Consider the following 144,179-nt stretch of genomic DNA (forward strand, 5'->3'; position numbering starts at 1 on the left):
CTGTTAAGACAATAGTATGTGATCTCTGCAATTTCTTTGTGAAGGCACTTAGTACTACAAACATTCATCTTAGCACCACTTTCATTGTGTCCTATAAGTTTGGGTATGTTGTCCATTCATTTTCATTGAATTCTAGGAAGTCTTTAATTTATTTCTTCCTTGACCCAGTTGTAACTCAGTAGAGAATTGCTCAGTTTCCATGTTTGTAGGCTTTCTGTTTTTGTTGAAATTCAGCTTCAATCCATGGTGGTCTGATAAGATACAGGGGGTTATTTCATTTTTTTTGTATCTGTTTAGACTTGCTTTGTGTCTGTGTATATGGTCAATTTTGGAAAGGTTCCATGAGATGCTGAGAAGTAGATATATCCTTTTGTGTTTGGTTGAAATGTCCTGTAGATATGTTAGGTCTAATTGAGTCATAATATCTATTAGTTCCATTGTTTCTTTGTTTAGTTTCTGTCTGGATGAACTGCCCATTGGTGAGAGTGGGGTATTGAAGTCTCCCACTATTAATGTGTAGGGTTCCATGTGTGATTTAAGCTTTAGTAATGTTTCTTTTAGAAATGTGGGTGCCCTTACTTTTGGGATATAGATGTTCAGAATTGAGACATCATCCTGATAGATTTTTCCTTTGATGAGTATGAAATGTCCTTCTCTATCTCTTTTGATTAATTTTGGTTGGGATTCTATTTATTTAGATAAAGCTTAAACCAGCTTGCTTCTTAGTTCTGTTAGATTGGAAAATTTTTTCCAATCCTTTACTCTGAGGTAATGCCTATCTTTGATACTGAAGTGTGTTTCTTGTATGCAGGATCCTGTTTTTGTATCCATTCTGTTGGCCTGTGTGTTTTTATTGGTGAATTGTATCCATTGATATTGAGGGATATTAATGACCAATGAATTTTAATTCCTGTTATTTTGATGTTGGTGATGGTAGTGTGTGTGTGTCTGTGTGTGTGTGTCTGTGTGTATGTGTTTGTGTGTGTGTGTGTGTGTGTGTGTGTGTGTGTGTGTGTGTTTCCCTTCTTTGGGTTTTGCTGGTGTGAAATTATCCATTGCCTGTGTTTTTGTGGGTGTAGTTAAATTGCTGGGGTTGGAGTTTTCCTACTAGTACTTTCTGTAGGGCTGGATTTTTGGATAGATATTGTTTAAATTTGACTTTGTCATGAAATATCTTGTTTTCTACATCTACGGTGATTGACAGTTTTGCTGGGTAGAGTAGTCTGGGCTGGTGTCTGAGGTCTTTTGAATCTATAAGACATCAGCAGAGGCTCTTCCAGATTTTAGGGTCTCTATTGAGAAGTTGGATGTAGGTCTGTCTTTATATGTTACTTGGCCTTTTTCCCTTGCCACTTTTAATATTCTTCCTTTGTTCTGTATGTTTAGTGTTTTGATTATCATGTGGCATGGGGATTTCTCTCTTTTGATCCAATCTATTTGGTGTTCTGTAAGCTTCTTGTACCTTTATAGGCTGTCCTTCTTTAGGTTGGGAAAAAGTTCTTTTATGATTTCATTAAATATATTCTCTGGGTTTTTGAGCTGGGTTTCTTATCCTTCTTTTGCTATTATTCTTATGTTTGGTCTTTTCATAGTGCCCTAGATTTCCTGGGTGTTGTATGTTAGGAATTTTTTAGATTTAACATTTTCTTTGACTGATGAATCTATTTCTTCTATCGTGTCCTCAACACCTGAGATTCTCTCTTCCATCTCTTGTATTCTGTTGGTGATGCTTGCCTCTGTAGTTCCTGTTTACTTACCTAGATATTCCATTTCCAGGATTCCCTCAGTTTGTGTTTTCTTTATTGCTTCTATTTCCATTTTCAGGTCTTGAACAGTTTCCTTCACCTATTTTTTTTTCTTAGCATTCTTTTAGGGATTTATTTATTGCATCCATTGATGAATTAAATAAATTAATATAAATTAAATAAATCATCAATAAAAAAATTGAGGGATTTTTTTCATTTCCTCTTTAAGGACGTCTATCATCTTCATAAAGTAATTTGTAAGGTTGTTTTCTTGTGCTTCAGCTGCATTGGATTGTTCAGGTCTTGCTGTCATAGGATAGCTGGGTTCTGGTGGTGTCATATGGCCCTTTCTGTTATTGATTGTGTTCTTACACTGGCATTTAGGCATCTGGATTTGGGATGAGTATAGGTCCAGATGTTGATCCCTGCATTTGTCTTTCTTTGTTGGATGGGTGTTTTGTTCCTTAGTTTCTCTTTCCTCTCTGGTTTTTCTGGCCTAAATGGCCAAGGGTTGTGGTGACTAGTGAGTCTTCAGGTCCAGTAGGGTGTCCCCTCTGGGATTTGGGGAGCCTGGAGTCCCTAGATCCAGCCTGGCCTCTGATAAAACAGAAGTATTTTAAGTTGTAGACCAGGATATGGAGCCCAGGGGAGGGAGTATAGTCTGGGGTTGTTGGACAGGCTTAAGGGGTTTTAGTGGGCAGTGGTGGTATCTTACTTGGGGTTCCTAGGACCACTTTGACCTCCCTTAAGGCTGCCAGGGCTGTGGGACCTAGTGTGGAGCCCAAGGGAGGGGGGTTCCATACATAATTTTAAAAAATATCCTATAGTCACACAGACACATACACACCATTAGAACAATGACTTCTGGGGAAAAATACAACATAAGACCCGCAGGCAAAGGAGCATGCCAACAAGCCTGGCAAACTAGGTTTAATCCCAGGACTGACACAGTGGAAGAGAACTGAAGTTGTTCTCTGGCCTCTACAAATGCGCCATATAGCACACATGCATCCACATGCATGCACTATAAATAAATATTTTGAAAAGATACAAGATACAAACATTAAAAGTTAGTCCTATTTCTATACATTAACAACGAATAATCAGAAAGGAAAGGCTGAGCATGGTAGGACACACCTGTTAAACTCTGACAGAGCACTGCTTGATTGGGACAGGAGGATCTTGAGTTACAAGCCAGCATGAGTTATACAGCCAAAGCCCACCCCTCCCTCAAGAAGACCCATGAAAACAAATAAATTTGTGTTTACAAAACCAACACAAGAATAAAGTACCTTGGAATGAGCCTGAGCAAGAATTTTTTTTCCCTAAAGGCTTTAAAGACTAGGTGAATGTCACATATCCTGTGTGTATGAGTCGACTTAATGTGAGGATACTACGACTGCTGGAGCAATCCACAGAAGTGGTGCAATGACTATGAAAATCCCAGTGGTAATCATTACAGGAACAGAAAAACCAATCCAAAAATTGATGGGACTTAGGCATTCCACACAATCAAATAAAATTCTACTTTTGATGACAAAAGTTCGTTGTTTCAGTAATTAATATATGTAATCACCAAGACTACTATATGTGAAAAGGAAAAGAGAGCATTGGTTTTGGTCTTTTCTTTCTTGGACAGTCTTGATGAGCACTGCTTGTGTGGAGTATGTGCATACTTCCTTGATCTTAGGCCTTCAGGTTTCAGTAAGCTGGATGATTCTTCCTGGCATAGCCTGCTTTCAACTGGAAGATGTGTTCCATGAGATCCCTGCAGCATTTAAACACAGCACACTTCTAGAATGTAGGCTGTGATGCACAGAGACATCTTGGATTTGTGATACGTTCTCCACTGTCTGCACAGAATCCACTCCTTACACAGGTTCCCTTCCCAGACGTTGCACATTAATCCTTCCCTTGTGCTTACTAATGCCCAAGTGCTGTGCTTCTGTCTGGGCAAACCAGGAAATAGCCATAGGCTTGTGAATGATCAACTATCTCCAACCAGCTTCTGGACCTGCTGGTGGGAGTTTGCTCTAGCAAGCCCATTGGTCCTGGTGGGACCTCATCAAATCTTCTAGACACAGCACAGGATCAGCATTAGACACTGGACAAAGTCAGAAGCTACAACCACAGTGGAGAAAGGATTTAGAAAATGGACTTTCTAAAAAAGATGCCAAAACACTTTTTAGAAGGAAAAATAACTCGAAGGACTAAGCATTTCTGATTTCAAAGCATATTACAGAGTGAAAGCAATGGAAATGACCCTAGCATGAAGACAATCACAGCACAGGGCATCAGGAAGCCCATAATAAACCCTCCTGTGTATGGTCAGGGCCTCTAATAGGATCCACATACATTCAAAGGGAAATGGTAGCTTACTTAACCAGTGATGTTGGGAGAATTGAGACTCATATGCAAAACAATAAAGTTTCCCACCATATGCTGCTTTACATTATCTATAAAAATTAAATTGACTAAGGATGTAAACCGTAAATCTAAACTTGAAAAATTACAGAATAAAGATGAAAATATTCATGACCTTTGAGCCTAACAACACATACCTATAATCCCAGCATGGGAGAAACAGAGATGGGGGAATACTTGGAGCTTGATAACCAGCCAGCCTAGCCAATTACTGACATCCAGGTTCAGTAAGAGACCCTGTCTCAAAAAACAAAGTGAGAAAGTGGTTGGAGAGAACATCCAACATTGACCTCTGGCCTTCATATACATGTACATCATCATCATCATCATCATCATCATCATCATCATCATCAGAATGGAAAAAAGAATACCTGCAAATCATGCATCTGTTAAGGGGTTAATATCCAGAATATATAAAGAACTACAACTTTATAAGAACAAAATCAACCTAATTTAAAAAGGGCCAAGGACTTGGACATTGTCAAAGATGATGTGCAAATAGCTAGCAGATATGAAAACATGTTCAACATTTCTAAGAAACATAAATCAAAACCGCAATGTGGGACTGGAGAAATAGCTCAGTGGTTAACAGCACTTGCTGCTCTCTATAGGACCCAAGTTTGGTTCTCAATACCCGTGCCACATGGCTCAGAACTATGTGTAAATACAGTTCCAGGGAAACCAACTCCCTCTTGTGGCCTTGATAGATACCCACAATGTGTACATAACCCACTACACAGGTACACACACATACACAAAATTAAAAATAAAATTTTAAGTTATTATCCCACACTCTTTGGATATCTACTTTGAAAAAAGAGAAAGAAAAAAAAGTTTCCACAAGTGTTTGAGAGACTGGAAAAATGGATCCCCTTGTGTACTGTTGGTAAGACTGTAAAGTAGTAAAGCCACTATAAAAAACCGTATCAATTCCTCAAAAACTTTAAAAACAGAACTACCACATCATCTGCAATCTCACTTCTGGGTATATCTCAAAGTGGGGTCTCAAAGAGGTATATGCACACCTAGGTTCATAGAAGCACTGTTCAAACAGGTCAAGAGTTGATAATCATCTTTCATCTACAGATGCACAAATAAACAAAATGTAGTATGTGTATATACATACTGTGGAACATTATTCAGTCTTGAATAGGAAATAAATCCTGACACATGCTTCTACATGAAGGAGTCTTGTGATCATCATGATGTGAAATAAGCCAATCACACAAGGACAAATGCATTCATGATTTCATGTTTCTATCTAAAGTAGTAACTTCTTATAAAAAGAAAAATTAGTGTTGACCAGGCCTAGGGGAGGGTAGAAGAGGGAACCTTCTACATGAGGACAAAGGTTTTGTTGTTGTTTCAAGCAGTGTGTTTATCATTCCACAGAAAATCAAGACAGAAAACAGAGTTTAAGGAGAACAAGAGCATAGGCAATTGCTATCCTACAAACACAACCTCTGTTGATGGCAAAAAACCTTTCAAGTCTTTTTGGCCATCATTCCTGTCTTAATTCCTACATGGAGGCTTGGGCCCTCTGGCTCGTTTTGCATGATGGTCTGACTCATCAGTACAGTGACTGCAGTAATAGTGGCCAGTCTGGTAACCCTGTATTTTCCTAGGTGAAGATCTATAGCACCAGTTTCCAGTGTGTCTTTTACTGCAAGAACTTTGTCCTCAATAGCTAATCCAGTACTTTCTGTCTTCTTGGTGCACAAAGTTTAGACATTATTTCACTGTTCTTAACTCAAAAATTCTCTGTCAATGCCCATGGAATAGCTTCAAACATTCTTAATAGTATATTGTTGAAGTCCAGGACATATATTTCCATATGATGTGATCTGTTTGGCTAATTTTGTTTCTGTTACCCTCCACCAGGTATAAAACATGCCTTTGAAAACGTAAGTATCACTGTCTACTGCGCTTTCCATATCACCCATCAGATTCTCTCCAGAATCTCAAAGAACTATAGTAAAAAATGGCATCCTTTTTCATGCTTAAAAATCATCACCTCTGTGTCTCCAATTTCTGAGAGTTAAGCTTGTAACAATTCAAGGATAGGGGTCAGTCTAGGAAGAGCTGTAGTGCCAACTGTTTGAGTCTTTTGAGATCTTGTCTTGAATCCTGCTGGTGGCCATGTCAGAGGAACAGCAGATTGGTCCACCAGGAAGCAAAGTTCCAATGGGTGAATCTCTGTTAGAGCAGCAAAGACCAGCCTTTTCAACATATTTTGTTCACACAGTGAAGAGCCATGCCTGCCACTTTGCCGCCTGTCCCTCTGGTGCCTGCACCAGTTATGAACCCACATTTTCTTCTCCCTCACTAAAATCCATCAGCTCTCCAGTGGTCTTGGCAAGCACTGTCCCTTGGTCTCTGTTACGCCATCAGAAGTACAAGTGTAGACTGTTATTTCTGCATCATTGACAGATTACTTCCCCTTCAGTCTCCTTCTTAAAACACATGCCATGAAATACTCAAGAGGAATAGATGCCAGAGCCCAGAATTTCACAAACTGATTTTATAAACACTGAAATAGTCAGAATCAAGAAAATAAATATACATGCCTCTGCAATAAACTTGGCCAGAAAGCTTCATTACCATATTTTTCACTCATTATGGGAGTATGAAATAGAGATGGCATTCATCAACATCCTGAAGGATTGTTACAGAAAAACAATTCAGGGAAGACTTTCATGGGCTTGTACAAGATACTTCACAACCTATGACCTCTGAAACTGATAGGCCAATCCTAGGCCATTCTTCAGAAAGTTCAAAGAGAGCTCCAGCAAGTACTGGGACAAAGCGCATGCCATCTCAAGCCTGTGGCTGGCTCTTGCACATGAAAGGCTTTGTACAATCATTTCTGCAGCTCCCTTGAACTAGTTGCTTCATCATGTGTCACAAACAATTTGTCATTTATAAGTTGAACGTATAAATGGCTGGAGAGTTGACTCCATGTAAAAGAGCACTGGCTGCTCTACCAAAGGACCCGGGTTCAATCCCCAGCTCTCACATGGCAGCTCACAACTGTCTGTAACTCCACTTGTAGGGGATCTGACACCCTCACACAGATGTACATTCAGGCAAAACACCAATGCAACATGAAATATAAATAAATAAATTTAAAAATTTAAAAAGTTGAACATGGGTTTACTAGACTACAGAATTCTAAGTATATTTCTAAACATTTAAACAAACACTTGTATATAAATATAGATAACACTATTATTCATCCTAATATAAAAAATAAAACCCAGATTATCGATCAACTGTCAGATATATAAACAATGTAGATCTGTATAATGAAATATAATTTAGTCATAAAAAGGAATGAAGTGTTGATATTTGCCATAGTACATAATAAGCCTTGGCATCATTATACTAAGCAAAATAAACTAATCACAAAAGACCATGTATTTATGATTTCATTTCTGTGAAATGTTCATGAATGATGGATCTGCAGAGACAATGGATTAGTCATTGTTAGGTACTGATGGAAAGGCAACCCAGTAACAGCTAAGAGGTAACATCTCGGGTAGAAATGTTCAGAGATTTAACAGTGGTGATCACTGTGCGGCATCAGGAAAATATGAAAAGCTGTTGAAATTTCACATGTTAAGCAAGTGAATCTTATTAAATTATATCATAATAGAAATGTTTGCAAACTCATACAATATATAAAAAAGACACACCATAACCAAGTGTGTTTGATCCAGAAATGCAAGTGTTTTAATATCCAAAACAGTTAATCAGTGTGGTTCATATGAAAAAAGAACAGACAAAATAATAATCTGTTAGACATTAAAAACTCATTCAGGAAAAATAACTAGGAAAAATGGAGTACATAGCACTTATCATACTTAATAGTAAAAATAATGTCCATTCAACATTATACTAGACAGCAAAATAAGATAAAACATAAATCCATATGAATTAAAACCAATTAAGTGATCCTCATTCACAAATGGCATAATGATATATGTAGTATATTGTAAAGTATTTATTAAAGATTAGAAGTTATAAAGGTATTTAGCAACATCACAGGATTCAAGATAAATGGACAAAATCTGTTTTATTTTTACATACTCGTCACAAAATACCATACATGAAATTAAAACAAATTCATAATGATATCAAAAATAATTTTTAAAATAGTGAAATACTGATAAGTCATAAAATCTGCTGCTAGGGAAATTTAAATATCTAAGCAAGCAATCTATGTTATGCTTCTGAGATAAAATTTTCCTTATTCCTAAAATGACAATTGTCTTTCATATTAATGTCTACGTTTACAGCAAGGCTTCAGAATAGTATTACTGATATGCCATCAGATCAGTCCTTGTAAGAGACGGTGCTGTGCAACTGCCCTTGCCCCACTGGGTTCGAGGCATCCTGCTGCACTCCAGTTGTAGTAAAAAGTGTATGAAAACACTGATGTGCTTATTTTATGACTTATTTATTTTTATTTTATGTGCATTGGTATTTTGCCTGCATGTATGTTTGTGTGAGGGTGTCAATCTTGGAGTTAGAGACAGTTGTGAGCTGCCATATAGGTGCCGGGCATTGAACCCAGGTCCTCTGGAAGAGCAGCCAGTGCTCTTAACCACTGAGCCATCTCTCCATTCCCCACTTCTGTTCTTATTTAACTTGACAAAATCATAAATATAACAGAGTTGGGAAATAAACCCCACACAGTGGGCTACTGGTCCATCGACAGAGGTTTCAATATAATCAGATTGGGCAGGGGAGCCTGACCAACTGGAACGGGAATCTAGACTCTTGCACCACATTCAAATTTCAATTGAACCATAAAACTCAAATGGTCTAAACTACAAAATACATAGAAAAGTAGGAGGGAGTCCTAGTGACCTTCAGTTAGGCCAAAATTTCTTAAGATACATCGCAAAACTTATCAATTGAACTATATCAGTTTTTGGTCAGGGAAAGAGAGGGAAGAGGAGGGGAACAGAAAGGGAGGGAAGGAATGAAGGAGTATTGGGGAGAGATTAAGAAAATGTAGACATTCCAACACACACACACACACACACACACACACACACACACACACACACACACACAAGACAGCAGATGCAAAATTATGAACAAAATATATCTGGAATAAAGGACTTCATCCAGAACCTATTTTAAAAGTCTTATAACTTAATAATAAGAAACAAAGCAAAAAGATGGAAAATTCACTGTCAGCTTGGTCTACAAAGCAAGAGCCTTCTCAAAAAAGTTTGAAGTTGTCTACACAGCCCTGTGACATGCTGTGTCCTTTAGAAGTCACAAGGAAGGATGCAGTTGTGGAGATCTGTCTGGGTGAAATGCAGAGCCAGCCAGTTTCAGTGGCAGAAATAGTCTCGAAAGGACCCAGTTTTGGATGGATTGTTATTTTATAAAAATGGTCACCAAAATGGAGATCTCTTTCAGAACTAAACGATTCTTAAATGTGCCGTGACAATGGAGAAACTGAAGTGAGAAGAAGGCTCCAGAAGTCATCAGAGACTGAGAAATTGGTGGTGTCTGTGTGTGCAAGGAAAACAGGCTTTCTGAATGGATCTGGTGAAGCATATAAACCAACCTTAGTACTGACTTTACACTGACTCCCTCATTCCTCTGTAGGGATACAAAATCTTGTGATGTGACTGTAAAACAGTTTTCCTGTAGAACATAAGGCACTTGAAGTTCTTGCTCTGAACATCTGCACTCAGACTCCACAGACCAACCCACAAAGCAAACCCAAACTGCACTGTTCCTGTAAGTTTCCGAGTCATCAGGACAGACAGACTGACCGGCTTCAGCCTGCCTTCAAGTAAGTCTCTGAGCGGAAATAACTCACTACTGAGCTGCCTGCTCCTGCTACGCTTCCTTCCTTGCTCATCTCCTTACAAAAACCAGCTGTTCTGTCAGGCCCAATGCTGCTCCTTATTACATGAGATGTACCCATTCACAAATTTCAGACAAAAACCTATTCGACTATGTAACTAGTTTGTTGGAATTCTGTCATTCCGCAGTTAGAGCTCAAGGAATACTTGACTCCTACAAGATACTCAGCTTTCCAGTACAGGTGTTTGCTGGCATGGAGTCAGCCAGACTGGATTGCCTAAAGCAGACACCTATACTCTGAGAAAAAGGGACTCACTCAAATTTACTATGCTGTGCTCAGGAAGCATGCAGAATCTACCCTCCCATGTTATACATCACAATGCAATGAAAAGTTAAGGATAAAGGAGGAAGGTTCAGAGAAATTCAAAGACTTCTCTTAATGTAGACTTCCCGGCTTCTTTTGGAAACCCTGGAGGGTATCAATACAGTTTGTCACTCATCCCAGGTAATAGTAGGACACAGGAATGAACACTTCTCTCCTGCTGCTCAATGGTGATACAGCCAGGAGATCCCCAAACCGAATGCAGCTCAACATCTGGACAACAGCTCTCATCTGCAGCCTCACTGCTCCACTGAGGGCAGCAAGGCGGAGCCTGTCCCAGGCCAGCCTCTTTCAGAAACCCAAGAACAGCACAAGTTCAGCATTCAACTGGAGCTTTATCAGCTGGTTCCCGCGGCAGGTCTTTACCAAGTTGCTTTCATCAAAGATTACAAAGGCACGGGTCTTTTTTAAAGGGAACATTCTGGAGGGGGAAATTGAGGGCCCCTGTGCACCAATCCTGCATATTGTCAGAAGAAAGCTAATGATAAACAATTTAAATGCCATTCTAAGGCATAAGATTCAGTGTATACAATTATCTAATTTCAGAATATCCTCATCATCCTGCAAAAAAGCCTGCGTCCATTAGCAGACGTCCCTCGCTCCCCACCATGCACTCCAGTCAGACTCTTTGCCATGGCGTTGTCCACTCTAGACATTTCTTACATATGTAATCATACTGTTAAGACTAGTTCTTCTCATCTACCATGTTTTCAAGATCGTTCATGTTGTAGCATCTTATTTCATTAATTAGCACACAAACGAGTATGTGTAATTACAGCATCCTCCTTCCTACCACCCTCTGTAGCTCCCTTTCTATTTTACATCACATGGTCTGTTACTTCCCCTTTCTCCCTCTCATGGTCCTCTTTCCAGTTTTAGAGCTAGTAGCTATACTCACACTCACATATATACATGTGTATGAAAATCAATAGCTAAGGCCTGCATATGAGAACAGTTCCTGAGCCTGGATTACAATATTTTCTAGATCCATCCTTTTCCCTACAAATTCCTTTTATTTACACCTGAATAAAATTCAATTGTGCATATTTACCATATTTTCACTATTCATTTATCTGTGGCTGTGTCCAGTGTGTCTAGGCTGATTCTATTTCCTTGTTCTTGTAAATAGAGCAGAATAGACACTGTGGTGATTTCTGTGGTAGGGCATAGAGTCCTTTGTGTATATGTCCAGGGTGTATACACAGCTCACATGGTAGTTCTATTTTTACTTCTTAAAGAACCCTCTGTACAGATTCCCATAATGGCTGCACTAGTTTACATTCCCACCACTAGTGAATAGGGTTATTTCCCCACAACCTCACCAACATTTGTTGCAGTTTCTTTATGACAGATGTTTGAACTGGAATGAAAATCTCAAACTAGTTTTATTTTGCATCTCTCTGATGGCTAAGGATGTTTTATAAATAACACTTTGAAATTTTTTATTAGCGTTTTATATATTTCATTCCTTTTTGCTGACAAATACCATTGAACTGTGTAGGTACATATCAGCCAGCCAGTTGGTACTTGCATTGCTTCTCCATTTTTAGCTACTATGCTATTAATATTTTTGTATGTTTTTAAAGAAACAGGTGTTTTCCATTCTCTTGAGTATACCTAGAATTCTTAGATCCCATGCTAACTCCGTGTTTAAAGTATTGGGGAAAGGCTCATCATTTTCCTAAAGCCAGTGCAAGAGTTTACAATCCTTCCCACAATGTACAACAGTTCACTTCTCCATAGCCTCAGCAACAATGGTCCTTCCTCCTCCTCCTCCTCCTCCTCCTCCTCCTCCTCCTCCCCCCTTTTTGGTGCAGAATCAAACACAGAGTGTCACATGCATGAAGCAAGTACTGTCACTGAGCTACAAACTCAGCTCCTGTCCCGCTCTGATTAGAGCAGTGCAGCTAAGGAGGTTAAGGAAGTCGGTTCTCTCAGGCTTATTTACATTATCCTATTAGTGGTGTTGAAGGTCTTTCCTTATGCTAATTGGGCCACTTAGAGACTAAGAAACGTTAGAGAAATGTCTACTTCATTTATTTAGAAACTGGGTTATTAAGATCTAAGAGTCCCTAGGCCAGTGAGAGGGCTCAGTGAGTAAAGACACTTGCTGAGGAAGCCTGATAACCTGAGTTCAATCTCTGGGACCCACATAAACGTGAAAGGAGAAAATTAAAGTTGTCCTCTAACCTCCAAGTATATGCCACGGCATGCACACACACACATATATACATCGTGCACACATACAATAATAATACATTTTTTAAAGATCTAAGAGTCTATTATATTCTCTGGATCTATTACATTGTATGTTCAAAGTCTGCTGACCTATTACACTAGCTTATGTCAAAATTCCATTAATTTTCAAAGTATGTTCAAGTTCAGATACATAATTCAGATACATATTTTTACTAATTACATCAAAACTTCACCATAAATTTGAAATTGCACAAAAAAATTAAAGCCATGGTAGCTTTCTCAAATAACTCTGTAAGGTATAGGCGAAGAGACTTGCAAAGACATATGTAATGTATGGATCCTATCTAAATACTGACCTGAAATGTTGTGTAAGGGAGTGCAGCTTACATCCTAGTTACTAACACTAAGAAACTACTGGTAATTAAATGGAAAAATAAAAGATGGTGATGTTTAAAAATCCTTAGACTGAAATAATTCCTAGCTAAATAATTTGCTTTCTAGGAATTGCTTCAAAATGAATCAAGGTTCCAAACACAGGTAGCATGCATATGTTAAGATTTCCATGAACCAAACAAGTTGAAATGGACTCATTACACTATTTTTCTTTTGAAATTTTTCATTAAAAATTTAAAAGACACAACTGCATAGAAAAGCACAAGCAGGTTGTCATGTTTTATTTATTCATTTGTAGTAGTGGACTGAACTCAGGGCCGGCCTCACATGCTAGCCAGGGACTGTCTGCAAGCTAAGCTTCATCCCAGTGCCCTTTAACCTGTGACCAGGGACCACTGTAGGCTGAAGCAACCTTATACAGCTGCACAGGCAGCTGAAACAGAACGGTAACTAAATCTTTAAGAATTTAACTAAAATCTCAAAGATACCTCAAAAGTAAAAGATCTGAAAACTTAATGAAGTGATAACTGCAGGTACTTCGTGTCATTTTAATGACCCTCACCAGTGATTGTCTAACATCACTTACACTTTGTCAGCCAGAGCATCAGCCACCAGCACCAACCCTCAAACTCATCTCTCAAACACTCACTTGCACTTGCTTCAGAAAACACTGGCTTCGTGGAGGAGTGTAGCCTAATTTCACTTCTTTTTACCAATTCTACAGCAATTTCTCAGACCTTCTGAAAGTCACCCAGATTGTATATCTTGTAGATAAGAATGCTAATTTGAAAAATATATCCCCCAGTATGGGCATGTGTATGAAGGACCGACAAGGATGTGGAGAAACAGCAATACTTGTGTGGTGTAGAACATTTCTAAATGGTACAGCCACAATTCCAATGCTAAATATGTGAGAGAAATTAAAATGGATCCACACAAAGACAAATAGAGGAACATCCATAGCATCATCACTTTTTTAAAAAGTAAGACACTTTAAATGTCTACCACAAATGAGTACAGAGATGGGATCTGGTTCACTCCACAGTGGAAGCATGCAGCAGTCTGAGGAGCTAACCACATACAAGGTACAGAAACAGCACACCACAAGGTGATGCAAAAGTCTAGGAACTGCATGACTCACCCTAAAAGGGAAAATGTATTCAGACAGCAGATCAGCCGGGTTGCCTAGGAAGGGACAGGAGCGGCTCAGGGGACATTTCCAGTCAGGTGACAATGTTCTAAAACTTGATTGTGATGATACAATGCTCGAATCTGCTGAGCCACTGAACTGTGTCCTGCTAACGACTGAGTTTTACAGCACACGGATAATCCTTTAATGGAGCCATTTCTGGTGTTGGCACCAATGAACTGTACCCTCGGCTTCCTGTGAGCCTATGAAGAGCTATGAAAACAAACACCAAGGAAGACTGCTAAAGCTCTGGCTGGCAGTCCAGAGACTCAATAAGAACGCTAATGACGGGAGGACAGTCCACATTTGCTTGAAAGTGTGTTGCCTGCAAAGGATCCTGTCTCTACATCCTGTTCACAGTGATGGTGACTGTCTGCCGAGTACACCACGCAGCCTATAGAAACGTCCTCCACTGTTCACGGCAGCACAGCATTTTGGCCGTTTTATACAACTGTTTCACTCTAAACTTACCCCGTCACTATTGCTATTTTCTTTTGGAAAATTTCTTGCTTGATATCACCCAATTTTTTCATTAGACAAAATTTTCTTAGTAACCCAAAATAAAATTTTAATATTTGCATTGAAGATGCCTTTAAATACACACTTTATAGATGTAAAACGGCTGTTCTTTCTCTTCTTCCATATCTGCTAATTAAGCTGTTCCTTGTATGCTTCAAACACTTGCTTCAAATTAAACTTAGTTTTCACTATTTGGGTTCAAAACTCTTCTGTTTCCTTGAATTTGCTGGATTCTTTCTTCCAGGAAGGGCCAGCTTTCCTCTTAGTCTCCATGTCTTTCCCTTGGCTGGCAGCTGTGTCAAAGAGGTAACGCTACTTTACCCTCTCAGTCAACTGCTAACATATCTTAGTGGCAGGTGTGCAGCTCAGGAGGCCCTGGGTTCCCTCTCCAGCACTGCATACCAGACATAGGGGTTCATGCCTGTGATCCCAGCATTCAGGAGGTAGAAGAGGAGGGTCAGGAGTTCAAGATCATCCTCAGTTACACAGTGAGTTTAAGGCCAGTCTGGCTATGTGAGACCACTTCAAGAGCAAAACCAAAACATTTTAAGACACAAATATTAAAAAACAACCAAAGGAACTGGAGGGATGTCTGGGCAGTTAAGAGCATTGGCTGTTCCTCCCTAGGATGAGTTCCATTCTCAGAAGCTACATGGTGGTTCACAAACATCTGACTGCAATCTCATGGGATTTAACGCCCTCTTCAGGCCTCCTTGCACAGGATGCACAGACATACATAACGGCAAATCACCCACACATGTAAAATAAAAGGGGGGAAGAAAAACAGCCCAAACTGGACATGGTACCACCTGCCTTTAATCCCAACATTTGGGAAGTTGAGAGACAGAATTAAACATTTGAGGCAACACTGGGCTATAGCAGTGATCCATTTCCAAAAACACAAAACCAAAACAAAGTTTAAAAAATCTAATCCTAACAAATCTCATACAAAACACTTATAAAAGAGAAAAGCAGTAGGATGTGGTGGAACACTCCTTTAATCCCAGCAGTCAGGAGGCTGAGGCAGGTGGATCATTCTGAGTTCACGGCCAGGCTGGTCTACACAGGAAAATCCCGTCTCAAAACAAAACCCACACTACCAAAACAAGCAAACAACAACAACCACAACAGAACAACCCATCCACAGAAGATGAAGCGCAAACGCAAAGCTCTGCAGTAGGGACATCTGTATCTGATGGCTCAAATGCTTTACATTATAGCAGACAAAGAAGTATGAACTACTTGATGATCTTGGAACAGCATCACTGCAAAAAAAAATCAAACAGTTACTGATACAAGTTGCTTGTGAATGAAGAGAAACTTTGTATACACTTAAACATATTTTTAGTCTCAGTATAAGAGTAGGGGATATAGCTGAGTAGTTGGTACAGGACTTGCCTAACACACACAATGCAGGCTTTGATCCCCAGCCCCAAATAAACCAGGTGTGGTAGTACACACCTGTAATCCCAGCACTCAAAAGATGGGGGCTGGATGATCAGAAGTTCAAGGATATCCTTGGCTACACAGTGATTTTGAGAACAGCCTGGAATACATGAGACTCCATCTCAAAACAGTAACAACAAAAGCAAAAGTGAATAACTACAAAGTAATTCTCTTTCAATCATCCTACATAAAACCATTACTTTTTAGGCAGCTATAAAAGCTGTCTTCTTTTCACCATAATTGACTTATGAGATTTTTTTTTTTTTAACTAACCTGGGGCTGGAGAGATTAAAGTCTGCTTGTTGGTCCTGTCAGATCTCAACAGCCACATTAGGTGGCTCCCCACTGCCTGTAACTCCAGCTCCTGAGGATTCTATGCCTTCTTTCAGCCTCAACCTGTACCTGCACCCATGTGTACATTCCCCCAACAGAGGCATATAATTAAAAGTGAAAAAGTCAACCAAAGAGAAGTAAAAAACTGCATTAACACCAATACTGAGCCCAGGGCAAAGTTGTCAAAGAGCTGATCTGCAGGAAATGGTACTTTCCAAACAGGTAATGTAGAAACTATGCCAAGAGTGCTCTGAGAAAACCATCTGTGACAGTTCTGAGCTTGTCTGTACCTGCCTCCAGAGTGTGGTACAAATAACATGAATTCAGTTAGCCAAATGGAACAAATGGAAACCAGAAATTAACTTCACTAAATTCCTAAGAAATAAAAATTACTGCCATGATTATAAAAATAGAAGCAATGAAAGGGTTGAGAAATACACTCAAGTTTATAATCAATTCAATGGTGAGCCATAATTGGACCCTGTTCATCATCTGTTATATAAAAACCACAATTCAGTTATTAAGATATATGATAAATAGTTCACATTTAAAAACATTTATCATTACATTATCAAATTTGATAAACTCTTATCAAAACATCTCAGCATTCAATATAAACCATATTATTAAAGTTTAAGGTAACAACAACAACAACAAAAAATCTGGAGGTGTCAGGTAAATATTTCCTAATAAATACACAATTGAACATTCAGAGCCACATAAATTCTCTACTAAATGTTGAATCAGTTTTACAAAGGCATACTTTGTAAACAATTATAAATTTTCCCAACACCATTTTCCTTTCTTAATTCCAAAATTGTTCTACCAGGTCAACTTGCTCCTATTTGTATGTCAAAATTACAGGCTTCCAACCAATCATCCTAACAGCAACATACCTAAACACCTAAGCAGGGTGAGCAAAAATGACTCAAAACTTCTCATGATCAAAGAAAAAAATAAGTAACTCTTCACGTAGATCTTTGAGAAAAAAAATAGTATACCTTGTTTAAGAATTGTTCAGGAGAGATATTACATGAAAGGTTTCCGATGTTTTCATTGAGTGAATTTACTTTCACTCACTAAAACTTTTGAAGTGTATGATGAAGGATGCACACTCACAATGCCACAGTATACAACTAGCACAGTTCATAAATAAGCAGCCGAGTACAGTTGTAAACATTGATAGTAAACACTGTCTTCTCTTCCCCCCGAACGTGCCATTTCAATGCTCTTCCATGAATAATTACTCTTCCTGGAAGTCCTCAAGTATATTTTAGTTTTGTGAAAAAACTAAAACACTGAAATAATATGTGAAAAGATTTAGTCACGGCAATTTCACTGAAGCTTTTATTGCCTCTGTTGGTGATATGACAGGGGTTGTAAAAGACACACTTGAGCTTACAGAGATATGCAGATGATAGTCACTGAAGATAACCTTCATCTCAAGTATTTTTATATGTGGGTACTTCTCATTTTACACATTTTACTATTTAAAAAGCATTACATTTAGAAATGTGTACCTGTTCTGACATTTGGCAAAAAGTAAACTCTCCCTATGGTTCTGTCTGGGGAAAAAAAAAAAAAAAAAGATTCAGCATGGAGACCTGACTCAAACAAAGACCAAAACCTGTGAACTGAAGCAGTTAGGCTGGCTGGGTGTGTGTGTCGTTTCTCTCCAGACTCACTGATGCCTCTCCCCCAACAGTGTAAGCATTTCAGTACAAAACATTCCCTATAATCAGACATTTGTCCTCAGAACAAACACATTCAATCAGTCTTCTTTTCTGAGCCCTAGTAATAGTTTTGTTTAATTCTAAGATGCCATCATGGTGAACAACCTTAACTTTTTTTGCTACATAATTATATTAAAGCTTTATATATTTTTGTTTATAATTACACAGTAATTGTAGATGTTTAGTACCAAACTGATGACAAAGTGGAAAAGTCTTGCATTTAAAAATAAAATCTGTAAAACTCAAAGCATTAGGCCACAAACGAACATTAAGATTTTTTATGAAGAAAAATTTATGAGGTGGGGAGAGAAGCTAATGGGCTTTCATTTGAAAATTAATCATACTTGAATCAATCAATCTGAAAACAATACCAGAACTCAAAATATTCCACGTAGGAAATAAACAATATGTCTGTAAAACTTTTAAAGATATTCATATGTATGTATATCTTTAATTTTTTTCATAATTGAAGTTCTTCATATTTACAAAATAAAATCAAGAAATACTGAAAAAAGCAAATTCTTTTCTCTTTTTAATAGCCAATTCCTGTAAGGTGAATAGAAATGTACTCCAAGCTTTCTTTTGGTATTTGAAATGTTTTCTAAATTAAAGTTATGATTGGAAAAATAATACATCTAAAGGTAAGCATTCTATGCAATTTCCAAATCATGTGACTAAAAAGCAGTTTTAATCATTTCCATATCCGCATAAAATGCCCTGCTCTCCCAAAGTACATTCCTTTGTGCCCTGAAGAGGACCTGGATACATGAAGCAAACTCTGTCCCTATCGAAGGCCAGTCATCCAACATCTAAGTTCACCATTTTCAACATCCTCCTGGAAATAATTATGAAGACCCCTTTGCACATGTCAGTGTGTTAACAGAAAAACAAGCATTTTCAGCAGGAGAGCGAATCATGGGTCCTGTCATGAAAAAAATAAAATACAATCAAGACAGCGTTCTGCTTTGATGTGGAAATAGCAAATGCAAGTGAGACAAAAACAGTCAAAAGTCCAAATAATTTATAGAACAGAGCCATTGGTATTCCGCACCAGCACTCGCTTGTTTGAAAATCTCTGCTCTTGGAGGAAGGATTTGGCAACCACAGTGATTTAGCGGTAAAGCCATTTCAACACAGTAAGAAGTCGTACAGGCTGGAGTATTGCCTGAAAGAGCAGTGCCTATATGATAAGTATTGAACTTCATGGCTCATCACAACCACTTCTAAAATGTCAATCCTACTATCTTCTTATAAATTAAGTGAACTGCATTGTGTTCCATAGTGCGATGACAAAAATTTAAAAAACAAAAACTAAACCCTCATGCCTAAATTTAGAATATTGTATTGTATAGCAATGCAAAACATTCAAAACAAATGAAATAGTTTAACTTATTCAAAAGGCGTAGAAGCATTTCAGAAGCATAGTGAAATCCAGTTCTGTGGTGTGTGATGCATTGAGAGTGGACTCTAACACTATGTCCTGTTACAGCATCTGTAAATAAAAGCTCCCCGCAGGACCACTGTGTCTAAACACGGGCGGACAACCACAGACTGTGTTGGAGAACCTTTGTGAGAGTCTGAAACACAAGACATATTTCAGGTAGTCACCAAGTCATCCTAAATTTTCTCATGTGTTGGTTATTTTGACATTTCTTTCATCAGCTATTTCACTCACATCAACAGTACATGTGGTTTACCAGGAAAATTACATTCCCTCAACCAAACACCATTCCAGATCCGGTACACTCAGATAAATCACTCTCATTTGAAGTGCTACCAGCAGAGTCTTTGCAACTAGCCCAAAGCATATACTTAAGAAGTTTTTATAAATTGTTTGTGGTGTTCATTATTATGTTTAATTCTTATGCCAAACTGTTTTCTGATGAAGACAGCATTGTGCTTTATGCAGGAATGGAACCCTCAAATCATCACCATCGAGCTTCTATGACTTATGGGAAGACAAACTAAGATGGTCCACAGGTAAGATGAAATCCACAATGTTGGAATTATAAATGTTTAGAGTGGCCCAGACTAGAAGACAAGCCCAAACCACCAGTAGAAGATGGAGTACTATATGGTCCAAGATGTATCCTTAGAGTTTGTCTCAACCCTCAGTTTGAACCATGAGGATTGATCTTCAGTTCGGTCCAGCCAGCAGAAATTGACTGTGCATTTTTCCGTTGTATTTATTGTACAGACTATGTACATTCTAGGAGGTTCCTTTAGTGCTACACTGTTGTACTTTTTGTCCCAGCAATTTGAGGGCGTGCAAATTCCACAAAGTCATCAATAAGAACAGGCCATGCTCCTGAAGAAAAAGAAAAGAAAAATATGAGAGGAAAGGAACCAGAGAAAAGCAGGATAAAAGCTAATATTTCAACAGAATCCTGGTGTTTTTATAGCGTCCTCATAAGAATTAAAATGTTACTCTTCTTTACTCCCACTGATCCATCTTTAAAAGACTCCATCTTTATGTCTTCTATTAATATATTCCTGTCTTCTCTCTAATCTATTACTCTAAAATGGGGTTATTGCTTGATCAATGAAAACACCTCTTTGGAGCAATACATCAGTTACACGGAGTGTGGTTTTCTGAAGGCTTTACTAAAGTCAGGCAGCCTATCTCATGATGCAGCACCAAGTCCTCCAGCCCCCTCAGGAGCACTTGTCACTCTTAGTGAGGTGACCACAATGAGAATGGGGAGAAGAGAGGCTATGGCTGGCTAAGCCAAGTGGTCCCAGGGGACTTATACGGAGATAAAAGACACGAGGGATTTTCCAAAGAATATCCTACATTTAACAATCTCAAAAAAATCAACAGTTGGTTCTCATGAGGACTAGATAACTGCGAAGAATTAACTGGGAAGGCTGCTGGGGAGGGCACGCTATCCACACAGATGGAGAAATGGCGAGAAGGATTTAATAGATAATGGTTGAATGCAACTAAGACACCAGGCAGTTGAGGTCATTTCAAATTCTACAAATCCAGCACCCTTGATGAGTTTACAGACGAGACTAACAAACAAAAACAAAAATGAAAAAATCCTCACTGGATTCAAATGAGTATAAAATACATTAAGAGACTATAACTCTTACAGTAAATTGACCATGCAAGATATGGGTGAATATTTCTTATGCCCTTCTGGAGGAGAAATACTGGTAAGATTTTTTTCCCCCTGTAACTGTTCAGTGCAATGGAGAGGGCCCAAGCTCCACAAATGCTCTGCAACTGAGCTATGACTTCACCCACCCTCCTTCATGGCAGTTGAAAAAGAGGAGAAACCAAGACTAGGAACTTGGTTCTACTTCTATGTTACAGCAGGTGTTCAGCAATTATGCCTTTGTTTGGTCTCCAGCGTGCGCTCGCGCTCTCTCTCTCTCTCTCTCTCTCTCTCTCTCTCTCTCTCTCTCTCTCTCTCTCTCTCACACACACACACACACACACACACACACACACACACACACACACAGAGGAGGGAGAGGAAGATGGAGAGGGAGAGGGAGGGAGAGAAAGAGAATGAACAAAAGCTCAGAACAGGACTCTCACTTCCATGGATACAGTGGACAGAAGTTCAGGTAAGGCAAATATTTTTGCTACCTTCTTCATCATAGTTGGACATGTCATCTGCAATCATCGAGCTGAAGTCTAACAGAAGATTCCACGTATCTTTTGGTATTGATCGTTTATGATGCTCCTATTAAAACATCAAAAAACAAAAAGCCTTTAAACCTTGGAAACAGTTGGGAAAAGTTAGTCCAGCTGTTGCTAAACATGGGAAAATGTAACAGCTGCATAATGAAATTCTGGTAATCAAATTTCTCACTCTACATCCATGACATGTTCTGAAATTAATGATGCCTTGAAATAAATTAATATTTAACTACAGTATAATCTTAAGATAAAACAGAAACTGTAGAAAACGTTAACTTACCAACAAAAATTTATTCCATAAGTCTAAGAATTTAAATCTTCCATTAAGCACTAAGTTCCAGTAAGCAATGGCCATTTCTAGATCTGTAATATTAAAAATAAATTATGAACTTTAATGCTTTGAATATATGTCCCTGCAAAAGAACAGTGAGTGAAACAAAGAAAGCCATTTGCATTCTGAGTATCATAGATTAAACTTTTCTTAAAGACCCAAGTCCATGCTTGACACCTACTTTCTTCCAATGAGCTGCCAGGGCCTCTGGGGTTAAGAATAACATGACTTACCTTCACAAGGTGTCGATGTTGAAAGCAGATGTCACTGTGCACGTTTCCACTGTTAAATACTAATGTGTGGAGGTCCCCAGCTCAGTACAGACCCTTCCAACATTCCGGCTGTAGGGGCTATGTATGCAACATGGACCCCTTAGCTGTACCCAGGCCTTTTTCATCAGATACCAATATGTCCCCTATATAGCGGAAGACATTCTTGAGGGCAAACTTGCCCCAATTAAGAATCCTAGATGCACATCAGTTGGTTGAAATGCAAAGGATTGCTCAATTCCCAATCTTAGAAATCTTACACCCTAACAGTTGATGTCTCACTTGTCCTAACTATAAGAGATCAGAAAACTATTGTGGGCTTTTTGTGTTTGTGTTGCTCTTTTGGCTCAGTGCATCAATCTTATAAAATGCATGTGCACCACAGGGTTCATTCCCCAGCACCATGGAAAAATAAAATAATTTAAAAATTAAATAACAATAATAGTAATAATCTAAGATTTTTTTTTTTAAATTTGCCAAAGACATTAAAAAGTTCTTTATTTAGACATGGGACAGAGAAGGCTAAAGAAGTGATCCTGTCAACATCCACCGTTACAAATTCTAAACCTGCCCTGCGACAGAAGAGACAAGCTGGATCTCTTCAAGGAACTCAAGGAGTTGAAGCTGCCTTGCTTTCAAGAGGAACTGACATACCTCGGCTAAGTCACAGTGCAGGGACCTTAAAAATCCTTTCAAGCTGTGAAGTCAAAACCATTGAGCCAATCTGAGGGAGCCTAAAAGGCTAGTAAAGATTAAAATGGACAAATGTTGCTCAGACTTTTTAAAATAATGAAAAGAAATTCAATGCTTATTCCCTGACAAAAAGCACAGATGGTTTGTAGGAAATCAGTTGTAAACCACAAATGCTAGAAACCTCGAGGATCTGGGGTGGTCTGAATGAAAATGGCTGCCACAGGCTCATGTATGTGACTACTTGGTTCCCAGTTGGTAGGACAGTTTGAGAAGGATTAGGAGGTGTGGTCTTGTTAGAGGAGTGTCACTTCAGGTAAGCAGCCCATGCCATTCCCAGTTAGCTCTCTCTGTCCTGTGCTTGTGGATCGGATGTGAGCTCTCAGCTACTGCTCCAGTGACGCGCCTGCTGCTGCCACCATGCTCCTCACTATGATGGTCACAGAACTGCCCTCTGAAACTGTAGGGCCAAATTAAATGTTTTCTTCTGTAAGTTACCTTTGTCATGGTGTCTCAGCAGTAGAAAAATAACTAAGACAGGCTCCCTTAGTAATTAGACAAATACAAATTACAACAACTTTAAAATTTTGACTTACTGAGGTCAGAATAGCTAAGACTAGGAAAATAACCCATAACAAATACTTGGGAAAAGGAGAAACCTCATTCACTGTTTATAGGATGCACTGTGGAGAATTCTCAAAAAGCTAAAAATTAGTCTACCAGATGACCTACTCCTTAGCATGTCCAAAGGAATTGAGGTGGTCTGAATAGGGACAGCCTCCATAGGTTCATATATTTGGATGCTTAGTCATTAGAAAGTGGCACTACTTGACTAGGAGTAGGTGTGGCCTTGTTGGAGGAAGTGTGTCCCTGAGGGTGGGCTTTGAGGTTTCAAATGCTCAAGCCAGGCCCAGTGTCTCTCCCTTCCTGCTGCCTGCTGATCCAGATGTAGAACTCTCATCTCCAGCACCATGTCTGTCTGCATGATGCCATGCTTCCCACCATGATGGTTAATGGACTGAACCTATGAAACTGTAAGCAAGACACCCCAATTAAATGTTTTCTTTTATAAGAGTTGCTGTGGTCCTGGTCTCTTCACAGCAATAAAATATTGACTGCCTGAATAAAGTCCATGAATGAAACTGTATGAGGAGAATTCTGAGAGCTTGTGAGATAACTCCAAGGAAACAAGAAAAAAAGTCTTTTAACCTCTGTTTCTCCATAATATGGTTGTTCTTGGGATGTACTTTTGTGCTCCTCCCAGGTGTAGTAAATAGGAGTGGGTTACTTCAGATAACCCACCATCTATTATCATTTAGAATGATGTTTCCAAGCACAGGTTGTCCTCACAACTGCATACAGCCTAAACTCATGTGATCTAATACAGCTTGAAATCAATTGAACTTTGCTCATTTGACCTTGCTTAACCCTCAGAATGCTCCAGAATAGAAACTATCTGATGCTTTGTTAGTGACTGCATGAGACCTTAGTCCACCTCATTTTTAAGCTCTGCTCTTCACATTCATGCCGCCAACTAGAGCAGTAAGTTGGTACCAGGAGTCGGGTATTGCTATGAAAGGCCTGATCATGCTTCTTGTTGGCAGGATGTGAACTTTGAGACTTTGGATTAAGAAAGCAGTCCAGGGCTTTAAGTAGGGCTTAATGGACCATACCAATAGGAGCAGGGAAGACAGTGGTGCTAAGAGCAATGGAGATTATGATGACCCAACTCAAGAAGTTTCAGAGGAGAAAAATCTAAGTAGCCTAGAGATGTTTTTTGTGATATCTTGGCAAAGGATGTGGCTGCTTTTTGCCTTTGTTCAAAAAGTTTGCCTGAGGCTAAATTGAAGAGTTTTGGATTAAATGGCATTGGCAGAGGAGATATCAAGGCAGCCTAATTTTGACTCTGTCCTATGGCTATTAGTGATTACTTTTATGCAGATCTATAATGAAAAGGAGGAAGCTGAACAAAGAAAGATACAAAATGTACAGTTTGAGGACAAAAAGGAGCACCAAGAAGTATAATAGAGCTAAGCCCAGGGCTCAAGGAGAGAGAAGGTTTAAAGAAAAGCCTGATCCTAAATGGAATAAAGGGAACAGTAACCTCAAGGAAAGACCCCACCCAGCTAAGCTCCTAACTTGTGAAAAGGAACTAAAGAAAAGCTGAAGCAGTGAAGGAAACCATTGAAAACAGAAAGCTGATGCAGATGTACTCCACAGATACTTGCTCAGCTACATTCATTGTTGTTCTAGTCACAATAGCTAGGAAATGGAAACAACCTAAATGTCCTTCGACTGATGAATGGGTAATGAAAATGTGGTCCATATACACTATGAAAAGTTGTAAAGAAAAATTAAATCATAAAATTTGTAAATAAATGGATGAAACTAAAATTTTTTATTGAGTGAAGTAACCCAGATCCAGAAAGGCAAACACCACATGTTCTCTCAAATCTGTAGCTCCTAGCTCCAAATCTTCAGATGTGAGTATATAATTTGGAGTAACTGTATAACCAGGAAAGGCAAAGGGGATCATGGGTAAGAAAGGAGCACTAGAAAGGGTAAGAGCAGGATACAGGTTATGTGAAGGCTAAACATGGGAAAAACTGGGATGGGGAAGGGAGGAAAATAGGGAAGGAAAGAGGGAAGAAAGATGAATAACACTAAAGATATGTGAAATAGTCACAGGAAATTATATTGTTTTTATCTACTTAAAATTACATATAATGTATATAGGTCTATGTGTACATGCACAGACGCAGTTTAAGTGAAGTTATGCTACTTGGGGTGCTAATGCCTATCTCCAACAGCCAAAGACTAAAATCTTAAAGACTTAAAACAGCACTAGGCCAGGCTTGAGAAACCTCCTTTAGAGTTGTTGGCTGGGGGAATCCAAGACTCCCAAACAATTGCCTGCGGTTGCCTCCAAGAGGTTAAGGTAATTCCTACTGCTGAGGACAACATGCTTTGGTAAAAGCCTCAGAAGATGGAGCTGGGTCTGACCCAAAAGCCTTCTTCTCTATGAGGCCCAGTTTTTCACAGTACCAGAAGACAGTATGCAGACTGCACCGACAGAAAAGTGGTCAATCCTCTCCCCCCGCTGTGACGTCTCGAAACCACAATGATGAGCACTGCATGGCAGCCCTACGGGTGCAATAGTGCACTCACATCTTGACAGTCCACCAACAGTCCAATGGGCCTCAGGCCCGCCTAACAGGAGGAAGTCATGCCTTGTACTATAAATTGAACCGGTCATCTGTGGGTAGTGAGCTCATGGCTCTTAGATGAGAACCTACTACTTCTACTCTATAGGCTTGCATGATTCCTAACTGCATTCTAAACACTTACCCTTATACCCACACTTAAGTGTAGCTTACACACACACACACACATACACACATACACACACACACACACAGACACACACACACACACACACACACACACAATCAAAGAAGCTTCTTTTTGTATCAGACAGAGAGACCATTACAGTCATAACTGGTCAAAATGTAGACAACAACTCATGTGGTGTGCCCCAACGTACCATCTACAATACAACGCATATACCTAAGTCTCAGGGAACACTGTGGAACAGGAGGTGGAAAGATTACTGGAGCAAGAGAACCAGGACGTCTGCTACAAGACTGTGTCTTTTAGAACATGCAGGGCTTTATTTCTGAGGTTGTGTGATTTTGCTTAATATTATACATCCTGACTCCATCATTTTTCTGTACATTTTATGATTACAATTTTCTTTGTTTTTATATTTTTACAAATTTCTCTAGAGTTGAATAGTCTCACCCACCCACCCGATCTCTCTCTCACCCTCAATTTTCATTACCCATTTATTTGTGGATGGACAACTAGGTTGATTCCAATTCTTTGCTATAGTGTAAGATTAGAAGCTAGGACCAACAAACAAGCAAGAATATGCATTAGTCGTTCTGGGTCTGGATTACTTCAATCAGTATAATCTTTTCTAGTTCCATCCATTTACCTGCAAATCTCATTTTTCTTTACAGCCAAAGAGTATTTTCAGTTTTATTATTTGAAAACAACAACAACAACAAAAGACCTTGAAAATAAAAATCTCACACCAAAACTAACCACACCCACTCTACATACCCCAGTGAATTTCTATACATTTAGAATCACCTATTCCAAAGCTGTGGAGCTTCACATTGCATTGTACACTTTGACTGCTAAATATATTTTTATGCACTTAACTACCACCAAAAATGAAAAGTCCACGACAGACTCAGAACTAGAAAATGACTAGCTTCATTTTCTCCTCATAACTCGTGTCTCTTGCCTGCATTCACTCCTTCCTTGTGTCCTATATTTAGCCCTTCTTTTCCTCCTTTCTATACTGAACCCATATGTGCATGCTGTGTGTGTTTAATTGGCTGGGTTCCATGTATGAGAGAGAATATGTGCCTCAATTCTCTGTGCTCTGTGAATTCTGGCTGTTCCCAAAGGACTCTAATTTCTGGTGTCATTTTCCAGTGAGTGGTCAGATATCCCTCCCACAGGAGAACATTTATTCCCTTAAATCACTAAAACCACCTGCCCATTACACTGTCGCCTTGGTGCAGACAACATGTGATCTGTGGACACAGGCTGCCATCTAGCTCTTATCATTCATGCTACTGCTAGCATCCACCACACTCCTAACTGAAATCCTCTGGACTCACTGGTGTCGCTGGCACCTGGTTTACAGTCTTCCTTGATGCCACATTCTGCCATGAACCTGAAGGTCTTCAGTGTCCATATGAAACACATAACCACTGTAACCTACTAAGATGGCACTTGCCTCCACTCTAATCCAAAAACAAGATCCTCTAAAAGAGACTCACCAAAGATTATTCAAATTGATGAAAACAGATTCAGTGAAGCTGTGAGACCAACAGTGTTTTTGAAATAATAATAAAGTTGGTGAGAAAGAAATCATAAAAACAATCCTATTCACTATATCATAAAATTAAATCACTAACGTTAACCATAGAAGAGAAAGGCCTCTAAAGCGAAAATTTATGGACAATGAAGAAATTGAAACAAAAAGATGGAAAGACCGACCTTCTGTGCTCATGCATTAGAAGAATTGATTTTTCTAAAAATGTCCCCAAACATCTAAACAATGTACAGGCTCAATGACATTCTTCAAAGAACTACTCAACCTCAAAATTCATGTAGAAACATCCTGAACAAGGAAGGGGCAGAGGATCTAACTCAGTGGCACACCAGTGTCTAGCAGCATGCACAAGAACCAGGTTCAACCCTTGTCCCACAAAACAAACAACAAAAAATGAAAACAAAATCAGAATAGTCAAAGCAATCTTGAACAAAAACACTAAAATCTGGGCCAGGTAAAGCATTTGCCATTTGCCATACAAGCCTCACAACCTGAGTTCAAGGCCCCAAAGCCATGTAAAGGTGGACACAGAGAGCCAACTCTTCAAAGTTGTCCTCTGATTGGATGCACACCATGGCATGCACGCAACTGCACTCCCACATGCACACACACAATAATGAGTAAACAAATCAAAGACATCAATCTAGACATTGATCTTCTAGATGAGACCTCAAAAACACAAAGAAAAACAGAACTTTTTTTTCAAAGGAAGAAGCTACAGCATCACTACAGAACTAGAGTGGAGAGACAATCTATAAAAATGCTTGTCAACTGTTCACCTGGCCAATTACTAATTACCAAACTAAACAGAGAACTCAAAACAACAGCAACAAAACATTCCTAGAAATAAAGATGGGCAAATGATCTGAATAGTTATTTCTCAAAAGAAGGAACACAAATGGCCAACAAAAAAATATGAAAAAAAGCTTAATAAATGCAAATCAAAACCACAATTAGGAAAGACAGAAATCAACAAATACTTGAGGCTGAAGTGGTTAAGAGCATCTCTTGCTCTTCCAGGGACTCAGGTTTGGTTCTTCATACTCAGTTGGGAAGCTCACAACCTCCTGTAACTCCAGTTCCGGGGGATCCAGTGACCTCTCTAGCCTCTGCTGGCACCCTCCCACACTGTAAACACTCAAGTACACATACTCATTGAAAAAAAGAAAAGAAATTGACAAATATTGACAAAGATGTAGACAAAGGGGAACTGTAGGACTGTAAATGACAAAACAAAGCTCCTCAAAAGATTAAAAGTAGGAATCGGGCATGGTGGTACCCATCTCTAATACCAAAGGGTATTAAAGACATTAAAACATATATTCAAGACATTAAAATCCTGTCTTAAAAAAGAAAACAAACAAAATAAAAGATCTATCATACGACCCATCTATCTTCTAGGGCAACATCTGGATATCCAAAGAAAATTAAACCTACCAAAGAGACAACTGCACTTTCATGTTTACTGTACTGCAGAATCAACCTAGGTGCAAAGACAACTAGAAAAGAAAATGTGGTATATTCCACAATAATGAATTCCTATACGACTGAATTAGAACAAACTCCAATGATTTTAAAGGAATAATTACAAGAACATCTAATGAAATTAGAAGATACAAATAAGTTACCTAAATTCAAAGAGAACACAGACAAATGTATTCTATGCTCTGAAAGTAACTGCCAACTAAGATTATTATATTCCGCAAAATTATCTAGCATGATTAATGGAAAAGGAAAAACTTTATCTGGTAAACAAACTGACACAACTTATGAAAACTAAGCCAGTATTACAGAAGATACCTGAAGAAGTTCTATGCACTGAAGAGTAAAGCGTGTATATAAGGATATAGGAAAGAAACACCATGATAGAACAGTAGCTAAGCGAATAAGGAACATGAAAAGGGGGGATCAATAAAATGATGAGAATACACAGCCTTCAATAATAATCTAACACAATAGGCTTCACAGCATAATTAGAACAGATCAATTCATGCTGAATAAGGGAGTATTCAAAACAATGTAACCATTTCAAACACACGTGCCTTTTATTTGTTAAATTAGCATACGATGCACTAGATATCATGGCATTTTCAAACAAAGTATATTTGGGTAGATTTTCTTTTCCTCTTCTCTCCTCCATATTCCTGGCACGGCTAGTTCCCTCATGACCTCTGCTACCCCAGTCTCTTTACCTCTTCCATGTCTCACATGTCCTTCTGCCCACTCTTCATCCTTCCTCATCAGCTATTTTTACCCTCCCTGGTGGGCTGAATGAGAGCAGAAAGACCCCTGGAGACCCCTGGATGTGCATCACCTCTGGTGGAGGACTGAGTCCTGCTCTGAGTGTGTGCTCGGAGTGTGACAGCTGGCTCACACGACAGTACTTTACATAGGAACCTCCTGCCCTGCACTCCCACCAGCATTGAATTCAAGCTCTTCTTTTGCTCCCACCCTCTCCCCAGCATGTAGTAATAAAAAAGGTCCCAACTAGAAGCTGCTGAGATGGTGCCTGTCATCCAGCCTGATGATCCCTAGGATCCAGAAGGCAGGAGAGCATGGAATGTAAGAGTACTCAACAGTACTGACCTTCCATGGTGCATGGTGAGGTCGGAGTTAATACACATAAGCCCTTACAACAGTGCCTGCCAATAACATATGAATCATTGCTATTATTTACTCACTTAAAAACATTTTAAAACATCAGAGATTCTGGAGTCCTGCTGCCCTTGAAAGCTGTCCTGTTCTGCCCCCTTGTGGGACATTGGGGTCTCCCACCAGCTGTCAGGTCTGCGCTTCAGCACCTGTACCCACTGGGCTATCCTACTGGCCCGAGATTTTATTCTAACAAAGGTTCACAATCACAATGGTCCTTAAAATGACAGTTCTGTTACAGAATGTATATAATCTCTAACCAAGTCAGCAGAATCAGCAGTCTCCCGCAGTGGACTATTTCACAGCCTTCTTCTGAAGACTGGGTCCAGATTTTAACACTCAATTTTGAAAGAAATCAAAAACCTAGAAATGTGCTTGGGGGAGAGCACCAGGAATAACCAACATCAAATGACAGACAGTTAGAGAAGCTGGAAACCTGACCTGGAAAGGACGAGGATGAGAGGTGGCAGTCTTTAATGGCTACCCTTCCTCTGTTTTAAACAGGAGGCCAGAGGGGAGCAAACTCAGCTCAATAAGAAAACTACGTAACAAACAGCAAACGCACTCGGGACAGGAATGACAACTTCCTAAAACACTTCTTTCTCACCTTGTTGCCACAGAGGCAAAGTGAAAACTCAACTGTGCTCCTAAGCAGGGCTAGCACTTTAGGTAGATTAGAAGATTAGACTTCATCTGGACCTACAAAAGTCTTTTTCAAATTGAGGATACACAGACTAATCCAAAACTGCAGGTGACTGGAGAGATGGCCTCTAGAGACAGGAGAGAGGGAAGAAGGTGGCCCAGCCTCCCCGCGCCGGCACAGCTCAGTGCCACCACTCTCAGTCTCTCCCACCCTTTGGGACTTAGAAGTCCTCCCATAAACTCCACACTCGGGAACCCTCAGAAAGGCTGTCAGGAAAACTCTCCTTGTTAACTAAGCTCTTCAGGACACAGGTCACTGCATTCCCTGCCACCTAATACAATGCACCAAGTGGAGAGCACTTCCCTTCCTCCCGTCTGCTCTCCTTCCCTCTCGAAAGCCCTCTCCCTCCTACAGAGTTCCTACTGATAAACTTATCAGAACAGCTGACAAATCCACACAGATACACTATTGCTAACAAACCCCACATTCTACATTAGGGTTCATTTCACTGTAAATGCTACTGTCTGGGAGTGTCATAAATACATGACACAGAATCTGCCTCTACCTTTAGAAGTAAATGGGTGACACACTCATTATTAAGCAATTTCCTGAATACTCATCTTACAAAACAAACTCTACAACCATTGAACAATGTATTTTTTCTTAAGCATAATACTAGAAAACAACTATTTTTCAAAATCTGTTTTCACGTAATTTTCTTAATTCTTTTCTAATCTAAAACTTATAATTTATCATATTACTATACCAAATAACCATAAAATGTTGATTTTCATTTTAACATCAAACTATTTATTTACTCAAAATGCTATTTTATATATATATATATATATATATATATATATATATATATATATATATATATATATATATATCCTGTAAGGGGCAGGAATGTAACTAAGAAATTGATTCCTTTAAATCAATTTGACATCCATAATACTATGTATAATCTTACCAAAATGCTGTTACATTTCTAAATACCACAAAACAATAGTCAAACTGAAAAGCTTTACCGAATTTTCACCTGAGGGGCGGAAGGAGACAACTAGAACAAGAAGTGCCTAGCTAACGGGTGTCTCTAACTGTTCGGACTGCAGCGATTTCTTTCTCATCCTGCAAGGGAGGCCTTCTGTAAGGAAATCCAGCCCAGCTGATCATTTTGTACTGTAGAAGTACACAGACATCACACTGTAACCTACTAATTGTATAATTATCTGTTCATTTCAAATGCATTTAAAGAAAAGAGTAAGATCCAGCGTATACTGAACAATCAGTTCATTAGAATTTCATTTTACAAATATTTTGAGCCTCTTTAATCAGTTAAGTCCTGTTCCATCTCTCTTTAGGCTAATTCTCCATTATACACACACATGCATCCCATCTTCTCTAGCTTTCAGTTGCTTCCTTGGTCTAATTTCGAGTCATATAATTGACCTGTTTTTCGACGTGCAATCTAAAGGACAAGGCAAGATTAGCACCAGAGGCCCCACTAGCCTCTTCCAAGGGAAACCATTGACTGGGGTCAGCACAGTGATGAGCACTCCGCAGCAGAGGACCAGGCTCAACCCCTACTGATGTAAGAACAGCAGAACTGAGCCTGGAAGCGCAGGCTCCTAATCTAGCTACTTGGGAGTCTGAGGCAGGAGGACTGAAAGTTCAAGTTCTGCCTGGGCAAAGTGAACTTCAGGCCAGCCTGAGCAGCTTAGTGAGACCATCAAAATGGAAACCTGAGAGAGCAGGGACACGGCTCAGTAGGTCCCACACTATCAGCATGTGGGAGGCTCTGGCTTAATCTCTAGTGTCACAAAAGCAAAAAAACCCCTCAATCTCACTTACTATTTAACTTTCTGTGTATAAGTTTCTCATTTGCAAATTAAGAACAAAAACGTCTAGATTCTGTAACTGTGTATGTGGTACCCAGCAGGTAATAATTTATTGAATGAAAACATAAAACTCTTGGGCATTGCTGAAGCAGTATTTGTGAAAGACTTAGCACACTATCAGGGACACTAAAAGCTCCCATTAAATACTGTCACCACCCAAACTTTCAGTGTGTCTTATTTCTCATACTCCAAAACATTTGTGTTCCATTTTCAAAAGAAGTCTATGGTTATTAATTTAGCCTTACTGTGTCTCCAATGTCTTCTCTTGCACAGAGTCTCGATTTATGTCTACGGTTTGGAGCCCCACCCCTTAGTACTACCTTTCTTTGTCCATCCAGATAACACATCTTTGCTCTTAACTCACAAATCCCAGAAAGCCCTTTCCAATCTCTCTGGCTTTAGTAACCCCCCTCTGCTTGGAACTCTATCTTTATTTACTTGGTATTATCTACTGCGGTCTAAGCTTTTAAAGAACTTTGTCAATTCCATTTCACCTTTTCCTTTCATATCACCTAACTGGCCCCCAAACAAATGGATGCACACTGCATTTAGTCCAAACTGGGTGATCTAAGCTATTGGTAAGATGAGGCGACACAGGGGGAAAGGTGCTCTATGCTGCTAGTGTGCTCCCAGGAAGATCATGAGTGATAATCATTTTCTTTCAGCAATGTTATAACTGTGTTTTTACAGACCCTAAGGTCCTAAGAGCCTTCTTGAGCATATATGAACAAAAGAATGCATAAACAGATGGCAGTAAAATATTAAGGGCTACTTCTTTTCTCTATTTATAATTTTTGTGTTTTAATAATTCAGTGATTCCGTAAGACATCAGAGTGATCCTCTGCTGCACTGTGCCCAGTGTCCCCTAACTAATGTTTACTGCTCAGTGTTTTCCAATAACTGGTATTTTCATAACGTTATGTTCAAAACACAAGACTTTCTATTGCAAAAGTGATACTATCAATGTATTTAAATATATGTAAAACACCAAATATAATTTTAAAATATTCTTACCTAATCCTTTTTGTCCTGGATTCTTTGCAAAATTAAAAGTAAACTGGTAAAAATCCTTAAATCGTCCTGGTTCTTTCAATTCTTGTTCCATCTTGGGTATTTGGGCCTTTAGTTTTTCTATGCTGTCACATCTACATTATAAAATTAAGTTTGTAAACGGTTAACTTTTCACTAGAAATTAAAAAACTTAACTTAATTATTCCTATGAGGGCTTGCATTTGTTTCCTAGAACTTATTTTTTAAAATCAGATATATGGGATTTCATCTTTTTACATATATTAAGAAGACAGTCTCCCCTTAGTCACAGGATGTAAGTCCCTCACTGACCCCTGAAACCTTGGTGAGCATCATGCTCAGAGATATGCAGCTTCTTCTTGCACATACAGCGCTATGATACAAAGTGTAATTTATAAATGAGACAAAGCGAGACATTAATCAGAACTAATCATAAAACAATTACGAGGTAATGAAAATACTATGCATGTATTCTCTATATACTTAGAAGGAATGCCTCTCTGGCACATCCTAACTGCCAGCATCACTGCTCCTACACTGTTGGACCACTGTGAAATAAAGTAGGGTCACCTGAACATAAGTACTAGGACAGCAATCTGGTAACTGAGAAAACCACTAAGTGACTACCAGACAGGCAGGTACAGTGAGGGTTGCTGGACAAAGGGCAGCTCATACTTCAGGCAGGACAGCAGGACAGTTTAAAAATCTTACCACTCTACTCAGAATGATCCCCAACTTAAAACTTAGGGATTTTTTTTTCCTGGAAACTTTCAACTAATAATTTGGGAACAGAGTCAACTATAAGTCACTAAAACTTCAAAAAAGCCACGGATAAAGGGTGACTCTTGTCTAGAGTTAGCTTAATGAAGACAATGGAATGATGAAATGTTAGAATTACTTTTTATATGTATGAACTCACCGAACTCAACACACTGACGTACAGACTCCACTTCTACCTCAGTGACTAGTAAGAACGGACACACTCAGCCCCAGCCACTACTCTCCCTGCGGTGGGCACAGCTAGCACAGCAGTTGGTCACGGTCTAGCTTCCCCACAACCAGAACAAGGCCTCTTGCTAAGGAAGCGTTCTTCTTGAAAACTTGCTTTTACTAAATATTAGCGAAAGCTTGTACTGCCTTCAACTGAATTACCTAAAGTAGGATTAGGATGTTTTTTCTATTTACAAAACTTTCAAAGAGCTAAAAAGGTCCATGTACTTCATTAGTTCCTCATAACATATGGCCTTATGATAGAAATGTCCCATTTCTTAAAGACTCTACAAACAAATCAACCTGCTCTCTCCTCTAAACCTTCTGCTTTTTATCTGCCTTCTCTGTTCTAACATTTCAGGTCATATTTTATGTTGCATTCTCCATAGACCGTGACATTGCTTTTCCCTAAGTTCCAGTGGCATCTGCCACAGAGAAGCCCAGCAGACTCCAGCTGGCTCGGTTTGGCTCAAAGACAGGGTCCAGGCACATTATCGATTTATTCTCTCTTTGTGTTATGCCCACCATTCTCTGCCTGCTTTGTAGTGGTCAGCCACAAACCACTAAACATTATTTTTTTTTTTTTTGCCAGCTTGCCCAATGTCAGGGTCTACTGACAGAGCTAAAAGGCTAGGGGAGGAAGGGAGATTTTTACCCAGGTTGTTGTCAGTACAGGAAAATGGTTTTAGTGTGTGAAAGGTCCCAGCAGCGTCTACCAGTGGGGGCAACTCTTATAGCAACCCACCCGGTCGCTAACCAGTTTTTATTCAGCATTGGAGCAGCTTTTGAGCAGGCAGCAGCCCCTGCAGGCCTTCCTCTCCCCCAGGGACTGAATTCCGGCCTGCCTGGCTGGCTCACTCAATGCAGTCCCAGGGGTGGCGAGAGCGACTGCCACCTCTTTACACCTAAGGGTTTCTTTTACACAGTCTAGTACTTCTTTACACTTTGTGGTCAAAATACTGGTGAGGCTGTATCCTGACTGGGCCCAGTTTTCCTACGTCCCTAAGACTCAGTAAGCAGAGTCCTGCTTGTGTCCTGACTAGAATATCACCTGGTGTTATTACCTGTTATGGTTCAGTAAGTACCTCCCTCACAGAAGTGGTTATGAAGAGGTAGGCAAAGCAGGTATTGGGATGAAGCCATGCTTGGTTAATGTGAACGTGTTTTTGTTTTGTTAGATTTTGGAGACAGGATCTCACACAGTAGCCAAGCTGGCCTTGAGCACCTGTCGCTGAGGATGACATGAACTCCTGCATCTGCCTCCCGAGGGCTGGGAATTCCTGGGCTGCCCACCAGGCCTAGCTTTCAGACTATTTCTGCAGTCCCATCAAACAGAGATTGTCAGCAAGACCTTTACCTATGACTTTTCAAACACATTCAGCTAAACTAGCCAGCAAGGCACTAAGTAGAAGAAAAGCATTTAATACCCTCTAGTTTTTAAATTCTCTATTTTACCAGTTCAAAGTACACTGCCTCAAATTAGGAAACAATTTACTTGCTCATTTCACTTTGCTATAAATATTAATGTCAGGTAATTTGAACATTAGTGACTCTCCTAGGAAGAAATGACTCCAGGACAATGCGGTTAGAGGAGACTACAAAGTTATACGGGCATTTGGCAAACCCGGAAACACCAGGGAGACAATACACTGGCTCAGTACTGTTTCGTGGGCTAGTCAAACTTGAATTTCCTTTAAAACAGACGAAAAATTGAGCCCCATCCTCCTCCTAGCTAGTCCTCATCTCCTACGGGAGTGACATACTCACCCTAATTCTGTCATACCATCCATGAACTCCTGTTTGGAGAACTCACACTGTGTGGCTGCCCTGAACTTCCATGCAATGATCAACACACTAATGCTGGCTGGATCGAGGGCCAGATCGTCACAGAACTGCTGTATACCATCTATTCCAATTTTATTTTCATCCTGAGGATCTTTAAAAATACCAATACAATATAAAATTAGTGCAATACTTATAAGGTTATAGTCATAACAAAAAGATGCTGTTGTATTATTTATTTTAAAACAAATCACAATATACCAAAGACATGACGCAATATTATTTTTATAGCTGTTTCCCCATATAACAACCCAAGTCACTATTAAAGTGTACAGGACAGTGTAAAAGTAGTCAGACATTTCCTGTTTAAAGTCTCACTTATGGAGCCACAGGCTTGGTGCCATACTCCTTTAGTTCCAGTACAAGGGAGGCAGAAACAGGTGGATGTCTGTGAGATTCAGGCTAGCCTGGTCTACATAGTGAGTTCCAGAATATCCAGAGTTACATAATGAGATCTGTCTAAAAACAAAGTAAAACACAAAAAAACCACCTCACTTATTCATGTGAAAAAGTTATACATACAAATAAAATAAGATATACTTAACCAAGGGCAAGGGATTTTGGGTCAACACACCCCTATTTTATTTAATCAGGCATTCAAAATTAACAATATTAAATTAGAAAACTTTTTTCTTAAAATTAATTTTACCACAATCACTTAAGTTCTAGTAAAATTAAATATACAATTCAATCTTAATCTCAACAGTATAAATATCTGATGTTTACAACAGGAAAACTGTGAAGTTTAAAAAAAAAAGATATATACAAAGAGATTGCCCTATACTGCTACCAAATATGATTTGCTAAAAAATCTAAGTATCTGGTAGTGACTCTAACAGATAAATGATGCATATCAGGCTGGGTGTGTAGTAATGGTAGAGCATTTGCCTGGCCTGAATAATGGTAAAGCCCTAGATTTACTCCCAGTATTACTAAAAAAATAAAAAATAAAGCGAGACTTTGGAGAATGAATTATGTATATAATATAATCCCACTTGGGTGAAAATTTGAAAATGCCTCTATACATGCTTGCATAAACAAAAGACAGGAATGTACTCATACTGAACTACTAAATACAGGTTACTCTCAGGAGAATAAGGAACAGCTAAACTATTAACCTTTTCCTCTTTTTTTTTTTTTCTTTTTTCCCCTTTCAGAGATGGTCTTATAATTTAGGCCAGGCTAACCTTGAACTCTCAATCTGACTGCCTCTGCCTCTGAGATACAGGATTGTACCATTATGCTTAGCTTTTCAAGTTTTTTAAAGTATGTGTTACATTACAAAAAGTTATGACACAGACTTTCTTAAAACCCGGCTCAGCGAATTTCACAAACACAAGGTTAGGAAGAATTGCCTCCAATCTTCCATTCTCAAACTACGTGATGGGGATAGGCCAAGAGAGATTAAGCGCCAAGGAGAAACATTTGTAAGGTGTTTCTAGTTCCAGGATCTGCTGTAGCTCTGCTGCACACACTGAACTCCACAGTCTGTGGAGCTGATGTCTCAGAACCAGCCCTTAGCTTGGAAAAACTTTGCTCAACACAGTTAAGTCACCTGGCACTCACCTTTGTATCTATTGTACAGTTGTTCTAACTTCTTCCTGTCCAAGGATCCTTTTACACTCTCCCGGATATAAAGTTCTGGATTTTGAAAAAAGTTATCTGTTGCAACATCTAACTTCCAGTCATTTTGAGAAAGACAACTCACTGCAGTTTTCTCGCTAGATTGTGTGAAGATCATAAACTGACGAACTTTATCCTTCTGCGATGATTTCAACTTGTTCTAGGAGAACCAGAAAACAGACTGAGACTATGCAAAGTCACACACCACGACCCGTGTCACGCAGCTAAGCCACCGCCATTAGAACATGTGCTTCACAAACCATGAAAGCATTTCCACTATGACTTACTTGTGATCGGTCATCAATCAGCAAGACAATTTAAAAGTATCTGAACCACCAAGGGTGGCATCCTCCTGGAAGGGTAGCCAGCGTAGACAGAACAAGAGCACTCAGCCAGCAGTAAACCACCACGGCAAGGAGAACTCACAGGTATTGCTGCAATCCCAATGCCCAGGCCAGCACTCCCTCCTGAGTGTGTGCTCTTTCACCAAAATGGAGGAGGCAATGGCACAGGACAGCCTACATTTCTCCTAGATGGTGTTTAGGAAACATACAATGTTACCAGAACCCCCTCAAATCAGAAGCACCCACCCTACTTAGACACTTCCTTTAGACTGGTCTTTGAATTATATATTTACTTAGTGTGTGTACGTGTGCGCATGTGTGGGGGAGGGTGTGCACACGCATGTGCACATACTTGTGGGCACACACATGTCAAGATGCTGATGTGGAGGGCAGAGGACAGTTTACAGGAGTCACTTCTCCCTTCTCCCATCCATGTCCTAGGGAGAGAACTCAAGCCGTCAGAGCTGGCGGCAGGCAGCACCTTTGCCAGCTGGGCCATCACAGGTCCCTGAGACACTCTTACTAAGAGTCTCCCTTTGTTTCTCTAGAAGGAATCATCTCTTTTTCCGTGCTTGTGCCTAAGAGGCCTCAAGTTTTCCCTTGCCCTACACTGACAAAGATTCACTTCTCTGACTTCAACCCAAAGCAAAATGAGACAGGGCCATCAGGCTATCCACTCTGTCCTGCCATCAAAGACTGTGCTCTCCCCTCCCACTCAAGCTGGGCTCCTGGACAAGGCTCCTGCACTCTTCCTCCTTGCAAGTCCCATTTCTGTTTTCTTGGTAAAATACTTGGGCTCTTCTAATGCTATAATGTAAATAGAGGGTCAGACACATTAAAGAGACAGCATTCTGTCTTTTAAGCAACACAACTAAGACCCCCTGGAGCTCTGTTGTGGCCCAAACTGACAACCTGGAACTCCAACATCTGAACATGGAGAAAACAGAACCGGAGGCTAAGTTCCTGGTTCACCAAACTTGCCCAGCTTATACAGGAAAAATGAGGGAAGAACAGGAGTAGCCTTCAAAATTCAAGTCCTGGTAATTTTCCGGGACCCTTCCTGCTTGATGGATATTTAAAAAGCTTCTGAGAGTCTCGGGGAGACTAGCAAAGATAAAGCATTACCACTGTCACAGAGAGAAACTAAGACTGCAAAATCCAGTAAAAAACAAACCGTCCCTCTCCGAACATGAAACCCAGCGATGCCCAGGAGCCTCATCTATCACTCTCTCCTCTCTCGGCAAATGTTAATGCATGAAGTTACAGATTACAACCTCAACCACTATCCTCCACTGAAAGAGAAATTGTAAAATACACTATCTGCCCTTCAATTATAATCCTACCACCTCTGGATACCACCTCAGTTATAGCCCAGTGGTTCTCAACCTGTGGGTCATGACCCCTTTGCCAAGCCTTTAGCTCTGAAAATATTTACATTACAATTCATAACAGTAGTAAAATTACAGTTATGAAGTAGCAATGAAATAATTTTATGTCTGGGTTCTCCACAGCATGAGAAACTGTGTTAAAGGGTCGCAGCATCAGGAAGGTTGAGAACCACTGCTCTAGCCTATCACATGAGATGCACCTCTTAAAGATCCAGGATTACCCTTATCCTTGAAATGTATTATTCAGTGACAATCCTAATGAAATAACGGAAAAGGAAATAATTTAAATTCCTGAAAGTTAATTAACTTAAAGTAAACAAGAAACCCATTTTTATTTCAACCTTGGAAATTATTCTGAAATATGGCACAGTTTCTCCCCCGAACCACAGGGTATGTGACATATTTATACCTTTAGAGTAGCTGGGTGTCACTGTGGTCATCAGGGCCACTTATGTATAATGTAGAAAGTGAAGCTGGAAACTACTTTTCAATTAACCCTGATAAAACTTCTTACATAGCTCCCCACCACCCCCCACCCCCACTCCCCACCCGCCTGCCTCGCTGCCTAGTCTTCTAAAGTTGGAGGTAGCAAGACAGTCTGGCCTATCTGGGATTTTAATCAAACAGTATTGAGCCCAGTACACTGTCCCTGCTGAAGACAGGAACTCCAAAAGCACAGCTTAAACTACTCTACAATTCGAGAATCACTCACTGCCTGCCTTGGTGACTTCCTGACAGAAAGCTAGAGATTAGAAGACAGAGAGGGGAAAGATAAAAAGACTGTCTTGTCCAGCTAAGCAACAACATTACATGAACTACTTAATTTCATGTCACACCACTTGTTTTTAATACAATAACTATTCCGTCTGGTACAAATGTAACACATTCTTCAAAAGCAATTAGTTACCCATTTTTAACCTCATAAACAACTGGGCAGCACCTGGCGAAGATCGATAGAGGGAGGCAGAGAGCTGAGAGGTCACATGATACCCGTTTCTGCCTGCTCCTGCCATGTCCGATAAGCACCACCACTTCTGCCATGGCTGTCACATTCCTCTCAGTTCTGCACCTAGAGCAAGTTTTAGCACTCACTTTCCTCCGGAAGGATGCATTTTCTTCAGACCACAGGCTCTCCTAGGTAAACTACATCTGCCCTCTGCTCAAGCTGGTTAGAATCCTAATACGCCCACCCTCCTTTCTCAGGCCAGACAGGTGGTATTGGGCAAGGTGTTCCAATCCAAGAGAGCATCAAAAGCTGGCCAACCTCAGGAGAAGGGTCACTAGATTTAGCAGGGCATCATTGAGAAGCAGGAGATAAGAGGATAGATTAAAAAAAAGACTGAAGAGGAAGAAAAGACAGATTTTTCTTTCTTAAATTTGGTTTCTTGAGACAAGGTTTCTCTGTGTAGCTCTGGCTGTCCTGGAACTCGCTCTGTTGACCAGGCTAGCCTTGAACTCACAGAGATATCCACCTGCCTCTGCCTCCTGAGTGCTAGGATTAAAGGCGTGCGCCACAATGCCTGGCTGTAGATTTTCTCTATTTCTATAAAAAAGCTAATGGAGACCATTTTCCATGAGACAGCCTCAAAGACTCAGCAGTCAAATGTGTGCAGTGGATTTCCTTTACTATGTATTGAAAAGGACTAGAGCAGAGTGGCTTGTAAATCGGATAAGCCGTGCAACCATCAATCCTCCCATGTTAGAGTCACTCAGACATTACTGAGTTTTCAAGAAAAGTCAACAGTGGTAAGCAGGAGAAGACATATAATACTCAGGTTGTGTTAGGATTCTTACTTTTATTTTAGAGCAAAAAAAAAAAGATAGAAAGAAAGAAAGAAAGAAAGAAAGAAAGAAAGAAAGAAAGAAAGAAAGAGAGAAAGAAAGAAAGAAAGAAAAGAGGGGGTGGGGGAAGAAAACCCAGAAAAATTCCATAATCTGAACAATAAAACTCATCTATTTTCTTTACAAAATAAAAAAATGCCTAGACTGTGAACACATACCACTTTGTACCTAAATCTTCCCTCCTTTTTTAACTTAATAAACTTAAGACTCACATTAGAAAACAAACAAAAACCAACCTTTCTGGAAAGACGGTGTGGCTCAGTGGTAGAATACACACTGCAAGTTTAATGTCCAGCACCAAAATGAGTAGTTTATCCGAAAAATTCAAATACGGTGTTTGGGATCTAGCCAAGCACATCTTCAAGCATATTTTACCACTGAACTCACAAAACAGTGATTAGATGAACAGATTACAGCAAATGGTAATGATGACAGCCAAGTCTTCCTAGTGTGCCCCCCAAGAAAAACCACGTACATGGAAAATGACCTCCTGGCCAACTAACACCTCAAATTTCAAAACAAAAAGTAACTTCACTGAGAAGTGGTGCTTGTAAAATGAAAATTCCTTCATTAATTTTCACCCACAATGTTCATATTCTTCCCTTTCCCTCAGCCTCAGCCTCAATCTCAACTCTACAAGGACACTCGGGTCCACAGTTTCAAAGAACTTTTTCAAAGTGAGCACCAGTGTTTCGCCTGCAGGCATGCATGCATATCAAGTACCTATAGAAGTTGGATGAGGGAGGGCATCGGATCCTCTGGAACTGGAGTCACAGATGATTGCGTGTTGCCATGTGGATACCTAACCTGGGTCCTCTGTAAGAGCGCTAAGTCTCTTACACTCTGAGCCATCTCTCCAGCTCTGGAATTACTTTTTGAAATGCAATTCTAGTTAGTTGATATCTAGTTCACAAAAGTCAATGTTTCAAAATATCGGAATACCTTAGTGAGGCCAGGTATACAGGTGTAGTGGCACAGAAGGCAGATCTACGAGTTCAGGTCAGTCTGCTCTACACAGCGAGTCCCAGGCTAGCCAGGGCTACTTAGTGAGATTCTGACTCAAAATAAAAACAAAACCACCTTAATGGTCATGTGTCACTTTCATGACAAACTCTATGTATAGCAGGTGTCACTAGGACAGCTCAGCCTGTAGAGGCACTTGCTACCAAACCTGCCGACTCCAGTTCAATCCCCAAGACCCACGTGGGTAGAAAGAATTAACTCCCACAACTTGTTCCAAATCCCAAATGTGTACTTTGGCACATATACACCCCCACACATAAATACATAAATGTAATAGTTTTTAAAAAGCTCTGTGTGGCTAATGTAATTAGGATGTGATGAACATTTTTAAACTCCCATGATATTTATAAGAGCTAGTTTTAGTCTAGCAAGCTATGTTTTCTTATGTAAGACCAAGTCTGTGGCAGACACAGTCCAATGTTACCCATACCCAACCACTCAACGACAAATGGCCTTCCCACAGATCACAGGTCAAAAGTGCAGGAAAAGTCAATTCAGTGAGGTGATCTGCTGGAAAAGAATACTTTCTCCTAGGGGCAAAGTTCTACTCCAGGAAAGTAAGGGTAAACTGCCTATGCCTTTCCTTTGGCTGCAGAGGAACACTGTAACATGGTTTGTCGACACTGAAGAGTCTCCTCTCAGGCCTACCTGGCAAGGGTTCCACTCCACCCATAGAAAACTAATCTCTGCTGCAGTAAACAAAGTTTTACAGTTCTAGGCATTTAACATGAATTAAATTAACCTTAACTGGTATATAGTAAGGAGTCTTATAGGTCCATAAATTAAGGAGGAATAAGCGGGGAGTGAAAAACAAAATTATTTAAATAGTAAATGAAAAATAATGACCATATTTATTTGAGTTACTACTGTGTCAGACCTTATGGTAGCCAATTTTTCTGTTTTTGTTTTGGAGGGCGGGGATCTATGGGGAAGAGATAGGATTGACCTTTGTGGCCACAGGCTAGCCTGAAACTTGACAGTACCACCTCAGCTGCCCAAGCTGAGTTAGAGGCAACAGATCATCCCGATTTACAGAAAACAACTCAGAAAAGGGGTCTCACTGGGCCCATCTTACAGGGAAGGAAAACAAGGGGAGGGCTCAGGGGAGGAGCTACACTCACCCAAAAGAGCAAAGCCAGTACCCAAAGCACGGCGCCTTCCTTCAGAGAGTGCAGTCTTTCCATTTATTCTATGCACAATTTCATGGGCAAATGAGAACAAGGTTACAAAGTGCAGCCACTGATTCAGCACAAAGTGAGGGGAGAGGAGGGCAGCATTCACCTCCTCTAACAGAACTGACTCTTCCCTTCTCAATGCAAATATCAGCATTCAAACTGCAAATGCCCTTTAAACACTGGCTCCTCATCTAGTCCCCAGGCTGACACAGGGACTGGGATGGAACATCTATTTAGGGCTTTGCTGGGGGAGTAAGGGGATAGGTTATTTTTAAGACAAGTAATAAAACAAGATGAAAAGTATATTTATGATTCCATGACAGTCTGTTTTTTAAACAAATGACAGTCTATAGCTTTGACTGAAGAGACAGAAAGACCTACAGCTACTGGAAGTCATGGTTTCCTTTTCCAATGAAAAGACTGGATACAGAAAATATAAACAGACAGGTTATGGCCAGAACTTAAGGGACTGAGTACAATTTCCAATACTAAGCTAAAACAAACAGAGCTCTTAGAGTATTCTTTTACATTCTAAAATATGGTATAGAATAATTACTAAAAAGTTATGAGCTGTGCAGCTTATCATTCATTCTTTAGTTTTCTGCACCATGAATAATAGTTTATATCATCTAAGAGGCAGGTAGTACCCTGCCACTGAACAGAAAGTCAAGAATGCTGTATAGTTACTATGTACAATGATCTAATCAGAAAGTACATCTATACAATTCAAAATGGTTGCAGAGAATATTCTTCACAGGGGTTGTTTGAGCAGTGTCTTACTCACACTGTAGCCCAGGCTGGCCTAGACCTCACCATGTAGCCTTGGCTAGCAATCCTGTCTCATTCTCCCCACTGCCCACCAGAAGCATGCACAATCACACCTGACCCTCAAAGGTTTTTAACAAGTGTTCTACTGATAGACAGTTAAACAAATTTCTCTTCATTATACCTCAGAATTGGGAGGTTAGTCAAAAGATGTCTGTTGTTGAAAATGGAATAAGGTCTTGGTTTTCCACAGAAAGTGTTGGACTACTTAAAAGTTATTTTCACTCATTTCTAGTTAACTATGATAAGAGGACAGAAACAAGTTCCTCCAATTTGACTGTTGTTGGTCACTTTTCCGTTGATCTTCCCTAGCTTACCACTTGAGCATCTAACAAGCAGTCATAATAGGTAACTTTGCTCTTCAAGTTGGTGTAATGATTACTATCCCAGCCACTTGAGAAACTGAAACAGAAAGATCATTTGAGCCCAGGAGCTGGAGACCAGCCTGGGAAATCTCACTTCAAAAATAAATTAAAAAGTAAATAAACAAACAAACAAACAAATAAATAAAATTGCTTTGCCCTTTTCATGAAAATTTTTCTACAAAAAAATTCTAAAAAACAACAACAACAAACCCCCAAAGAACTGTGTATTTTAAAAGTTTCATAGATAACCACAATGGTTAGCATTCAATAGCCAATACATTATTTGTTTCATAAAGATCCTTAAAAAGTGAAATCTAATTTTAAGTTTTCTTATCTACTCAAATCTTAAGCAATACTCTAATAATGCAATAAATACTCTAAATGGGAGATAGGGACTGCTCATGTATCCCATACATAGCTAAGGATGACCTTGAACTTCTGACCCTCTTGTCTAGGCCTCCAGGGTACTAGGATTATCGGCATAAACCACCATGGTCAGTTTATACAGTGGTGGGGTGAAACCCAGGGCTTTATTCAAGCACTCTACCAACATTCCAGCCCCTTAAATGTTTATTAAAATTAAAACATACCAACCTAACAAGGGATGGTTATATATATTTCTGCAACTGATCACTATGCTCAGTAGGGAGGGATTCAAAAGTGTAATTCAATACAATTCTTTAGAAAATTACTATTTGAGTAAATCTCTTAAAATTTTACAATGCAGACCCCCAGTTTAATGCAGACATACATCTAGGCAAAACACCAATGTACATAAAATAAAAATAATAAATCATTTAAAAAATTTTAAATCACAAAAGTAATGAAAGATGGCTTTGGAGGTGCTTTTTCTTGGTTGAGGGGTACGAACCTAAAGTAGTGAAGTAAGTCAATCATTTAGCTACTCAGTAACTTGTTTCTGTCCACAAAGCAATTGAACCCTATTTGGAATTACTCTCTTCATCAACTGTCATGGTTGACTCTGTCATGGCCTGAACACCACATAGTAAGTACTATTTATGTTTGTATTGTTTCCTCCTTTGTCTGCTCGCTTTGAGGTAGGGTCTTACTATAGAGCCCTGATTGTCTCTGAACGCATTATATGTTACCCAGGCTGGCTTTGACTCCCACTTGGGATCCTCCTGCCTCAGCCCCCGGCATGCTGGGATAATAGGCACCACCATATCCAGAACCTTACATCCTGTACTTTAGAGACTTTCTTGGCAGGGATGTAGCATGATGGTAGAGTACTTGGCTACCACGCACAAGCCCCTGAGCTGGTCCTCAGCACCTTAGAGCTGTGTGTGAAAGGGGCTGCTTCAGACTTCCTCTAGGTAGGTTCACACCCACTAAGAGACTGTACTAAAACTACTTGACTCAAGTCCTGGTCTTTTACAAATTAAGGAAAACAAAACTCTCACTCAGTTAATTTTATTTCCAATGTTTTTCACTATACACCAAAGAGTTTTAATTTTCTTTTTTTTTTTTTTTTTTTTTTTGGTGCCGAAACCCGGGATCGAACCAGAGTTTTAATTTTCAATTACATATTTAATGTTTATATCAGACCCTTTGATTTATTATAGAATTTAATATAGAAGCAACTTGGTTGCATTCAATATAAGAAACTAGTCAAACTAGCCAGAGATTCCACACCAGTAGTGAAATGTTGCTTGATTTTTCTTTCTTTCTTTTTTTCAAAGGGGAAAACTGAGGCCTGGAGGAGGTATCACGTAAGAATCAGGACGGTGTCTGTAATCCCTGCTCTTTCCCAAACTAGCTCTTCACCTTGCTCAAATCACCAAGAACCACCAAGACATTTGCCAGCCATGCTGACAGGAGGTGGTAATACTGCCTAGTCCACAAGTGGGAGTAGGAATGCACAGTTAGAAGCTGTAAGATGAGCATGTGCTATGTTCTCAATAAATCTCAATTGCTTCTCTCCTCAAAGGCCCAGTTTTCTGTATATAGTCATTGATGTGCATACAAATCACCAAAACATCCAACTTAAGAAAAACAAATTTTTAAAATTAACCCTGGAACAGCTAGAGGAAAATGTTGTATTAAACATTATATAGTGAAACAGAATTCAAAACTCTGTACACATAAGCTACAGAAGAAAAAACTTTAGCTGAGTAGTGGTGGCCCATGCCTTTAATCCCAGCACTCAGGGAGGCAGAGTCAGGTGGATCTCTATGAGTTCAAGGCCAGCCTGGTCTACAGACTGAGTTCCAGGACAGCCAGAGCTGAAAGAGAGAGAGAAAGCGAAAGAAGAAAGAGAGAGAGAAAGAAGGAAAGAACGAACTTTAATGAGAGTCTTGAATGGAAAGGACTGTCTGAAAATACCATGTTGTAACAGGATACCTGAGACAAAAGAAACACCACCACAGCACTCAGAGTTTAGCAGGGCTTCCTGTCTGCCTCTCTCTCCGAAGCAAAAGTCTGGTATCTTCCCAATGTTCACCAAGACAAAGCCCCAGCTATCACTCCCTCCCACTCCAGCAGCCTTCCGTACACTCATACACTGCTACAGGTCTCGCAAGTTCTTCTCCACCCTATTTCTGCAAGGCTTACTCTCTCAACTCCCAGTTTGTTCAAGTTTTCTCTCCTCCGCGGAGCACAGACACTATTTTGCTATTTTGTATCCCCACTTCCACCACGCCCCCAGTATGTGTCTAACCATCCTCTGTCCTAATAGGGTCTTTCCCCCACCCCAGTAACACTTAATACTTCGTAAATAGTAGCAGGAAAATATAGACAATGTCTACTCTTTGACTTTCCCTAGATTTCTGACTTTCTAGGTTTCTGTCTGATAGATACAGATGTATCTCAAGGCTTAGAACAGCGTGAGGAATATAGCAGATACCTAATGAATGTTAGAAGCACTCAGGCATTGCTTTACTTGCCGCTATACAGAAGATATGCAACACATTCTAAAGAACAATCCAGGACAGATTTACATACTGCATTTTTAGAGCCTGCAAACAGCAAAAAATACAATATACATTTCAAAGTCCTATTTTGAAGCCATTAAAAACAGTAATTAACAATATTAACTACCCATTAATTTTAATTTTGCTACTTAACATTATTTATTGTAATACTTATTTTCCTATTTAATATAATTTAATCTCAAGTGCAATTTTCAGCCATTTTTCTAGATTTCCTTTCTAGTCTTAATTTTACAGACTTATACATGTACCACAAATACTAGGAAATGACAGGCTGGGAGAAAATAGTTACATTTTTGTAACCATCTTACAAACCTGAACCTCAAAACCTTCTTGAGCCTCCATTTCTACTTTTATAAAGCGGAGGGAACAAGTCAGATGACCTCTTAAGACACTATAGGTCTAAAATCTTCTGGTAATTTATAAAAATCAAATAGGCTACACAATCTACATAGATTTTATACATTTAAAAATCATTAGAATCATAAAATTATTAAACTCGGTACAACTTTAGAAGCTAACAAACCCAGTCCTGCCATCTTATTAGGAGAAAACTCAGATGTTTGGAGTACTTCTTAAAATACACATGCCTATCAGGCATGAAGCCCTGCCTAGGTTTGATCCCCAGCCCGGGTTATTTTTGGTCTCTCTGTGAGTGTGAAAGACAGGTAACTGGATTTTTTTCTTATAGAAATATTTCAGATATTCTGTCATTTATGTCTTTCCTAAAACTGACAATAATTCATGTTGTAGAAAATAGTCATGGTGCACCTACCAGGAACAAAACAAACAAAAACTCCTAACAGCCTACAACTGTACTAAGAAAAAAAACCTACAAATTTATAATGAAATAAACTTACTGTAAGATTTTTATGGGCCTATGTTGACTTTCTAAACTAACAAGACCATACCAAGACAGTCCTAGTGACATAAAATGAGTTAAGGCATAGAAAGTGCTTTAAGTTAAGGGCATCTTGTCACAACCAGTACGATTGCATGACTTGTGGCTAAGTTCCAAAACGAGCTAATTTAATATTAACCAAAGGGACAGAAGGCTACAAGCCCAAACCCAAAGTGAGCTCTCATCTAAACAGCATGAATCCTACATTCCCGAAGAGCATTGGCAGGCACTGGATTCTAGGAGACTCTGATGTGGGCTGTTGGAAGCTGCATACACACACCGCGACGATAAATGTTCATCGGAGACCCGCACTTCATTAACTCAGCCTGCTACAAGCACCTCAGTAAGAGGGTGGAAACTCTTAGGGGTTCAGGGGTAATGTCCAAGGCCTGTCCAAGAAGAAACTGCAGACTCTCTGTTGGGTCTTTGAATTTACACTGTACTCTCAATCCAAACACTAACCTGTACTTTACAGGAAAGCTTTCTTACAAATATAAAGTTTTAAGAACTTAGCACAGAAGAGAAATCTTTAATATGTGGGACCAAACCACATGATCCACACATGAGACCAAAGCAGCTGGGGGCTGGGGCCACTTAAGTGTCACTGAGAGAAAAACAACCCCCCACAACTGAAGACTGGAGCACACACCCTCCTCCCCAAAGAGGCCCTTCTGCTCTCCGGAGCGACAGGACCCTATCACTTCTACTATTCACCCAGCAGCCTGCCTGGAACTCCAACAAGGTGTGACTGTATACTTCCAAACTGAAAAACAGTGTCCGGCAGCGCCAGGTACTTAATGACAAAGGAGTCAGCTCACTACAGCGTCCTCCAGCTTCCGTGACTTTTTCTCACCCAAACAAAAACCAGGAGAGGAGCAACTTGACAAACTGTCTTTTAAGAACCACAAATGGTCCCTAACTGCTATAATAAAGCAATTACTCCTCCCACCCCAAGCAAACAGAGCAGGCGCTCGGAAGGCAGCAGGTCTCGGGTCCCCCGGCTGCACTTCCGTCCGCAGCCCGGAGCCTCCCAGTCCTCTCGCTGGGACCGAGCCTCTGCCGAGCCGCCCCAACTCCTGGGCGCCCGGCGCCAGCGCGGACTGGGAAGGCCGACGCCGGCTCGCCGGGGCCGCCAGCACCGAGGGGCCCGGCCGGGACCAGGCAGCGCCGGGCCCGCTGTCCGGGCGCCGCCCGGCCGCACAATGGGGCGCGGGCCGTCCCCCAACGCCTCCGCGCCGGGCGCCCGGCCCCGCTCCGGCGACTAGGCCCCGCCGCGCTCCGCTGCCCGGCCCTCGCGTAGCGGCGGCGCCGGGAAGGGACGGGCCGAGGCGGGCGCCGGCCGAGCAGGGGTAGCGGAGCGCGGCCGGGCTGGGGGCCCGAGCCGGGCGGCACGGCGCCGCGGTGCCTCACCATGTTGGTGTCCTCCGGACCTCTCCCCTCCTCCTCCGGCTCCGCAGCGAATGGACGGCGGCGGCGGCGGCGGCGCCTCTCACGGGCTCGCCGGGCTCCCGCTCATGCGCAGTGCGGCGGCCCGCGGAGCGGCCGGGCCGCGGGAGGCGGAGGGCGCGGGCCCCGGGGTGGGCGGCCTGGCCTGCGGGCATCCGTGGCGCGAACAGCCGGGCGACCCGGCCGCCGGGGCTGAGGCCATGCGCCGAGCCCCGCACGGCGGGCGACTGCGAGCACGAGCGGGGCGCCGGCCGGCGCGTCGGCACGCGGGGCGGCGGGGCCCTGTCTGCGCCCCCACTCAGGGCGCCCCGATCACGGCCGCGTCCTGTCCGCCGTGCGCTCCTAATAGCTCCACGGCGGAGTTCCCGGGTAAGTTTGGGGAAGAATCCGGGAGACTATGGCACCTAGAGTCACTGCCATGGTGGACTGTCCAAGCTCGACCTAGCCGGGCTTCCGAGCTGCGGTCCTGAGGACGCTTGTGTGCTGCAAGGAGAAGGAAAGACAGTGCTCCCTGCAGAGGAAGGAAATAAAACAGCAAGTTCGGCGCTTTAAAAAGCCGTCCAAGATTGCCCATGTTTGTGTGTATCACCCAACAGTACCATCCGCATCTTCATCACCAATGTGGGGCTCCCTTCAACACAGACACCAGATCAGCCCTGGAAGTTAGTTTCTACTAAGATTACTGTAACTCCCTGAGGCCTCCTACTACTGCTTAGAACTAGCCACGTGTTGGGAGCTCCCAGAGCCCTTCAGAGGCAGATCTTTGGTGCTACAGACCTGTCACTCATTCTTTCCAACATCAGCATGTGTACGCTGATGTGGCTAACTTCTTGCGAGGCCCTAAGAAAATAACGTGTAGCAAGTGTGAAACTGGGTCACACCTGTGGATATTCTCTAGGAACTCAACCTAGCAACCTAAAATATTAACGAAGAAGACTGTCTCTTGCTGCACTCCATCAGACGTTATTGCAGCGGTAGCTTGTAGGTTTTCTTAAAGCTCTTTCCAAAGTGCCAGTTCCAAGGGACGATTCTTAGCGACACTTGACCTCTTTCTCTCCTGCATTTAAACACTTCCTCCTGGAATTTCCATCATTTTCCATGACTCGATTTCCTTCTAGTCTCCCCTCCTCTGACCATACTTCTTTGCTAGCTAAACTCTTTGGCTTTTCAGTGATGGGCTTTCCAGAACCAAGCCCGAATCTCTTCATTATTGTACTTCCTAGACTCCTGTTCATATCCCCAATGAGTCCAAAATCTTTACTGACGCTCTGCATGGTGTCCTAAACACTAATTCTACTCATTCCACAGACCCCCAAAAGCAAAAAAACCTACCCCAAACCTCCTTTCCCCCCTGCTTTTTCATCATGCAAGCTAATTATCAGAACCACCCACAATGGCTCAACCTCATTTCCCTTAGTCTAAGCTTGCCAATTTTATCACCTAAACAACCTGCCTTCTACTTCTGTCCCTTAGCCATTATCTCTCATCAGTTGTTTCCTCCAGCCCCTTTTGAGATGGTGGTGTCTGACCATGTAGCTCAGGTTGAGCTGCCTAGGATATGTGTCCCCCATCCCATCTTCTCTATACTTTTCCTTCTGTCCCAGAGTTGTCTGTCTGCAATGCAGACCAGAATCTCTTCCTCAGCAATCTCCAAGAACTATCCTAACGGGAGCCTCTCTGGAGTCATAGCGGGTTTTCTCCAAGAACTATCCTAACGGGAGCCTCTCTGGAGTCCGCAGGTTTTCTCCAAGAACTATCCTAACGGGAGCCTCTCTGGAGTCCGCAGGTTTTCTCCAAGAACTAACCTAACGGGAGCCTCTCTGGAGTCCGCAGGTTTTCTCCAAGAACTATCCTAATGGGAGCCTCTCTGGAGTCATAGCGGGTTTTCTCCAAGAACTATCCTAACGGGAGCCTCTCTGGAGTCATAGCGGGTTTTCTCCAAGAACTATCCTAATGGGAGCCTCTCTGGAGTCATAGCGGGTTTTCTCCAAGAACTATCCTAACGGGAGCCTCTCTGGAGTCGGCAGGTTTTCTCCAAGAACTATCCTAACGGGAGCCTCTCTGGAGTCCGCGGGTTTTCTCCACTTGTCTTTCCACTGCCTTTGTCATAGCCCTCCACACAAATGCAGCTCAGATTTCAGTGTTTGCCTGCTAAGCATGATATACTTCATATTTCCTGGCTTGGTCTTATTTTGTCCCTGGCACACTAGCCAACATGAGTGAGGGTTCCCTGTGTATCGTACTGTCTAAGCCCATGAGACTCATGCAAAACTTTAGGTCTAAACTATGCCCATTTGTAGGGAGCACTGAAGCACAGAGTGGGTAAGTAATATGCCTAAGGTTACACAGCAAATAATAGAGTTATGACTTAAACTCAGACAATCCACTTATAATGTGTTCTCTTAACTACTGCAGTTTGTTACTTACTCTGGACTTCCACAATTGGGACATCTTGTTTTACATTTCTATGACCCCTACTGTATACTGTTAGATTTAAGACATCATCTGATAATCTTTTGCCTCTGGCCAGGGCAAAGACCTGATCATGTACATCTTTGAGGTAATTTTGTTTGTTTTGTTTGTATGTGGGGTCAGTGATGCATGGCATTTGTCTGGAGGTCAGAGGACAACCTCAGGTGTCATGCACCTTCAATGTTGTTTAAAGTGAGGTTCCTGTTGTTTTCTACCTCATATTGCCAGACTGTCTGACCCTTGAACTCTGGGGATTCTCCAGTGTCCACCTTTCATCTCCCTGTAGAGTTAGAGGGATTACAGACACATGAACTATGTGCCCTACTTTTCCATACCTTCTGGGAGTTTGAACTCAAGTCCTCATGCTTATTGAGGCAAGGGTTTTACCCTATCTTTGAGTTTTTAGTGTTGGGTGAAAAGCTGACCCCCCCCCTCACACACACACACACACACACACACACACACACACACACACACACACATACTCACACGAGGTGGGGGGTGTAGCAGTTGGATAAATTAAAGGAAAATAATCAGATAGCTCTCTGTGGGTCTTAAGACTGCATAGGATTGTGGGTATACAGCTCAGTGGTAGAATGTTTGCCCTGCACTTAAAAAACTCACAAAAAACACTTACAGCAATAACTGGACCAGGTGTGGTGGCACATGCTTTTAATTCCAGTACTTGTTAGGCAGATGCAAGTGGAGGCCAGGCCAGTCTACATAGCAAGTTCCTGCTCAGCCAGGGCTACACAGTGAGAGGCTGTCTCAAAAGAGGTTATAATAATGTGTCCATACTATTTGTTCCTGTCATAAGATATTCACGCTCCTTGGCAGATGCATATTATACACATATTCATATGGTAAATGCAATAGCAATGGTACCCATCACTACATTTCCAGGTTACAGAACTGAATGTGAAATGGAGAATATTAATCATTATTATTGTGTGAGATAAGCATATTTGTGAAACTTGTTCTGGTTATTTTTTTAAATGGCAGGTTCTTGGAGATAAAGCATAAATTACAGTATTTGATTAACAAAAGGTATTCATTAATATGTTGTTTCAAATGCTTTAGTTTTTTTTTCAGATACAGAAATGTGTGTGTGTGTGTGTGTGTGTGTGTGTGTGTGTGTAGTATGTTTGCGGATGTGCACATACCTTTGCACACATGTGGAGGCCACTGAGGAGATCAGATGACCTGCTGTATCACTCTATGCCTCACTCTGCCTCACTCTTTTGAGGCAGGGTCTCTTAATGAACCTGGAGCTAGGCTAGCTTCCAGCAACCTCCAGTGATCCTCCTATCTCAGCTCACCCCCACCCCAGCAGTGGGGTTACAGGCTGGCATGCCTTTGTATGTGGATGCTAGAATATGAACTCAGGTCCTTGTGTTTAAGTAGCAGGCTCCCTTACCTACTGAGCTATCTCTCTGGCCCCTCAAATACATAATTTTAAAAACTACTTCTATAGCAGGAATTTTGGCTCAGTAAAAAGAGATAAGATGAAAACATCTAGCTGAAATCTAACCTTGTGTACATGCATATACACACATTCTTTGTACACCCATAGCTATAATAACATAGTATTTGTAGAAAGGTGACATTCCAAGGTAAACCAATTTGGAAAATGTTGGTGCAAAAGCTTATATTTTTCATGTTAAGGTAAATATTCACTGATAAAAATCATTGCAACTCTGTTTAGAGAAACATGTAAAACCAAAGAGTCTATAATTCTAGAATCTGTGATTGGCAGAAAGAAAAGAACTCTGAAAAGACAGATTGCTAGCATTTCTGATAGTTCATTTAGCTAAAATGAAACCTACAGGCTAGTTCTGTAAGTCCATCTTCAGTTCCGAGGCACAAGTCTGAGATATGTAGCCACCAGCCTCTCACTCATAACTTAGATGGGTGCCATTTAGTCCTGTGTTTACATAAAATGTGCTTATTGAGCCCAGGCTTACTTATTTAATGTGTAATGACTTTGTTACACCATATTTTAGCCTGAGTAAAGTAACATGCAGAGCTTATTGATGTAGAATTATAGCATGTTTGTGTCTGTGTGTGCTGGAAATTGAACTCAAGGCCTTATACATGCTCACCCCTGTGCCTCTGTACTGTACCCTCAGCCTCCAAAATATAACTTTTAAGGGCTTTTTAAGGATTAGGCCTTATGGCCCACAGGAAATCTATGGGGACCACGGGCCCCAATTCACACCAAAATTATGAGAGAGTGCTTAGAAATAAAAGCCTTTGCTGTCCCCTGCCCCAGTAAACGTTACCAGTGAAGCTGAAGGAATGACTGCCTGGGACTCTTTCCTCCACATTCTGAACCATTCGAAGAGGAATCCTTAATCAGGACAAAGGGAAAACCTCAGGGAATTCGGCATCATTATCCACTTCACAACAAACACGTAATACTGCGGTAGGTCACCTTCTAAATAGAAAAGAGGAATATTCACCAGAGCCAGCCTGTCACCTCAAGGTCCATGTGGATCTGCTGATTTGAGCTGTTTCACACGCATGGTAGAGGAATGGGCTTGGAGCAAGTAACAGCGTGGACTGGGTGGGTCAGCAATAGGAAATTCAGAGACCATCACTGCTGATGTCACAATGTCCCACTGTCCCAGAGTGCACCTACCTCTCCTCCCAAGTAGGCTCAGCCCTTCCTAGATGTGATCCCTCTGCTCAGGTACTCATCCTGAACAACTCTTCAGTTTCAGTGAATGAATTAACGGGGAGAACACGGCCTCCGACATGAGTCCACAGAGCACCGCTGATGGCCCCTGACTTTTCAGATTCCTTCTTCAGGCATCTTCTACCAGAGACACAGATGGATCCTGCACTGAATTCTTAGCGCTGCCCTGTCTTTATCAAATGGACAGAATGTGGGGTATAAAGCTGCCTTTCTAGGGCTTGGGAGTCTCAAGTACAAGTAAAAATATTGTGTCGATTTGTAATAAAATTCACAAAAATCCTGTTTGATTCGTTGCCAGTGAACTGTCCTCAAGTCAGGGAGATCGCCAGGTTTGCACACCTGTAACCCCAGCATGGGGAGACTGAGGCAGATGGGTCTCGAGTTCCAGGCCAGCATGAGCCACACCGTTGAGACCCCATCTCACAGAACGAAAGAAAGAAAAAATTCAAGGAAATATAATCATTCTCACCTTTCACTCTTGAGTGTGTGACGTTCACAGGCCACTACTGCCTGCTGACTAATGCCACGGTGTAGGCAAATGGGAAACTTTTAAATTTTCTCATAGTGACATTTAAAGGTTTTTTTGGTTGATTGCTTGGTTGGCTTTTGTTTTGTTTTGTTTCTTGGTTTTTCCAGATAAGATATCTCTGTGTTGCAGTTCTGGCTGTCCTGGAACTCCTTTGTAGATCAGTCTGGCCTTGAACTTGCAGAGATTTGCCTGCCTGTGCCTCCTAGGTGCTAGGATTAAGATATGCACCACCACCACCACCTGGCAACATTTACATTTTTTTAAAGACATCATCTATTATTTAACACCTCATTTAACCCAAATACATATTCAATGTGAAGTATTACTGAGATGTTTTATATTCTGTTTTCTAGGTAGGATTTGTGTTAGGTGAGTATACATGCCTTCAGTGCATCCTGATTCAAACAACTGCCTTTTCAGCCCAGTTGCTGTTTGTGGGAGCAGCCCTTACTTTGGGCAGCTCAGGCCTGGGCAGTAGTTGGCCTGAAACAGATACTGAAACAATCATGGGAGGTTAGTATTCTTTCAAAATTATTATTATTGAGTTTTTAAATTTTTATTTTATATGTACGGATGTTTGCCTTCAAATATGTTGGTGTACCATGTGCATGTAGTACCCGTAGAGGTTAGCAATAGGTGCTGAATCTCCTGGGACTGGAGTTAACAGACGGTTGTTAGCTATCAAGAGGGTGCTGGGAACTGAACCCAGGTTCTCGGAAGAGCAGCCAGTGCTCTTAATCACTGAGCCATCTCTCCAGCCCCAAAGTTCTTAACCTTCAGAAAATAAGCAGAAATCAAAGTAAACCTGGAATATTTGTGTATAGCCAATAGAAAGCACAGAAATTTAGCACTTGGAAAGTTAAGGTAGTTCAATTGGAGCAAACTTTGGACAAGAGAGAAATAAAATATAATCTTAGAAATAAACATCTCAGAGCTAGAGGTGTAGCTCAGGTAGTGAATGCTTGCCTACCATTGCACAAAGCTCTGGTTCATTCCCCCAACAACCATAAACCAGGTATGGTGGCATACCTTCTAATACCAGCACTCAGGTAGAGGCAAAAGAGTCAGATGTTTATCATCGCTGGCTGTATGCTTAGTCTAGGACAGCCTGGGCTACAGGAAAGTCTGTCTCAAATGTGTTTGTGTGCATGAATCTATATGTCGACCTTGAATATATGTTTTTAATATGTATAGCAATTTAGGAAAACCGCATAAACTAAACTTATTTTGAGGTATTGAGAACTGAACCTCAGGTCTGTGTGTACCAAACAAGCAAGCCCTCTACATGGAGCTACATTCCCAGCCCTCTTTTTACATTTTAATTTTGAGCGAGCCTCCCTGTTACTGAGTCTGACCTTGAACCCCTAATTGGCTCCATCACAGTAGGTAATAATTTCAAAGAAATTTAAGATGAATGAGAAGAGTTTTGAGAAAAAATTTTCTTTGCAAATATTAGAAAGCTGAGCAAATATAAATATCAGAGTCAGGTTAGCCTAAATGAATGGGAATAACAAAAATAACAAAATGCTTATATTATAAGGTGATCATCTTGAGGACATGTCTATACGGAAAGAAGGACTGTTAATGGAGAAGTCGAAAGGCAAAGTCCGACTGTCTTGATGTAGTGTGAAAGACTAGGGAGAAGCTCTTAGGACAGCGGAGCAAGGAAATGAGTGGGCTGAATTCCTTATGGGTGAAATGCGATGCAGCAGCTTTGAACTGACCTGCAGCGAGGTGAGTAAAGGCTGTGGCCGCAGCTTCCTAGGATGGCCCCAAACGTGAATTTTAGAGGATTTGGTGTTTGGAGGTCGTCTTCGCTTTTGTTTTCTGAACTGCTGTAAAAGAGGTCCCATGGCTTTTTTGCTAACCTTGACCACAGATGGGATGGGTTGGGGTGGGTGTTGAGTGGGGAGGAAAGGAGGCCTGTGGCTGGGCAGGCCTGGTGAGCTCTGGGGTGTGGGGGATGACAGCACAACCAGCAGGTCAGGCCTAGCTGGAAGGAGCAGCCAGTGGGAGGGGTTGAGAGAGAGAGATTATATTTATTCTTCATCCATAGGACTCAGCTTGCAGAGTAAGACCATAGCTGTGAAGTAGGAGAATGCTATGCTTGTCTATGCAACTGTGCTGGGCTGCATACCTGAGTGAATTTTATTCCTCACATCTCAGGCTCTTAGTTTATTAGCACCAAGCAAGGAGTTAAGTTGGCTGATTTGGGGTCTGAGAGAGGCCTTGGTTTATTTCAGGTAGGGGGTGATCTTCAGAACTAATAAACAGCTTTGATAGGTATAAAGTCAGTGATTAGAATTTTCCACAGTGCCTCTGATATCTTAAGTTCAGATCCCTTAGTTTTTTTGGTCTTTTTTACTTTTTTTTTTTTAAACAACTTACAAACTGTTGTATGGCATCAGCTTTGCCACTTCTGAACTAAAGTCTGAGGGTTACAAGAAATAGTCATGGGTGGAAAACATGTTCTACTTTATCACTGTATGACTGGGCAAATGCCACCTTCCTTCTTTGAGGCTCAGTTCTCTTGACTGGTAGCAAAAGTTTGTATTAAATAAAAACTTAATTTCCTTCTGTGTCAAAGTTTTGGAAGTATAGTTGTTTTCAGTACATACAGAATACCCGTGTGTCACTACACTTTAGAATGCTAGAAATACAAAATAGAAACCAATCACACAGTTCTGGCAGGCCTTCCCAAACTACTCCACCAGGAGTTCTGTGTCAAGCCATATGGAATCTGTGAGAGGTAAGGTCTCTGAGAAAACTATGCAAGTGCTGGGGCAGGGAGTACCCAGCACTCAGAGGGCTAGTTTGGCAACAGGAGAGGCTAGCCTGAGTTACCTGAATTTGTGTTTAAACCAACTGGTCATTATACTGTAGAGATGATAATGGTCTATTTCCTAACCTCTCTGGGCCCCCAGGATCTTTATCTGTAAAGATAAAGATCCTCATACCCTTTTGTGAAGCGTAAAGGAGACAGTACACGTAGCACAAAATGACAAGGAGTGGCTGCTCATTCTAGAAGAGGTGACATGTGAATTGAGGTTTGAAAAATGAACAGCAGTGCATATCAAACTGAGATGATTTTTGTTTTGTTTTCAAAAACTGAAAGTAACTTAATGAATTACATATGAGATCAATTAATCTGGAAAGAAGCAGTTCCTTTCCATTGCATTATACTTTTATAGCACTGCACTTCACAAACTAAACGATAACCCAGATCAGTCATGATCATAACAAGTGTTGTGAATACATGATGAAAGCAACATTGACTAGACAGTCTGATCTCTTGAAACACCAGGTTGACACATAGATTCTTCTGACAGCTGATTGGCTCTTGACATCTAGAGACACTAAACAGCAGAGTTATGTTGGTTGTTCATAAATATCTGTGTACCATTATTACACATCTCCCCCAAATCTCGGGAGAATGTGATCTCAAGATAAGAAACTGTGGTGACAATGGCCAGTGACAACTCAGGAAGTTTTTTAAACACTCCATGATATGGAAGAAAAGTAGGAGGCAGCACACGCCTCTCCTGTCTAGTCAATGGAGCTGATGCTGAGGTACATAAGTCCTGGCAAATCATCTGCCTCTGCTCTTGTCTGCAACAGGACAGTTTAAGACTCTGGACGTGTTGCACCAATTAGATGGTGGTCAGACTAGTGACTGAGATCTTGCTTATTCCTTAATGGTAACTTGGGAGTTGGCTGAGACTAGAGTTCAGTCATACAGGGCACTCTAGCATGCTAGGTTCAATCCAAGCACCAGATGATGGTGATGATGATGATAATGATGATGATATGATGGTTTGACTCACAGAAACTGAAACATTACAATTTATAAATTATAACAATGAAAATTCCACTTACATGTCTGTGGAAGCATGCTGCCATTCTATGAGCCAAGATTCTGACTCCAAAATGAAAAGACAAATCATGAAATAAAACTGAAAACTAACATTCCTTTTAAATATACATGCAAAAAATACTTCAAAAGTATTAGAAGGCTGGGCATGATGATACATTCTTGAACTCTAGTACTTGGAAGGTTCAGACAGGAGAATCACAAGTTCCAGACCAGCCAAGGGATATAGTAAGATCCTCTGGGAAATAGCAAGCAGCTTGGAGGGTAGCTACTGGTGATAGACATTTAGGCCTTAAACTGAATGCCCAGCACTCACAAAAAATTGGCTTATTGAACCAAATACTATACAAAAATATTTACACAGTATGACCAAGTACCCAGAAATTCAATTTGATTTTATCATTGAAAATCAACTAAAGTCGTGTATGATTTTAACAGAATCAAAGACAAAAACCTCATAATCATGCAGAAATAGCATTTAATAAAATCCAACACTCATTCATGGTATCTGTATTGGTCAGAGTTCTCTAGAGGAATAGAACTGATGGAAAGAATATTTATATGGGAATATGTTAAAAAGAAATTTATTAGGGTGGCTTATAGGCTATGGGTTAGCTAGTCTGGCCGTCTCCTTTCTGTCGAAAGGCCAAGGATCTAGTGGTTGATGGGTTCAGGAGATTGGATGTCTCAGCTCAGTCTGTGTTGAAATCCTGACAAAGTGTGTTCGAACAGCAACAAAGTAACGCCTTGGCCACAAGAAAGAGGAATTTGCCAGTAAGAGTGAGGGCCAACAGGCAAAAAGCAAAAGCTTCCTTCTTCCATGTCTTTCTGTATAGGCTGCCTGCAGAAGGTGTGGCAGATTTAGGGTGGGTCTTCTCACCTCAAATTATCCAATCAAGAAAATTTTTTCAGAAGCATTTCTAGCTGCTTGTGTTTTGATTGAATGCAAATGAAGTCAAGCTGAAAACCAAACTTGGCCATCACAAGTCCACCCCTTGTCAGTTTGTCATACTTCATTATGTCATGCCTAATTTACAAATGGAAACAATAACCAGGTCATAATTACATCTAACATGATGTAACTCCCATGAACACCCACGAAGTATCCCATGTATATCTGAGAGTAAATTATATATTTTAGAATAGGTGGCAATGTCACTTGAGGGACATTCTTTGAGTGTCTCATAACTTAAACATAACAGCCATTGATATTATATGAATTGTTACATTACATTATAAAGAAACAGGAAAGAAAAAACAAATATATGGTGTGTGTGTGTGTGTGTGTGTGTGTGTGTGTGTGTGTGTGTGTGTGTAATATACTTCACCAGGTCTTGGATCTTAGAAGAGTGACCCATACCTTCATTCCTTTAGGGTCTGAGTTCTCTGTCAGCTAACTTGGATTGCATTGTTGCAGTTTCCCATTGACTTTAATCTCAGGATATTGTAACACCAAGGTAGACTCCCTAATGGACCTCCTTCATTCTGGACATAATCTTACCTTCTTTGTGGAGAAGCAATCCAGTTTCCCCGTGGTAGTCTGGATCAATCACCCCACCTTAACAATGATATTCCCTTTTTAGCCTGTTGGTTTAAGGGCATCAGAAGCCCAAAGTGACCAGGGGGAAGTCTGAGCTTCCAGTTCAATGGAATATTTATTGTGTCTCCTGGCAGGAGTGCTCACCCATCTGGAACTAAACTTCCAGGCCATCCAAACTTCAGGCCATAGAAACAAGGAGCAAAAATTTTCCTAATGGGTCACTGGAGGTGATAGTGAGTGGAATGATTCCCATTTCCACCCCTGGAGTACTGGATCCTGTGAATCCTGACTAGAAGGGAAACTATACTGAATATTGGATGTTGATTCAAAGCATATACATCTTTCTTGAGAACCCTGACACAGCCCTCCCACATGCAGGCTACTGCCACCTAAACGGTACTGTAACTGTGTCTTCAAAAAGTCATCCCACTGTTGTATCAAGCTGTCTGCTTCAGGATGGTGGGGGACTCTGGCTGTGAAGTGAGTTCCTTGGTCAGAAGCAATGTTGTGTGAAACACCATGACGGTGGACAAAAAAATTCTCCAAGTCCACAGATGGTGGTTTTGGCAGAAGCATTACTTGCAGTAAAGGCAAATCCACAACCAGAATAAGTATCTACTCCAATAAAGACAAAGTGTTGTCCTTTCCACAGAGGAAGTGATCCAATGTAGTCAACCTACAACCAGGTTGCTGGCTGGTCACCCCAGAAATGGTACCATATCTAGGGCTCAGTGTTGGTCTCTGGTGTTGGCAGATCTGGCACTCAGCAGCAGCTGTAGCCAGGTCAGTCTTGGTGAGTGGAAGTCTACGTTGTTGAGTCCATGCACAGTTCCCATCTCTGCCACCATGGCCACTTTGTTCATGCCCCACTGGGCAATGACAGGGATGGCTGGGGAAAGAGGCTGACTGTCCATAGAAGGGGTCATCCTATCCACTTGATTACTGAACTCAACTGAAGTCACCTTTTGATGAGCATTTAAATGAAACACACTTATCTTCACATCCTTTGCCCATTTAGAGAGATCTATGTGCTGCTTTCCCAGATGTCTTTCTCACAGTTCTCCATTCATGCTCTTTCCAAGTCACTGGCCATCCACCCAGCCAGTCCATTGACTACAACCCATGAATCAGTAAACAATCGCACATCTGGCCATTTCCCCTTCCAAGAGGAATGTATGACTGCGTATACTGCCTGAAGTTCTGCCCACTGTGGAGGTTTCTCTTCACTGGTGTCTTTTAGGGTTGTCCCAGAAATGGTTTGTAATAGTGCAGCTGTCCACCTCTGAATGGTGCCAGCATAGAATGCAGAACCATCAGTAAAGCAGACCCTAGCCTTTTTCCCCTCAGTCAACTGACCATAGGCCACATCCCCTGAAGCTATAGATGCATACTTGGGAGCAGAAGGCATTGTAACAGGAGTAGAACCCATAGGTGTCGGAACTAGTCCAAGAATATAATTCCTGAGTGCTTTGAGAAAACTCCAAGAAAACAAGAGAGTCTTGTGATCTCAGTTTCTTTAAAAACACGGAATTGTTCTTGTATTATGCTTTCAAGCCCCTCCAAGGTGTAGCAGATAGGAGTGAGTTTACTTCAGATTATTCATTACAATTGGCTATTGTTATTTGTTTACATGCCTCTATGGAAAGTCATGTTTTTGATGCATGCAGGTTATCCACACCACATGCGGCTTGCCCTTGTGAGTGTACATTTTACTCTTTACCCTTAAAGTATAAATCGGTTGATGTTCTGAATAAAGTTGGCTATTGTATGAGACTTTAGTCTGCCTCATTTCTTGGTTCCATTCTTCCAGGCCCCACTGTAGCTAGAGTTTTTCTCTCCAGGTCCTGCCAAGTCCCGGCGGTCCAGTAGCCCACTTATAAAATAAACATACTGACGCTTATATTATTTAAACTGCTCGGCCATTAGCTCAGGCCTACCATTGTCTAGCTCTTACTTTTGTACTCAGCCCATGGGCCAGACAGAACCAGAAAAACTCTAGCTACACCCCACCACCTCTAGAGTGTTAAACAGTAGGCATTTGGGTAATAGATTCATGTTACTTTCTTGTGCCCTCAAGATCACATATATACCACTTCAGTTTAATAATGGGTTTCTGATGTGTATATCCCACTTTATGATTGGTGGGTCAGATAATACCCAGCTCAGGTTGCTTAATAACTTGGTGGCCCATTGGCAAACATTCAGTTTATGCTAAGGCCCAAGAGCTGTCTCTCAAAGGGGGAATAGTTGTCTCCAGATGATGATAGAGCCTTATTCCAAATCCCAAAGGTCTCTTCTGTGATTCACCTATGGGGTCCTGCTAAAAGCTCCAAATAGCATCCCTATCTGCCACTGATAACTCAAGTACCACTGGATCTGCTCGTCCAAGTGATCACAGCAGGCTGGACCTGTTGAAGAACCTTCTGTTCCAGGCCCCACACAAAGCTAGCAACTTTGAGTCATTTGGTTTACGGGCCAGAGTAACACATCCAAATGGGGAATGTGCTGTCTCCAGTATCCAAATAGACCTAACTGTGGTGTCTTTCTTGGTAGTAGGAGGGGCCAAATACAATAACTTATCCTTCACCTTAGAAGGAATATCTCTGCATGCACCACACCACTGGACTAAGAATTTCACTGAGGTTGAAGGATCTTGAATTATGGTTGGATTATTTCCCATCCTCTGATTCTCATATGTGTTACCAACAAGTCCAAAGTGCTTACTACCTCCTGCTCACTTGGTCTAATCAGCATAATGTCATCAGTATAGTGGACCAGTGTGATATTTTGTGGAAGAGACAGAGACCATAACTATCTCCAAGCTATGTTATGGCACAGGGCTGGAAAGTTATTATACCTTTGAAGTTAAACTCTAAAGGTATAAAGCAAATTGCTTCTGGTGGTCCTTAGAGACAGGTATTAAGATAAAGGCATTTGCCAGATCAGTAGCTGCATATCATGTACCTGGAGATGTCTTAATTTGCTCAAGTAAGGATACCACATCTGATACAGCAGCTGCAGTTAGAGTTACTATTTGATTAAGTTTGTGATAATCAGCTGTCATTCTCCACGATCCACTGTACCGGCCAGTTGGAGAGCTGAAGGGAGATGAGGTGGGAACCACCATCCCTGCATCTTTCAAGTCCTTTATGTGGCACTAATTTCTACAATTCCTCCAGGTTCGATATAATCTTTGGTTCACTGTCTTCCCTAGTAGAGGAAATTCCATTTGACCTTTCCAACCATAATAGCCCTTACTTCACTCCGCAGGCCAGGGAACCAATGTGGGAATTCTGCCAGCTTCTAATTATATCTATCCTAACTATATATTCCGGAACTGGAGAAAGAACTACAGGGTTAGGTTGGAGACCCATGGGACCCGCTGTGAGTTGGACTCAACCAAAACTCCACTAACCACCAGACCTCCTTAAGCTATACTTTAACTGGAGGATCACAATGCTCCTTGAAGTTTCCCAGAATCAGTACAGTTTTAAACCAGTATCCACTAGACCCTGGAAAATGATTGTTTCCTTTCCCCAAGTGCACAGTTACCCTTGTGAAGGTCATAGGTCCCTATGGGGAAGGATGAGGAAAAGACTAACATTAAAACCTTTTTTGGGGGTAGGGTGGGGTGTACTTTTGAGCCAGGGTTTCTCTGTGTATCGTTAGCTGTCCTGGAACTCACTCTGTAGACCAGGCTGGCCTTGAACTTACAGAGATCTTCCTGCCTCTGCCTCCCAAGTTCTTGGATTAAAGGCAAGTGCCACCACCATCTGGCTAACAACAAAACTCTTAAGTATTTTAGCAAGGTCCTTCCTCAGGTAGACTGGCCATCCCTTCATTTAAGGAGTTTTGGGTCTGCACATTGGCTCATCTGGAAATTGGTTTACAGGCCAAACTTCCTCTTACTATGATCCAGGATAGCCTTTTTCATTTGTTCCAAAATTTTTCTGCTTATACAAATTAAATAAAAATGTAGTGGACTGATCTGTTTCATTCTTGGAAACACCATGACTGATTGGCCAATACCAAAGGTCCATATGAATCATGCCACCATAAATACCACTTGGTCTGTGCTGCCTATAATGATAACTATAGTCATCTTGTTTTTAACAATTCAATGTTGCCACCTGGTCCCTGCTACTCTGGGGCCCAATTAACCCATCATACATATTTAATTCATCCAATTGAGTACCAGCATCTCCAACTCTAAGATCCAGCACAAGGAAAAGAGCCACCAAAAGCTCTTCAGGTATGCTGATGCCCCTCTCACCATTTTGGGTCTTATAGGATTAGTGAAGGGCCTTCTCATTGTGGAGGGTAAGGTTTCACACATCATATCCACTTTGTCACTGTAGTTTTCCAGAGCTTTCAAACCCTTCATCAACACTAAACCAAGGGATATTAGGCATCTCCAGCTCCTATTTAGTAGGCCATCTTTTGACAAGTGCTTCAACCAACCAATAATTCAAACTTTTGACACTTTTAAAAACTTGATCAAGCTTCCATATTAAATCTAGAATCTCCACACAGTAGATCTATATGTAATGGCTAATCTTTATTGTCCATCTAAAATCAACTAAAACACAAGCAGCTAGCCATGCATCTGAGGAACTTTCTTTATTGGGTCATTTGGGATAAGAGGAACCACCCTAAATCTGGGCCACATAGAAGGACATGGAAGGAGGAAGCTTTTGGGTTCTATCTGCTTGTCCTGTCTCTCACTGGCAAGGTCATCTATCATGCTTCTGAGGCATTACTTTGGGGCATCTTCATACTTTAGAGCCTACTTCATAGGGATTTCAGCATAGACTGAAGAGCAACTAAGACATCCAACCTTGTAAACTGAACAACTACTGGATTATTGGCCTTTCCTTTGGGAGTCAGCCATTGTTGAACTAGCCTGTGAGCCATTCTAATAACCCCCAACCCCTGTTTGTGTGTATTCAGTTAGTTCTAGTCCTCTGGAGAACCCTGACTAATACTGATAGTGGGACCAGAAGTGGGGTAGGTCTTCTCACCTCAAATGATTCCATCATGAGAACCCTTCGTGTGATTGTGGTGTGCCAGCTGCTTGTGCTTTGGTTGATTCCGAGTGTATTCAACTTGACAACCAAGATCAGCCATCACAGGCACTTTTCTCAGGAGACGGGTAGTAAAAGAAACTTCCACACCTCACAGGGGGCATGAAGAAAAATCCTACCACCAACATCGTCCTTACCAGTGAATAAAACAAACCAAAACCAAAAACCTGAATGCTTTTCCCTAAAATGGCAAGAAGACCAGTATGTCTAGTATCACCATTTCTATCAGTCTAGTTCCCATGGCTGTAATAATATAGTTAAGTGTATTAAGATTCTCTAGAGAAAAAGTACTAATAGAACAACTCTCTATATTAAAGTACTTAGGAATAAATTTAACAAACCAAGTGCAAGGTTTATACATTTGACAATTACAAAACATTGCTAGAAGTTAAGGGTGATGTAAGCCAATGTTATCTAACATTCATGAACATGCAATGTTGCTGGCACAGCACACGCACCCCCAAATTAATTTTCTGGCTCAGTGCAGTTCCTATTAAGATCTTAGTAGGATTTATAGGAATTGATAAGCTGAATCTATGAAAGATTTATATGAAAATTCAAAGGTCCTAGAATAGCAACACAACTTGGAAAAACTATAACCAAGTTCAATGACTTACATTTCCCCATTGTGGATCTTACTAATGAAGCTGGAGTAACCCAAACATTATAGTAATAGCATTAAGACAGACATGAGAACTCACAAATAAACCTTTACATTCATGTTTAATTGATTTTCAACAAAAGGATCCAGGCAACTCAGTGGGGGAAATAACGCTCAACCAATGTTGCTGGGACAACTGAAATTTCAAAGAATCAGTTTGATGTTTCTTTGTGCTGTGCTAAAATAATTAAATTAAATATGGATCATAGGCTGAAGGTAAGAGCTAAATCTATAAAACACTAGAAGAAAACAGAAGAACATTCATGGTTTGGTGAGCTCTTAGAAATGACACAGAATCACAATTTATCAAAGAAAATGACTTACCAAAATTAAAAAAAAAAAATACACTTCCAAAGAGAGCAGTAAATGAAAAGATGAGTCACAGACCACAGGAAGCATTTGCCAGTCCTGTTAGATAAAGGATGCCCAGAATGGGTAAAGAATTCTTGCAGGCAAAAGGTCAGGGACTCAACCTTTAAATGGACAAGAGTTGAATAGACATTTCAAGAGAGGTACCTGGATGGCTAATAGACATATGAAAAAGTGTTCCTCATTAGTCACTAAGGAAATGGAGAAGAGAATCCCAGTAAGACCCTATTACATACTCATCAGAAGGGCTGTGTAGAATGGTACTTTTTCTGTGAGTGGGGGGAGTAAGACTCCATGCTACTTGTTCTGTGAGTGTAACGAAGTGCCAGGATACATGGGAAACAATATGCTTAACTGCTGGTGGTCGTAGAACTGGCTGGGTAGAAGATTATTCCCTGCATTTATTTAATTTCAAATATTTTCATTCTTTGAGAATTGTATATGTGTACAATGGATTTTGATTATATCTACCCCCTCTTCCCATTTGAACTCTCTCTGGACCCCCTTCCCAGCACATCTTCTCAACTTCATTATCATCTCATCTTCCTCATCTTCCTCCTCCTCCTCCTCCTCCTCCTCCTCCTCCTCCTCCTCCTCCTCCTCCTCCTCTCAACCCAATGTGTCCATTAATGCTGCCTGCATGTACCTGAGGGTGGAGCCATCTACTGGAACATGGGCAATTTATCAGCAAACACACTTTTCCAAAGACAGATGCTCCCTCCCCGAGCAACTATCAACTGCCAATAGTTTCTCAGCAAGTGGAGTGGCCTCATGAGCCCTCCCCTGCCCATGCTGTTCTTTTCACTGCCTTATCTTGTGCAGGTAACTACAGCTATGGCAAGTTCATGAATGCAGCTGTCAAGTTATATCTAGAAGGCAGAATTTTACACAATTTCCCCTGTCCTTTAGCTCTTAGGCTTTCCCCTCCTTCTCTTCCATGGTGTTCTCTGAGCCTTGTGGGACAGAGTTGATATGAATGATCCACTTAGGATTGATCACTCAGTCATTTATTCTCAGCACTCTAACAAGTTATGAGTCCCTGCATTAACTGTCACCCACTCTAAAATACTCTCACAGAGGCTGAGAGCAGCACAAATCTATGGGTATAATCAGAAACATTAAAAGATAGTTTGGCCGGGCGGTGGTGGCGCACGCCTTTAATCCCAGCACTCGGGAGGCAGAACCAGGCGGATCTCTGTGAGTTCGAGGCCAGCCTGGGCTACCAAGTGAGTTCCAGGAAAGGTGCAAAGCTACACAGAGAAACCCTGTCTCGAAAAACCAAAAAAAAAAAAAAAAAAAAAAAAAGATAGTTTGACAATATGGCCATTTAGTAGAACAAAAGTAGTAAGTTTTCCCCTAGAACTTTTGACTTCCCAGCCATACATAGCATTTTGTCCAGCTTTATAGTATGTGCTGGCTGGGTTTTATGTCAACTAGACACAAGCTAGGGTCATCTGGGAAGAAGGAATCTTAATCAAGAAAATGTCTCCATAGGATTGGCCTGTAGGCAAGTCTACAGGACGTTTTCTTGATTAATGATTGATGTGTGGAGGCAGTTCTACCCCTAGGCAGGTGGTCCTGCGGTGTATAAGAAAACAAACTGAACAAGTCAGGAGGAGCAAGCTGGTAAGCAGCACCCCTCTATGGCCTTTGCATCAGTTCTTGCTTCCAGCTTCCTCCCTTGAGTTCCTGCCCTGAGTTCCCTGGCTGATGGGAGACAAGCTATAAGATGAAACAAACCCTTTTCTCCCCAACTTGGTTTTGGTCATGGTGTTTTATAATAATAGTAAGAGAAACCCTAAGACACAGTACCAGGCATGGATTCTCTTTTGTAGGACAGGCCTTAACTCTAGTGAAAAACAAAACAAAACAAAAAAAACAAAACCAACCAACCAACCAACCAACCAAACAAACAAACAAAATGACTACCCCTCTAACCATTGCCACCCCTATAAATCTTCATGCCTCTGTTACATCAACAGGCAGATCTTGTCTGGAAATTAGTGTTGTGGCATACAAGGTCCAGCTCTGGGTAAGACCATGATTTTTTTCCCCCCAGTACCTTCTGGCCTTATGAAAGCTAGCCAGTAGGGAGGAGGTTTTCTGATCATTTCCAGTTGAATTTCTCTGTCCTGAAACCAAAATGTGTGCTGCCTTCAACTGTAGGATCTTACCATCTAGTTCTGGTGGGCAACCAAGAGCAATGACAATAGCGTGCGCTGATTTGGAAGTCTCTAGGACCTGCTTGATCTGCAGCTCACACTCACAGGGAGTGTCTCATGTCTGCTGATGAGACTGTCTTTTGGGGAAAGTGCTGTGTCCCCCTGCTGTGTACTGCCATTCAAGTTCCTTTTTAAAAATATTTTTATTAGCTTATGAAGTGGTGTGTTCCCATCAGGTTTTTCATATATTCTTTCTCCCTTAAATTGCTTTTATCAGGATTTTTAAAACAGCAATAGAAAAAGTAATTAAGTCAGAGTTTGCACTAGGGATTAATCCCAGGACCTTACACGGGCTAACCACATACTCTCCTACTGAGCTACACTACCTAACTCCTTGAGAAATATTTCTAACCTAATATAAAGACTTAATAAAGCAATAATGAGGGTTGGTATGTATTAATTGAGTTAACCATTACTTGGAGTATAAGGGAAAAAAGGAATTTACATCATTGCCAAGGCTTGTGGGTTTAAGAGGAGAGTGCATATCCTGGTAACACATCATAGGAAATTATGGAACTAAAGGCATTCTAATTCCAGAAGCTGTGAGATAAATATCTCGTGATGAGGATAATCTGGGAATCTCATAGCCCAGAATGAATAGTGTCCTCAGAGACATCACAGGGTCCTGGAAAAAGGGCAAGATGCTTCCACTCAGCCTATGGATTGAGAGCTATGAGCAGGGCTGCCAGGGTGCCTGGTAGGACTTAAAAGTCTACTATCATGGCTGCAACCTGAGAAAGTGTGAGCAAAAGGGTGTTCAGCAGGAGTGGAGCCATGACCAAGGGTTTCTTCCCTGCATTGGGCACTGTGGTAGATCAAATGAGAAAGGTGCCCCTAGGCTCATATCATAGATTTGAATGCTTGATCTCTGGTTAGTGGAACTGTTTGGGAAGGATTAGGTGTGTCCTTGTTAGAGAAGATGTGTTGCTGGGGTTAGTCTTTGAGGTTTCCAAAGACCCCCCACAATTCCAGTGCTCACTCTCTGCCTCTTGCTTGCTGATCAAACTATGAGCTCTCGGCTATTGTGCCTGCCGCCATGCCGGCCTGCCTGCCTGCCTGCTGCCATGCTCCTCACCAGGATGGTCATGGCCTCTAACTCCCGGAAACTGTAAGACCCATACAACCCTCCTTTTTAAGTTGTCCTGGTCATGGCATTTCATTACAGAAATAGAGAAGTATCTAATACAGATACAAAGCAAAGCATTTGGAGACCTCCATCTCTTCTCCTCTTGCACATAGTTCAAACCACATTTTTCCTGTCTTCCTCAGAGTTTTAAGCCCTGTGTGAATTTCTAGGAGTGTTTCTTGAGATCGTCTGACGAGAGGAACAACAGAAGTGCCAAGTGTTGTTATCAACACTGCAAGTATTTTACCCGCAACAGAAGTGCAGGGCCGAGAGTTATATTTCCACTTCTGACATACCGAAGGTTTTGTTTTGAGGGTTAAGCACAGCATGTGTGCTGATGTCAGAAGAGCTGACAGAGAAAAGCAAGGTAATGAGTTCAGCTACAAGTCAGCCCTTCTCCGCTGTCCAGGGAAGTAGTGATGTCCACCCACACTGAAGCCAGACACAATAGCATCCCTCCACTGACAGCTATTGGTATGTTACAGCTAGCAAACAGACAGAACAGATCCAGGCCCAGCCTTTGTGCCAGAGATGAGCTGCCCTTGGGGCATACTGATACCCCTTCTGCTCAAAGCTTCTAGTGACATGCCAGCCTGGCAAACACTGGGGGCTTTCCTAGAGAGACATATAATCTGCTTGTGGTTGACAGATGTTATGGTGTCACTGGAATAGACTAGAAACAAAGGGGGAAAAAAGGAACTGGCTGATGCATGTCTAACCAAGGCTCATCATCACCCAAGGCTGTGATGTTTGCAAGAGTAACCAGCTAAGTTGAACTTAGCTCTCTTTCCCAACCCATGAGACCCAGAGTCTTGTACATGCTAGACTAGCACTCTACCCTGAACAACACCTCTACCGCAGAAGAATACTTCTAAATTAAGGACTGGGTATAATGTTTCAAGCCTGTAATACTAGTATTTGGGAGATTGAGGTAGGAGGACTGCTATGAGTTCAAGGCCAGGCTGGGCTACACAGAGATTCCATCACAAAACAAATATAAGAACGGTAGCACATACCTGTAATCTTGGTACTTGCCTGCAGAGGCAGACGATTCAAATTTCAAGGCCACCTGGTCTATGTTGTGTAACAGTTTCCTTGCAGGTTGAAACATTCAACCTGCAGGGAAGCTCTTTAAACAGGAAGGTTGCATAACTCAAAGTTAGCTTCAGGAAGTTCCTGAAACTGACCAGATTCACAAGGCCCCTTCCTGCCAGAGTAAGCAATAAAAGTTGAGAGTTATTCTCAGACTGACTAAGCAAAACTGCAAAGACTCTCAGACAAGTCAGTATGAAAAGAAAACCCTGAGATCAGACCAGCTGCCTGGAAGAAAAAAATAGGAACCAGCCTGGAAGGGGTTTAGACCAGAGTCACTTGGAAAGGACACTGTCCAACCTGTTGAGCTGCCTTCAGGCTGTGCAGTGTGCTCCAGGTCCCAGCTTTGTGAGCTGTCACCCATGCTGGAGTGGGCTTTGATGATGCAGCTGTCTCTGAGTCATTTCTGCTCTTGTAAGTGACCCCTCACCTACAAGTAACCCCCATGAAACTCATTGGTTCACCAACTGACTTTGGTGGTATCTGTACTTTGGTCTGTACTGGGATCCCTATCATGGGGTGAGTAGGTGAGTTGCATCCCCTCAAGGAAAAATCTCGTCACACCACAGTTTACATAATGCGTTCCAGGCCAGCTCGTACTACACAGCAAGGCCCTGTCCCAGAGGAAAATAAATAAAAAGAAGTTAAGGTGTATGTATACCAAAGTTTGTCTTCCCTACTCCTCCAACCTTAGGCCCTGCATTTGGTCTCCTCTGGACTGTCTCCACATTCTCCAGGGTGCACTCAAGATTGTGCACATTATACAACTTGCAACCGTAAGCTGTTAGGAAGTCTTTAGCAGCCCCCAGGCTCTAGGAACAGACAGCAACACAAAAAGCCTTGGGCAGCTGCTTCCTTGTCTGTTGTCCAGTCCATGCTGGAGCACTCTGCCCCAATACACTGTAGCTTTCCTGCCTTCTTCTTAGCCTCTGCTAGTCCGTATGCCTGAAGTGTCTTGATACTACCACCTACCTACCATCTCTCTTTGCTGTGTGGCAAATGGCTGTCCTCTAAAGCTCAGTTAAAATGTCACTCCCTCTCTCACTGTCTTGATCTCCAGTATGTTTTCTCCTCTTTTGGTCCCCATAGCATCTAGTGCCCAGGTACTTCTTACTAGGATTTACAACCTTTTCCTATGTGGCTGCCTCACTTCCATTAGATGGAGCCAGAACAGAAGCAGTTCTTCCCATCTTTGTTTCCAGGGACAGAAGCAAACATCAAATGTCTGTAGAGCTGACATGCATACATGCATGAGGGCTTGCTACTGGATCAAGCCTGCTGCTCACCTCACATGGGCCCATTCAGTTGAGAGAGAGAGAACAAGAAAGGCAACTGTTTCAAGCTGGCGTAATGGGAAGATAAGTGACTCCTGTCCCAAGTCCATCTTGTGGGAAGGCTGGTTTAGGAATGGTTTGGATGGGCAGAGGGTGTTTCCACACTGGAGGGCTGTCTTATAGCAGCCCAGGGATGCATACCCGATCTTAACCATCTAACTGTAAAGTGCTTTTCAATTCTGCAAGAACAAAGATTATATCCTCAGGTTTTCACCTTAAAGCAAAAACCATAAGGTCTCAATGTGTAGCCCAGGTGGGCCTGCAAATCACAATCCTGCTACAGAGTGCTGTGATTACAGGCATGTGCCACCACACCAACCTCTCCATCATTGATTATGCACTGCTTGCTATCCAAGTCCTGACACAAACTGAAGGCTGGAGGAGTATCTGCCCCATGTCCCTTTTGCTGGTTGTCAAACTTGTACTAATAAAAGAAAAAAAAATACTTTTCTTGATTACTTCTCTCCAGCTCCCAAGCTTGGGCAGTCCTGCAGCCCACTTATAAATTAAACACACAAACTCTTATATTATTTAAACTGCTTGGCCTAATGGCTCAAGCTTCTAGCTATCTAGTTCTTACATCTTAAATTAACCCATTTCTATAAATCTATACCTTGCCACATGGCTCGTGGCTTACCAGTATCTTACATGCTGGTACTCATGGCGGCAGCGGCTGGCAGCATCTCCTGACTCAGCCTTCCTGTCCCCAGAATTCTCTTCTCTGCTTGTCCCGCCTATACTTCCTGCCTGGCTACTGGCCAATCAGTGTTTTATTTATACAGAGCGATATCCACAGCACTGCAGTATCCAATGTGTGCCCAAACCATATTCTCCCTTTGCTTGCCAACTCATTGTTTGTAATGTGGCTGTGAATCTGTGTGTGTGTGTGTGTGTGTGTGTGTGTGTGTGTGTGTGTGTGTGTGTGTGTGTGTGTTGACCTTGCATACACTAGGCAAGTGTACTACCAATGAATTTCAGTTTACTGTGAGTATGTCTAGTGCACAAGTGTATTTGGAGTTTTCTAGAAGTAGAATGTTAGATTATAGGGCATGGAAATATTTAACCTTATGAATACTGTTTGTGTTTCTCAGAGGGGCTCTAAATGCCAGATAGATTTTCCCCTCAAATATCATCACTGTGTTCTGTTAATCCCAACAGCGAGAATAAGACCACTACCACAATTTGAGCCAAATTTGAAGCAAACTTGATTTTTATTGGGGTGTACCCAAGAGCTGGCCAACAACTGCCTCCGAAGTCAGGTTAGAGAGAGCAGCACCAAATCCATCTCTTGGGCCCCTTTTAAGAAGTAACATCACAAGTAGTTTTACAGAAGGGAGACAATGGGGCCATAAGCAAATAAAAAAAAATCTTTAAAAGAACATCATGTGGTCACCCATGTGATTAGGGAGGGGTCAAGGAGAGTAAGGGTATTCTCAAAAACAAATCAAGGTCATGGGTCAGGTTCCAGGAACCAGAAAGCAACTCAACTCTCATAGTAAATAGAAACTTATTTTTTAAAATACAGTATAATGACTCCTGCCTTCAAAATGGAGTCAGGGAGGTTCCTTGCTAAAAAAGTAATTCTACATAATCACTCCTCACCAATTTCTCACTTCATGGCAGTATTTTTCCTCAGCCTCCATTGCACACCTTGGCATCTCTCCTCTAGTTGTGCAAATCTGCTCAGGCACAGGACAACACCAGTTCACTGTCCGGTTAGGCGCTGCTGCTGCCGCCTCACACTTCTTCGTCTAAACCCTCTACCCCCTGGGTTTTCCTTAGTGAATCTTACCGTGGTCACACCTGCTCACAAAGCTTTCACTGAAACACCCATTTCCACACCAGCCAGATTTCACCTTCAATCACATCCAGGAGATGTTACCTTGATGAATGAATGAACATCCTAACTAGGGCAGATAATCAGACCATGGGAGACCCACACTCCTGACTGTCTGCCACCGTTGACAATGCTGCCTTTGGAACCACTCCCTTGACATCCAGGGCATAGGGTTTGGAAATTCTGACATGATTATGCCCACTTCCGATTAGATGATTGACCAGGCAATCCTCACCCTCCATAACACCCAGCCCTGTATCCGAGTGTTTGCAGATGCCTCTCCTCCAGCCCTAATTCCATTCCCTAGGACTCCACAGAAGTTTGCTGAACCCCCAGCCCTCCTCCTTCCCTTCTCAGACCTCCTCTCTATTCAGTCCCCATTCCTTCGTGTCAGCCACGTGTAGAGGCCTGAAGTTGATGTCCGGGTCTTCCTCAATTGTGCTTCCTCCTCACTGTGAGGCCAGGTCTCTCAACCAAACTCAGAGCTCACTGCTATGGCTAGTCTTGCTAGCCAGCTCATACCAAAGATTCAGTCTCCACCTTCTGAGGGTGGAATTGTAGGCAAGATGGCATGCTTGCCTGGCATTTTCAGGGCACTCCGAATCCGAATTCCAGTCCTCTTGCTTTTGTGTAGGCACCTGAATCACTCTGCCATCCATCTCCTTGGCCCTCTAGCCAATTTGTGCAAAACCATTTTTTTTAATTTATCCAAATTAAAGAAAAGTAACATCCGAGTATGATACAAACGCTTTTTAAGATGTCCACTTAGCGAGTGCAGTACTGCCATGGCCAGCACACCTCCAGGGACAGACCTGATTGGGGTGGTAAGGGAATGAAGAAAATACAAGCACCAAAGACACCAGAAAAGACTGGAACTAGATGGACTGGACTCTCCATCCATGGAGAAATCACATCACCTTGGATGCTCAGAGTGTTAATTACATAGAGTTGAGCAAGGAGGCGAGGTTATCGTATACAGGTAAACAAGGAGGCAGCGTTTATGGTATACAGCTGGGTCGAGGCCACAGGTTCGCTAATCTTAGTAGGAGTGGTCTCTGCAGGAGAGCAGGCTGTAAACATCCTGGGGGTAGAAAGCTATGGTGGATAATGTTTGCACACAATATCAATATCTGCACAGAAAACAGAGGAAGGCTTTGTTCAAAATTCCCCTGAGCCTCACCCCGAAAGGGGAATCTCAGGGTGGGGGTGGGTGGGGTGCCATTTTCCTTGGGTCTAAGGCTAAGATCCTTGACATGGCCGTGCCCAGATCAACAGGACACATTCAGTCAAGACGTCACTCACTCAGGGCTTCCCAGGCTGCCTGCAAGTACAATAAAGGCAGAAGAAGCTAAAGAGAAACTTTCCAAACACAAGGACTAGAAACAAGTGACACTTGTGTCTTAAAATAATTAAGTGACCCGTGGTTGAGTTCAGCTCTGGGACCCCTGCCTCTGAAGTATGTCACTGTATTTTCATCAGGGGGAACTGGAAAGCCACTCACTTATATGACTTTTCCTTTTAACTTCTCTCTTAATCAAGCTGCCTTCTACCCTACTTCTAAAAGAGTAAACATACAAGATCTAAGGCAAACAATAGTTTCTAAAAAAAAAAATACAACTCAGTTTTATTTCTACGAAATCTTTTGAGATAATTTGTAAGTATGAAAGGGTTTTACAATCACATGACCATTTATTTAATAAAGTTCCTCTTCCTGGGACCTAGAAATTCAAGAGGCACTTGCTGTATCCAGGTAGGTAAGATGCTGGGCAGCTGCTTTCTTTGATGGACACAGTTCATTACAACTCGAATTAGTCAGATTCCTCCTCAAACTCCACTAAAGGTGCATGTCTGTTGGCCTGGGCCCCTTCTCTGAAGAACACCTTTTTTATCCTGCCGTCCTTTGGAGCTTTTATGGTATGCTGTAGGGACATAAACAACAATGGTAGTCATGCTATTAAGGGCCATGCCCACACCAAGCCATGAGAGGCAGACAAAAATGAAAAAACAGCTAATGCCTTCAATGCTTTATGGTTTCTCAGTTTGTTTGTTCACACACATTGCCATCCACAGAGAAAATGGAGACACTTTCACAGTTGAGAAGAGTCAGTACTGAGCAGTAACACTATCAAGGACGAGAGTGGGAAGCTCCTGTCTAATGAGCAATCTCAACCAGGTTTTACAGCACACTTGCATGTGGGAAGCTTATGTGAAGGACTAGGACTTGGGGTGCCATGAGTGTGGCCACCTAGCTGCACGGAGCCCTGGGATCAACCCCAGCATTACAACGTGGCCTTCCTGCTGGAGGGCCCAGTTCAACTGGGAGGCAGGTCTACAAAGCTTCCAAAGTGAAAGTAGCATTTGGGAGAGCCAGGAGCTGCTGGCCTACAGTCTGACACCTGTCATCCTTAATTCAGCTTTAGGAAATAGCCACAGCGAGTGTTCGGCTGCGATACTGCTGATGATAATTTCAGTATGTTCAGAATGGCAGGTATGGCTTCACAAGATGAAAATGAATTTACCATAAGGATGGTTGCTTTAGCTTTTGCAATTAATACTTAGAGACAGCTCATGACTCTCAGTATTTTAAATGTTATTAACCCATCAAATAAAGCAAAGCACAGCTAGGCTGGGTTGCTGCCAAGGCTTACTGGGCAACTGAACTTGGGATTTCACATACCTCCATCTTCATGGCGATCATAACCATCAGAGAGTCTCCGGCTTTTACTCTGTCTCCAGCTTTCACAAACACCTAGAGATTGAGGGATGCGTTGAAACACAAATCCTTCTTGTTCACAGAGCTGCTATGTGAACAAATGGAACAGGAGCACAGGCCTACATGTCGGGGTTATTTGCCGAGGACAGATGTACCAGGGAAACTGGACTCTGCCAGGTCCACCTAGCACTGCTAGCACTGTTGAGTGTATGTGCTTAGTCTCTTTAGGCTGTGACCTAGCTTTGCTTGACTCAGATGAATGGATTTTACATAACTTTGTACTGTTTCGTTTTTCATGAATATAATCAGGACAGACCTGACGTCTGGTACAGGGAAATGTATACATATAAATGATGCAGGGAAGGACGGATATCTGTTAATGTCTCATACAGGGTGGAGGATGAGGCTCTTGACTAGTTTTCTAGTTTGGGAGTTGCTTATGATGGCCTTTCAAAATGTTGAGTCTGTGTTACAAGTGTGTAACTAGTCCTCATGTGAGAAAAGGATGTCCGTCCCTCTCTCCAGTTCTACCAGACTAATGAGCTGATGCAGACTAACTGTCTTCTTAGTTAATACAGCTACCGAACAGTCTATAAAGACACCAGCAGGGAGTTAGCCCTCACAGTCATAAGCAACAAGCATCTCTGGATGCTCCAAAGATCACCCAGTCCTTGGTGACGCTTCTTCAGTACAGTCTCACAAAGCCACTGTGTGTCCATCTTCAGATGTAAGATGACTATTCTCTGCAGGCATCCCTCACTGTGGAAGGCTGGTGTGAATAGAGACTGACCAAGCTAAAGGCAGATCTAACTCTGTCAGCTCACACACCAGAGAACAGTGGGAGACTAAATAATTCTTTTCCTCTTTTTTTTTTTGTTCTAAGAATATACAGCTGAGTTTTACTTTTTGCAGTGCTGGTGAATGAACCCAGAACTTCACCGTATGTGAAGAAGATTTTCTGTCACAGCCACATCTCCAGCCACAATGGAATTGGTATGACTTAATGTATTGGGGAGACCAGATATCTACCCCAAAGAAATTAGATCGTCTTGTGCTACCATGTGAATGTCTGTATCCTGCTGAAATTCATGTTGAAATAGTAAACCCAAGGTTTGGAGCTAGGGTTTCTCGAAGGTGATTAATTAGGTCACCAGGGATCTGTACTGTCACCAAGAAAGCCCAAGAGAGGTCCTGTGCCCTTTGACATGTGGGGACACTAGGAGGAGAAGACGGTCTGTCCACTGTGATACCAAGAAGCAAACTCACTAGTCACATGATCCAAGATTTTCCCAACCTCCAGAACCATGAAGAATAAACTTACGTAGTTTCATGTGTATGGAAGTGAGTGCCAAGCAGCAGTCAAGTGAGTGCCCCGACTGCATCCTTAGACTGTATCAGATCACGTGGTTTGCTGGGTGTGGAAGTGTGTGCTTGTAATTTCCTCACTCGGAGGAAGGGCAAGACAAGCGCTCTAAGTCTGAGGCCAGCCTGGCTACCCACTGAAACCCTGTCTCAAAGCCACAAAAACAACTTCCTCTCCAACCTGCACCCCACCCTGAGCCACGTGGGTCCCCAACCAGCCTTCCAAACTCATTTTAACACATAGGCAATTATGTCATTATTTCATGACAAAATTTTCCTTCTTAAAAATACATTCTGAGTTGGGGTTTGTGGCACCCGAGAAGCTGAGAGAGGAGGATCACTGGCCCAGGATTCAAGAGCAGCCTGGGAAACATGACACTTAAAGAGGAAAAAATGCACTGATTCGGCCTTGATTCACCCCTCCTAGCTCCCCTCTTTCTTTTCTCTGGCACCGGGGATTGAAGCCAAGTCCCCGGGAATGCTAAGCACATGCTCCTCCACTGAGCCATGCTCCTCCACTGAGCCATGCTCCTAGATGGTGTTAGCTGTACTTCTTTCTTTTGTTATGACAGAGTCTTGCTGTGTTTGTTGCCCAGGCTGGCCTCAAATTCAGGTGACCCTCAGGCCCCAATCGGCCACGAGGCTGACATCACAGGCTCACGGAACCAGGCAGGACACACTGTACCATGGAGTAAACTCTTCCCTTCAAAATAGCGGCCTCAGAGCTGCAGAGATGGCTCAACGGTTAGAGCGCTGGGTGCTCTTCCAGAGCACCCACATGGCAGCCCACAACTGTCTCTAACTCCAGTTCCAGGGGCTCTGAAACCTTCTTCTGGCCTCTGTGGGCACTGCACACATGTGTAGCAGACATGCAAACAGGCAAAACACCTCCACACATACATAAAATTAAAATTAAAAACAAATAAGCAACCCGCCCCAGCAGTCTTGGGGTGGAGCTCAGGTGTAGGGTTCTCAACATGTATGGGGCTCTGGATTTGAACTCAGGCTCATGCATGTAGCACACACATACACATACACACCCCCATACAAAAGCCCACTAATCTTTATCAAAAACTGGTAGTTATGTACATTGAAAGTTGAACCATTATATTTCACTCTTCTTATTTTCTTGAAGTCACTGCTTTCCAATGAGCAAAATTTAGGAGATTTTGGAAAGGATATACAAAGAAAGGGTACACCAAGCTCCAAAAGGACATTTACGAGCCATTTCGGACATCATTGCACAGATGCCCCCTAGTTACCTTTTCAATGGTTCCAGTCATAGGAGCGATGGTACCACCCTGAGTTCCTTCTGAGCTCGCTGAGGCCAAGTACTTGGGTGCTGGAATGCCAATTTCAATACTTCCTTCCTATACAAAACAGTGAACATCGGACCAGCATCTCATCTCTTTATGTTCAGTAGGACACCCAAGGGATTGATTCATGCTAGTAGTGACTATTAGTCACTACTGACACCCAGGTTCTGATGAAGCTTAGTGATCTTAAGAGGCTACTAAGCCTCGATCAGTCTCATCTCCCATGACACAGAGGTCATGGTATAGATGCCTGGTCAGAGATTAAGAATTAAAGGACAGGACTGTAAGTGACAGGATGTTCGCTTTCTGGAAGTGATTTTTAGTGGCATCTTTACTGTGGAGAACATAATCTACAGTAAGAACTTTACACTTACATACACACTATGCTATTAATTCTCGATTCTATAAAGTAAGTCTGCTAACTAGTCAAGGTTATAGATGGCAGAACCAGAGCCTGGAAAGTTTAACTGTACAAGGTCATACAGCTGCCGGGTGGCAGGGCCAGGGCTTGATCCAGGACAGCTTTACCCTCCAGAGCTGTTTGCCCCTCCACGGCCTGCCTCTCAGCCTGGCGCTGTTATAGCAATGGTTGGCTGCAGAAGAGAGCTACTGGGAAAGCTGCACTGTCCTTGACTTTAGGCATAGTGCAGTTACTAAAGCCATTTCCCCATAAACACCGTGGTCTTGATATGGCCCCATCTCTCTGATGGACAGTTCTCTCCATTGCCCAGGAGCTGAGGGCTCACTGGTCATCAGGCTCTGAACCAAGGCCAAGCCAAGCTCGCCCTGGCTCTCTTCTGAGTGCCAAGTCACTGCCACTAACCCCATCCACTTTCCTATTGCCACAAGCATCTGATCCAGACTGCTCTCCTGTGGTCACCTTGTTCCCAACCCCAGGATTCCAAGTGACACAGGGATGGGTCTGGGTACAGTATGGGGGAATGCCCACGCCAAGAGCAGAGCCTCTCACAAGGAGAGGGCAAGCTTCATTTCTGAATTCTAAGAAGAAAACTGTCATGTGTAACAATGAGAATCTGCGGGAACAAAATAGATGAATAGAACTAGAAAGGTAGGACTGTGGCAAAGACATGTGGAGAGGGAAACTGGGCGAACATGATCTCAGTGGCTGAAGGAAGTGGGCCTATCAGTGAAATGCTTCTGGTTAATCAGTTCCATCCCAAACCCCAAGAGGGCTATCATCAAACCCAGACATGGTAGCCTACACCCAATCCTAGAACTCGGGAAACTACAGCAGGAGGATTTCCATGAGTCCTAGCCCAGCTTGAGCAGCAGACTGAAACCTCATCAAAACAAGACAAGAGTGAGACATCACCATGGAAAACAGGTAGATGGTGTTGTCGAGGATGACGAACTTGGATTTACTGGCTACTCCGTCAACAGAAGACTTCAGGTAGGTACAGCCTCCCTCATTGCAAAGGTCACCAAGGACTCGGAAGGTCTGATTTTCAATCTGGGGGGAAAAAAGGCTTTAAAATGAATGACTATGTAGAGTTAATAAAGTCAAAATGTCTTCATCATTAGCAGTTTCAAAGGTATATTTTTCAAGGAACCATGCAGAACCCCCGCCCCCAGATTCCTAACCAGACAATTTAGATACATATACCAGTACGATAATTAGAAGAAAAAAAAAACTATATATGTTATTCCTATCAGCATAATGCAGATGAAAGTTCATTTAAAAGTGGAAAGAATAACATAAACATGTCAAATAAAAGAACACATCAAGGGCTAGAGAGATGGCTCAGCCGTGAAGAGCACGCTGCTCCTACGGGACCTGAGTTCGGTTCCCTGCACCCATGTCAAGCACCTCACAACTGCCTGTAACTCCAGCTCAGGGGGATCCGATGACCTTTTCTGGTCTCTTTAGGTAACTTCACCCAATTGCACACACTCCACCCTCTAGATACACATAATTCAAAATACAACTAAATTAACAGAAACCAGACAAAATGATTCAATTCCCCTGGCTATATTACATGCTGGTACTCATTCCCGAGTTCTTAAGTTAAATGCAGTTTTCCTGTGCCAAGGTCAGCCATGAAACAGAATGAAACTGGACCCGCACAGAGGGCACTTCCTTTATCTCAGCAACACACAGGGCTGACTGACTCCATGGGCTCTGGTTGTGATTTGAAAGAACAGACGAGCTGGGGACTAGTCACAGTTGTCTTGCCCTCAGGGGCTGTGTCAGAAGACAACTTATGATGTCTCAAGGGAGCTGGTAAAAGGACACATTTTCCTGTTTTAAAGAGTGTTTTCTTGAATATACATGCAAGAGAAAATTTCCCTCACACAGAAAATCCATTTAATCTATGTTTTTCTTTCCAATTCCTATCATATTAGTATAGAATCTGTATCTATTCTTCACAAATATGCTGCTGGGGCTAAAGTGACGTAGGTTACATGGTGGAATTTGTATTTGTTCTCATCTCCCTTAAGTTAAACATGACATTGACTCCACCTTCCAAGCTACTAAAACAGCTATTTGAATATCTGTGAAATCTCAGGGTATAAAAGTTTTGTCTAAAAATTAACAAAAACACATTTATTCCCATGAGCCAACCAGGGCAACTGTCAATTTACTAGTCATCAAGGAACAAGAAAAGGTCCCCAAACCAGAGGCCAATATGAAGGAAACATAGTGCACGTATCCAAAGTGGGTGACTTCCCATGGCTGACTGAAGCACAGACAGAGAAAACTGCCGGGCCTCAAAGTGCTGGGAATTCTACCACATGTAACCGGTAAATCCATTCAGAATTGGAAATCCTTCAGTTCATATTAAATGTGATATATTTACTGAACTTGTAGCTGAATTCCTACATTTTAACATCCTCTTAAGGAGCTAGGCAAGATGGCCCGGTGAATGGTGTCTGCTACCACACCTAATGGCCTGAGTTTCATGTTTGATTCCTAGGACTCACAGGAAACAGAGAACTGACTCCTGTGAATTGTTCTCGGACTTCCACACAGGCTCTAGACTCATGAGTGAGACATCCCCAAATGAATAAATAACAATAAGAACCTTCTTAGCATTTCATTTTGCCAACAGACTTCTTTTAATTAAAGGCTAGCCTAAGCTTTACCCTGGAGTGACAATGACTTAGATTCCTTGAGTTTTCCAACAGCCATTTAGAGAACCTGCAAAATTAAACTGTTTTCATAATAGGACCAAGATGCTATCTACCTTTTAAAACATTTTCCCCCATAAGTATGGAGGAGAATTCTGTAGAAGCCACTGGACCTGTGAGAATATAGCACTTATGATGGCTAATGTAATGGGTACTTGATATTAGATTTTATATTTTTTCTAGTTTTCCTACAACTCAACAGCAACAACAAAATAACTGGATTAAAATACAGATAGGCAAAGGTTGCAGAGAGAAATTTCTCCCAAGAAGACATACCAGTGGCCAGCAAGTACACACACACACACACACACACACACACACACACACACACACACACACACAAAAGAAGAAGCCACCATCCTTAACAAATTAGAGCTTCAGTGCCTGACCACTGCCACCTATTAGGATGGTTGTTATTAAACAGAGGGGGAACCCACAAGTACTATGGCCGGGATGCAGAAACAGTCCTGTGTACTACTGGTGAGAATGCAAATGCTACAGCTGCTTCAGGGAACAGCATGGCACTTCCTCAAAAATGAAAAACAGAATCACTGCATGATGCAGCAATTCTACTTTTGGACACACACACACACACACACACACACACACACACACACACACACAATTAAACAACTTTGAAGCACTCTCTGTGTACCGGTTCCTAGTGGCATTTTTCCAACAGCCGTACCTGCACAAGACTGGTCTCTTTAACATTTTATCATGGATGGGGAGGGGCCTCTGAGGCCCCAGGTCTACCAATGGAGAAAGAGGAGGAGCGGGGAGAGGGGCCATTGGCAGTTAATGGTTGCTGGGGAAGGGGTATCATTTCCTTTAGTGGTGTAAGCAGCTGTGAGTTGCCTCTAGCAAATAGCTCCCTACCCATGCTTATACAAGCAACCCTAACTAACTCAGTGGATTAAAACAAAGACGTGACAGTTGGGGGGGACTAGTTGGGAAGAAGGAAGTGTTGGAGGGTGGGGTGGAGGTGGGGAATAGGCGAAGGCAATGGAAGAGGTGTTCACAAAACATTGTATTTATGATGGAAGTTGTCAAAAACTACAGGAAAAAGATAGGAAAGCTTTTGTTTTATCTGTTGATGGGTGGTGGCAATGGTTATACAACATCTGTGCCATTAAGCTGTACACCTAATTTTCTTAAATTTTCTAATAGCTCTTTGCACATCTGACCTCTCAATAATTTTTAAATGTGTATTGGGTTCCTAATCTCAAAAATCTGAGTGCTGCTATTTTGGTGAAATGTGTGCACATACCTGAGGGGCTTATTAGCTATTTAATTCAAGGTTATTCTTTTTGCTAAGTTTTTATGCTTAAGGAAATCATAGCCAAACTGAATAAACAGGTTAGAAACAATACAGGGGTGAGTCCCTCAAACTGCTCTGAAATAAAAGCACATGGCATTCTCATTACAGTCACAATGGTCAAAGGCTTAAGGAAAACCTGAGAAGGAAAAACCAACCCTACTCAGTAGGAGAAAGATAGGATTTGGCTCTGAGATAAAGACCAGAACCAACAAGGCTTACCTGCATGTCATATGACCCATCATGGTTATACGTCACAGCTATGACTATATCTTTATGGAATAAGGGAAAATTGAAGAAGAAGAAAAAAAAGAGAAAACATTATGTAAACAATGGAGAGGATGAAATTCCCCCTCTCAACAATAAGTTACTCTGGTATTGCCAGAAAAGGCACCATCTTAACTCCAGGGGATACAATGTTTTCCTTAGCAGCCTCTGACCAGGCTCAGCACAGGTAGATTGGCAAACCTTTCTCTTTTGAAAATGTACTTTTAGTATTTTATATATTTTCACCTGCACATGAAAGGTTATAGTGATAGTGCAGAATATGCGATCAACTGGCAAAGAGAAGGTCTGGCTTGAGAGCCAACCTCCCATCTGATCGCCTCTGCGGTCTTGGCTAAGTCACTCTGTCTGTGTCCCTTCATTGTCTGGCCACTAAGCAGGCATGGGAATGTTAGCAATGACATTTTTGTGACTAGAGCTGCACATGTTAATAACATTTCTTTCCTTCCAAAACCTGTCCTATGAGTCTCCTCCTTGCCTTCCTGATGTTCTTCCTGACCTAGGCTGACTGGCTCTCAAGGCATCTTCTGGGCCCTCCCTGCTTCCCATCTCAACCCTTTCATTTCCATATTCAAATTACTGTCCTGGGAATTTGTAATTACCAGGAATTTTTAATTACAAAAATAATTCAAGCCAGAGTTCGACCCCACACCCTGAGGAATGTATACTGACATAACACTACACCCTGCTAAATTGCCACGCCTTGTTACATGTATCACAAGCTGTTTAAGATTCTCTGGTGGGAAACAAAAGAAACTGGAGTGGGGGGAATAACAATTTCACTCTGTGGAGTTATAATCAAACCTTTACTATAATTCTGCTTGCTTTCATGTCACTTAAACACTCTTAATGTTTTGTAATGGAAAGAAAATTGATCTGGTGTAATCGGAGGCATTTTCTCCTAAAAAACTTAAAGCATGTTCATAACATGTAGAGTCCAAAACTCTCAGCTTTGTTTTATACCTATCCTCTATGTGTGACTCAGCTCTAAGCAAACTGGAAAATGGACCAGCTGACACTCCCATACGCTGCCTCTTTGCTCATGGCTCCTACTTCCCCATTTCCTCACATCACAGTGGTGTACACTTATTTACACCAGGTTCACAGTGGTAGGTCTTTGAACTCACTCTTTTGAACATTAATAGACTTCTATCTATAAAACAGTTAGGATTCTCTCTTCATCCCAGTTCATGAGCAATTTTCTCTTAAAAAAACCCTGCAAAGTTGAAACTGTTTACAAATAAAGTCCAATAACCCCATGGCCTGCACCTTCAAGTACTACAACACCCACATTCCAACCATATACACTTCCTAATGGCAGAATCTTAGGCATACACACACACACACACAAGAAACTAACTTACTTTTCTCAACATCTATCAGCATAACTGTTTTCAAAAGCTTTACACTGGGTGGGTGAAAATTCTCCACCCTACATATTATAAGCATGCTCTAAATTTTTAAATGCTTCCAATTACACCACATCATTTTTCTTTCCATTACAAAATATTAAGAGTGTTTAAGTGACATGAAAGCAAGCAGAATTATAGTAAAGGTTTGATTATAATTCCACAGAGTGAAATTGTTATTCCCTCCCCCAGTTTCTTTTGTTTCCCACCAGAGAATCTTAAACAGCTTGTTATACATTTAACAAGGCGTGGCAAGGTTATATAGTGTTATATAAGTATATATTCCTCAGGGTATAGTGTTATATAAGTATATATTCCTCAGGGTGTGGGGTCGAACCCTGGATTGAATTATTTTTCTATGACCTTTGGAAAATGACTGACATCTGAGCTTTGTCCTTGGCTAAGAAAGATTAGTTGTTGATAATAAATGTGGCACTAGTAATAGCATGAATCTTATTGGCCTGTTCTAAAATGCAAATGAGATAATCTCTGGAAAATGTTTAATACTGTATCTGAAAACATTCAATAAATGTAAGCTATTATCATTATTATTGAGAGCCAACACAGGGTTCTGAGAAACATGGCCAACAGTAACAAAATAATATATAAAAATTCAGGTCATAAACATAGCATTGAAACACTTGGTCACTGTCATTAAAGAAAACTGAAAATTGGTTCTACTTTAGATTCATAGATATTTGGGGCTTCCTGTCTGGGATACTCTCCTGGCCACTGTCCATTAGCAGTTTTCAAGGACTCCTTAGAACGTTTCCAGTGAGTTACATTCAGAATCAGATTATCTTTGTGGAATAGTGGTAAAAGTATATAGTGAATAGCAATCATGTTGGCTTTTCAATTACATACTTAATCATTTTTAAATTAAAACATTTTTAATTCTAATAAAATTCAGCATAATTCAAAATACTACTCAGTGATTTAATGAAGACCCATGCCAAATAGCACAGCTGGCTCATATGAATTACAGCGGAATATATGATTTGTCTGTTTAATTTAGGTTGCAAAGGTCACTGCAATTTTCCTCACTGATGTTTGCAGTCAGCATGCAGGAGCTGCTCACAAGACATCCTCAGATTTTAGAGGCTGCTTTTTAGGATGATATGAGTAAACACTCTAACCCAAGATGCAGGAATAACACCAGTTATGCTGTAGAGTGGAGGGGTGTTTGCAAACTTTCTTTGTGAAGGCTTGGAGATCACCCAGTATAGTTCTAGCAATGTCCACCTAGGCTGAGGGTGACATAATGGTCACAATGCAATTGCTTTGTGAAGGAAGTATTTGCTACACTGTAATGATGTCTATGATATCTAGAGTCAAAAGGTCCTGCTCTCCTCAGAGAAGAGGGAGACTGATCTGCTGGCAGGGAGCTGCTCTAGCCAACTCGCCTGCTTTTTATGAGAGCTGCCATAGCTCAAGGATACCTCACATCCTCATATCCTGCATACTTCACCTACTCTGGCTTCTCATGTACACTGTCCTCTAGCAGAAGGGATGGTGACTGGCTATCACAGGATTAAGATCCTCTGTATCCTGGCTGGTCATGATTTATTAACCACCTTCTTCTGGCTTAGGTGCCACTGTCTTCTAACTTTAGTTAAAGTAAGTTAGTCTTTGAGCCTTCTTAAACTAGTACACAGTTAGAAAATAAACACCAAACTACCCAACCCAAAAGAGTTAGGAAAAGCATGGAGTCAGTATCAAAAGGAGTGGGCACCCATGATGCTCTGCCCTGCCTGGCCTTCGGTAAGTTACCCTACTTCTGGGCTTCAGCGTCAGCATCCACACATGAGCCGGGACTCCCTTCGTTCCCCTCATTAAGTTGTGGTGAAGATAAACACTCATATGATGAGACATAGACTGAACAACAGCTCTTCAGTGACCCAGTCCACATGGATCTCAAGGCACTGCCTGAACAGTGGGTGACTCTCTGTCCCTCACAGTTTTGAACACTGTTTTCTTATCTAAAAGCGATGTTCTTAGAGCAGAAAGCCTGCAGAGCAATAAAAAAGTACAAAGAGCTGAGGAGAAAGGCCTTGCCTCAGATCAGACCCTGGTCTCCTCACTAATACTTTGTCACATTTCACTTCAGTTGTTTGTAGGTATGTCTTATGGCATATTTTCAGAATACTTAAAAGCACAGAAGTAGGGAGAGAATGTACACCATTAACCCCAGGACCCTGCCAATCAACTCCACTGGCTATTTAAAATCTCACAGCTGACTGAGCATGACCAGGCTAGAAGTGTTTTTGTGCTATGTTTCTACACTCTATATTTCTCTTGTAATGAAATATTACTTACCACTTTTACCACTTCTCAGAGTCATGTTTCTGGTGTAAGAGATATTCAGTCTTCTCCCACTGCTGAATGAAAACGGAGAGAATAGATCTAGAAAAAATTTAAAATGCAACAACAAAATTACAAGTATCAAGCTCCCAAGTGTACTCTACAAAAGCAAATCTAAACCACAGGTCCTCAATTGGCAGCTCTGTTCTTACTATTTTAAATTTAAGGTAGCTACTCTGACTTATATCTCAGAGACTTTCATATGACAAGTCCCAGCTTCTCTGGAAGAATCTGATTATTTATAAGTCAGCTCTTGTCCTCTGGTGGCACAGAGGTCCCCACCCTGCCCCAGTCTCTAACATTCATTGTTTTCCTTTCACTGGGTCTCTGTGTCACTGGCTCAGCTCTATGTGCTGAGGTGTGCATGCTCTGCTGGATACAACCCACAGACAGTGGTGTAACTAAGCTGAAGCCATCTAGTGTGGAGCCTGTAAGTGTGATACTTATAAATTTAAAAAGTAAAGGAGCAAAGTGAGAATAGAGCAAACAAATCTAAAGACATAGTTGCATTCTTTAAGCTTTCAATATAATGATTTGAAAACATCTAAAATCAAAGATGCTAACAACAGAATCCTATAGGAGGCAAGAACATTTAACAATCCCAGGGCTAAAGAGATGGCTTAGCGGTCTGCAGCAGCAGCTGCTCTTCCCAACAACCTAGGTGGGATTCCCAGCTAGATGGAGGTTTACAACCATCCCTGAGTCCAGTCCTAGGGTCCCTCTTCTGGCCTTGACAGGCACTGTATATATACAGAGCACAGGCTCAGATACAGGCAAAACACTCATACACATAAATAAAAATAAACTAAAAACAAAAATTTAATATAATAATTCTAATAATAAAAGAGAAAGAGACTTAAAATTATGTTTAATCCAATGTTCAACATTATCTTGAGTAAATACTGGGAGCAAGTTAGAGAATGCAGATTTTGTATTAGTTTGGGGGCAGTGGGGGGAGGGGGTGGGGGACCTTTCAATGCAGAGCTGACTGAAGCTATAATACACCATCCTATGAGGCAACTAGTTGCCAGGAAAAGGTTGGGAAACCATCAGAGCATGCTGGAGGAGGAAAGCATGTGGCAACCAGAACAGATCCTTCCACAGCATATCCTCTGACACCCTGAAGGACCGAAATCTCTATCCAGACAGAAATTTAATTATGGGATGGAAAAAGAGGAAGAAGAAACTCAGTAATGAAACACGGCTAGCTCAAAGCAATCTGGATCTCCAGTGTTCTAGACTGGGAGACCAAGGGCTTTGTTGTAGGTACAGTGGGTACAATGGAGCAAACCACCCGGAGTGCTGAATGCAGAGTCAACAGGGATCAGCACAAGATACAGAAAGAACCAGTGTTCAGTTAGAAAGAGAGCAATTTCTGCAATGTTAGGGCATTGTTCGAGCTACATTTACTGAGTTCAGTAGTGCTTATATGTGCACTTCTGATGTATGTACTTATGCTTATGATGCACTTGTGATACATGAAGAGTTCTTTTCCAGAGTTCTTTTCCACACTGAAAAATATCTGCATATAATAGGATCAGTCAGTGGAAGCAGAAAAGGCAAGAAAGACACACAGAAAGAGAAGCATGTTTCTTGCTGATTCAGAGACTATAGCAAGGGAAGAAAAGTGTGCTCTGTACCTTGTGTGTGAAGTCTGAAAGTGCTGGTCATCTCTTTCTCTTGGAGGATGAGCCCCAAAGCTGCCTGGCATACAGCCTCTTTGGCTATGATGCTGTGGGTGGGTAGGAGTGTCTTGTGGTGCTGAGCGATGAAGTCAGTGTGCACATTTCCAGCTTCGAACTCTGGGTGGCCAGACAGCCGGAGCAGGAAGTCCACATTGGTGCGCAAGCCGACAATCTAGGAAGAAAAGCAAACCCGGGTCCTGCTGAGTGGGGAAAACAATATATTCAGAAAAGCATCTGCTCTATGACCCACTGAGGTGTCACGTGGAGAAGGGTCACACTCAGCTGTCACCAGATTTATCATTGCATATCTGGACTTACACTTCAAAATCCAGCTTAACAAGAGAAACAGGGTGTAGGATGTGCTACAGCAGGGTGTTTAATTGGCTCAGGTTAAACATTTAATTGGCTTAGGTTAGGAAAATGATGAATGTCAAAAATAGACATGGAATTTATTTTCAAGAGATCAAAGATTGTTATTTAGAACATTCCACAAAATAGGATGACTGCAAATGCAGGCAGGATTGTGATACTGGAGAGGGAACAAGAATAAACAGCTTGGAAGAAACTTCCTTCCAACACTAAAATCCAAAGTTTATACATGGATATAAAAATTTTTAAAAAAAGGAATATCATCAATCCTAATCACCTCCTCTCAAAAAGCAATAATAAGAGGATTAAAGATAAAGGTGACTGTGGCTTTGGGTTCATGCATTCATTCACTCTATCATCCATTCCTTATTTCCCTTACTGAGCAGTTTCAGGTGCCAGGGTCTGACACAGGCTCTGGGGACAGTGAGAGAAAATAGTTGAAGCCCCCGCCCCCCAGAGGCTGCAACAGAGACTGAGGCTGCCCAAGGGGACAGAGGACATCCAAGTGTCCTGCTCGAAACACAACAACTGGAAATGGAGTCTGAGGAGTGAGCAGGACCGAGGACAGTCAGCAGACAGTATAAGGTAAAGACACACCAAAGGGGAGGTAACAGACTTCTCAACACTGGGGCACTCAGGGGACAGCAAATACAATCATAGTGTGAGAGACACGGAAATTGATGCAGATTAATAACACCCAATAATTTTAAAATCATGTGTCATAAATCCTCCTATGAAGTGAAATTAAGGGGGTTGGGACTTTTGCACCAGGAAAATTAATGTGATACAGAAAAATAAACTGTCAAATGGATGAAAATAAGTATTAATTTGCTGTGGGATGGTCTGTATGTCAAATGTGTTGCTCTGATTGGTCAGTAAATAAAACACTGGTTGGCCATTGGCTAGGCAGGAAGTATAGGCGGGACAAGGAGGAGAATAAAGCTGGGAAGTGGAAGGCTGAGTCAGAGAGACACTGCCAGCCGCCACCATGACAAGCAGCATGTGAAGATGCCGGTAAGCCACGAGCCATGTGGCAAGGTATAGATTAATGGAAATGGATTAATTTAAGCTGTAAGAACAGTTAGCAAGAAGCCTGCCACGGCCATACAGTTTGTAAGCAATATAAGTCTCTGTGTTTACTTGGTCGGGTCTGAGCGGCTGTGGGACTGGCAGGTGTCAGGGATTTGTCCTGACTGTGGGCCAGGCAGGAAAACTCCAGCTACATTAATTTTTTAAAGAAAACTGAGTACACTCACTTCTATAGTTGGCCTTATTTACAGATGCCTATGATTTCACTAGCATGTAGCACTGACACTAACAGCTCTATGTCTACAATCCTTCTCTTCCTAACTGAGACAAAGACGTGCTCACAGCTCACACTCGCCCTTGGGGACTTGTGAAGACCTGTTTTGTGTCTGACATTGGAATGCAGGAATGAGGTGAGAACAGGAGCCTCTGGGGAAGACAAAGGATCACTCTGCCGAGAAAGGGTATCGGCACAGGCCTCGGCTCACTCACGTTGTACTGATGAAGGCTGTACCTCAGTTTCGACAGGGCTGACGGGCGATCTGCGGCCCAGACAACAAGCTTTGCGATCATGGGGTCGTAATGCACCGAGACTTCATCTCCTGGAATTGAGAAACACTGTCCATGTCACCACTCAGGAATGAGGCATGGCAGAACAACACATTCCTCCCATCACTTCACACTCATCCTCACCAACTCCTGCATGGCAGGTGCCCTCAGCACAATTTGATTTCCAGGAAACCAAGGCTCAGGTGGAGTTAAAAGCTTCTCCAAAATCTAACAAGGCTTTCTCATGTGCTTCAGTGACACATGGGCCGGCTTTCTTCAGCCTATCTTCTTTCCCTTTCTCTCCGTGGAGGTCAAGGCAAAGCCCTACCTACTCACATTAAACTTATTTCCATCTTAGCTTCCAAGCCTTCAGTCCTCTGTGCCCATAGGTAAGAAAACCATTCCCGTGTGTTGTCCCAGGGCCTCTACATGCACACATGGCATACATACAGCAACCCAGCAAACCCCACCAAGTAAATAAATAAATAAAATGTAAAACACCACACACACACACACACACACACACACACACACACACACACACACACACACATGAGATGATAATGCAGTTAAATCTGGGTATGGTGGTATGATCCATAGTTCACATATGGATCATAGCTCATTAGCAGGCGAAGGCAGGACACTCACTTGAGCCCAGGAGTTTAAGTCTGGCCAACACAGTATGGCCTCATCTTAGAGAAAAGTAACTTATTGTGAGTTTAATTACGGCGATAGCTTTGATCTCACTTAGTGTTACCTTGCCGCACTCCGGTTTCAATCCTCGTAGACATGTCTGCCTGAGGGGTAGAGAGGTGAACCAGTGGTCCAGCCCCTGGCATGAAGCTATTGTCAGGGTCTTCTGCATATATTCTAGCCTCAAAGGCGTGGCCCTGCAGAGGGATTTCTTCCTGGCTCAAGGGAATCCTCTCTCCTGCTGCAATCTGGTAACAAAATAGAGCTTCTTATGGAAATGCACGTTGGAGTTACTAACCCTAACTAACCACTGACTCACAGGTCAGTGGTCTTGCTTACACCCTGTGAAAATGGACGTATGGATTCTATAAAGCAGTCAAATGAAATCTGTGCTGTCCATCCCCTTAAGCAGAGTCAACTTGGGGATAATCTGTTCATTACCATGGGTTCCAGAGTTTTAAAGTGGAGAAAGCCTAATTGAAGGCTAATTTCTAAGTATAAAAATCAGTGTTTAATACCATGAAAACCTAACTTTCTTACTGGTAAGACACTGTTTACATTTACAATATAATACTCAGTTCCCCAATTATCTTTATATTTTCACTCGGTATCTGAAATTATTCACACCCATGAAGAAAGTGTGAACAGCCTATCTACACTATTTTCACCAGCAAGTGAGTGACAGAGTAAGACAGAAAGAAGAACAAGATGTTTGTGTAACCCAGATCACAAGATGGAGAGCTATGATCATCCACTGTTACTATAATACTTATCGTTTTGGCTCTTATATACAATTTAATACATTTTACCCGTCAATTAGTATGACTTGGAAAAAGCTAATAGAGCAGTGGTTCTCAACCTTCATAACCCTGTGACCCTTTAATGCAGTTCCTCATATTGTGGTGACCCCCACACATAAAATTATTTTCAGTGCTATTTCATAACTATAGTTTTGCTACTGTTATAATGTAATGTTATAATGTAATATAAATATTTTTTGGGACAGAGGTTTGCCAAAGGGGTCACGACCCACAGGTTGAAAACTGATGTAATAGAGGATATGTGGACACTTCCTCTCTTCAATTTTCCCCCAAGATTAAAATAATAATAATAACAGCAACAACAACTCATGGAAGACACAGGAGAAAGGAGTAACAATATGATTCTGAACTGAAAAGGTAAGCACACAACAGAGACGAGAGCATTCCTCAGAACCTGCAACAGAAGGGTCAGGAACCGCACACAATACAGAACCAAAGTAGAAATAACTAAATCAAGTGTGCTGATGGTGTTTCAGGCCACAGTCTCCATACCCACACTGCCTGGGCTCCATTGTCCCCACACTCACCCTGCCCAGGGAATTTTTCAAGCTTTTGTATTCAGAAGTCTGGCTACAGTAAGAACCACAGAAGTCCTTGCTGGCATCCTTTCCTTCTATGTTTCAAAATGAAACTCTTGTTGATAAGCTAGTGAATTCTAATTGTCTTCACTTGCAAAAGAAAAAAGTGTTGGTCATGCATCGCATCTTCTAGGGTATAATCTAATTTCTTGTTATACAGACCATTTTCAAACTGACTTATTTTTACTGGCTTTTTTTTTTCTTTCTTTTTTTTTTTTTCTGACACTGGCTTCCCATCCGAGTCCAGGAGAGACTGGTCCTAACTACACCTTCAGGTTGGGAATGATGTGCCATTTTCATTCTCAGAGAGACACAAGTAGCTGCAGATTTCCCAGCATCCCCAGGTCCTGCTGGCGATCTGTGCTGTAACCTGAACTCAACTGTTGGACCACTGAGTCCTCTGTTTAAGAAGTCTCTGACTCTAGAGGCAGGCCTGAAGCTTCAATTCTCGACTCATCAACTGTCAAGGTCCCCTGCTTTCCCTATGCATGACTCCAGAGCACCTCATGCCCCATGTCAGGCCCCAGTTCCTTCATTTCTGGAATGTGCTCTGGATGATGAAAGCTCGCTTCCTTTTCTGAAGCTCCTGCATTTTCCCAAGAGCCAGAAAAAAACATCCCTGGTTTTCCTTCTCATTCCTAAATGCTTAGGAACACAGTTCCTCCATGATTTTAAAGTCCTATTAGGTGTCCAACATTTTGACAATGCAACATGATGGTGTCATCTACTAAGTTCATGCCTGAGAACTTTGCTATGAAGTTATAACTAAAACAACAGCAGCACCAACAACCCCTCATAATGTTTTAAGTAACTACAATTTTTTTTTTGTTGGGCCACATTCAGACGTGTCTTCAGCTGCAAGCAGCCCATAGGATCACATGGTTACTGCTTCAGAAAAAAAAAAAAATTCCTCTTCTTGATTCTAGAAAAAAACACACTTGCTAGTTTTCTCGGACACTATTAATGTTTAGTAGCTCATTGTGCCTGGATTTCTCATTTCCAATGCCACAGAGAGACCCTGAAGAATCCTTTGGCTCAATCCGAACCACTAATCATTCACCAAGGAAACATGACAATATTGTCCACAGAAGTTTTAAGAAGACAAAGTTATCCAAATGTCATGAATTAATCATCAAAGTATGGAAAAAATACCTTAGACTCAGTACATGAAATGAACCTTTGGAAATCAAGAATATTCATACTACTACTTTCATATTATTAGAACAGTTACAGATCGTGTGTGTGTGTGTGTGTGTGTGTGTGTGTGTGTGTGTGTGTGTGTGTGTTAGATACATCAACAGTGTCAAAAACTGCAATACCTTCTGAACACTGGCTGTGAATGGCTACTACAAATGAGCACTTACTCATGGGCTGACAGCAGTCTGCAAATGAACTTTACATGGATCACTCTACTGCTAGAAGACCATGCCCCTCGCTCTTCACTCCCAACCCCTTAGGTCATTTCATCCTGGCTAGCATGTCTTGCCTCTAAAATCTAACATGGTCCACAATGTTGCTGCCTTGATAGATTACAAGGCTTGGTCTGTGATCAGGACCAGATACAGTGATACAGCTCACCTGCCTATAGCCCAGGGCCTAAGCGGGGGATGAAAGTAATTGATAAATTTGGAATCGGTGTTCCTAAAGTGCCAGTAACATTGCAGCATCAGATGTAGTTTGTTTGTTTGTTTGTTTTTCAAGACAGGGTTTCTCTGTGTAGTCCTGGCTGTCCTGGAACTTGCTCTGTAGACCAGGCTGGCCTTGAATTCAGAGATCTGTCTACCTCTGCCTCCTGGGATTAAAGGTATGTGCCACCACTGCCTAGCCAGCTTTTTGTTTTTTGTTTTTTAAATCTTACATTTTCCTGTCCTCATCCTAACCACAAAAAAATGAGTCATACCCAAAGTAGTTCACAGCATGATGTATTCTCAACACTGATCTTATTTCTGGTAGTGCCAGGGACTGAAACCATGCACCACCCATGCTAAGCAAGCACTCTACCACTAAGCTATATCCATAGCCCAAGACTGATGTTTACTAGGAAAAACATTCTTACCCTGAACTGCCACTCCACCAAGTCAGTTCCCGTGATCATTTCAGTGACGGGATGTTCTACTTGTAGCCTTGTGTTCATCTCCATGAAATAAAAATTGTGCTCTGAGTCCATAATGAATTCCACAGTTCCTAGGAGATAAAATACAGTTGTCACACCTCAGTGGTATATAATCAGCAGCAAATCAAGATGTCCTATCATGAGAGCTGGAAGACAGCTCAGTAGTGAAGAGCACTAGATGTCCTCCACAGGTGCAGTTCCCAGCACCCACATGGTGACTAACACAAATGTGATGCATTCTTCTGACCTCCACAGGAATGATAGCACAGGTACACACACAGGTAAAATACCCATGCACATAGGAAAATAAAAATATCATTTAAAAATTTCATTAAAAAAGATTTTTTATGTTTTTTTGTTTTTTTTTCAAGACAGGGTTTCTCTGTGTAGCTTTGCGTCTTTCCTGGAACTCACTTGGTAGTCCAGGCTGGCCTCGAACTCACAGAGATCCGCCTGGATCTGCCTCCTGAGTGCTGGGATTAAAGGAATGCGCCACCACCGCCAGGCTAAAAAAGATTTTTTACGATGCAACACATTGAGTTTTACTGCTGCAGACTTCATTTGTGGTATATGATTTGTATTTCATGAAGAAAACACCATATTTTGCAGCAGCAAATGAGTCTCAGTTTAAGATAGAGAACTGTATGAAATGTAGCAATCGAAAACATCTTTGGAATTCTGAGCAAATGTTGAGCCCAAATTATACACCAGTCTTATCTGCTGTAGTAATGAGAACACATTTGAACTGTGGGTCACTGTCCCAGCATCCCTACCCCAGAAGCCTCATACCATGACGCCCCACTTTACCTGAACTCTGGACAAAGCCTAACAGTTCCCCTTGATCCCTGTGGTCCCCTCTTAAAGTCCTTGTGGGAACTGGGGCTGTAGCTACATGGTAGATCTTTTATCTCAGATGCACTGGGCCCTACGTTTAATCTTCATCATTGCTCCCCACTCCCAATAAGAAAAGTCCTTGTTAGGAACATGCCGAAAAGATTTTTTAGCTGTCCAGTATCTAAGCTGTATGCCAATCCAAGTCTATTGGTAGTCTATTAAGATCTGCAATACTCCTCCAAGCTTTTTCTTAGTAGTGCTGGGGATGGGTCCCAGACCCTAGTGCATGGTAGGCAAACATCCTTCAGTTTTATTAGGCTTAATTTTACACAATAGTTTAATTACCAGCCTTCTAGGAAATGTGTGTCTACATAGAGGAGGCCTATCGGAAAATAAATAAGTGAAAGTAGAATGAATTCCTAGTTCATTTGCTTTCATTGCTGGCTAGGTGATTTAATGAACAGTTTAAAATACCAGAAAGAGTGAATGTGATTATGTATGTCTCCATATATATGTGCTTATGCAGAAATAAGGAGAATGGCAGCAATACCAGAAGGGACAAGGAGATAGTAGAGATACCTAACTATCATTATAAAGTACCTGCGCTTATGACATGAAATAATAACACTTGCTTTATTTATTTATGGTGTGTGTCTGTCCTTGTGTGCGTCTATGAGTAGAAGCGCATACACGCCATGGCACACACGTGGAGGTCAGAGGACAACTTCTGCGAGTCGGTTCCCCGCTTCCACTGTGGGCTCTGGGGACTGAGCTCAGATGGTCAGGCTTGTATGACAAACATCGTTGAACCCAACAGATAACCTGACAAAACCCAGAAGCTTTCGAGAGCAAAGGATGAGAAAAAACACTTCAGGCAAACACATCACAGTGCACCTGGGGGTAGGGTAAAGGTCAAAAATGAAGGACAAAGAAAGCTCGGTTAGCACAGGCTTCGGCACTGGGAGGAAAGGTGGCTTACACACACGAGACAGGAGGATTCCACAGCGCAGTATCACTAGGATGGTCTTGAGAATATCTTGTCTGAGCTTACTGCATGCAGAGTCAAAAGTCCTAACGTTTTTCTGAATCAAGGAACCCACACAAAGGTTATGCACATACACAGGGCATCAGCCTTCAGAGTTAGTTTAAGAACAGGAGAGAGACTCTGAAGGGAAATTGCTAAGAGCTAAGGTTGGGGAAGAGGGCACATGGCTGCAAGACAAACACGGGAGCTATGTTTTGGAATATCAGAGAGGGGTCAGAGCTCCAGTGAAATCCAGCACAGCCCTCACTCTCCATCAAGTATGGGTGATTGACCCAATTCCATAGCATGCTTTCCCCCACTCCACCTGTCCTCATTAGTTTTCTGTTGCTGTGATAAAACACCATGAACAAGGCTTCTCTGAACAGAAGAAAGGGCTTATCTGGGCTTACAGTCCCAGAGGGCGACAGTTGGCAAGTATGGCGACAGTTGGCAAGTATGGCAAGTATGGAGCAGGAAGCCAAAGGTGCACATCTGGAACCCCAAGTGTGAAACAGAGTGCACTTGGAATGGCCCAAGGCTTTGAAACTTGAAAGCCTGCCTTTAGTGATATACTTCCTCCAGCAAGGCCACATTTTCTAAACCTAGCCAAACAGTTCCACCAACTGGGGATCAAGTAATCAAACATCTGAGCCTGTGGGAGATATTCTCATTCAAACTATCAACGAAGGTGCCAGAGAGGTCAGCTCTGCCTTAAGATGAACAGAGAAAATGAAAGCAGTGGGGCCACACAGAGTGATTAATAACTGGATCTCCTCACAAACCACCCCCTTTGATTGGCAGGTGAGCAAAACTCAAGAAAAGGAAAAGTAACAATGGGGCTGTGCTCTCTCCAGAGGGTATGAAAAGATTTGCTCGACAAAGGCTGAAAACATTTACTTCTGATTTCTCAAATGACCACCTTGGAGGAAAGGAAATGGGAAGTCTTATTAGATTTTGAGAGAGAGAGAGAGAGAGCGAGAGAGCTAGCTCTCTCGCTCTCTCTCTCTCTCACTCACTGCTTACCTTAAAGAATCTAGGGTCACCTGGGAGACAGGGCCTCTGGGCATGCCTGTTGGGGATTACCTGGACTATGATTGAGGTGGGGAGGCTTGCCCACTGTGTGTGGCGCCATTCCATGCCTGGTGTCCTAGACTGTGTAATCAAAGAAAGAGAACTGACTGGCAGCAGCATGCATCCATCATTGTCTGCTTCCTGTTTGTATATTCAAAGTGACCAGATGCTTCAAGCTCCTACCCCTGCGACTTCCAGGCCACGGTGAACAGGAATCTTGTAGTGTGAGCCAGAACAAACCCTGTTTCTTAAGTAACTTTTGTTAGGTATTTTAAACGAAACTACGACATCGCTGTTAAGTTTGATCTATAAATTATACTAAATATAAACAAATACATGCTTATATGTAATATATGAACACATTTAAAATATTCTCTTTTTGTATTGTTATTAAGCAACCCACCTCTATTGCTGGTGAAACCCAGTCTCTGGAGGTAGCTACACTGTATTCTGGATTTTCTCATCACAGTTACTGTCATAACCCTGGCCTCTGCTGGAACACCAGCTCATGATGCCTCCATCCCTGCACTGCTATTCCTGGAAATGCCAAGACCACCAGTGTGGGAGAGGAAACCTTTGAGAGAAGACGGCAGTCTCCTGGGCGGTAGAAACTCAATACTTTTTGATACAGACAGCAACCCAAAGCCACAGGCAGACTGCAGCCTGGACAGACCTCAATTCTGCTCACGCTTTTCTCTTTTTAACATATAATTTTTGCCTCTAAAATGTTTTAATTGGATCATTTCTCCTTATTTTCTTTTTATAATTGTCTTTCCTTCTCTCTGGGATGCTAACTAAGGATTAGGCCAAGGATAACACATTTCTGTGGTGTTTATATTTAATTTGGTCTTCTTTTTCTCTCTTTTTTCATTTATCACTTCTAAAATTTTATTTTCCAGCCTTGTACACCTTTAATCCCACCACCTGGGAGACTGAGGCAGGCTAATTTCAGTAGTTGGGGGTTAGCCTGGTCTACTTCTGTCTTAGGGTTTCTGTTGCTGTGAAGAGACACCATGACCATGGCAACTCTTATACAGGAAAACATTTAATTGTGGTGGCTTGCTTATATGTCTGAGGTTTATTTCATTATTGTCATGATGGGAAGCAAGGCACCATGCAGAAAGACATGGTGCCAGAGAGGTAGCTGAGGGTTCTTACATCTTGACTTCGCAGGCAATAGGAAGTGGACTGTCTCAGTGGACATGGCTTGAGCATATATGAGACCTCAAAGCCCTACCTTCACAGTGACACACTGCCACCAACAAGGCCACATCTACTCCAACAAGGCCACACCTCCTAATAGTGCCACTCCCTTTGGGTGTCTTTTTCTTTCAAACCACCATAACATAGTTCCCAGCCAGCCAGAGCTACATAGTGAGTCTTGTCTCAAAAACAAACTTTTTTCCTCCATTTTTCATTTCCTTTCAAATATTTTTGTTTTATTATTCTTTTGTTATTCTTCTTTTGTTACTTGTATTGTACTAGTAAAAGCTTTTAAAGAGTTGCTGCGGTGTTTCTGTATCTGGATGTAATACGATGTCACCGTTACTACTGTTTTCTTCTTTCTCAATGGTGATAGAGCTAGAGCCTGATGCCTTAAGCATGATGGATGGATACTGTGGTACAGAGTATACCCAGCCCAGCTTTAAGAACCTGTGCCTCAATCCAACCATGACATAGTTCTCCCTCAATCTCGATGTGCTCATTACTTTCCTTGTTGCTGTGGGAAAAAAAAATCCCTCATCAAAGCAATCTAAGGGTTTATTTGGGCTCAGAGTTCAGGGGGCATGGTCTATCATGACAGTAAGGCAAAACTGTCATATTTTGTCCAGAGGCAGGAAGAAGGGAGTACTGAATGCTGGTGCACTGACATGAGTCCTCCCACTTCTATTACTTAATCTAGATAATCCTTCATAGGCACATCCCTATAGTCTCGCTGGTGATTCTGGAGCCTGTCAAGTTGACAATCAATGTTAACCTTCATGCTTGGCAGAGGAACTGATCATACACCAAGCCCCCAGTTGATGACTGAGCCACACACAGTGAGCATTAGTAAGGAATGTCTGGGGCCCTATTCCTTCACCCCCATAACGGCACACTAAGGAATGATCTAAGTTTAGTAGCTTCCATACACTCTAGACCACATGTGGCTGGCACATCTGGAGGAACACGAACACACACACACACACACACACACACACACACACACACACACACACTAAAGCTCTGTGGAGACAGGCTTGGTGGCGCTCACCTGCAATTCTAGCAGCACAGAAGCTGAGCACAGAGGCTGAGCACGGAGGATCACCACCACATTAAGCCTGCGCTATACTGTGAGACTCTGCCTCAAAAACAAATACAAATAAGCAAAAGCCCAGTTGAAAGAATCAATAGACGAGATCAAGGAAAGGAAAGGACACTAGAGCTTGAAGATTAGAACAGATTGTAATAAAGAAAACCAGCAAGGATGCACAGAACACGCAGGGCCACCGAGACACCGGAGAGAGGGTGACAGGACAACCAAGGAACAGTGGTGTGGTCTAATGCCACAGAAAACCCACTCAGTGAAGTAACAACAGAATCTCTCATGTCTTGGGAAACACAGACATCCAAGTACAGGAGGCATTTAGAACTCTATTAGATGCAACCAGAAAGGAACCATTCTATGTGTCCATTAAACTGCCAAAAGCATAAAGAACCTCAAAAACAGCAAGACAGAGAAGTACCACATCACTTACAAAGAGAAACCTGCCAGGATAACAGAGTTTTCTGCAGAAACTCTGAAAGCAAGGAGGGTATGAAATGCTGTATTTTAAACCCTGAGAGAAAAATAACAGCCAATGTAGAGTCTTGTCTAAAAGAACTATCCTTCATAATCAAAGGAGAAATAAAGGCTGTCAATATAGGCAAAAACTAAAGAAACTCATGGCCAACAATTCAGTGTTATAGAAAATTCTCTTATTTATTTATCTATTTATTAATTTACTTATTTATTTGAGACAAGATCTCTCTACATAGCTCTGGCTGTCCTGGAACTCACTCTGTAGGCTAGTTGGCCTCAAACTCACAGAGATCTGCCTGCCTCTGCCTCCGGAGTGCTGGGATTAAAGGCGTGCACTACCACACCAGCTTTATAGAAAATTCTTAAATGAATCCTCTATCCACAGCTGGAAGCAATATTAATAAGCATGAGAAGAGGAGAAAGAAGAAAATTCAGTGAGAGGAATAATCAAGCAAATCAGGTATGAGTCAAACACTGTTAATTCATTAAACTAGAGCCCCTAATGCAACAAAGAAAAAGGCATGAACACAGGTTACTGAAAACAAGTAGAGGAAAGCATCACAATGACAAGAACTGGTACATGCCATTAGTAACAACCCTGAACATGAAGGATCTTAATTTACCAATGAAAAGATTGAGTGTCTGACTGAATTAACAACAAGAACCACCAGTTAGCTGCCTACAAGAAACTCACAGCATCAATAAACGCACATACAGACTAAAAGTGAAAGGGTAGAAAATGAAAGTATGAAGAAGCAGAATCAGAAAGCACCCAGGAGCAACTATACTCATACTATACACACAGGCTTCACATCAAAACTGCTCAAAAAGGATAAAGGTAGACATATCAATAAGAGAAACCATTCACCATGAAAACATAAAACTGTAAATGCTTGATACATATACATCAGACATCAAAACATTCCATTTTAAAATAAACACGACAGAAAACTGAGGGGGAGGCAGACCCTAAGATATTACTTTCACCTAGTGCTAGTTAATTTTTGTCAACTTGACAAAAACTAGACTCACCGGGAAGAGGCAACTTTAGCTGAGGAGCTGCCTCCATCAGAATGGCCTGTGGGCATGTCTTTGGTGTTTTTCTTGATTGATGTGGGAGGGCCCAGCCCACCATAGGCAGTACCACCCCCTGGGCAAGTGATCCTGGATTGTATAGTAATTCAGACTGAGCAAGCCAAGCAGAACAAGCCAGTAAATAGTATTCTCATATGGCCTGAAAGTAAGACTCTTGGGATGAAGAAGGAACTTAAAGAGGGGAAGAGGGATGGTAGAAGGGAAGGGTGGACATGATCAAAGCATCATATGTGGAAATGTCACAGCGAAAACCCACTGATTTGAATAATACACAATAGTTGTAATAATAAAAACAGACATCATATGGTATCTGCTCTCAAAAGACAGTGGTATTAAACTAGAAACCAGTATCAGAAATATACCTGAAAACTAAAGAAAACTTCGGTACTTTATATTAAATGAAAATACAATTAAAATGAATGGATGTAGCAGAGACAGTGAGACAGTGTCTATGAATTTATAGCTGCAAATGTATAAGAAAGGAAGAGAGTATCAAATTAAATCTAGTAATCCAGTAACAGAAGTCAAACAATACAACTCACAGCAGAGGGCTAGAGGGAGGGCTCAGCAGGCTTGCTGCCAAGGCTGACAACCCAAGTTCAATCCTGGACATCACATAGAAGAGAACGGACTCCCAAGAGTCATCCCCTGATCTCTTCTTGTGTGCTGTGGCACACCCGTGTGCTTGTGAGCACACAGATACAACTATCTACTGATCTGTGCTCACGGAAGCACTATTCACAGTAGCCAGTCAAATGAGCGGTTAAAGAAGAGTGAGGCTGGGAAGACGGAAATCAAAACATGTTAGGTTTCCAGTTCACCCCAGTTAGACTGGCTAATTAAAAAAAATACCCCCCCCCAAAAAAGTGCACACACATACACATACACAGAGAATAAATAAATGTAATAAAAGGTCTTTAAAAATTATAGCAGGCTGGGCATGTTGACACATACACTTAATTCCAGCACTTGGGAGGCAGTTGGAGGACTGTGTATTCCAGGCAAGCCAAGGCTACCTAGCGAAACCTTGCCAAAATAAATAATATATATCCAGAAATCAATGAAATAAAATCAATACAGAAAAATAAAAAACATGTCCTTGAAAAGAACAATAAAATCAATACCATTTAGCTAGGCTGAGAGAAATAAACACAAATGGCCAGTGTCAGAAATGGAAGAACATCAGCACAGGTCTCAAGGTCATCAAAGGGACAATGTTGCCTTTTCTGTTTGCTGCTGCCTATTGAGCCCAGAACCTTCCATGTGGGAGGCATGTGTTTTCCCACTGACCTGAACTGCCAGACTTAAGGGAGTATTATCAACAACTCTTGGCTCATGAACTCAATGATCTAGATGAAACAGACCAATTCCTCAAAAGGCACAATTTGCCCAAACACACAAGAAACTGACATCTGAACAATCTCAATCTCTCCTCCCCATACACACACACACACACACACACACACACACACACACACACACACACATCAGGGGACAAGAGATGGTCTAGTGGTCAATAGCACTGGCTGTTCTTGCATGGGATCTGGGTTGGAGCCCCAGCACCCATATGACAGATCACAGCCATCTGTAACCCCAGTTCCAGAGGATTAACATGTTCTTCTGGCCTCTGCAAGCACCACACACACACATACTGTGCACACATACATGTAGGCAAACTACTTATATACATAAAAATAAATCTTAAAAAATGTGAAAAACCTGAATCAATTGTTGCGTTAATGATTCAGTAGAATAGCAAAGTTGGAGGAGTAACAGTACTCAGCTTTAAGACTTACTATAAAGGCTACAGCTAAACCAAGAGTGTATGATATTGCTAAATGAGCAGATGAGTGGACAAGAAAAGCAAGCCTAGACATAGAGACACGTAAATATACTAACATATGGCAAAGGGGCACAGGTAATACAATGGCACAAAGTCTCTCTATATTGTTGAGCTGGCTATTTGGGGTCCTTTGTCTCTTAATATAAACTTTGGAATGGGTTTATGGATATCCACAAAATAACTTGCTGGGATAATGGTACTGAAACAAAAACATTCAGAAGAAAAATAAGGAATCTAGACATATATTTTATATTTTTCACAAGTATTAATTCAAAACAGAAAACATGTCTAAATGTAAACTGCAAAACTACAGCCCTAGAAAGTGACATACAAGACTATCTAGATAAACTGAGTATAGCAATGACATTTACACACACACACCAAAGGCACAGCCCATGGAAGAGCTGAGAGGTAAGATTTCATCAAAATGGAAAATATCCCCTCTCCAAAAGACATCCTGAAAAAGCGAGAGGGCAAGCTGCAGACTGAGTATTTATAAAACAAATATAAAAAAGACAAAAAAAAGGATGAAAGACTCGGACCCTTTATCAAAGATATATGGATGGCAAAGAAGGATGAGATGCTTCATAAATAACTAGTAGGGAGTAAAAATTAAAACAATGGGGGCTGAGATGTAGTTCATCTGCACACCCCTGCTGCCTAGCATGCCCAAGGCTCTGTGGTCAATCCCCAAAATGCAAGATGAATGAATGAATGAATGAATGAATAAATAAATAAATAAAGCAATGGGCTAACAAATGGTCAACAATCTGAAGCACTGATATCCTAGTTTGCTCAGACGCAACTTGGGGAAAGGGTGTAGTTCATCTTACAGTCCATCACCGAGGAAAGCCAGGGCAGGAGTTCAAGCAGTGGTGCTCACCAGCTCACTCACTCATGGCTTGCTCACTTGCTTTTCACACAATCCAAGATGGCCTCCTCTGGGATGGTACCACCCACAGTGCACTGGGCCTGCCTACATCAATCATTAATCAAGAAAATGTCCCACAGACACGCCCTTGGGACAATCTGAGGGAGGCAATTCCTCAACTGAGGTTCCATTTTTCCAGGTGACTGTAGTTTGTGTCATCATGACAAAGACTGACCAGCACAACTGACAATGCAAATGCTGCAGGAGATTGGAGCGGGAACTGTAAACTGTTATGGGAATGTAAAAATAGTACTACACTTTGGAAGAGAGTTTGACAGTTTCTTTCAAATCAGAAAGCCAATCAGAAAAGCCAATCAGAAAAGGCTTTGCACTGCATGATTTCAACTATAGACATTCTTACAAAGGTAAACCATGAAGGCAGGATAAAGAGAGATGGTTGCCAGTATTTAAGGCTGAGGAAGAGCAGAGAGGATATCTATGTCAATGAAACTATTCTGAATTATACTACTAGTGCAAGAGTAGGTACATTCATTACACATTTGTCAAAACTCATAGGATGTATAATACTAAGGGTAAGCTCTAAAGTAGCTGTTCTCAACCTATGGGTCTCAACCTTTTTGGGGGTTGGAACAACCCTTCCACAGGGGTCACATATCAGATATCCTGCATATCAGATATTTGCATTACAATCCATAACAGTAGCAAAATTGAAGCTATGAAGTAGCAATGAAATAATTTTATGGTTAGGACTCACTGCAACATGAGGAACTGTATTAATGGTTGCAGCATTAGGAAGGGTGAGAACCACTTCCCTAAACTATGGACTAGGGTAGGTGTGAACCATGTAGGTTCACACAGGGTATGACCTGGTCCAGAGATGCTAATACAGCTGGAGGCTGGGTGGGGCAGGTGATGTGTAAGTACAACTCCAGCTTTCGGTTCAGTTTTGTTGTGATCTGAAAGACTTTTGGGTGTATCTCCATGGTAACGCTCTTGCCTAGCATAATATGAGGCCCTGGCTTCAATTCTTAGCTCTATTAACAAACAAAAACTATGCTCTAAAAATAAAGGTGAAAATTGATTTGTTTTATTTTGAAACAGAATAGGAAGTAGCAAACTTCTACATATCTGATTAGGCTAAGGGCTGGCTAGGAAAAGGTTTCTTAAAAGTGTACTTCTTACTGTAGATATAGTAAAAACATTTAGGGGGCCCAATTTATGTCCCTCTCATCTCCTGAAAGAAGATAATTTTTGCAAGGAAGTTTTAACATACCTGCTCCCACATACTTGACAGCCTGAGCAGCCCTGACTGCGGCCTCCCCCAGCTTTCTTCTTACTTCAGGATTAATACCAGGCTACAGGAAGGTATTAAAAATAATTTCCATTAGTACTGATCTCTATACATTTCCACCAGAATGCAAAAACAATTAAAATGGACATTAGATAATAGTGTATATTAAATAACTGCATTAAAAGATAATATACCAATTTGTCTGTCAACATACCAAAGTTTAAATGCTTCTGCTAGTAATGTCTATGAACCACAGATATTACTCAGTACAATTATATATCTGTATCCCTTGTATTTGCATAACAATCTTCCTAACTATACAAAAAATGACGAGTATTGAGCTGGAAAGATGGGTCAGCAGTTAAGAGTACGCACTGCTCTTGCAGGTTGTGAGCTGCCTGATATGGGTTCTGAGAATCAACCTGCAGAGGAACCCAAGGGAATCTGATGCCACCTGCTTCTACAGGCACTGTTTAAAACAATGTTCTACACACAGACATTGGTAATCACTGCTTAAAAACTATGTCTTACTGCAGTTGTTGACATGTACTTCAAATATCTCATATATTCTGCAACCAAAATTATATTTTGAATAGTGTAAGAACTGGCTAACTAGAAACCCCAGACCGCTGATGTTTCAGAAATACATATAACACATATTTCACCAATGGCGGTTGTAAACACCACAGAAATATAAACTCAAAAATAGGAAGCCCTCGCTTTGACCCTCACAGCAGCCTGAACCAAGTAAGGGGAAGTTGTCAAATAGAAACTGTATTTCCTCCACAGTGTAACTATTGGGCAAGAAGATGACTAATACAGTTTGGGAACATGCTGAAACAGTGGTTAAAACAAGACTCTTCTCTATGAAAAAGATGTCCAACAACCAGATAATTCCATTTTATTCATGTAATTAATTCTAGTTAATGACAGTGTGCTCTAACATCACTGTCCAGTTGCTAACTCTTAGTCAGATACTTGCACCAAGGTAGATCTTTCTGGACTGTGTCCAGAAGGAACATGGCTCACCTGTATCTCTGTACTGTCCAGAACAATACCGCCCCGCCCCCCCATCACACTCCCAACCCCCATGGATCCTCAGCTATGCACCAAAGTATTATCATTGCATTCCTAGTCAGATGCTAGGGATGGGAGACGTTAGCTTTACAGATCTGATGTGGAAATAGGATTGAGCAAGGTCTACATTCAAGAGAACCTCAGAAATGTCCTTTCAGGTTCCTTACCGCTGGGGCCTCCTCGATGATCTTCTGATGTCGCCTCTGTACACTACAGTCTCTTTCAAACAAGTATACTGCATTGCCATGGCGATCACCAAACACCTGGACTTCCACGTGCCTATTTCAAGAAGAAACCAATGTGTAATATGCTTCATTAAGGGTTCAAAGATTTCACATTTATCAACCCAAACTGTTGGCCAAAATGACCAAGATTCCTCCATTTTCTCTGAGGAAGATATGTTCTTCTGGAGTCCGTGTTGAGGTTACAGATTTAGAAACATAGCTACAGTCTTGTAAAGTCCAAGTAAGAGAGCTTCTACTTGGATGACAAACACCAGAGAAACAAATGTACATGTCTGAAATGACTGTTAGTTAAGAAGAGTGAAAATATGGGAGATCTAAAATTGGGGTACATCACAAAGGAAAAAAAATCAAAGGCTGATAAACTTGTTTACAAAAGTTATTACAAACTATAGTTCATAAAAAGGTCAGTGATAACCAACTTTTTAAAGAAAACAAAAAACTGTTACAGTCAGACTCTACAAACATGGAAGACTGAAATCAAAATCTCATCTCTAAAGGAGCTAGAAAGTAAGTCAAACAATAAGTTAAAAATAGTAAGTCAAACAAGTACATAAAGATATAGATCATTAGTATTTCAAGAGTGTCCTGACATTAAATCATGAAAAACCAAAAAGGCATTTTAATATTGAGTAAAAAAAACAAAAAACAAAAACTAGCAAAATTCTGACAAGTCACACTGAGAGTGAACACACATACTGCCTGTACAAATGAGGCTCACACATCACTTGGTCCCAGCTAACAACCCAGGGCGAGTGAAGGCATGGGTCTTAGGGGAGAACATACAAGTACCACTTTACTAAACCAGTGTAATCCCTAACAACAATCTAAACATCTGTCTTCACATCCACAGGTAAGTGTTGCTAGCCCTCATCCCTCATCAAGGAAACTTCTTTTTGCAACAAATGGAGACCATCACAGAAAACCACAAATAAGCAAAACACAAACTTGTGGATCCTATTCCCACATGGATACATCTACAAATCACTCCTGCACCTAAGGCTCAGGGAACATTGTAGGAAAGGGGGAGGGACGATTGCAAGGGGCAGAGGATCAAAGCAGAAGCTGTGCTCTCCTAATTATTGATCTGTTTTGAATTGATTTATTTCTTAACTATCAAACTGCAATTAAATTTTATTTATTGTGTCAGGCTCAGGTAAAGTTCCATTATTGTTTTAAGATTTACTTATTTTTGTTTTATGTGTATGGGTGTTTTGCCTGAATGTATGTCTATGCACCACACTCATGCCTGGAGCCTGACCCACATAGCCAGAGAGGTCATTGGATCCTCTGTAACTTGAGTTACAGACGGTTGTGAGCTGCCAGGTGGGTGCTGGGAATTAAACTCAGGTCCTCTGCAAGAGCAGCCAGTATTCTTACCTGCTGAACATCTCCCTCCAGCCCTCCAGTTCCATCTTTATAAGGTGTAAAACAAAACCATAAACAACTCAGGGCCCTCTTTAAAGAGAATATAACATTAAAGAGAGTTCTTCCTGGACTCTTTTTAAAAAAAGAACTTAGAGCTTCAAGTTCATTGCCTGCAAGGTAAAGTCTTTCTATGCATGGTTCACACATGAACTGTTCTTTCCACTTGACTTAAAGGATATATATATCCACACACATACATATGTATATATACACATATATGTGTATGTATATATATATATACACACATACACATATATTATGTACGTATATGTATACACACACATATATAAACACACACACACATATATATATTAGATACAAAAATCTAGGACATAGGAAATTTTACAATCATTATCTTATTTTTAAAAACAGGAAAAGCTAGGAATCTTTATGGTCCTCTCTGGTAGTATCTAAAGATGCTCCTCAGTGCAGCAGTTTAGAATGTGAACTCTGGAGTCAAATTGCCTGCATTCAAATTCCAGATTTACAACTTAGTAGTTGGTGACCACAGGCAGCAAGAGTTACTCTATTGCGTGGTGCCTTGATGCACAAACTGAAAGTAGGAATACATTTCTGGGGTTGTTAGAATTAGGACAATAAGATCACCTAGAATAGGAAAACACTGAATCTAGCACATGATTAGTGTTAGCTAGGAGGACTACTGCTTGTTAACATAAAATAATAACAAAAATCTTCATAACTGAATCCGGTTAACTAGCAAGTTCCATCTTTTTAATCCCTCAACTAATGCTAAGAGCTCTGTAAACACAGCTGATTCTTAGAAGAACATATTTATACTGGAAGAAAATCCTAAGTTTCACCAGTAACAAACGGACTCTGGGACATCAATGTCACAGGGCCATTCTGCCTTAAACCAAAGTACTAAGGCAGAATCATTGTTTACTAATGTAGAAAGATGCCTGGAGTATATCACTGAATAACATTATAATGTTATAAATGATTCTATCCACTGTTCTTCTGGGCATATTTGTTTGTTTCTTATGTGTTTGTGTATGAGTTTTCTATCAACATAGAAGAAAATATTGAGATGCAAGCATACTGTCCTCTAACTCATGACTACATATGTACAACTGGGGGACTTCAAGATCTTATATAGTGTTACAACATCAGAGCTTAAAGAATATACATGCACTGCTTAAACACACACACACACACACACACACACACACACACACACACACACACACACACACTCATTCCAAAGCCAAAAAAACCAAACCAGCAAGTTGACCTTGGAGTGTCCACGAACTTCTCGATCAACATAGCATCATCGTTGAAAGACTTCTTAGCTTCTCTCCGGGCTGATTCTAACTGCTCTTGGAATTCTTTTTCAGATCTAATGATCCTCATGCCCTAAGAAAGCAAGAATTGTGTGACCACGACATAAACATAGACCTCTAGCCGGAAATGGCAGGGAAGGGTACCCACAACCTTACTTTTCCTCCTCCACCACGGACAGCTTTGATCATAACAGGGTACCCGATTTTCCCAGCATGCTCTTTCAGGCACTGGTCAGACTGGTCCTCGCCATGGTAACCTTCCACGACAGGGACTCCAGCAGCAGCCATAATGGACTTGGATGTGCTTTAGAGTAAAAACACCAAGATGCCCCAATTCTGTGATATCGACAAATCCTAACTGTTTAAAGAATCATTGCACAAGTAAAGGAAGGACTTCAGCCTGGGATCAACATGACAGCACACACTAAAACTCCTTGTTACACACTTGCCCTTACTCCCCGTGGTAGATTATCCCACCATCTTCGAACCCCACACAGCTAATATATATCTTAAAAACACTAATTACTTGTATGTTTTCCATAATTCAGTGGAATTTTCCAACATGCCAGAAGAGTAACAAGAGTATAATTTAGAACACCTGTTAACAAAGCTGGCAAGATGGCTCAGAGGGTAAAGTATGTGCCCTGCAAGTCACGAGCTTGGTCCTCAGAACCCATGGAAAGGTGGAAGGCTTGCATGTGCACACACATGCATGCACACACACACCCACATACACAAAATAATAATTTAAAAAATATCTGTTGTAATAAAACAGACTACTTCAATTTGCCTTATGATGCTTACCTCTTTATACCCATATCTCTAATTGCAGACGAAGGAGGGCCTATAAAAATAATCCCTTCTTGCTTACAAAGTTCAGCAAATTCCATGTTTTCTGAAAGAAAGCCATATCCTGGATGGATGGCCTATAAAGGAGAGAAAGCACATAACTTACCAGCTAGCAGGGCTTTGGTGCTGGCAATGCACCCTCCCCTGGGGAGATCTCTCCGGAGACGGCTGACAAGACACCAAGGGCTCTGTCATAGCATGCTCCCAAAGAGATGTCTACAGCATTCATGTTGGAATATGAAGTCTGTTGGCACCAGGAAACCCTGTTTCTTTCTTTCACTTGCTGCTGCCTCACAGGTGCTAGGCAGTGGTCTACCACGGAGTTACACCCTCAGCCTAGTGTCTTCTATTGCAGTCGTATATATGAAACCTACCAGGTACCGGTTCAGGCGATTTTAAGCCTGTGATTCACAATGATGAGGATCTCCTACTGCTTTCACCACCTATCTCCAAAATGTTATCACCATCCCAGATGCGGTTCCTGTGACCAAGCAGCCACTAGTTTCTTTTCTATGAATTTACAAACCTAGGTATCTTCTATCAATGGAATTCTTGTCGGTCTATGGCTTATTTAACTTAGCATGTTTTCACATTCTTTGGCAACTTGCACCAGAATTTCACTCATTTTTAAGGCTAATATTTCACTATATGTAAATTCCACATTTGGTCATCCACTAATCTGTTCACAGACATGTGAGTTGTTTCTATCTTTTTTTTAAATCTATAAATAATATGACTGTGAACCTTGGTGTACAAGTATGAGCACCTAGTATAAATTCTTCAATGTACACTTCCAAGTACAATTAATAGGCTAGTGAGAGATTTCAGTGGGTAAAGTGCCCACAGAAAGCTAGACAACTTGAGTTTGATTCTGGAAGCCATAAAAAGGTAGAAGGAGAAAACTGACTCTACAAAGCTGTTCTCTGATCTCCACATTCACAAGCTCCCAACCCATATATCACACACACACACACACACACACACACACACACACACACACACTTACCAACATACATAAACACAAACACCCACACATATACACACACAAACATGCATACACACATTTACAGACATATATGCACACATATATGCACACACATACATAAATAAATAAAACTTCAAAGTGGAATTAATGAATTGTGTGGTCATTTCTAGAACAACCTATCTTTATATACACATTAAAATTTTTTTATCTTTACACAAACTTTCTCAAATTTTTAACAACTGAACTTAAAGAATGCTTAAATCAAGAAGTGGCCATTATTTATTATAAATTAAATGTTAAGACATAATTTTCCTTTTTTGTTTTAAGACCTATTTTTGGTTAAAAGAGTAATAGTTATGAAACAGTTGTTATTACATCTCTTTGTGTGTGTGTGTGTGTGTGTGTGTGTGTGTGTGTGTGTTGTGGGGCATCCATGTAGAAGTCAGAGGACAACTTAGAGGAATCAGTTCTGTCCTTCCACTGAACTCAGATTGACAGGCTTGGCAGCAAGTGCCTTCACGGATGAGCCACGTCATCCGCCCTAGAAAAACCCACACTTTAACTTAGAACAGCATTGCTATTAAGGACAGCAAAGGGCTATAGCCCGGGAAGGGGTTTTTATTGTTCTGTGAAAAACTGGCCTAAACCCAAACGTCTGATGTTCCAAGCACCTGAAATTTGAGGTAGAGGAGCTCAATTCTCTCTTAATTCTAATTTATAGTTTAGATTCTCCCTCTACCTACTTCCCAAAAGATTTCAAGTAGAGGACCCAGTAAAATGGCTGAGGAAGGAGAAGTAATACATAAGTTTATGAAGATAACTCAATAATCACATGTAAAAACTCACTAAAAAGAGAAAATGTCTGCAAAGAAGTAATTTTGCATAAACTATACAAAATTTATTTGCTTTGCATTGCAAATTTTTTCACAGTTTTTACCTGTGCCGCAGAGCTCTTGGCCACTTGAATGATTTTCTCCATTGCCAGGTAGCTCTGCTGAGATGGAGCAGGGCCGATGGAATATGCTTCATCTGCCTGTTAAAGACCACAAGGCTAGTTTGCACTTGTATGGTTACCTGTGGAGTAATTGTTTAACTAGGCAAAGATGTGTTACATCTGTTTACTTTCTGGAGGACTACTTTAACTAAGTGAAGGTGTGTTACATTTGTTTCTGCTGCCTTTGTTAACGACGTAAGCTATGTTGCATTTGTTTCACCTCGCCTGCCTAAGGCACCTGATTGGTCGAGTAAAAAACTGAACCGCTAATAGTTAGGCAAGAGAGGGATAGGCCGGGCTTGTGGGCAGGGAGAATAAGTAGCAAGAGAAATCTAGGCAAAGGGGAAGAGAAGAAGGAGAACAAGGGAGAAAGAGAGGGACAGGCCTGGGATCAGAAGCCAGCCAGCCGCCAGCCAGACAGCCGCCAGGCAGACAGCCGCCAGCCAGACAGCCGCCAGCCCGCCAGCCAGACAAGAGGCAGTGAAAGTAAGACATATGGAAAGAAAGGTAAAAAGCCCCAAGGCAAAACGTAGATAAAGAGAAACATTAAAATAAGAGGTAAGATGAGGCCAAGCATTCATAATTAATAACAAGTCATGATTTGGGAGCTGGTTGGTGGCTTGAAAGAAAGAGCCTGACAGAGTCACTATTAAAACTGAAAACGCCGGGCACAGCAGACATGAATAGTGTAAGATGAAGAAGCGGAAGCAGCAGTTTGGGACTCAATCCTGCATGTAAGGAGAGTCAAATTCAATTTTCCCAAATAAACCACAGTCTAGATTTAATCACAGCATTATAAAGATCGTAAATGTGTTTAATGCCTAAAGTTATAATCTGGAAACAGATACAAAATACATTAACTGAAACATGTAGCAAGAAAACATTACAAAGTTTATATAATCTCTCATAATTTATACATTAATCTACACTATCCTTTATATTTTTCATACAATCAAAGCATCCCTCGAAGTAGACCAAAATAGACAGCATGAATTCATTTATGCACATGTGCCAAATGCCTACTGCGTGCCAGGCTTTGGGTTGGGAAGTGTCCCTTACAGAGGGAAGACAGCCATCAAGCATTCACACACAAATGGGAACTGTGACAAAGGTCCAAAAGAAGAAGTCAGTGATATAATAGTAATGGGGTGACTGTCTCTGCTCTGAGGGTGGCCAGGGTGAGCTAGCAGGGGCGGTCAGGGCAGGCCCCTGGTAAGGACGTGGCCTGAGGATGGATGGAGAAAGCGGGCTTAGGAAAGGGACTGCAGAGCTTCCATGGACAGAAAACACATATGTGAAGGTCCAGAGGTGGACAGAAACCTGGTCTGTGTATGTGACCGAGGGTAACTCATGTGGCTGGGTCATAGTAAGTGAGCAGTCAAAGGACCAGTGATAACTGATTTCATGAGGCCTCTGGGAAGCAAAAATGTTTGGATTTTTTTCCTATTAGAATTCATAATGAGATTTGGGGAAAAAATACAAAAGGCAAAATAAATACCAAAAATTATATTTTAACTTCACAAAACACAAGTCCATTCTCATTCTGAAAAACATGGACAATAATACAATGGTAAATTGGCCTTGGGTACCACCCTTTCTTCACTACAGTCCTCTCCAGACATATTTTCCACTATAACCAACTTGGGACATTCTTTTCACATTCATAATTGTATTTGTTCATATAAACATAAGCACATACAGTCTTAGTTTTATACAAATAGAATTATACTATTTGCCTATATTCTGGAATTGACTTTTGGGTGCTTCTTCACTAACATACACATATACAGCTGTTAGAACAGTTGCACAGAATGGAGGTAGCATAGCTCATTCAATCACAAGTCTCTTCACATGAATTGAGGTTGCAGCGGCACAGCACTGGACACAGGCAAGATCAGAAAATTCTTCATATACCTCTGTGCGCATTTATATGTGAATGTGGCTCCTCTATCTTGGGGACACAGACCTGGCAGAATGTCTGCAGGACAGGGTTACAAATGTGTACATTTTAATAATTCCTGGTTCGTCAGCACTGGGATTTCGCTAACAAACATCTCCATCAAGACACCAATTCTACCCATCCCAACCAACATCAAGTATTAGCTTTCTGTCTCTTAAAGATTTCCCAACTTGATGGATCATAAAGCAATTAAACTATACGAACAAACTTTGGTTCAGAACTTGGTCTGGCTGAAATGCAAAAAAAGAGATCCTAAGAGGACCAGGAGGGAATGGGAAGAAGGTTCAGAAGGCAATAGTAGCATTCTCCAGTCAAGACAAGACAGTGGCCTGACTTCCTGTGCAGGTAAGAGAGGGCAGGAGGAAGTGGGAGGAGTGTCTGGGAGCGGAAGTAGCAGCCCTTAGTGCTCTCTAAAAGAGGGAAGGCTGACGTGTATAAAGTGGGAAGAGGAGGGGAGACATTCAAACATACTAGGTCTCTGCATCATTATTTTTATCAGCAAAGGTGTTGTCAACTGGGAAGGAAAGTGTGGGAAAACACCAAGTTGAATACAGATAAAACAGCTGGAGTTCAGTGTCAGGACACAGTGGTTTGGTGTCTGACAAACAGACAGCTGGTGTCCCTGGACACCCATGTTCAAAAGGAAGCCTGAGCTACAACAGAAATTTGGGAGTTTTCCATAAAGTCAAAGGGCTAGGTAAAATGATCTAGAATAAAAGAATCAGTGAGAAAGAAGGAGGGTCAAGACTAAGTCTTGACATCAGAACTTCAACATCAATGGTCTAACTCATACAGGTAGGTGAGGTCCAGAAAGAACAGTGAGAAAGGAGAGGAGGTTCAGAGAGAGACCTGAAAGGCAAGAGGAAACTTACTTCTAACAAGAGGGAGTAGTTTACCATGGTTTAAAAAAAAAAAAAGCCCATCTGAAGCTGGTCCAGGAACTCAAACTGATGCATGAAGTCTTGCTGGGGGCTAACAAGAGTCAACAGCTGAACTCATCTGTGCTAGAGTTCTGTCTGGAAGATAAGAACTAGTCATAACTGAAAACACAAACTTCAGCTGGACAATGGTGGTGCACACCTTTAATCCCAGCGCCCAGCACTCAAGAGGCAGAGGCAGAGGCAGGCTGATCTCTCTGAGTTTGAGAACAGCCTGGTCTATGGCCAGAGCTGTTACACAGAGAAACCCTGTCTCAAGAAACCAAAAACAACAATAAAAAAGAAAGGAAGGAAGGAAGGAAGGAAGGAAGGAAGGAAAGAAAGAAAACGCATATTTCAAAGGAGTTCAAAGGAATTGAGTATTTTTAGCTTGGATTTTACTGATGAACTAAAGTTCAGAAACATCGAGTGACCTATCTAAGGTGAAAATGCTAACAGCAATTGTCTTGACCTTTTTGTCCTTGCATATCAGGGCCCTGGAATTAAGCAATCTTTTATGAGATCAAATACCTTGCCTGTAAATCAGCTATGTGACTGAGCACTCTGGATCATCCAGTGTGACATCTTAAAAGTGTCTCCAAGAGGAATGCTCAGTGAGTAGTTGGAACCTACTTACACAAACCCTGTGGATACTTGCAAGCACCAACTGTCACTTTAAGGAGCTAAACTGGACACAAAAGCAAACACATGCAATCACTAACAAGATTTTGTTTCCAAATTTTAACGACATACCATATCTACATGCATGGAATTCCTGTCAGCCTCGCTGTAAACAGCCACAGACTGTATGCCCATTCTTTTGGCTGTTCGTATCACCCTGCAAGCAATTTCTCCTCTGTTTGCAATGAGGACTTTGGCAATGCTTCTTCCTGTTAAGACACCATGAAGAAAGACACAAGTGTTATTAGGAAATGAGAAATTAAAATACATTATTAGTCAGCTCCTAAGGGCTTACTTTGATAAACCTGGCATACCGAAACCTAAAATTACCATTTTAATATTAGACAGTGGGTTTCTTTTCTATTCACTAAAGTTCATAATATCTCTATCATTGCAAACTCAAGTTACTCAGTAAGATACATAAAGCTTTAAAAAAAACATACTGTATGATCTTCATATGGAAGAGCTTAGGACACTGAAATCAAGAAACGCAGTGTGAAGGAGTCATGACTAGGTTCTCAGTTTTTCTTTTGACTGTCATGAAAATGTCCTGTTGTTACTTTCAAATGCCACCCCTTCTACGTGGGTAACGCCTGCACTCTCAGCGGCTCCAGCTCATTCATGTTTCTAGTTCTCTACAGTCAATCTCCACTTGGACGTCTGCTCGTCGACCTAACATCAGAGCATCTAAAATATGGCTTCTTGTGCTTTTCCTCCAGATCTTTCCACCGGCACTCTTTTCTCAGTTCTCAAACTCCTGGAAAGTTATGAGTATCACCGAATTTTCCCTGGAGGTCTGCTCTCATCCAGGCAAATCATGAGGCTCCTCAACGCTTTCCTGCACTGTTTCTTGAAATGTTCCTTGCCATTACTAGACTCCACCTTTATTAATCTAAACCTAATCAATACAGGTGTTTCAAATATGTCCAACAACACGGGCCAATTCATTTCCAATCTGCATAGTTCTCTCAAATTTATTTCGTAAAAGGCTATTTATACTGGTTATGCCCTATTCACCCACTTCCGATTCATCCAGGAGATAAAGCTTACGTAATCACATTTTATAAAGAAATGGTACAGTATAGTGGGCATTGATGCCCACGCTACAGCCTGCACTGTCACCTGGTGATTACAGTAATTCTGAGTGACCAAGAGAGTCACTGTTTCCTTTTGTTTCAACCACGGTAACAAAACTGCCTCATCTAGAAAAAGAATGATAAAATTTCCATCATCACACAGGAGATAAATTCTGACAGTTTAAAATAAAGTTTTTTCTTAAAAAATAAGGTTTTTGGCCAGGCGGTGGTGGCACACACCTTTAATCTCAGCACTCCAGGAGGCAGAGGCAGGCAGATCTCTGTGAGTTTGAGGCCAGCCTGGGCTACAGAGCGAGATGCAGGTCAGCTAGGGCTATGTAGGGAGACTCTGTCTTAAAACAAACAAATAAACAAAAAATTGAAAATGCTCTCCATCATTACGCATCAAAATCCACACTCAATAGCAAAAAAAAAGATTTGACATAAAAAGCACAGCTGGTGAGTTAGTAATTAATAAGAACATTATCACAAAAATTCAGAAGTCTGAGCCGGGCGGTGGTGGCGCACGCCTTTAATCCCAGCACTCGGGAGGCAGAGCCAGGCGGATCTCTGTGAGTTCGAGGCCAGCCTGGGCTACCAAGTGAGTCCCAGGAAAGGCGCAAAGCTACACAGAGAAACCCTGTCTCGAAAAACAAAAAAAAAAAAAAATTCAGAAGTCTGAAGGTTTATGAGAGCTAATTCTATTGTACACAAATTAAAGAGTAAACATTTTTTTTTTCTTGGCTCACACCCTAAAGCAATGCTAAACACAGTCTGCCAGTACCTGGGGTTGTTCCGTACTTCATGGTTCTCTGCTTCCAAGCCCATTCCCTATAAAATAAATCCAAATGGAAGATTAATCAGAATATACTAGATCAGCTACTGCTCTTTCAAAACTTGTAAAAACAAGTCCAGATGTGGTGGAAATTTAACCTTAAGCCCATTAGCAAAGTGATTTAGTAAGACTCCGTGGAGAGAAAGCCAGTCTAGAGCCTGGGAGGCTGAGTTCTGGCCAGTCTCCCTTTGGGTTGAGGTCTCTGAATGAGTCACCTAGCCTGTTTAATATCTGAAGCTGGCACTTGGCCAGAGAGACACTTAAAAGGGTGAAGTGCTTTAAAATCTTCTACCTCAGCTTTTAAAAACCTTTGGTTGGACTGTAAATAATTGTAAAAACCACCCAGCACACACACAATCAGAACTGTCAAGGGAGATTACTCACTCTGCATTTTGATGTTATCTGTTCCGTCCTATTGAATCAAACATGCTAACCAAATTACACTTTTAAAATACAAATTGAAGCTGAGTGGTGATGGCACATGCCTTTAATCCCAGCACTCGGGAGGCAGAGCCAGGTGGATCTCTGTGAATTCGAGACCAGCCTGGGCTACAGAGTGAGTTCCAGGAAAGGCACAAAGCTACACAGAGAAACCCTGTCTCGAAAAACCAAAAAAAAAAAAAAAAAAAAAAAAAAAAAGAAGAAAAAGAAAGAAAATAGAAAATACAAATAGAATGCAAACCTCTGATAAGACAGTTATGACATTAAGGCAGAGAAAGTAAAGGAAGGAAGCTGAAATAAAATGAAACAAGGGTAGCAGAAATAAGAAATGTTGGCTATGGCCTGGTCCCTACCTGCTTCTCTTCAATATGGCTTGTCCAGTCACATCACTCTACACTGGGGTTTCTCAATCTTTTTTCATTAATACCCTCCCAACGAGAAAACTTAAATAGTAAGGAATAAATTTTACAAACAGATGAATTTGAGTTTTAGAGATCCACAAACACATGTTAGTCAAGCGCTTAACCTATAGTTCCTATTCTGTAAGAGTCAATCTTGAAGATACTTCTCAGTTTTAATGTATACAGTTTTTCCAAGCAAAACCACAGTTGTATAGAGTGAGGAGCTTAGCTCTTCCACAAAGCACAAAGATCACAGTATACATTAGATATCATGTAACTGCAACAATATGCATACACCCTTTGCATGTGACTATGCGACCATCAGGGTCACTTGAGGCACACTCTATACTCACTATCCTGGGAGGGACGCACACTTAATCAGATGCTGTCTTGAAGCCTACTGGGAAGACATACATCTTTGGCATGAGAACTCTGCAGATAGTTTCCCCAGGAGACTGGTGCTTTCTTAAATCTTCCTAATTCAGCCCACCTCATATTCTTGATCTTCAAGGAGGAAGACATTTTTCCTGATCTTTATGAGACATTTTCCAGCTTGGAGCATTGTCTTCCTTTGACCTCTTGAGGTAAGTTAAGGTTTAAAGCCTTTCCAGACAGTTGTGTCTATGAAATGACAAGTTCATATGGGACCACTGACAGCCCAAAGCATTTTCCTTTCAGCTAGTAGAGACTGAGACAGGCGGAAAGCCACACCCCGTAGCTGTAATCCTCTATCCGCACAACGCTTTCATTGCTCTAGCCTATTTTTTAGTTATTTTTGCTACGTCTTAAAACATTTAAATAAGATAAGTAAGTTGCTGCCATGAGATAATTACACTGATTAAGACAGCTTCTGTTCTCATGCCTAAAATCTTACAACGAGGGATTCTTTTCTCTGAGATATAAGAGGAATCATGGTTGGGAAAAAAAAATCTCATGCTGGTAAGATTTTTAATTCTAGAAACCATTAGAGAGATGATAAAGTGTGGCACTTCATCTCCAAAAGGAGCTGTGGTACAAGTTAGTCACCTACAGACTTTTTCTACAGACAATAAGCAAGCTTTGAGAGAGGAAAGAGGAAAACGAGTCTGTGGTAGTTCTGTGGAAACCTAAAAAAAAAAAAAAAATTAATTCACAGGAAAGAAAATAGCATTGACACTTTCTTCACCATCTTCCGTATTTAAAATATAGGGGTGAGTCACTGACAATCCAGGATATCTACCACTGTTGGCTGAAGATTTGTTGATTCTTCAAAGTCCGTTTATTGACTAAACCATATGGACCATATCTGGTTAAATTTTTATTCACTTGTTAATTTGGACAAAAGAGAGGACCAGTATCATATTAACATTATCTCTGTTAGATACGAGCACCATTACCTCTTCCTAGAAGAAACTGAAGCAAAGTTATCAGGTTACTTGGCCAAGGTCATACACGAAGTGAGCAGCTGAGACCCAGTCCTCTGCCCCCAGGGCAGTCTTGAGGCTTCCTTTCCAGAATGTGGGAAGGTGATGATAATGATGAAGCCATCTACCTACAGGACTGGGGTTTTCACCGCAGAAGTTACTGTCCCCAAAGTGTGGAGCTTCATCGCCAAAATAATCTGGGGTACAAGTGAGTCATCTTATACAGCTTTGTACAAACTTGTGAACAGCATTCGACAAAACTCCTCAGCCCTCTGCAGGGTTGCTCTCATTAATTTGATTCTTTCCCTCAATAGGAAAGATCTCTGGGAATCCTTTTGTGAACTGAACTCAAGATGGGGAAGCTCAGCTGAAAGGGACTTTGGAAAGGGGGTCCTGGCCCATGTCTCTAGCTGTGCACTCTGCGGCTGGAGCGCCACCCTCCCACCCTCGGAGCCAATGACACAGGGACCTGGGAAGAGCCAACACGTAGAAGTGGGACAGCGCCCACCAAAACCACACACAGAGACTTAAAGGGCCGCTCACACGACCCAGCGCCCCTCCACCCGGCCGCGCACGGACCCGCCGCCCCATCGTCACCTCGGCTGCAGCAGCAGGAACGGGACCCGCCGCCACTGGTTCCTGTCCACCACAGCCAGCAGCGCCGCCGCCGCCATCCCCGCACAGCCGGATCGGACACCGAAAGCTGCCTGGCGTCCGGGTGAAAGTGTCCCTCGCCTCGCAAGCCTCTTGTCCGCCCTCGGCCACCGTTGCACCGAAGACTAGGTGGGCGTCTCCGCAAGAGCCAATCACAGAACCGGGCATCTCGAAGGCACCGATTGGCTGATTGGACCATGTGCCGGGGCGGGAGTAGTGGTGGTGGTTGTGGATTGTGAGTCGCTGTGCTCCTTCAGCCCTGCGCTGTTGGGCGGAGCCAGCTCTCCTACCTTTCTAGGAGGGTACCTAACCGGAGCTGGAGACGCTGAAGACATGGAGCCTTTCCAACCACCACTCAAAAGAGCAAGCATTCTCACGGAACATCAGGAAAAAGGGGAAGTCGAAACTGAGTGGCAGAATATCTAGAAAATAAAGACAGAGTAAAAATAATCTGTGCATGGTTATTTGAGACAGCTGGGGCAGGGTTCATAGGGGGGAAAACAGTAAGTTGGAGAGTTACAACTACAAAAATAAATCGGGCAGAGTGGCACATATTTACAATCCCAGAACTAAGGAAGCAGAAGCAGAAGGATTGTGGTGAATCGGAGGGTTGACTAGACACTGAGTTCCAGGCTAGCCTGAGCAATACTTCAAGGCCCTCCCTCAAAAACCAAAATAAACAAAATATATAAAGTAAACATGAATGCAGCAGGAACACAAAGGTAAAGGCGAATAAGTTAATGGATTCACAGAACTAATACCTTTGGACTAATAAATCCAGTGTGAGAACCTAAGAGATCCATGGAACAAAAATGTCTCTGATCTGCAAGCCCCTTGCCCAAGGGCAGATAGTTCCTGAAATGCTGGAGGCTATTGTTTATGGGAGATAACAAGCCGAATTTCTTACTCCCCTAAACAAGTTTGTTTGTCCCTACACCAGATGTGCCTGATCACGGCTCACAGCCAAAAATTACGTCCGGATGTATGATTGGGCCTGATAGAAATACTTGAACCCTTGCAAACCATGACCCAGGGCCATTTCCTGGGAAACCAGAGGAACAGTTCATCAGCCTGGCCAGTATTAAAGCTTGCTCCAAATTTGACTTTTAACTGTGGCAGTGGTCTTGTTCTCAACTGGTGGGAGAACACGTAGGAAAACAGTCAATCAGAAACAAAGGGGGCCCAGTGGAGGCAGGAGGACCAAGAGGTCATCCTCATCTACATAGCAAGTTTGAGGCCAGCCTGGGCTATGCCAGAACCTGCTTTAAAATGGAAGATGCTGTCTTGAAAATTTTGAACTTTTAGAACTAGATCATGTGATCAAAGAACAACCCTTCCTACCATTCCACCCCTCTTCACCTCTACCCCAAATGATGAAAAAGCCCCTCTTCTGCAAAGAAATTCCATATGAATAGTAAACAATGGTTCACTGCAAAGCTATTAATATTTTCTAGAACACAAAAAGATGGGAAATTTTGAAGTTCTTTTTTATGAAGATAACGATGATACCAAAAAACAACATGTACTTCACACACATAATGACTGACAGTCTAACGTCACTTATGGGTATTAATGGGAGAATCCTATATAAATATTACTAAAGCACAAAGTGACATGTAAAAACATACATTTTATTGTAGAAATGTAAGATTGGGCTGTTACTGAGAAGTCGCTAATTCAGTTGATCATGTTAATATTTGAAAGAAAAGAAAACAATCTGCTCGTAGTTACTTGAAGTGTTTGACAAAACCCAGCCGTAATTCTTTATTGTAACTCAATAATTCAAGAGTTGGGATTAGGCTCTCTGGGAAAAAATGTTGGATCCTTATTCACTTTTCACACTCAACACCAAATAAACCTTAAATGGACAAAAGCACATGTGTGCAAGAGCAAATACACACACATGTACACATACATATATAACTGTTTTAACCTTGCCTCAAAATACTTTAATTGCCATAAATTTAATTAAAATGTACATTAAACACATGTTTGGCATTCTAAACTTTCTATAATCTCAATACCACAGGATACATATAATTTACTATACAGATGTGGAAAATCTAGTTAGCATATAATACTTTGCCCCCCTGTTAACAGTTTATTATGTGAAATGCACATACTGATTTAGAAATCCTATCTTTTAGCTGGGCCATGGTGGCACACACCTTTAATCCCAGCACTCAGGAGGCAGAGGTAGAATGATCTCTGTGAGTTTGCGGCCAGCCTGGTCTACAGAGCAAGTTCCAGGACAGTCTAGACTGTTACACAGAGAAACCCTATTTTGAAAACCAAAAAAAGAAAAAAGAAAGAAAGAAAGAGAAAAGCAAAAAAAAGAGAGAGAGAGAGAGAGAGAGAGAGAGAAAGAAATACTAGCTTTTGGATCTTGAAATTTAATGTATTACAACAAATAAAAATCATAGTACATAATTTAAATTTGGTAGAAAGTGTCAGTTTCTTAGATATTTTGGATAAATGTGCACTTTTCTTAAAAAAGATATCCCTGGAGAAATAACAACACATTGGGCACTGGTAGATAAAATCACAGACACCAGGGTGAGGGGAACTCTTGCTATGCAAAGGCAGCCAGGTGCATCACAAAAATGAGTGGATCCTTCCGCAGGAGGATGATGTAAAGAGTCAAGTACAGCAGAGAAACCCAGTCAGGTGAAAGCCTATGGTCAGAGCAAAAGCCACAAAGGGAGCTTGGGGCCAGCCTGGGCTACATTAGACTCTCTCAAAAGATGAAATAGGTTTTCTTTTTGTGTTATTATATGAGGGCTAAAGTTATGTTTTAAGTTCAAATTACTGTGTTTAAGAGATCTATAAAACAAAAATGCCTCTAGGCTATAAGCCCCACTTGCCCAAGGACAGATAACTTCCTAGAACGCTGGGGGTTGTTGTTCATATAAGATAATAAGATACAAGTTCTCATTCTTGTAAACAAGGTTGGTTGCCCCAACTGAAGAGGGTGTGCTTGATCACACATAGGTGGGAGGTTATGTAGTCAGGAAGTATGTCAAGATGTGTGCTTGCCCCGGATTGGATGAAGACAGGCTTGTGGGTTTTGCCGTTATAAGCACTGGATTAACGTAATTCGCTGCTATTCTCTGGGAATCCCAGGCATGGACCTGGCCAGTGTCCATCGTCCTGCCAGTATTTAATAAAGTTTGCTTCTAATTTGGCCCAAACATTGTGGTAGTGGTCTTATTCTTGCCAGTAGGATTAACAATTACTTTTCTAACTTTTTTTTTTTTTTTCTGTCTTTCGAGACAGGGTTTCTCTGTGTAGCTTTGCGCCTTTCCTGGAACTCACTTGGTAGTCCAGGCTGGCCTCGAACTCACAGAGATCCGCCTGGCTCTGCCTCCCGAGTCCTGGGATTAAAGGCGTGCGCCACCATCGCCCGGCTACTTTTCTAACTTTTTACATATGATTTCAATATATTAAAGCTATTATTCTTCAGCTATGGTACTTGGGTGACTTCCAAAAATATGGCAGAGTTCTTTCATCATATTTTCCCCTTCCTAGCTAGTTCTTTCTAGTTGTGTGAGACCTGTGTGACACAGTTGAGAAGGCACAGTTCCTTCCAAGACCAGCTCAGTATCACAGATGCTGAAAAGTGGCAATACACTCATATAAATTTCTATTGGAAAGATTAGAAAAATTGCACTTGATTTCAAGAACACTACAAAAATCAAGGGAAAGTATCTTATAAATTGCTTTGTAAATTCTTCTGATTATTTCTACAGCTTTTTCTTTTTCCTTTAACCTACATTTTTTCAATAAAATAAAAACACCAGAATATTGAATGTTTCTTTTTTCCCTTTTATATATAATATATTCTGATTACAGTTTCCCCTCCCTCTACTCCTGCTAGAACCTCCCACCTCCCGTCCACTATGGATCCACTCCCTTTCTGTCTCTCATCTGAAAACAAATGGACTTCTAGGGGATAGTAATAAAATATAGTAAGATAAAACAAAAACTGACAAGTGGAAATTGGACAAAAAAAAAAAAAAAAAAAAAACACCCTGAAGGAAAAGAGCCCAAGAGAAGGCACAAGGAACAGAGACCCACTTGTTTGCACACTCAGGAATCCCATAAAAACACTAAACTTGAAACCGTAATAGATATGCAGAGGACCTGGTGCAGACTCGTACAGGCTCTGTGCATGCTGCTTCGGTCTCTGTGAGTTCACATGAGCTTTGATCGTGTTGATTTAGAAGGCCTTGTTTTCTTGGTGTCATCCACACTTGCTGTTTTTTTTTTTTTTCCTCTCCCTGGTTTATTAAACGCAGATTCTTTTCTCATACTATAAATCTGAAATTTCTCTTCCCTCTACTCTCCTCAGTTCCTTCCATGTATAATATTTTAAAAGTTCTAGAAGATGTTATGGTAAATAGAACAGGGAAGGATTTGTAAATACATCACAGCACTCAAAATGTTGACTCAGGTAATGCCATCTTGTCCTGACTCCATGTTGTGTTTACCTGTCAGCCCTCTACCCTCCCAACAATCATGCCTGCCTTGAAAATGTGTTTGAGATTTCTAACCAAAGTAATTAATATAAACTAAGACAACTGAAGAAGGGGTAAGTCAAGAATAATTACCATGTTATGTCTGAAATAAATACTGTACTATGCCAGGAATGACCATTTCAAGGTTCCTGATTGTCCTCCAATGCTGATGTAAAGTATGGTCTTTAAAGGCAAAACCTGCTGTACCCATAAACTTCAGCACCGAGAGACTCTGAAGTGTAAACCCACTTTAGGCTGCCAGATAATAAAGGACTCATACTTTTCATTGGCTTAATCAACATGATTGTCTGTGTCTTTCTTGTATGGATTATTACGCTATGCAGAAAAAGTGAGATAGCTAACTTTAACTATATAAAGATGCTTAGAGCTAGTGTGATGACGTGTGCTGTACTCTCAGCTGTCCAAGAAGTTGCAGGAGGCTCAGCTGACCTCAGGGGATCAGCCTCAACAACAAACACAGTGAGGCGTAAGGAGTCGGTCCTTAATTGCGTCATCAGCCTGCTGACGGCGTCCCAGGCTAAAAAGTGGGTGGGCCCTCTGTGCGTCCCTCTCTTTTCTTTCCACTTCTTCCTTCCATCTGTCCTCTCTCTCCCTCTCTCTTCCCCCCCCCCCCCCCGCCTCCCCAGTAAAGCTCTAAAAAGGCAACCATGGCTGTGATTCTTCCGATCAGCACTCTCCTCCGCCAGCATGGCCGCCACGTGTCATTTAACCAACATGAGGATGTTGTTTCAAAAAAGTTTTAAAATTAATACATCAAAACAAACATATAGAGAAAAATTAAAAACAAGCTATGAATAATTTTTTAAAGTTTTATCACAGATACATGATTATTATGGGGGTTTGAATGAGTAAGTAAGTCTCAGTCATTGGAATACTTGGTTCCCAGGAGCTGGTGCGGTTTGAGGAGGTAAGTTTGAGGTAGGTGTGACCTTGCAGGAGGAAGTACGTCACTGAGGTGGGCTTTGGGATTTCAGAAGCCAATGCGATTCCCATTTAGCCTCCTCTGCTTCCTGCTTGCTATTCAGGACGTGAGCGCTCAGCTGTTGTTGCAGTCAGATCGGCCACCTGCTGCTATGATTCTCCACCATGATGCACTCTTATCCCTCCAGAACCATAAGACCCAAGTAAACACTTCCTTCTAGAAAACTTTCTAGAAGATACTTTCTTCTTGGTCATGGCATTTTACCACAGAAGTGAAAAAAACCAATACAATAATTATATACTTTCCTTAATATATAAAGAACCTAAGATGAACTAAGGGGGAGAAAACCTCTAATGCAAGAGAAATGATCAACAATATATAAAAACAATAAATACTATTTATAGTTTGTTGTTGTTCTTGGTTTTTGTGAGTTTTTTGTTTTTTTTTTTGTTTTTGTTTTTTTTTTTTTTTGGTTTTTCGAGACAGGGTTTCTCTGTGTAGCTTTGCGCCTTTCCTGGGACTCACTTGGTAGCCCAGGCTGGCCTCGAACTCACAGAGATCCGCCTGGCTCTGCCTCCCGAGTGCTGGGATTAAAGGCGTGCGCCACCACCGCCCGGCTTGTTTTTGTTTTTGAGACAGGGTTTTTCTGCGTAGCTCTGGCTGTCCTGGAACTTGCTCTGTTGACCAGGCTGGCCTCGAACTTACAGAGATCCCCCTGCCTCTGCCTCTGCTTCTGAAGCGTGGGGATTAAAGGCATGCACTACCACTGCCTGGCGACACTATTTATAAAAATTGTTAATTTGTAATTTAATCTACCAGCTTATTTCTTGACACTCAGCACACAGAGAAGACAGTAGCCGGCCACACGGGAACTATTCTGAGCTAGTGCCCTGTGCTTCAGGCTGGGAATCTTATAAAAGAGGGTTGAGCCCCTCTAATGTCTAAGCAGAAATTCAACTCAGCAAGGAAGACTGAGACACTAACACGTGAGTAGGTACTGGAGACAGCAGCATAGAGAATAATGTATGAAAGAAGCCAGTTGGCAGACAGAGACTGGAAACCCTTCCCAACCCAGGCGACAAAAAAATAAATCGAGTATGCCTGAGAAAATCCTGCATACAAACTCAAATGTGGGAGAGACATGAAGCTCTTGACACCCACTACTCCCCCAAACAGTGTCACCAACTGGGAAAGCAAATACTGGGGACTCCGGGGGACATTTCTTACACAAACCACTGTGCTTGTCTGTTGGTGAGAACGGGGTATGGAAATCACCCAGTTGGTGAGAATGGGTATGGAAATCACCCAGTCTCACTGTGCTGGCATCATTGTGGTTTTAGAGCTACTAGTCTTTCTTTTATGAAGTGAGGTGCCCCTGTATTTTGTGTGTATGTGTTTAGGATTGTAGTATCCTGTTGGTAGATTTTTTTTCTTTAATGAGAGTGAAGTATCCCTCCATATCTCTTTTGATTAATTTTGATTTGAAGTCTGTTTTGTCAGATGTTGGAATATGTTTTTTATTACATTTGTTTCTTAGAGCTATGGCAGAAAAAAATGAACCCTATTTTCTAACCTGATTTTTTAGTCTGTCCTTTTATTGGGGAATTGAGACCACTAACACTCATAGGCCTTGAAAAATCAAGGTCCATTTCTGTAATTTTGTGGTGTTTTCTCATACCTCTTTGGCTCCCAGTTGTGGTATTGTTTGTTTCATTTCTGTGACTCTTGGATATGGGTCCTTCTCTTCAGACTGAAGTACTCTTTCTGGCATGCTCTGTAGACCTGGTTTACCTGTTCTTAAGGTTTTATTTCTCCTTCAACTTTCAGACATAGTTTTTGCTGAGTATAACAGTGTGGTCTTTTACAACTTGGAATGAATCTTTTCTGACCCCTCTGGCTTTAAAGGTTTCTGCCAAATAACCAGGTGTTATTCTTAATAGTCCTGCCATTAAAAGTGACTTGACCTCTCTCCCTGTGCCTTCCAATTCTCTTTCTCTATCCTGTGTTTTTAATATTTTAAATAGAGCATGCCATGGGAGTTTCTTTGTGGTCCTGTCTATTTAGTGTTCTGTAGGCTTCCTGCACGTGGATGGGCATCTCTTTCTCTGGGTATGCCTTTACGTATGGTGATATTTTATTTGTATTAAAATATTATTTGTATGTTAATAAATAAAGTTGCCCGGGGGTCAGAGCTATTAGCAAGCCATAGGAAAGCAGGGCAGTGGTAGCGTACGCTTGTAATTCCAGCACTTGGTAGGCAGAGCTGGGTAAGTCTCTGTGTGTTCAGGGATACAGCTATTATTGGATACACATGCTTTTAATCTTAATACCAATCATGGAAAACCTGGAGGTCTATACAGACAGGCTGTGAGGAGGCGGTCATGTGGTTGGGTTTACAACCAATGAGAAGGCAGGACAGGAACTCTATATAAAGACTTTAACACAGGGGTAGCTCTGGTTCGGAGAGGTAGGACCACCGCAGGAGGAAGGGTAAGTTTTTAGCTCTTAGCTCTGACCTCTTGGCTTTCTTCTTTGCATTGGTTCTGTGTTTATTATTTAATAAGAAGGTTGGATACATCTACATTTACAGTGGTTTTCTTGTCGTTCTTCTGTGCCAATAACCCAGGCAGCTGGCAGGGCTAACAGTCTCTGGCCTTTTCCTGGTGTCTCCACACTCTCCCACATTCCATTCATATGGAATGGAATGTTTTTAAAGTTTCTTTCTCATTGACCTTTACAGAATGGGCCAGTTCCTCAATTTTCTCTTCCATCCTCAACTTTCTGGGTTTTTTTTTTTTTTATTTTATTTTTTGGTTTTTCGAGACAGGGTTTCTCTGTGTAGCTTTGCGCCTTTCCTGGATCTTGCGCTGTAGACCAGGCTGGCCTCGAACTCACAGAGATCTGCCTGGCTCTGCCTCCCGAGTGCTGGGATTAAAGGCGTGCGCCACCACCGCCCAGCAACTTTCTGGTTTTGATATGAGCAATTCTCTTGGTAAGGCTTTCCACTCAGTTCTGTAATTGGTTTACTGAGTATTAGATTTCCAACACTGTTTCAGTTTGGGTTTTCATTAAAAATTAAAACTTTATTTTCATGTATTGGATTGACTTATTTCATTTAGCTCTTTGTCATCTTTGAATTGTTTGAGCATGCTTATAATCATTCTTTTGAATTCTTTTTCTGGAATTTCTTCCATGTCATTTTCTTTTCTTTTTTTTTTTTTTTTTTTTTTGGTTTTTCGAGACAGGGTTTCTCTGTGTAGCTTTGCGCCTTTCCTGGAACTCACTTTGGAGACCAGGCTGGCCTCGAACTCACAGAGATCCACCTGCCTCTGCATCCCGAGTGCTGGGATTAAAGGCGTGCGCCACCACCGGCTCTTTTCTTTTCTTTTTTTAAATGCCAAATGCCATTTATTGAAGGAGGGAGGAGGTCTTAAATACAGGCTTACAGCACAATGGGAGAACCCCGGAAGGGCAAAAGTTTGCTACCGAAGTTTTACAATCTTGCATCTAAACTGTTAATGCCCAAATTATTCAGGATACACATGTCATTTTCATTCTGGTCATTACTATGGGACATGTATTTTTCGAGGTGACATATTTTTTCATATGGGGCCTGTATTTTTAGAAATTATATTTTTTATGTTTTTATTTCCATTTTGGGATTTGCACAACTTTAGTTTGTTGGTTGAATTTTTATCTTGTTTGTTCAAATCACTTTCTTCTTTTAGCAGTGGTGCTCTCAGTGTTCAGGAGGGGTCTAATTCATATCAGGATTGCTCTGTTTATCATGGTATTTGAGGCAACAGCCTCTATCTTATGTCTTCTGTTCTCTGCTACAGTTTGATGCCTTGTGCACTTTGGTCAAGGAGCCCAAAACATTTTTTCCCCTGGCAGTGTGGACTGGCCATGGGAATTAATTAAATTAAATTAAATTAATTAAATTAAAACATTCCAGTCAGACAGCAAACAGGGCTTTGAGTCTCTTTTTCACATTTGGTGGCTTGAGGGTCTCTGGTGGGGAGTGGACTTGCACCTGGTGAGTCCTACAGGGAGTACACTAAGACATAGGGCTGTTTCTCCCCTGGCAAGCAGCTGCAGGGAGTAGTCTGCCCTAATGGAGGAGAGCTGTGGCAGGAAGTGAGGTAGGCTGGGTCCATGCCAAATGTGGAAACTAGAGTGTCCCTGGTAGTGGATGGGCTGGGATCAGGCTGGTCCCAAAGCGAGGGAAAGTACCCAAGAGGAGAATGTGGTGTCTGTCAAGCAGTCACAGTTTTGGGGTGACCAGGAAGGAGGAGGCTGAAGAAACAGAGCATAGGTAGCCTAACTGGGTGTGCACTAATTGGGATAGCTAGATGTTGTTTGTTGTTTTTACTACTCTTTTGGGGGCCTACCACCCAGCTCCCACATAAATACACAGAGGCTTTTTCTTACTTATGAACACCCAGCCGTAGCTTGGCTTGTTTCTTGCCAGCTTTTCTTAATTTAAATTATTCATCTACCTTTTGCCTCTGAGCTTTTCCCATTCTCTTACTTCTGTATATCTTACTCTTACTCCATGTCTTGCTGTGCAGCTGGGTGCTGGCCCCTGGAGTCCTCCTCCTTCACTCGCTACTTCTGCCTTTCCTCCCAGATTCTCCTTCAATATATTCTCTCTGCCTGCCAGCCATGCCCATCTTTTCTCCTGCCTTGCTATTGGCTGTTCAGTTCTTTATTAGCCCATCAGGTGTTTTAGATAGGATCAGTAACACAGTTTCACAGAGTTAAACAAATGCAACATAAACAAAAGGAACACACCTTAAAATAATATTCTACAACAGCTCGAGAGGCCCTGGTAGCAAGCAGACTAGGATGGGGTGATTCTGAAAGGCAGGAAGACTGACTATTTGAGAGGAAGTTGTGGTTCCTAACAAGTAGGTATGGGACTTGGGTGATCTAAATCTCATTGAAAGTTCTTGCATCCATGTTAATTAGAGACATTAGCTCATAATTTTCTTTTTTTCCCATGGGGTGTTTGTCTTGTTTAGTATTAGAATATACTAGCTTTTAAAAAAAGAATTTGGATGAAGCGTTCCATATTAAAAAAAAAAAGAATTTGGAAATGTCCTTCATTTTCTGCTTTATGGATTCCCTTAAGCGGTACTAATGTAAATTCTATTTTGAATATGTGGTATAATTTTGTGCTGAATCCATTTGGCCCTGGGCATTTTTTAGTTGGAAGATTTTTAATTACCATTTGTGATCTATTGGGTGTTATATGTCTATTTGGATTATTGCTTTTCATCTTGATTTAGCTTTGGTATCCCACACATCTCTAGAGATCGATCCATTTCTTTTAGATGCTCTGCTTTGGTGGAACAAAGATTTGAAAAGCTTGTCATTATGACTGTCTGAATTTTCAGTGTCTGTGCAACGTCTTCTTTTTTATCCCTAATTTTGTTACGTTGGGTTAAAATGTGTTGACAATGGCTATGATACCAGTATATCAAGATGATATTTAAACATTAGTATATCCATGGATTGATAAAAATTGACAAATAAGGCATCAAACCCCACCAAAGTATTAACAAGTTGTTTCTTTGTGTGCTACTGTAACAACTCACATTGACGAAGTCTGGGTGCATAAAACTCCATGATACATGTGTTCACTTGCAATACTCACTTAAAAATTAGCTACACATCCCAAAAATAGTTTAAAATATTTAACTTTTACTACTAATCTCTGATACAAAATATTCTTTAATGTTTTACACATATTGGAAAATAATCAAAATATTTTATGAACAGTCAAATAACATATTAAAGGTAAAATGTTATATTTCAAATTATTGATATACATATATATATATATATATATATATATATTAAAATCTCCACACATTCTCCTAATAGGTTCTTTAAGAAGATTCTGACTTCACATATGAGTAAATTTTAGGGAAGAAGTTCTATGAAGTCCAGATTCAGCAGTAGCTGCAAAGAAAAAAAAATCTCTGTGTCAAAGACTTTAGTGAATTAACAATAAGTTAGTTTTAAAAAGTTCAAACAAACTTATCAGTGTCAATGAAGATAAATCTAATATGTCCGGCTGGTGCAATAGCAGCACGACTGCTGAGGAGTAACCAGCCACTTTCTGATGGATCTGAGGCTTGTCCATACAAGGAAATTCAGTGCCTGTACTGTAATCTTGATCAAAACGCTCTGATTGGCGTCTCAGATAGGCTTACTATTGCTGTGATGAAACACTGTGACCAAAGCAACTCGGGAGCAAAGAGTTTATTTGGCTTATGTTTCCATATCACTGTTCATCACTGAAGGAAGTCAGAGAAGGAACTCAAACAGGGTAGAAACCCAGAGATAGGAACTGATGCAGAGGCCATGGAGGAGTGCTGCTTACTGGCTTGCTCTTCATGGCTTGCTCAGCCTGGTTTCTTATAGAACCCCAGACCACCAGCCAAGGGATAGCAATGCCCACAATGGGTCAGGCCCCCTCCATCAATAGCCACTTAAGAAAATTCCCTACAGGCTTGGATACAGTCCAACTTACAGAGGAATTTTCTCAATTGATGCTCCCTCCTCTCTGATGACTATGCCTTGTGTCAAGTTGATACAAAACTAGCCAGCAAAGCTAAGTAGGTCATAGGCTGGAGGGGAGAACCTACTATTATTGTTCTGCTAATGTTCATGATGCCTATTACCTTCTAAATAGTTATGTTTATGCCCATAGACCTGCGCTGGTCTCAGTATTCCTCAGAGATGCTTCTTTCTGCAGGGGGCAGGAGTCAATGGAAAGATGCAGAAGTGGTCAGAGTGCTGAGAATAAGAGATCGAGTGCTCAGCTCTAAACAGGACAATTCCTCCAGTCAAGACTCGGAATCGTGAAGAAACGGAGGTGGAAAGAATGTAAGATGACAGGATGGGGAGGAGTGGTGTCTCCTGGGCATGAAACACCCATCATACTCATGAGCTCACAGCATACGTGGTCATCTGCACAAGACCTACAGGAGATCAACTTCTGGACAGACGGGGCTGAAGATTTCCGGGCTCCACCCCTTACTGAGGAGCTATTCATAGGTGATAGCTGCTGAAGGAAGAACCATTCTTTTGGGGGATGTGGGCACCAGTAGGATTCTCAGGCTTCAGCGGATGGCTCCACACCCACGCACATATGGGCAGCACTAATGAAGTTGGTGAACTGTAAAATGAAGGATGAAGAGGGAAGGGAGCATATTGAAGGAAATATAAGGGGAGTCGTTGGAGGAGGAAATGAGGAGTATATATTGTATTTCTTGTATACCCATATGAAATTCTCAGGAATAAAGAAAAATTAAAAATATTACAGTACAAACTACAAATACAATTTGGCAGTAGTTGCACAGTGAATTAATTGTCAGTGTGCCTATCAGTGCATCTGTTTTCCCAGGCTTTATGTATTCTTCAAGAGCCATTTAATAAGGTGATGTGACAAGCACAGGTAAGACCGATGAGGATTATATAGTTTGTTCCTCTGCAACCAAATACTACAATGCTAAGAAAAAGAACAGGTGAATAGACAATTTCCATGTAGTCACAGATACTTTGACAGGTACAAAATAGAAAACTACCAGAACAAACAGAAGGAACTCATATGCCTTTTGTGTCAGTATGGCTTTTTTTTTTTTTTTTTTTCTGTTTTTCCGAGACAGGGTTTCTCTGTGTAGCTTTGCGCCTTTCCTGGAACTCGCTTTGGAGACCAGGCTGGCCTCGAACTCACAGAGATCCGCCTGCCTCTGCCTCCCAAGTGCTGGGATTAAAGGCGTGCGCCACCACCGCCCGGCCAGTATGGCTTTTTGGTGGTGGTGATCAGGAGTTGAAATCTGGAGGATAAGAAGGTGAGCACAGCAGAATGAGCCAAGTGCAAAGAGTGGAGGAAGAGCACATGGGGAATTATGAGCAGTCCTGGTCTGGCTATGAGGGAAACCAACGGGCAGCTCAGGACTTCTGTGCAGACATCTGAGTTACTGTTGAGAAGAAAGTTGATTTGGATATTTTTGGTTCAAGTTAAGAAAACTTAAGCTTTCCCTGAGGATGAAAAGTAAACAAATAAGGAGGTAAATTCTGGGAGATTTGAAATGGCATTTGTCAAGTGACAATTTATGAAGTATGGGTTTTTTGTTGTTATAGTTTTGTTTTTTGGCTAAATTTTAGTAAATAAACCTTGGTTCCTTAGTCATAAACTGAGAAGATCACCATGCCATTGCATTTTTATTTTTAAATTTTTTTTCTTTTTGAGATTATAGTATTATCACTTCCCCCTTCCCTTTCCTCTCTCCAAACCCTCCCAGACATTCCAATCACTCTTTTTCAAATTTATGTCCTCTTTTTTCATTAATTGTTGTTACATACATACATACATTTATGCATATATTACTACATACATAAATGCAACTTGCTTTATCTGTATAATGTTACTTGTATGTATGTTTTCAGGGCTGACCATTTGGTACTGGATAACCAATTGGTGTGCTCTTCCCTGCAGTAGAATGTTTATCCTGCTCTCAGAATTCCTTAGCTGCCTGTAATCCGAAGGGTCTTTGGAGTATGCCATTGTCTTTAAGGATAGTTTCACAAGGATGGGAGAAGTGAAGAGAGTGGCCGCCATATAATGAGGAACAGAGGCTTTGAAGAATTTAAAGTGATAGGAAAGGAATAAACGATGGATAAATATATTTTTCATTAAGAATGCTTATGTTTTGCACACCTTTCGCTTGATTTTGTAAGAACAATTAACAGTGTAGAAACTACCAATGAAAGAGATACTATTAGCTATTAATACTTTATTTCAGGAATCAGTTAATTAACCCTAATTTAATGAATCAAATTTGACACCTACCTTGTCTTAATTCTCTAGTTACACTTTGTTCCCACTCCTGCAGCACCTGAAATCAGTCGAATGTTATTTATAATATTTAAATTAAATAAGAGACATTATGATGGAGACTATATATCTTTATAATGTGGCCTTTAAGCATTGTGGTAACACATGCCTGCAATCCCTACTTACAGGATGCTAATATAAGAGAAAGCCGCCGGGCGGTGGTGGCGCACGCCTTTAATCCCAGCACTCGGGAGGCAGAGGCAGGTAGATCTCTCTGAGTTCGAGGCCAGCCTGGTCTCCAAAGCGAGTTCCAGGAAAGGTGCAAAGCTACACAGAGAAACCCTGTCTCAAAAAACCAAAAAAAAAAAAAAAAAACCATGAATCCCAGGCCAACCTGGGATCATAGTGATACAAAGGTCAATTGGATTACATAGCAAGACTCTGTCTTTAAAAAAATTAACTACTCATGCAGCTACTCATTCATTTATTTTAAAATGTTTATAAAAACAAAAGGAAAACATTACCCTTAATTAAGACTTTTAGGGGGATACTCAGCTAGAGGATTTCTTTAAAGTCATGAGTAAACCAAAGTTCCACTGTGTCCTGAGTAAAGTAATAGGGTCTACATCCATACCTGTTGTGTATCTAATAAAAGTGTAATCATTAATCTTCATCTAGTTCATATCCACATTTCAGAAAACTTGGGTTTTTAATACGAAGGTTAAATAAATCAACTCACATTTTAGGCTGATTGCATTACTTTGTGACTCTTACCAAAATGCTACTCTTTATAAAAAGAATATCTGCTTAACTCATTTTTTTTTGTTTTTACTTTAGTGCTTTTTCCCTTAAAAAGAACTTTACATTTCTTACCATTAGAAAATTAAAAACTGAAGCTATTTGGGTAAGATGAGGAATTAGAAGCTACCTCCATGTGATGCAGAGAATGAAGAGTCAGAGGAACAGGAAATAGATTATTCCAGAGACATAACAAGATTGTTAAAGCATTGGAAACCACAGAGAAGACTCTTAAAAAGTGTAGAGAAGCAAAAGGGTGTCAGGGACAAAGGAGTCATGATCCCACACCTCCCAATTTTTAGGAAGGGGAGGACATTTTTTTTAAAGGTAGACTATGTGGCCCTGGAGAAAAGAGCCCAGCTGCCCAATGCACATGACAAGTCATGTTTCCTGAAAGCTTTGAGTTTTAGAGAGACAATCATTCTTCATATATGTCTTCAACTGTCAAGAACAGTCTATTTGTTATTCCCCAAGTCTCAGAGAGCTGTGGTAGGTCATCATCTTAGATGGAATCTCATTTTTTAACACTGAAATTTCCTGGGGTCCTTGTATAAGGGTACAATTGCATGTGCAGAATCCTGGAGCCAACCTCACACAGCCAAAATGGAAGACACAGAGGCAGGAGGGAATCATGGAGAAAAGTTGGGCAACAACTATAACTTCATGTTTAGTTGTTTGCAATAATTCTGCCTCTCTGCTCAACACTATGTAATAAACATGCTGAGCTTCCAGGGTGCTGCAATTTCTCCATTAGCCAAGTCCACCCCATTCCAGCTATTTCTGTCTGTCTGAGTGTTCACTTGTTTCTCTTTTCTTCATTTCCTATCTTTTAGGTCAAGTCCCTGGAGCCTATACAAGGATTCAACAGTCTTGGCTCAACAGCAGTGTTTAATGCTGAGTGGGTTCTGAGAGATGGAGAGCAGTGCTTTTGTACAGATCTCAGAGTTTTGCTTGATGCTCCTGCTCTCAGTGCTCTTGAGACAACCCCTGACACCATCTCCACCAGCTAGAATACAAGCCATCCTAGCAAACATGAACCAGGGAATCTCAGAAGTATGAGAGAACCTACTCAGCCCCAAAAAATGATGTGGTTAGCAGAGGCTTTTGGAAAGCACAGAAATTCATAAAAGAAAGGTAGGTCTGATGGTTGTCTGACACTTGATAATTTGGGGTGAGCATAAGCATAAATGTGAGAAAATATAAAAAAATATAAGAATCTTCAGTTTTAAGCTCGCTCCACACCCCAAGTTTGGAAGACTTAAGTTTTAGAGGTCTCTAATGTTCCAAGTGTACATTTAGAAATGACTAGGGACTTCTAAGAGGAAACATGCAAGCAATGGGATGAAGTAAGGAAATCGAGATGTAGAAAAGAAAATAACAAAGTAGAAAAGACAGTAACATGGTTGAAAAACTCATCAAGGAACATATTTTCAAAAGTTATGTAAATGAGAAATTCAATTAATCAAAAAATAAACACAGTAAATAATTGCTGGTTAAGGTCATTATAGCCAATGGAGTTGGAAATTAACATAAAAAGTTATTTCAAGACAAACACAAATTAAGGTGATTCATGACCACCAAGCCAGTACTGCAGAAGATATTTAAAGAAATTTTAGACACAGAGGTGTAGCTGATGTATTCTTGTGTCCACCTGGCTCTTCCCATTTCTATTAATCTATAAGTTGCTACATGGTTTGTGGTTTACCAGTACATTTCATCTTGCTTCTCATGGTGGCAGTGGCTGGCAGCATCTCCTGACTCAGCCTTCCACTTCCCAGCATTCTCCTCTCTGCTTATCCCGCCTATACTATACTTCCTACCTGGCTACTGCCCAATCAGTGTTTTATTTATCAATCAATCAGAGCAACACATTCACAGCATACAGAAAGACATCCCCAGCACTTCCCCTTTTCTTTTTTTCAAAAAGGAAGGTTTTAACTTTAACATAGTAAAATTACATATAACAAAATAATTATCAAGGAAGAATTAGTTACAATATCTAGTCTATTTATAATATTTAGTCTATTTGTATTTGGCAAAATTAAAGAAGATATCCTATCTATCTTCTATTTGTGAGTCTAAGGTTTTATATCTAACTTATCTTTTATCATAACTAAGGAAATTATAACTATCTAGTCTTCAATTACATCAAAGACCTCAGAAGGATACAATACTACCTAAGTAAACAGAAAGTGCATTGTAAGCAACTTCCAAAAAATCTAGAATGACAGAGACAGCTGGCTGCCTGGACAGTCACCCAAAGATCCTCTGTAAAGTTGGGGCATCCATCTTCAGCCCACAGGCCTAGAGTCTCTCAGTTGCTTCTCTCTGTGTCCTGTAGAATATCTGGCAGTTTCTTTTGCAAAGCAGGAACTTGAAGGGCCATTTTGTCTTGGGAAGTTCAGTGATCACCTTCCTATGGGTCCTGCATGTCCAGTTGATGTAACATTTTTTCAAGTAGTCCAGGCAAGTACAGTTTCTTGCCCAAATGGCTATTTTTGCCAAGAAGAAAATAAACTCATATAGAGTGTCTTTGATGTCCATCATCTTCCTTGACATATTTGGTGCTGCCAGGAGCAGATGAGTCTCATTGTCCAAAAAAGTCTAAGTTCTTAAGACATTTTAAATGCCATTATTCTGTAAGTCTTTGAAGTGTTTGAAGACTAACTATCTATCTGAAATATATCTATGTATACCTAGAAAACTTAACTAACATGACTACAAGTCTGACTATAATAGAAGACTAATTATTAGTCTGTATTTCTTAATGATCCATTACAATCTAAATGAGTTACATAAACATAATACCTCAAACGAGAGTAGAAATATATATATTATATATATATATATATATATATATACAGTATAACAAAATTATGTTTAAACTTGTATCAATAAACTAAAATTCATAGCAATTTTCACAGTTTCACAGTCTCTATGTCACTTAATAAATTTCTAAACACAAAGAGGGGAAAAAGAGTGTCTTGATTATGAAGAGTACAAGAAAGAATAAATTTCACAAGAATAGATTAATGTTCTATTGCTATGAAGAGACACCATGATCAAGGAGACTATTATAAGAGAAAGCATTAAATCAGGGGCTTTTTTTTTTTTTTTTTTACAGTTTCAGAGGTTTAGTCCATTATCATCATGTTGGGAGCATGGTTATATGCAGGCATGTGCTGAAGCAATAGCTGAGAGCTAGACAGAGACAGAGACTGGGCCTGGTGTGAGCTTTTGAAACCTCAAAGCCCATCCTAGTGACACACTTCCTCCAACAACGTCACACCCCCTAATCCTTATTATCCTTTCAAATAGTGCCACTCCCTGGTGACTAAGCATTCAAATATATGAATTTATGGGGCCATTCTTATTCAAACCATCACATTCCACTTCCTGGCCTCCAGAATCTCGTAGCCATATCATAATGCAAAAATGCATTTAGCCTAACTTCAAAAGTCCCCATAGTCTATCACAGTCTCAATACTGTTTACAAGTCTAAGCTCTGTTTGGAGACTCATGGTAATCTCTTAACTGTAAACTCCTGTAAAATCAAAATCAAAATGCAGATCACATACTTCCAACATACAATGGCACAGGATATAACATTAACATTCTAAATGGGAGGAAAGGGAGTAGATACACATTAACATTCTAAATGGGAGGAAAGGGAGTATAGTGAGGAAATACTGGGTCAAAACAAGACTTAAAACAAGCTGGGCAAATGCCACACTCTGTATGTCCATGTCTGATGTCAAAATGTTCTTCAGATCTTCAACACCTCTCAGCTTTGTTGACTACAGCATACTTCTCTCTGTTGGGCTGTTTCCACACCTGGTCTGCAGATTTCCTTGACAATATCCCATGATGCTGGCATCTTCAATATCTTGGTGTCTCCAGTACAGTCCAGGCTTCACCATCAGCTTCACACAATGGCCTCAACTGAGCTTCCATGTAGGGACACCCCTGAGACACACCTGGCCTCATTGGCTTTCCTTAGTTGTTGAGGAAGACTCCAAAATCCCTTTGTTGTATCCTTGACTCTAAAGCCAGAACCACATAGCCAAAGCTACCAAGTTCTGCTGCTTGCTTGGACTAGAACATGGCTCCCTTGTTCAAATAAATTTTCAACAACTTTCTGTAGTTGATGGTTTCCTTAACTGCTTAAGATTTTCTTTATTTCCTTTTCACAAGTTTGAAGCTTATCTGGTAGGGTCTTGTCTTGAGATTACCACTCCCTTTATTCCATTTTAACATCAGGCTTTTCTTTACACTTTTTAGCTCCTTGAACACAAGACTTAGCTCATTTCCTGGTGCCCCTTTCTTTTTCAAACTTTACATTTTGTATTTTTCCTTGCTTAGCTTACTCCTTTTCATTATAGATTTGCCATAGAGTGACTGCTAGTAACCATGTGACATGGTCAATACTATGCTGTCTTGAAATCTCCTCTGCCAATGCCATTGATCCAAAACTCTCCAATTTAGCTTGCAGCAGATTTTCAGGACAAGGGCAGAAAGCAGCCATATTCTTTTTTAAACATTGAGATCACAGTCTCTATGTCACTTAATAATATCCTTCCCTTCTGAGACTACTTAACCTGGGCTCCTACTGTTCAAATCACCTTCAGCACTGTCTTCCATGTTCCCACTAGAATGGTACAGTAAGCCCCTGCTTTTCTAGTTCAAATTCCTAAAATCTTCCATATTTCTCTAATACATAACATGGCCAGGCCTATCAGAGCAACACCCCCATTCCTGGTACCAATTTCTCTCTTAGTCAGTGTTCTATTGCTGTGAAGAGACACCATGGCAACTCTTAGAAAAGAAAGCATTTAATTGGGGGCTTTCTTACAGTTCAGGGGTTTAGTCCGTTATCATCACAGGGAACTTGGTGGAATGTAAGTACTAAGTGGTAGCTGAGAGATACATCCTGATCCATATAGAGAGAGACAGAGACAGAGACAGAGACAGAGACAGAGGCAGAGACTGGGCCTGGTATGGACTTTTGAAACCTCAAATCCCACCTCCAGCGACTCATTTCCTCTAACAAGGTCACATCTGCTAATCTTTCCAAAAGTATCACTCTTTGGTAACTAAGTGTTCAAATATATGAGCCTATGGGGGCCATTCTCATTCAAACTACCATATATATTAAGCCAGAAACCTCTTGGTAGCAATATGGGACTGACCAACCACAACAAATCCTGAACCAACATATAAACAACTTATGAAAGCACAATATTACAGGAATCAGAAAAGCCCCTTTCAATAATAATTCTGAGCGTAAATGGTCTTTTTTTTTCCCGAGACAGGGTTTCTCTGTGTACTTTTGGTTCCTGTTTTGGATCTCACTTTGTAGACCAGGCTGAACTCGAACTCACAAAGATTCGCCTGGCTCTGCCTCCTGAGTGCTGGGATTAAAGGT

The 144,179-nt window shown here is 41.3% G+C and overlaps 3 protein-coding genes and 1 pseudogene across 7 annotated transcripts; 1 reads left to right on the top strand and 3 right to left on the bottom strand.

Annotated features, from left to right (window-relative positions):
• Window positions 1-2,660: 2,660 nt before the first annotated feature.
• LOC128106364 (T-complex protein 1 subunit theta-like) lies at window positions 2,661-16,764 on the bottom strand (annotated as a pseudogene).
• Window positions 16,765-16,889: 125 nt separating this feature from the next.
• Dcun1d1 (defective in cullin neddylation 1 domain containing 1) lies at window positions 16,890-51,063 on the bottom strand. 2 transcript variants are annotated; one of them, XM_052731834.1, is made up of 7 exons: window positions 50,951-51,063; window positions 38,673-38,889; window positions 37,032-37,200; window positions 34,260-34,390; window positions 22,128-22,210; window positions 21,794-21,890; window positions 16,890-20,503 (listed from the first exon to the last, which is right to left on the bottom strand). In XM_052731834.1, the coding sequence occupies exons 1-7, from the start codon at window positions 50,951-50,953 to the stop codon at window positions 20,424-20,426; spliced, it is 780 nt and encodes a 259-aa protein (XP_052587794.1). In that variant the 5' UTR covers window positions 50,954-51,063; the 3' UTR covers window positions 16,890-20,423. The 2 variants fall into 2 exon arrangements, with proteins under 2 accessions (XP_052587794.1, XP_052587795.1); XM_052731835.1 differs by lacking the exon at window positions 50,951-51,063 and adding an exon at window positions 39,017-40,959.
• LOC128106366 (ATP-binding cassette sub-family B member 10, mitochondrial-like) lies at window positions 50,951-63,869 on the top strand. Its single transcript, XM_052731836.1, has 2 exons — window positions 50,951-51,355; window positions 56,182-63,869. The coding sequence occupies exons 1-2, from the start codon at window positions 51,001-51,003 to the stop codon at window positions 56,217-56,219; spliced, it is 393 nt and encodes a 130-aa protein (XP_052587796.1). The 5' UTR covers window positions 50,951-51,000; the 3' UTR covers window positions 56,220-63,869.
• Window positions 63,870-75,171: 11,302 nt separating this feature from the next.
• Window positions 75,172-123,760, bottom strand: Mccc1 (methylcrotonyl-CoA carboxylase subunit 1). Of its 4 annotated transcripts, none has more exons than XM_052730239.1 (19): window positions 123,589-123,759; window positions 120,696-120,742; window positions 118,908-119,044; window positions 115,221-115,316; window positions 113,254-113,375; window positions 112,606-112,753; window positions 112,401-112,522; window positions 109,646-109,757; window positions 108,384-108,465; window positions 97,513-97,640; window positions 94,122-94,305; window positions 93,308-93,417; window positions 91,376-91,592; window positions 89,691-89,777; window positions 85,903-85,952; window positions 82,546-82,683; window positions 81,159-81,266; window positions 78,499-78,570; window positions 75,172-77,740 (listed from the first exon to the last, which is right to left on the bottom strand). In XM_052730239.1, the coding sequence occupies exons 1-19, from the start codon at window positions 123,663-123,665 to the stop codon at window positions 77,630-77,632; spliced, it is 2,148 nt and encodes a 715-aa protein (XP_052586199.1). In that variant the 5' UTR covers window positions 123,666-123,759; the 3' UTR covers window positions 75,172-77,629. The 4 variants fall into 4 exon arrangements, with proteins under 4 accessions (XP_052586199.1, XP_052586201.1, XP_052586200.1 ...); XM_052730241.1 differs by having other exon boundaries at window positions 121,942-123,723; XM_052730240.1 differs by having other exon boundaries at window positions 121,541-123,723.
• Window positions 123,761-144,179: the final 20,419 nt, after the last annotated feature.

This window comes from Peromyscus californicus, unplaced genomic scaffold (genome assembly GCF_007827085.1).
Source record: "Peromyscus californicus insignis strain IS unplaced genomic scaffold, ASM782708v3 Scaffold_9__1_contigs__length_137607984, whole genome shotgun sequence".
Classification (NCBI taxonomy): domain Eukaryota; kingdom Metazoa; phylum Chordata; class Mammalia; order Rodentia; family Cricetidae; genus Peromyscus; species Peromyscus californicus.

Coding starts and splice junctions, on each gene's coding strand:
- LOC128106366 (XM_052731836.1), top strand. CDS start 51,001: ATGGACGGCGGCGGCGGCGGCGGCGCCTCTCACGGGCTCGCCGGGCTC. Junction 51,356..56,181: donor CTCCACGGCGGAGTTCCCGG/GTAAGTTTGGGG, acceptor CTTCAGTTTCAG/TGAATGAATTAACGGGGAGA.
- Dcun1d1 (XM_052731834.1), bottom strand. Junction 34,391..37,031: donor GATGGTATGACAGAATTAGG/GTGAGTATGTCA, acceptor TTTATAATGTAG/ATGTGACAGCATAGAAAAAC. Junction 20,504..21,793: donor GTCCAACTATGATGAAGAAG/GTAGCAAAAATA, acceptor CTTTTTCTTCAG/GAGCATGGCCTGTTCTTATT.
- Mccc1 (XM_052730239.1), bottom strand. CDS start 123,665: ATGGCGGCGGCGGCGCTGCTGGCTGTGGTGGACAGGAACCAGTGGCGG. Junction 115,317..118,907: donor ATTCCATGCATGTAGATATG/GTATGTCGTTAA, acceptor GGTCTTTAACAG/GCAGATGAAGCATATTCCAT. Junction 85,953..89,690: donor TCTGAGAAGTGGTAAAAGTG/GTAAGTAATATT, acceptor TATTCCATAAAG/ATATAGTCATAGCTGTGACG.